Below are 120300 nucleotides of genomic sequence, written 5' to 3'. Positions count from 1 at the left end.
GAGTCTAATACCCACCTTCCCCAGCCACAAAAACCCTGCCAAAGTAAGACTAATGCTCCATACTTCTTCCTAATTTTGTTCATATAACATGATTTTCTCTGTAAGGCTTTTTTTTTTTTTTTTTTTTTTTTTTTTTTTTTTTTTTTTTTTTGGTTAAAACATGGCACTGAGCTCTGTGCAATTTCCCCTTATGCAATTACCAGTTTAAGCAACTACATTTACTAAACGTTCCTGAAGCTTCTTTCACCACTTATATATCAAATCTGTCTTCCAATTTGTAGGCTAGGAGCAGGGAGGATAGAAGTGAGATAAAAATGCCCCTAAACTCAGACTGTGCTCCTTGTTTCCTAGGACCAACCACACAGTAGCCCCATTTAAGCAGAGTTGCTGGCAGAAAGTGAAAATAAACAAAAACAGGTCACTTTACCCAGTGAGAGATGTCTAAATTGGAGTCCCAGTTAGGCCATCTCAGAACAGGTAGGTACAAACATACAAGAGAAGGACTGGGAATATTGGCTCAGACACTGCAGGCAGAAAACCTGTGCTGCCTGGGGAAACTCCTGCAGCCTCTAGGCATGTGAGTCAGGGTCCAGCCTTCTGAGCAAGGATTTGACATCAGTGTATTAGAAAATAAAAACTCTACAGGGATGATAACACAGCAAAGTTGGAAACAGAAAATCCAAGAATTACAATGGGTTTTTAAAAGAAAGTTTTATTGTTACATTGTACATATTATATACTGCTCTGCACATAAAGGCTCTGACATCCATTCAGAGATACTTCAGAAGCCATGATCAGTGGATTAGCATCTATCACTTTGTAGCACAGAGAAGCCATCTGTTTTACAGTAGGCAGGAATACGCATATTGGCAGGCATCAGTGTCAAGAGATGCGCATCAAAATCAAACGCAAAAGCACAAACACGAGTTAACAGAAAGGAAATTGTGGAACTTCTAAACCAGGATAGTCAGGTAATCCTGAACCAAATTTCTGAGCCAACTGCTTCCCTGTGGAATATAATGCTTTCTCCTCTGGCATTGCACTTGTACATATGCACTAAAGCTGGGAAAACAGCTTTTGATCCAACCTGCTGCTTGCAGATGCTATTGATCTGGCATGAAGAAGAAAATGTAGCCATAGAGTATTTTATGTTGGGGATGAGAGCTAATTCAATATTTAAATATGCAGATAATACAAAGGAAATAATATTCTCATAAGGCATAGGCTAATTAAAGTATTATAAACTCTCTCTCAGATTATCCACTTTATTCTACTGGTCCAGTGGTATCAGCATCCCTGACCATCATGGCATGTGGAAATCCCATAGAGACTAATTAAATTTTCCTGTCTTACAATAAGAATACAGGGGATTATTTATAAATCCTATTTTTTAATTTTTTTTTTTTTTTTGTCTATGATTTTACCCAGCTACATGGGTGTAACCAAAAGCAAAAATATGCATATATCAACTTCTCATAACTGAGAGTTTGGCATTTGTATAACAGAGCCTGGAAACCAGAGGGCCATAGCAGTTCCACCAGCATCATTTGTTGACTGCAGCAGGATTAGGGCATAGTGTATGGGTATAGGTGAGAAGGGAAACAAAACCTTCATTCATAGCTACAGCTCAAGAAGAGGAGCCTGAATACAGTTATGAGAGATTACCATCCATCAGTCTTTATGAGAAGATAAAAACCCAATTGTCAGCTCTAGTGTTTTACAGTAACACAGTAAAAAGAGCCAGGGGCAATTGCAATGATTTTGGCGATGGACTTGTATATATTAGAAACAGTAGCATTTGACATGATGGGTTAAGCAAGAAATCCCACAAACTAATTTAAGATACACATCTTAGGGCTGAGATGTATCCCTCTTTAATTTGCAGAATCAAGCCAAGATATAAATATCCAGGTACACCTTCTAAACCTGGTCAGTTCAGCAAAGAATCAGGCACATAACGTCAGAGGCTGTATTTCCTACTTGTTTTGTGATTATTATTCATGGAAAGAGCAGTAATGCTGAGTTGAATATGAAGCTCCTAGAGTACAAGCAGTTTGTACTGCATGTATTTTCTAAGCATCTCCTTCTGCTTCAGAACATTGGGAACATTTGCATGAAAATAGAAAATCTTTTTCTCTGAAGAGCTGGTATTCCTCTGCTGCTTGTTCAATGCATCAGGTTTACAGGCTTTTGTTCTTACTTGCATACCCCTGCACTAAAGGTGAGTCCATAATACCATATAGAACAGCATTTGTGAGTGCAGGGTCCTGCTGAAAGCAATCAGCCACCTTGTTCATATGCTGACTTTGCTGGACTAGGACAAGAGTTCTTTAAAAGTTAGGAATTAAAGCTCTGACTCCCTTGACTTCCATGAAGATGCTTCAGCTTAGAAAAGGTATAAGACTTGAGGTTTGAGTGATTGATTAATTATGGCTCATACTGACTGCTGGGAAAATAAGTAGTTATAAGCAAGCAAACTCCCTGGAAATTAAGAACTTTTTTTTTTTTTTTAATCTGGTTTTTATCTAACTCAGAAACAAATGACAGTTTTTGAATATGTAATTAGAAACTGTCTGCTGTTTTGCAAATAATAATGATGCTGGACTGATGAGCAGAATGGGAAATATTAGCACGTTCACTTTGGCAGCTCAGGACTGATTGAAGGAATGGGTGGGCATCAGGTTGGCTGTATCTGCTTGAATGATTCAGCCTCAGTCGCTGGCATTGACACTTCCGCAAAGAGTTAATGCTGTTCTGCTGACTCACTGAGGCAGATGAATCTCTTTACTGTTTGATGTAGAGCAAAAGTGTCTCACTGGAGAAGGGACAGCAGGTGAGGCATATAACAGGGGCACACATATAACTACTCTGCTGACCACCAAGTGGTACCTGTGTACTACTTCAGAATTCAAGTCTGTTTCTATATGTCAACACTTAAAGCAGCTCTGAGAGTCCCAGTCTAAGGTGTTGATGCACAGACTGAAAGCAGGAAGGAGTTTAGTTTTTACTGCTAATTTTACTGACGATGTTGATGTTGATGTTGCTGTACTTCAAATGTCACTGATTTGTTTCATGCAGCATCTCCAAAGTATCACAATTCATCCCAGCTTGCTCTGCTGAAAGTCCTAGCCAAAGCCTGTACATCTCCCCTTTTGTAATCTCCTCTCTGGCTATACCATCTGGAACTGTTCATTCATTTGGACACATTACTCTTTTTCCACAGTTCTCTTGTCATTTCTTTTGCTGCTCCAAATGCAAACTCCTTGTTCTCACTTTCAAAGCCTTTCACAATTTAATCATGCCTCATACCAATTCTGGTATTTGTTATCCTTCCACCCACCCTCACTTTGTTGATTCCAGCCTCCACTTTTCCTTCTTTATTCTGCACTTTCCTTTACGGCTGGGGACAAAAACCTTCAGCGAAACCAGTTAAATCCATGCTGTAGACTCCCTTACCATGTCTCTGTCCTCTGTATCATAGAGCACTGAAGAACCAGCTAGTAAAAGAAAGACAGAGGATGGTAAGGGCTGCATGTTGGCTAAGGAGGATCCTGCACATGGGATCCCTTGAACTCAAATTCTCTAATTCTCACTTATTTTTGGAAAAAGTTCCTTAGGGTATAGTGCCATTGACAATGTCATGCATTTGTGGGTCTTCTGAAAGACAAAACAGGTTTCAAATGACCTGTGAACTAGCTTGTCTTCTCTCCTCTGGAACAGGATTGCTTCACAGTCCAAGTGCCTTCTGAAGGAACCAAAGCTCTATACTTCACAGCACTTCAAAGCCACTGAGAGACTGAGGCCACACTGGATGTACGTGCCAAACCCACATGTGCTTAGTGCAGACTAATAACAGACTTTTCACCTGTCTCTTTTTCTCTACAGAGATAAATAACAGTAAAGACAAGCCCTAGAGCCATGTTCAGAACAGGCTGGGAAACAAAGTATTTGTAGAATTAAATGTTTCCAGGGAGCTATTTTTCAATGTATTATTGTAGTAAATGTTTAGATTTTCCAAAGGTAAACTCATAAAATAGTCATTAAGCAATGCTATTTTATGTACAAATATATTGCAGAGCAATTTAATATGCAATCACACCAAACGTTTTTCCATTCCTGCTACCTCCACAATATTGGCATTAAACAGCTACTGCTTTGCTGGATCTCTTTCCCTTCAAGAGTGGCTGTGACACCTCAGGGCTTGCTCAGAATCCCAGAGTTCATGTAGACATTCAGAATATCTGTGCTTCGAGAACACATGAAGTCTGACACCTGGTCAAACCCATTGTTCAACAGCCTTTAGCAACTGGTAGCAACTAAGCCTGAGCCCTGCAATGTGTATACTCTGGTGGGAACAAAGTTCTTACAGTGCCCTTTAGCCCCATATAAGGTTTCTTTAAAATGACCCAGATTGCTGCTCTCTTTACCTGCACCATTTAATTTGGATTCTTCTTTTCTTTTTTTCCCCCCAACATATCAGATCCTAAATTTGTCAGTCTCAGCCAAGCTCCAACACTGGACAGGTTGGCTGACGAGATAAATATGAGGCAAATAGCTTATAAATATAGTCAGGCTCCGGGCCAATAAAATATAAAATAAGCAAGTAGTTACAAGACAAAATAATATAGTCCAGGGCTCAATCTTGCCTAAGCTTTAGAAGTTCAGCTGAGAGGAAGTCTCATATGAGTGAGGGTTTTGATAAACCTGCAAGTGGGAAACTAGACAAGAACATGAATCCAATCTTCTGGAACACTGCTTCCTGTTAAATCCGAACTTCATTGTATAAATGGAATACATGAAAGTACTGCATTTAACGCTCATTGTAGGCCAACTAGACATGTCCAACATATATTATAGGGTTATTTTATATTTTGTGATTATCTCAAAATCACCTTCAGCTGTGGAGGTGCAAAGTTTCTTCCTTGGAATACTCTCATACCCATTCCCACAGAATCTTTTTTTTCCTTTTGGTATTTGTCTAAAAGACTCAACTTATATAAAGCATGCTACAGAAAAAGTTCTGAAAGTCTGTTAATACATTCTGGTTAGCACTCTCTGCATATATTTCACACTGATCTTTAGAACTGAAACAGTGTTTTGAGTCTGTGCTCCTACAACACACAGTTTAGTGGAATCCCAAAGATGAGTTCCTAAGTACTCCTCAAAGCTCCCAGAGCCCTCATTCAGCAAGTCCTCTGATACCACCTGATGCTCTGAAAAATGCTTTCCTGATTTCCAGCAATCATATTTACAGGTGGATTTCACTCAGTAGTAATTGCCATGGGTAACTCATCTTCAGTACTCCTTCTAGGAGCCCTGGCTGGTGGTTGCTTTCCCTTGGTCCACACTTCCACCATCTGTGTGTCTTGCAGACCACTGGGGCCCCACCAGAGCCCATTCAACATCCAGTAAAAAGCCCTGGCCATTGCTGCTCAAACCCCTTCCCTTGACTCACCTATCCAGGTACAGCTTTTTGAAGGAGTATGTGATGGTCTGGGTAAGGAGTTTAAAGATTGTGGTTAAGGTTGGGATGAAAATGTTGAGTTTTTAAATAAAATAGGGCATGATCATGAAAGTTATTTTTAAATTGCAGTCATCTGCCCCAGCTCTTGCACGTGGGTCATTTTATGGCTTCAGGGACATCTGTTTGTATAACTGAGAGGGTGGTGCAGAGGCAGAATCTGCTGCTGATAGAAATGCCTGTGAAATCATGAACTTAGTGTTTTTACTAAGAGAGATGTGTTGACTTCTCTGGAGAGATTATGCCCTTGTTGATGGCCTGCTTGACAATGGGTTGCTCCCTTTGTCTGGGCTTCTGATATTCAGGTAAAGAGTGGTACAAAACCCTGGTTTGCTGTGTGCAGCACATGATCTCTGTTCTCTGCAGATAAATCATTCTGACATGATGTAGCATTAGCAAGCCTCTTAGTCCAAACAGCTTCTGTTATCTATTTCAGAAGCTTCAGTGGCCTTTAAGTATTTAATCATAAATAACTTTTGACAAATCTACAAGAATACCAAGAAAAAAGGAGAGTGAAAGTCCTGATTACTGTACTTACAATCAAAGAAACACCTCGATGGGCGGTAGGAAACATCTCTTAACTCCTTCCTCAACCAGCAAACCACTGATTATTGATGACTCTTCAAAGGACACACTGCACAGACATTACATGATCAGTTCACTTCCTTGCATTACCCTGACTCTCCCTCCACATCAGTTGTGAAAACATTAGCCAAACAAGCCTTCTAAATTGCATCACAGAAACATTTTTCCTCAGCTACAAACAAGTGTATCTCTCAGAAAAATTTCCAGGATGATTTGATCCCACTCCTTTCACATGATTGAAACTGCTTTTTTTCGGAGAGGATTCAAGTACCAACTTCTTTCTCCTGGCCCAGCCTCCCTCCCCAAACTGTTGACTCAACTGTTGTGAAATTCTCCTTATTTACCTGGCACTTTTACAGGGATTGGTAATGCACCACTATACTTACTTGCTCCAAACATCTTTTTCCTGCAATTGACAGCAGGAGTCTTTCCACAGAAAAATATCTCTGTGATGTTACAGCTGCATATTCAACCCTGTACTCCACTACTTTCCTGTCTTCTCTCCCACATGCAATTCCTTTCAGAGATGACAATCTCAAAAGCATACCCTCTGTCAAGAGAAGTTAGTGCCTTTCCTCAGTGCAGAACACGAGTTGGCTCAGTTGAGAAACACTGCCTGAGCATCACAAGCTTTTTACTTGAATGCAACCACAGATTTCTTTCTGGAATCAGTATCTGCTTAGGATCAATTTTCACAAGCTGGAGCGAGATTTGAGGCTCTCAAAGAGCACCCTCATGAGAAGCAATTCTAATGGCACTTGGGCAGAAATACTTATTCTTGATTTCATCTTACTTGAAGTATTTCACAAGCAATACTTTGCTAAAAATGATCAGATAAAATGTCACTAAAACAATTCCAAAGATCCTTTACTAATAATCTTCACTCTCCCCACAGCTCTGCAGTCTGTCTCATGAAACTCCTACTGTCTTGTTAACTCATTATTCCCTTCTAAAATGTTTTCATTATAGCCCACTTCACACCTCCTCTACCATACTGTCAAATGCTACTGTGACCTATGGTACATATTATAGTTCTAGCTATAGCTATAGAATCAAACCTGCAAAACCTACACTCTGATCTGCCTGTGACATCTAGGTCACCTTTGGCTGGTCCCCAATATGTTTATGCTTCAGCCTCCCCAGCCATAAAACTACTTTGTTGTTTTTGATTTATGGCTGAAAACAACAAAATAGAGCTATATTGTAATTCTGCTTACAAAGTTTTCAAGTGTACTGTAACGTCTTTGGATGACTGAATCTATGTAAAGATTAATTACATATGTGAGACCTAGAAATAAAGTATCTGTAAAGGGCCCTGCTGAACAGTGCCTTTCAATCAATGATCTAACAGACTTTCTGCTTCTTCCATCCACTTGGTCAATTTTTCCTTGATGAAGAGAAATAGGTCAAAGGCACCCATGCATCTTCAACCTGAAATAAATTGCTGTCTTTTAGCTCTTTGCTATGGAGGTCTAAATGATACTGAATGCATTTAAATTTCCTGTGGCAGGTTATCCTTCCATGAAGACTAAAAAAAGTTAGCTCAAGTCTTTCCCCATCCAATTTCTTTGCAAATACCCCTGATTGCATTCAATTGGATGCTGGGAGTGGAAACCAAACAGAACTGAAGCTCTTCTTGAGAACATTCGCCACCCACATACTGCAACAGTGTTCAGAATCTAAATCTTATTTATGAGGCTTAGTTTCATTTCCAGTCCTTTGTGCCAAAATCCCAATGCCATGTAATTTGTGCACACACTGGTCACACATTTTTGGCATTATTTGCTACACACTAGCTCTCTCTCAATCTGGTCTGGGATCTATAGACATACTATAGCCCCACAAATGAGTGGGAGTGTGGATATGACAAATGACATCAAGAGAAGCATGTATAGACACATTCAACAGACAATAAAAAATATCAGAGAACTCTAAAAGAAGAGACACCAAGAAAGATATGAACTGTATAGCAACATTTGAGCATGAATCCAAAACTGGAAGCAGACAGCTTGCTTTGAACATTTCATCAGGCATCTTTCCCTGTAGTAAGCCAAACTATAGGTAGCCATTACCTTTTGGACAAATTTGGGACTAAACACAAACACATCTTACTACTCAGACATCTTTGTAATACAAGGCAGACAATTCTAGATACTGTCATGATATATTCAGGCACAGGTTTTAAAAGAAACCTGACTCACTACCTTCATTCATGTTGAATAATCAAAAATACACTTGCTACCCTCATTCACTACCCTCACTCACCTGAAGGACTTGAGGCTGATTCTACAGGAACTAATTTTCCAGCTGAGAATGTATTCATATGTCACTGACAGGGGAACATGTCTGACATGAGACCAATGCCAAACTCAAAGGAGAGCCATATGGACTTCGATTTTGTCCTTTGGAAAGACTAGCATACCACTTTTGCATGTCTATTTGTCTAAAAAGGGCCACAAAGACAAAGAAGTCTTAGTTCTGGATGCCTGCCAGGATAATGTAGCTCCATCCCACCCTCTGCTCCAAGTAAAGGCTAAGAAACGTTTATAATTTTTGTCATTAGCTCTGGCCCTCCCCGAGGCTCCGAGTGTCAAACTGCAACACAGCAAGCAATGAACCATGTCAAGAGTAATACTGTAACCAGCATAGGGTCACAAAACAAGCCTGACTATCTGCTCTAGTTATAAATATCATGCTTATAAAGCAGCCTTTCAAAAACGCTGCCAAATCTCACGACTACTCCTCTTAGGAGTTTTGCACGGCCTGCAAGCAGCTTACTCGTTTAATCTTTGCTACAAGCGCCCGTCGATGGGTGGGATGCCCATAGTCCACGGCCAGGTTTGAACACCCGGCTGAGGGAGCAGATGCTGGGGCCGAGTCCGGATTTGGAGGGCACCCCTGTGAAGAACGCAGCCACGAAGTTTAAACTCCCTTTCTCTGCGTCACCCCAGTCCCGTCCCGTTCCTTCCCGTTCCCTTCCTATAAAGTCGCAGTGAACGCGTGTGCAGTCGGTTCCTGGATTCTATTCCCGGATCCGCGCCCCCGCCCCGGCCCGAGGCGGCGGCGGGAGGGCGCTGCCCGCTGCCAGCCCCTTTTCCTCGCCCTTGCCCACCGAGGAGGGGGAGCCGCGGCCACCACGGCAGCCCCTGCGGGTGAGACGGCGGCGGTGGAGCTGGGAGGCGCCGGCTCCCCCTCTGACACGGGCGCGGTGGCGGCGCGGAGGAGCGGGTCCCTGCGGGGAGTGGGTCTCCGGCTGAGGGGACAGCGGCGGCCGCTGCCGCGCCGCGCCCCGGGAGAAGGAGCGCGGCTGCCCCGGGCCAGCTCCGTCGGGGCGCTGCCGGGCCGGACCGGGCTGGGGGCGGAGGAGGCGGGGAAGGGGGGAGCCGCTGCCGTCACCGAGGCTCCCGGCTCGCTCGGCTCGTCGCCGCGGCAGCCCCAGCCCCGCTCCCACCCCCTCGCCTGCCTCCACCCTCCTTCCCTTTCTCTCTCTCGCTCGGGGAGAGCACTGTGCCTCCTTTCCCAGATGGCAGCCGGCAGCGCCATGCAGCCTCCTGTTCCTCCTCCTCCTCTCCCTCCTCTTCGGCTCTAAGTTAATGCCATGCTACCGCTGCTCTTCCCGGCACTGCTGGCCGCCTGCCTGCCGCCCTGCCAGGGCTGGAGCCCCTCGGCGGCTGCCAGCGGGCAGGAGGAGCAGGAGCAGGAGCTCTTCTTGCCCCTTACCAACTCCTCCTCCCGCTCCTTGGCCAGCCTCGAGATGGACCTCGACGGGGCAGCGAGCAAGGAGGAAGGCAGCACCGACACCCCGAGCACGCCGGCTGCTCCTAGCCGAGAGCCTTTCCCTTCCGCTTCCACCATCTCCGGGCAGGAGCAGCCGGGGCAGGAGCAGCCGGGGCAGGAGCAGCAGCAGCATCCCCAGCCGCAGGGGCAGCCGCAGCCCGCCGAGGACCCGCACTGCAACATCAGCGTGCAGCGGCAGATGCTGAGCTCGCTGCTAGTACGCTGGAGCCGCCCGCTGGGCATCCAGTGCGACCTCCTGCTCTTCTCCACCAACAGCCACGGGCGAGCCTTCTTCTCCGCCGCCTTCCACCGCGTGGGGCCGCCGCTGCTCATCGAGCACCTGGGGCTGGCGGCCGGCGGCGCCCAGCAGGACTTGCGCCTCTGCGTGGGCTGCAGCTGGGTCCGGAGCAGGCGGGTCGGGCGGCTGCGGGGCGCCGCTTCCCAGCCCCAGCCCCAGCCCCAGCCCCAGCCCCAGCCACAGCCACAGCCCCCCGCCGCCGCTGCCGCCGCGGCCGCCTCCTCCTCCTCCTCCTCCTCCTCGCTTTCCTATCCGCCGGCGGCGGAGCCCGGCCAGTACTGGCTGCAAGGGGAACCGCTGAATTTCTGCTGCCTGGATTTCAGCCTGGAGGAGCTGAAGGGTGAGCCGGGCTGGCGGATGAACCGCAAGCCCATCGAGTCCACCTTGGTGGCGTGTTTCATGACTCTGGTCATCATCGTGTGGAGCGTGGCCGCCCTCATCTGGCCCGTGCCCATCATTGCCGGATTCCTGCCCAACGGCATGGAGCAGCGCCGCGGCACCACCGCCGGCACGGCCGCCGCCGGCACCGCCAAGTAGCCTCTCCCGGTGACCCTCCTTCTCTTCGTCTTGTGCTGTGGAGGGACGCGGGACGGACTCTGTCGTGTTTTTCTTGTTTGCAGCGTGCCACAGGTGCGCGGCGGGACGTGGGGCCGCCTCAGCGCCCGGCCCGGCCCCGAGGGGACCAAATCATACGTGCGCGTTTTATATCTTTAATACCCGTTTTAAACGAACCTTTTAGTAAAACAGAAAACGGAAAAAAAAAAAAAAAAAAACCCCAACCACCAAACAACCGCCCCAACCAAACAAGAAAAAAACCCCTCTAGAAATTCGATAGTGGAAATCAAAGACCCTCCTATTCGGCTGCATTTGTTGTCAGAGTAGCGTTTTTGTATAGGATGTGGTTTGAACGGGTTTTTCCTTTATGGACAGAAAGGGATGTCTCTCTTTGACAGAATGGAGAACCGATGCAGTATATATATATTGTTATTGCTGAAGCTGAACTTTAATGAACCTTTCACACTGTATTTCCTGGTTGAGATAGTGTGTATTTATTATTGTAGCTCTGCGTTATTTGGCTTTTAATACAGAGGTTTTCTTTCTGGAGCCACTGTAGCCTTTTGTTGGTCTGTTTCCTCCAGGGTGGAACAGAGGGTTTGGCTGGCCTTCCTGTCTGCGAACCTGCCACGAAGCTCCTTTCTCTGTGAAATGGTGTTACCAGGGCTGCTGGTGGCAAAAGGAGACTCTCAAATCCTTTCTTACTGGTGTTTACCCTATCTGTGCAGCAGATGTTTGTCTGTATGCCTACACCAGGATTGGGTGGAGAGGGGTGGGGAGCACAGCTGTGCCGGAGATCCTCCCAAGCTATTTCATCTGCACACCTCCACAGCTACGGCTTTCTCCTCAGTTTCAGGTTGGGTGGCTTCAGTCTTGGGAGGATGAGGCCCGATCCGAGTTGTGCTGAACAGCGTAGGGCAAGCCTCTTAACTTTCTCAAAGTTCATTCCTCAAAAACCAGCTCAGATGCAGTGTATTTGTTGGAGACACAGTAATACTGTACCTCTTTTTCATCTACCAGTCTGCAGGGGTGCTCACAGCAAGTCTGTGGGGTGAGAAGGCAGGAGCTACCAGTCCAGAACTAGATTCCAGCTGCTGCTGTGCCAGTGTGCAGCTCTTGTGTGAGTAGACAGTTGTGTAGCTTGAAATGCCATTTGTTATATACTTCCAACTGTTTAGCCTTATAAAAAATTGTTTCCTTTGCCTTAGACATGATTAGTCCAGCTGAAGTTTCTAAAACCAAAATATGAGCTAAGTGACAAATATTTGCAATAGGAATTTTCGGTTTTTTGTCAACATTGATGTATTTAATTTGCTAGGAACGCATGAATTTGCTTGGGGCTTATTTGATGTATTCGTAATGTATGGTGGAAATGACTGGATGAAAAGTCTGGAAGGATTAAATTCTTAGGATTCCCATATTTTTTAATTGACAACAAAATAAAATGCATGCTCTATGTCTATGCTGTCTGGACCAAAGGAGAGAAGAACATTGACAAGCAGCAGAAATAAATCAAGATTTAAAAATGCTCCATGTTACTAGGCTGCCTCTACACCCACTGTTCCTCCTGTTAATCCTATTTTTGGAATTGTCATTTGAGTAAACATTGCAGTTGCATTGTTTTCAGAAAGCAGAGGATCCTGTCACTGTGGGAATTGTTCTCTTGACCTGTTGATCCAAAGGCCCCCTGCCCCTTTATGCCTAGTTTAGAGAGCCGCTATTTTCTTCCCTTGATGTGTAAAACAGTGTCATTTCCACCTTGTGCAAATTCTTGTCAGACATTTGACATGCTAGAGAGCAATTCTTTGCCTATCATGTCCTGTGTGACAGAAACATATCTTCATACTGAAAGGCAGGACGAGCAGGAAAACATGAAGATACTGCTAACACCATCTCAAAGGAGAAGTGTTCTACATATGGAATAGACCTCAGAAAAGTTGCCATGCTAGGGAATAATTTCATCTTTTGAATGAGATGCATTTAGGCAGAAAGTTAATTTTTACTGGTAGTTTTTCTGGCCTTATTAATTCATGGTGTACAGTCCTCACTGTGGTGCAGGCAGCCTGTGCTTAAACTTAAGGGTGCAATCTCTTTTTTGCTTATCCTTGTTTTACCAGTGATGTGATATTGTTGGGTTTTTTTCTGAATTGCATCAACAGAAACAAAGGAATGGTGTTACTGTCTGAAACAGGCAGCTTCAGTCATTAAAGGCTTATTATTTTGCAGTTCTTGCAGACATGTAGCAGGTGGTACTCTGGTATAAAATGGCTTGTTTTTGCTTCTTCTATTAATATCAGCTTGAATACAAACTTTTTGAATAGACAGTCACACAGTCAGAATATTTTGCTGCTTCACTTGAAAAACATTATACAAGAGAGGGATTTTCTCATGGTTATTCTCTAAATACACTTGTAACTGGAGCTGTTATTAACAAATCTGCTAAGACACAAATGTTTAGAACACAGGGATGGCATTAAACAAACTCCAAAAGGCAAATCTTGTCCAGAATAATAAAAAAACCTGCAATGTTTTCATGGAGTACTGGTCTCAGACACAATGTGCAAATGTGTGTTAGGGAAGGAGTTTCCTTAGATCACAGTAACCCTGCGCATATTCCCTTTGCTGAGAGAGACCAGTCCGTGTTTCTGTGCCTTAAAGAGGAGTTTAAGGCACAGCAGGAGACACAGGGATTACCTGCTGTACAGGCTTTAGGCTGGATCTAACTCCCTGAACCCTCGGGTTTCAGTGAGGCGGCAGCAGGGCTTCTCCTGTAATGGACAGTGGAAATGCACATTGCAAACCATGAGCTTTCTTCAATCAGTGTTACACCTAACATCAATAACTCTGCTCCTGTAGCTGTGGCTGCTACTATGACTCTAAGAACTGAGTAACTTTTGCCTCCATCCATGGGAATTTAATGTGAATGCAACCTGGATGAGGCAAGCCCAGGACAAAGTGAAATCTGCATTCCAGTTAGTTTAAGATTACAAGTTTAGACACAGAAATGTCTATTTTTTCTTCATGGCTAGTGGAGCTTTATTGTCTCTTAGCTGGAGTTGATTCTAAGCCATTTTTATTGATTTGGATTTATTTTTAAGACTAACTGGTAGCAGGGTCAGCACGAGAGCAGATTAGTCACCCTGTATAATCCTTTATGTACTCAGGGAGGGCATATATTTGTATACATCTATCTACATATGAGGACTCTACTTACCTACATATGAGGACTCACTGTGTAGAACAGAAGGTTAAAGCAGAAGTGAGAAAAGGGATGATGAGAAACAATACTGAGGAAGTTGTACTGATTTTCCTTTGCTATTTGTTGGATCATGTTTCCTGGTAAGTTATCCTGACTGTATTTACATATGAGTGTTTGATGGAAAGCAAGGGATATCTAGGAACAGAGGGCATTCTTGATTTGCTTTTAAAAATGTAATTCAACTCTGTTACAGATTTTTGTTTTCATTCCAGCGACCAGGAACAATTTTGACATTCAGCATTAGAAGGTACAATGTTTGTGTGCTAATGCTAGACTGGTGCAATGTTTTTCTGTATATTCAGACCTCAGAATTTAATCTCTCACCCATTTTCTTAGTTACATTTCACAGGTGCATTAGAAGTGGAAGTATACAGAGGAATATGTAGTTTTAGTGTGGGCACAGTTTTGCTGTTACTTAGTGCCACATTGATTCCAATAATAAAAATACAAAAATGTAGTACAGTGTAATAGTTATATATTATGTAAGCACACTGTTGCTCAATAGGTTTTCAGTAAGCAAGTGTTCTGTATGTTGGGAGGCATTTGGAAATTTGGGGCAGAATTGCCATACTAGGTTAAATGTAAGGGTTCATCCAGAGCTTAGTTCACCAATGCTTTTGATGATTAATGGAACAGCAGGACTATTTGTGCAGTGAATGTTACTCAATATGAATAAAGGCTACTGAACCAGACCCTAAAAAAATCTTAAAAGCTGTAGTTAGCTGAATAACATCAGATGTCATCATCATGACATGTGCTTGCTGAATAAAGGTTTCTCCAGGGCTGACATTACATGATCCTAGGGGCAGAACAGAAGCCTAGTGAAATAAAATAGTTAATTGATGTTTTGTAGGTCTGGAGATAAAAGGTTTTATTTTGAAGATATATATATGCATATACATATATATATATATGCATATATATATATATATATAAGGGTAGGTATGACAATGTTTGCATACATGTAATTTATAAATCTCAAGCCAGAATTTGTCAGTCCAATGTGGGGCCTTGCCAGTTAGGAAGTTAGCTTCTTTCTGAAGCTTGTATGAAAATGTCAGGTGTTTTTCAAGAAATTTTACAGAAGAAATGTATTTTTTTCCAGTCTATTTCAGGGAGTGGTCTTGACTTTACAATAAAACATTTATAATGATTCTGGCTGAACATGTAAATATCAAATCCCAAATGGATTCAGATTTCAAAGCATAAAAAATCTTTTTAATTAGTCAATGATTGTTGAAAGCATATTTTTAAACAAAAAAACCAGTTTCTGTTTTTCCCCTCAGAAGCTGAACTTTTTAGTGAAGATCAGAAGTGCATTCAAATGTTTCATGTTGTGATTTTGTATGTGATTTTTTGTGGAAAGAAATTCTCTTTCGTGATTTAGAACTGATAACAGCTTTTGACAGATAAGTTACTGTATTTCTTGTCCCACCTTCATAGTAGTTCTGGTTAAAAAGTTGTCCAAATTGTAAATAATTATTATTGTTAATAATAATAATAATAATTTAAAAGTAGCTTAGCCCATTTGTTGCATTTCTGTTCTACTGTGCTGAGGAAGAAAGCAGTCTGGCATAAAATTTGGGATATTAAAAGTGTTTATTGGAAATATCTGGATGGTGTTTAATTAGATCTGTGAACAGGCTTCAGTCTCACGGTCACATCTCCAACTTTTTGCAAAGTTCATAACTGAGTGTAGCAGATGAGCATTTATATTTTAATCAGAGTCCCTGGATCTGCATGTTAAGAAAACCAGGATCTAAAACATGATCTCTTATTTTCACTTTCGTATTATCTCGGCAGGTTAACAATGCGAGAACAAAACAGAGCAAAACTGGAAGATGCAAATGTACTGTGAAACACTGTTTGTTTCTGCATGTTTGGCTTGTTCTTAGCTGTCATAGAAAACATTGGATTAATGAGACATAAATAAGAGATCAATGCCATTCTAAGGAAGTGAATTCACTGGGAGTGTGAAGTAAAATTATATTTGTGTTTGTTGTAAGGTGAGACTTGTTAGAAACAGTGGGATTGTACCTTGTTGGTATCCTTCTGGGTGTTGCTAAGCAACATGAAGTGGTTTAAATGGAGATACAGAAGAAGATCGTGGAGGAATAAAAAACCCAAGACATAGAAAGGAGAGTAAATGTGCCAGCATGTCCTGCAAGGAAGTTGCCATATAAAAAGACAGTGTTTAAGATCATAGAGAAGAAAGAAAACTGACACAAGGTGAATTAGTAACTTGATACACTTCATATTCAGTCTTTCCATATTCAAACTTTTCATTTATTTGCTTTAACAACTGATAGCAGTTTTGGCCCCAAATGGTACAACTAGCAGCAAAAGAGAATAACAGTCTGGAAAGAGGGCTTAAGAAAAAAAAAGAAAATGACAGCACTATGCCATTAATAAAAGGAAAGCTCACTCTCTGTGTTGCTGGCAGCTAAACAATGAAATAGACAGTTTCATGTGTATGTTTTCTATTCTACCCCAGGGAAGTGGTCATGGCACCAAACCTGCCCAAGAAGGGCTTGGGCAATTCTCTCAGAGACATGGTGTGCTTTTGGGTTTGTCCTGTGCAGGGCCAGGAGCTGGAATCAGTAGCCTTTCTGGGTCTCTTCTGCCTCAGGATGTTCTGTGATTCTATGGTTCTGACTCTACTCTTATTTTACTTCATATATTCTCTGAGGTTGTAAAGAAAACATGCTAAAATACCATTTTCCTGGAATGGATATGGTTCTTCCATCACATCTTGCACTGAGTCATGCCAAAAATATGCTTCTCGTTGCCCAAAGCAAGAATGTTCATCATAATTGTATTAAATCTTTCCACCTGAACTGAAGCAATTCTGGTGTGACTGCCTGTCCTAGGCTGGGTCAGGTCACTGCTGCAGACAAGACTACGTGCTGGAATGCTGTGGATGGCATTCTGATTTATATTGCCAATACTTTCTCACTCGAAAATTTTAATGACTACCTACAGAATCTTCCCTTTTTTTGTGCCTATCTTCATTGTTTCCAAAGTTTCACTCCATTTGTCTTTTGTGATTGAAAATTAATCATTCTTAAGATTTATTCTTTTTCACTTGGTCCCTCTTCCTTTCTCTCTTTCCATAGCATGTATTTATCTTGACATTTTCTGCCTTCAGATTTCCCACAAGTATGTCTTTTGTTATCAAGCCCTAAAACAGTACTTCAGGAAACTGTGCTGCCAATTTCTTCAGCTTTTCCACTCTTCTTCCCACCCATTCAGACTGTACCTCTCATGCTTTTGGGCCGTGACACTTCTAGGGCAAAGATGAACAGAAAATCTTGTGTTGAGGGCAAAACCCAAGTGCAAAGTTGTCTCTCCCACCAGTCCTGTCATCACAGGACTTCTTCCACACATCTGCCCCAGACACTGAGCGAGGGACCTAAGTGATTTTGTCTTCTGATAAATGAAAAGTAGACCCATTTGAAGAGTTCCTTCCTCCTTAATTTCTCAAAGTCCTGTCTCTGAATCACCCTCTACTCCTGCACCTGCCCAAAACCCTATCTCATATATCATGGAAGCCCTCACATGTTGGTGTTTCCATGCATCCTCAATTGAAAGATTAGGAAGCACAATAAAAATGCAAAGCATAAATATTATTTTCTTCCTTCTGTGTTTATTTTTGCACTGAAGGCATGAATAGAGCCTTGTGTTGTTAAACTAAGGTATTCTGCACAATTTTGACCACAATTTAGCCAGGCAATAGTTGTACTCTGGAAATATTTTTTTTCATTGATAGGTGTTGCTGTGAGCAGACATATTAAAACAAATCATTGCTAAGTGATGAATGTTACTGGACAAGATTCTAATTAATCCAAAAGAATATGAAAGAATCCCCCAAAGTGTAAGAAGTATTTTTTTAGGAGGTGAATATATGAATGATTTGGTGTGGAAGTAGCTGGTGGAGATTTAATCATGGGGCTATTTAATTTCTTTTCTTGCACTTCGTGTTTCATCGCATTTTCTCTGGAGAATGAGCTGTGCCTAATTATGCCAGAAATGTAGTTGCTCCAGAATGGAAACTGGAAAGTACTTTCTTCAGGCAATACTTTGTATGAATTCTTGAAATATTTTTCATTTCCTCCAGGACATGAAAAGCACTTAATGACGCAGGGTCGCATCATTTACTTAACACAGAGAAACCCACTTTTGGCCCATGATGTATATGCAACATCTCATCCAGTCCCTAGAGATGAGCATTTCCCATCGCACCTAAATTCCTGCTATCTTTTTGTAGGATTGCTTAGGGCCTGAGAATATGAAGACTGATGTCTTATCCTTCTGTACTCCACCCCAGCCACACATGACCTTTCCTTCTTTCCTGGAAACACAGTTATGGTGGATATTACTGTGAATAAATTTATAGCAAGCCCATGCAAGTAGCAGTTTATCCCAAAAACTAAAATAGCAGTAGCTCTTCTTGGAGAGGACAACCTCCAGCAGACCTCTCATTCCTGCTGCTCAGGTGGTTGCATTCCATGCCTGTGGAGTGCTCCACAGCTCTGTGACTGTGGAGCATCCTTGTAGACCCATGTGGGGTAGCTAAGGGAAACCGTATCCACCTCTTTGCAAATGAAATAAGGCTTGGCCTAAAAGTCATTTTGAGCAGAAAAGATCTTTAGTTGAGCTGTCCAGGAGTGTCTGTGCATTACATGAGCCATGTACAGAAGCCTTTATCTGATACTCAGAGTTTTGCAGGCTTTTTTGACTGCTTCTTATTGTTTTCAGATTTTGGCACTTTTTTTTTTTTAATTTTTTTTTTTTTTTCCAGAAATTACTGGTTTTTGGGGTTTTTTTTAGAATTTGTAGATACTACCTTGGAATATATCTTTGCCCTGCATATAAAATGTAATTTCCTAGGCTTTGCTCTAGCTACCCTAATCTTAGAGTGGACTGCTTATGACAAAACCATCCTCCAAAATGTCACTTATTATCTCCATTTCTGAAACAGAGACTCATCTCCACTCCCCGTGAGATCCCCATTGTAACACTTAAAGGCATCAGCCCATGCTGGGTTAAGACAGAAGGCAGCTCTTATTTTCTTCCTACAGCTGGAATTTTTCATGCCTATGACAATTCTGAGTTCCCTGAATGCAGCCAGTGAGATTGATAATGGTGATGCCCAATGCTAACTGAAGTGCCGTGGGTGAAATGGGTCAGAGAGATTTACTCTCCTCCCACACACAAAGTGTAGAAGGAAAACAACATTGGCTAATCTGTTTTCCTACATGTGCAAAGCACAGTGAAGCAGAAATCAGAGACTTTACCCGTGTAAGAAAAAAAAAAACCCTGAAGCACAGATGCTGAATGATCCAGTAATTCAAGAACAAAACAGAAGCCTTTTCCAGTGCATGCAATTCCTGTCGATTGCCATGAGAACAGCCCCCCTCAACTGCATAATGAGAAAGTCTTTTAGCATAGTGACAGGAATAGGATCACTTTTCAAACATTTCCCAATTAATTTCATCAAATTGACTGTGATTCATCTGATTGCTGCACTATCTTTAATATATTTATGTCAATCAACTGGTCTCTATTGCTATGTTTCTTTTGTTAAATATAAAATATAATGCAAAACCTATGGGTATGAAGTGTTAATGACATTTCTGACCAAAGAAATGCTTAAAACCAAAGTTAAATCCTTCTAACAATGATATTCAGAGAGCTCATAAGCTGGAAAACACCAAAGAGTTAATAAATTTCTGTAAAATGTTTAGAAGACCAGAATCCTCACTGTTGAGGGCTAGAGGTTAATAGCAGCAATGGAAAGCATTCCCAGCAAGTTCCCAAGCATGTGTTGTCTGCTATTGCTTGACAAATAATCATGGTGCTTACTTGCTTCCTAATGTCTTCCAATCCCACAGTTGCAGTAAAACCAGTTGCTTATTATAATGCTCATAAAATATTTTTAAACTACTATTCTGAGTTCCTCAATGATGCAAACATATTCAATCTACCTATATAAGACTGTCTTGAATAGTAGAGTTTAAAAGGTACAAAATGTTCTTTCACTTTGACCATCTTAATTTCCTTGCCTTTGTTTCCTACAGCTGCTGTACTATCTAGTTTTACTCAGCATGTTTATAGTTGTGGTTATTCAGGAAGCAGTGGAATATGTGTGCAATTCAGCAAAAACTTTCTTCAAGCAATAGTAGGCTTGGAGTGAGCACAGGAATAGAGTGTGCTGGATGTTTCCTTATGCTGCCTGTTGAAAAGAGTGGAGTGTGACTTCAGAGAAAAATGAAATCAATGTTTGCTGTGGTGATTTTAAGAAATTGATCTTTATTTGTCAGTTCAAAGCACTGAGCAGTCAGTCTGGATAAAGCATAAGGCAGGGAAGATATATCAGTTCTTCTGTTTTGAATTTGAGGGGCTTAACTTTTCATACTCCCATAGGTTTTTATGTTATTTCAGACAACTGAAATGTAGGGGTTTGAGAAAGTATAGAATACACATATATATGCTAAAAAAATAGATCCCATGAGAATGTTACTGGTGGAAAGTACTGCACACAGCAGCCTGTGCCTTGTATAGAGTCACCCTGTGTGCTGCAGCTAACCACACTGAACTGACACATCTGAGTCTTCTCCTGGGTGAGCAGGAGGATGCTCTGAGAGGGGGCAGGCCAAGGGCTGAGGGCAGCAGTCCCCATTGCTGCTGCAGGGTCATCTCTGTGCCACCTGTGAGGCACAATCCTGCACGTGTCCATGAGCAGTGGGCACGCAGAGCAGACAGCTGGCACAGCTCTGAGGAGCTGTTTCCTGGTGAGAGCTGCCACCACGTTGTGCTACCATGGCTGCCTTGAATTACCAAAATATGAGTGTTGGTCTAATACTGATACTCAACTGTGATGGACAAAAGACTCTAACAGTTTAAAGTTAGAAAGTGAATGTTTATTCAGCGCTGGGCGTGAGGTAATCCTCTAATATGCACTGCAAAATCACAGGTGATCACAAAGTCTGTTTATTAGCAAAGGATTCAAACAAATACATATTCATAATAGCAGCCCCTCCCAACCCCCACTTCCTATGGTAATTAGCTTGAATACTTATTAAGCATGCGTGATTGACTTCTTAAATTAAGTCTGGGGTCGTTTTTGTGGGGAGGGGTCTTAAAAGGAGGAAGTAAAGCGATTCTTTCTCACCCTAAACTCTTGACCTTTTCTATCACTGACAAAACAAATGATTTCTGGGGATAGTCCAATTTTCCAAAGAATGGGTTTCTAGTTGCCTTGTCCATGTTCCTTTGGTTCTACTCCCTAGTTTAATCTTTTTCCATTGTAAGTGCAGATGAGCAAACATGATATTACAGACAATCAATTATTAAAGTTTCAGATAACTACTCCCTTCTAACTTTTAATTATTTTCAGCAAGGTAACTAAAATCCTAATTTTCTAAGATTAGTGTTTCAGGCTGTTAGTGTGAGTGATGCTTCAGACAAAGCAGCACAATTGTCATGTGCTGAGGCCGGTCTAAAGAGGCACTTACAACTGCTCTGACTAATTCTTATTTCCATAGAGTCATTTAATTGTTTAGGTTGGAAAAGACCCTTAGATCCTCAAGCCCAGCCATTAACTTTGCACATCCCTGTGTTGATTGCTAAACCATATCTGTAAGTGCCACATCTACGCATCTTTTAAATACCTCCAGGAGCAGTGACTTCCTTAGGCAGCCTATTCCAATGCCTGACAACCCTTTCTGGGAAGAAATTTTAATTAACGTTCAATCTAAACCTTGCCTGGTTGAGGCTATTTCCTCTTGTCCTGTTGCTTGTTACTTGGGATGCAGACTCCTACCTGTCTACAACCTCCTTTCAGGGTGTTCTAGAGGGTAATAAGGATTCCCCTGAGCCTCCTTTTCTCCAGGCTAAACAACCTCAGTTCCTGCAACTGCCTCCTGTAAGAGTTGTGCTCCAGACCCTTCCCCAGCTTTGTTACTCTTCTTTGGACCCACACCAGCACCTCAATGTCTTATAGGGAGAGGCTCAAAACTAAACACGAGCTTCAAGGTGTGGCCTCACCACTGCTGAGTACAGAGGGGATAATCACTGTCTTAGTCCTGCCATGCTCAGTCGTGCTGTCTTGTTTTCACTTTGTTGTAGGTACTTGTGGGAGCCAGAATTTTTAAAAAGTGTTTCAATTGAGCAATTTTTCTGCAGTTGTTTGCACCTTAAGGTGCTATGCAAGTGGAATCCAAATGTCATGGCTGAAAGATATGTGTGTTTACATTGCCTGTTTCTGTTCTCCAGGTTTCTTGTATTTTCAAGGTTTCACACTTCCTTCCCTGAGTTATTTTTCCCCATTGGTGGTTTGGCTGCTAGACCCCACGAGACTTTGATGGTTTCCAGTTTTCCCTGACCCACATATCAGAATATTCCATGTACAATGGTTTTGAGTAAAAGTATATTCTTGTAATATGTTTCATCATATGTCCTGAATTTTCTTTTCTCTGAGTGCCTTTTTAAGGGTGATGGCAAAATAAACCAACTACCACAGCTGCTCTTGCAGAAGAATCCATTCCTGTCTCTAACTTTGTTACATGAGCATTGCTTGTGCCCAAAGGCCTGAGTGATTAGCAGTAACACAACTGGTATTTTAATTCAGGAGTACATCTGGTTATAATCTCTGTTCACAGATATTTATGCCTTATGTCATAAATAACCACTAATAGTGTCTAATAAGGTTAAATTTATGCGTACATTATGCTGAGAATGGCATTTAAAGAACAGGTTATGCCTTGTCTTAAAGGTCAAAGTTGTAATCAGATTATCCTCCTCATATTGAGAAATAGAAAAAAATAATGTAGAAGATGGAGAGCAAAAGCATGTGTTTGAATAATATTTGGAGGCGGTATTAATGAAGGCTGGGTTGCTGTGGGGAACTACCCAGTATATGAATGGTAACATGATTTACATGAAGTTGACCTGGGAGAAGATGTAGACTGTGTATGACTTTACTACAGGCTTTCCAATCCCAGCATGAGTACACCTTTGTGTGAACTTCAGCAAGCCCATTCTGATGTACTGCACACACAAGCCAATACCAAAGCCATGTTCCAGCAGCAAACCCAGCCCATGGCACCTTGATGTGTCCTTGCAGGAGCCCCACTGAGTTTTCAGCTGCACACTTCCAGCTTATCACAGTGCAGCTTAAGAGGTGCAGTCCCATTGCTGCACTGCTCTGAAGGAGGTCTCTGACTACCCTACTTCTCTCGCCCCAAAATGCCAGCTGCATTCTAAGCCAAAACTGTGGGTCCCAAACAGCTGAGCTGCAGTAGGTCACCAGCCCCTAGACTGTCCTGGGGGGCTGCTGGGATGCCCTCACTTCACTTAGCCCAGCTCTTTGCTGCTGTTATGCTCCAGTTCTTGCTGCTGGTCATTGTTTTTGTCTCATGCTTTTTGGCTCTGCATGCTGCTTCTATCTCTGAATACCTTAGCTCTGACCTGCTTCTCTTTCTCAACCACTTCACCTGATCTTGCTTAATCCCTGGCCGCATCCTTCACTATCTCATCTGGCCATCCCGTGCTCCTGCTCCTGACCTGACTCTTGGGCTATGAGTTTTTCAGATGAGAGACTTGGAAAATGGAAGGACTTTCTCATTTAGAGCAGATAGCTGTTCTCTACCACATAATCACTCATGATTGATTTTGAATGTAAATAATTCGCAAAGTTAAAAGTAGCAAACAAAAAATCCAGGTAGCCACTGCAACTGAGTGATTTCTTTAAAGTACATCAGGGAAAAATGGGACTGTATATATCTTTCTTTTTTCAAGGAAGACAGAGACTCACAAAAATACAGGCATTCACAGGTCACATCTTTGTTTGCTCTACAGGGATGGATATTTGCTTTAACACCAGTGTGATTTATGATGTAATCACAGTCTAATGATGCCATCAAAGACTGGCCTGTGCAGTGAGCAAAAGTGACTCATTGGCAAGTTAAATAGCAGAAAAGGAATGGAAATGTGCATTCACCACACTTATCAGTCATCCCATTAATGCACAGTGGCATTGTGTAGCACCATGAACACCTACCTCAGTGTATGCAGGCTCAACAGACATACCCAAATCAGTTTTAAAACCTCAGTATGTGTGTGCTTTGGCATGCACACCAAATCCATGTGCTGGCTTTTCTCCCCTGGGGAGCAGAACTATATTCTGTCATGCTCTGCTGGCTGCTTCTCCCTCTACACAGTCCAGCTGCCCATGGCAGCACCCACGTGGCTGAGTGCCATCCACCCCACAGCCCCTGTGTACCATGATTAACCTCTTTCCAAGACAGCAAGAACAGTTATGATAATAACTGTGTCCAGAAAGTATCACCTCTTTGTCTTTAAACACTTGCTTTTTAAATGTTTATAGTGAATTAGGAAAGGATAGATGTTGTGTATTACAGTGCTATTAGCCTAGTAGGAAAGATGTTAAACATTGCCATAAATCATTTGTTCTGTAGTCCCTTAGCTCTTGAACAACTGTCAATAAACATTTATTTCTTTAATGAAATGTCCTTTCTGCTCTGATTGACTCTTTGTAACATAGGAAGAATTGAATCCTCTGTGTGATCAATAAACAACAAGGAATTATTCCCTTGTAACCAATCTGCTTCTAACGCTGCAACTCCAGTGGTTTCTCCTGATTTGCACTACAGAAGTGGAGGTCAGGACCTTTTTGTTCTTTAGCAAGGAAGAGCAAGCTCTTCCAAATGTAAAAACAAAGTATTCCTGGCTGTCCCTAGCAATTTGTAAAATGTCAGGGGACAAACTGGCCTGGCATCCTGGGGCTGGCCATGAAATCTAGAGGGGAGGAGGTGGGTGGGACTCCTGCAGCCAGCTATCAATTATCCTCCCACCACAGCAGCTGGCTGACCAGGAGATCTCCATCTACAGGCTGGAGAAGAATTGGTGGCAGTATGGAATTACTCCCAGGTGCAGGCAAACCAAGTGACTCCCCATGGCTGAGCTATAAATTAGTCTCTGCAGCCTGCCAGCATAACCTGCCTGCTGATAGCTTATAAATAAGTCAGCTGCAGAGCAGGGTTAATATTTACCTACATGTCTCAGAAGGGTGGCATTCTGAAGATGTAAAGTGTTACTGAAATGCTAGAGTAAGTTATCGTTAAGCCTCTGCACTGGCATATTTACTCACTTCTAATAGCTTACAGAGGTGCAGAAATACAATTAAACCAGAAGAAATCTATAGCTTCTTGTCTCCTGATAACACCTCATCTTCCCATGTATTGATTTAACGCCTGTGCTGGTGGTGTAACATATGTTTAGTGTGTTTTACAAGTACCACTGTGCTGACCTGATTTCTATGTACTGCTTATGGCTGTTTCTTGGCTCCTTTGGGTGGTATTTATTTATTTATTGTTTCTGATAAAATAAATATATGGAAGATTACCAGAGAAAGGTAGGGTGGTTTACCCATAACATAGGTGCATATGTGGAATAGAACTCAATATATTGAAGGGAAGGTATTATTTTGAGAGTCATTTAATTTATTATCTTCTGACAGCTTAAGATGTAATTCTTCTTTGATTATATAGAACCTGGTCATCAGACACATCAGACACATCAGACACATCAGATACTCCACGTCTCAAAAACTACGATGCTGCACAGACATCTGTGCTGTGCCTTAAGTTTAGAGTGCAAGAGAAAACCTGCTCTTTACCAAGGTAACATTCCCTCTTCCTTTCTTGTCGTTGGTGCTTCTGAAAAGGTTAATGGAAAGAATGACCCAAGGCCAATTCCCAGCACATGACAAGACAAAACAGGGACATTTATATTCTTCATAAATACATGGTCTTTCTAACATAGTCATGGCACTCACAGGGCTGTACTACAACTGCTAAGTATGATCCTAGTCACAGCACTAACTGGATCCAGGAGTTCAGCCTGTGCCAGGGTTTGCTCTTTGTCTTAGCAAACGAGGATAACGGGGGTGAGCAGCCCCTGGCACCTCATCCCACGTATGTAGTTCATTTACATTGTTTATGGCTGTTTATGAGAGCAGGAGCCAGTTTGGAAGTGCTGTATGCAAGAAACAGGTTGCTTTGCTGTGGATGAAAAGCACGAGGTGTTGTGAAAGCATGATTTTAGATGTCTGTTTTAGGATGAGATCATCAGTGCTCTGTGAGTGACTCTTTCTTTCCATGGTTGTATGAAACCTAGATGGAGTATTCACATGGTACGTCTGTACTTGCTTAGATGAATCCCACCTTAAAGCCAAATCATAATGTCACCAGGTGTAATACAATTATTCTTTGTCCTCACCACACTCTTTCCCAACCAAATAATCCATTTCTCTGTTACTCTTCAGTGCTCTCTTTGGCTAAAAACCTACATCTTTCCATTTCTCCTTGTAGGTCCTATTTTCTAGACTTTCAAATTTGTGTCATCAGGGATCTCTTGTGCAGGCTGGCCTTCCCAAGCCAGTCCATCCTGGGGAGTAACATGCTCTGTAGGCATCCTATAGAGCTGTACTTACCCTGGTGTGATCCTGCCACTGTACCTACCCTATAGCCACTTCTGGTTTTGGAACACCTAAGCAGAATCCTGAACTTTGACTGCCCTCTCCTTTCCCCCACTATGGAATAAGTGTAGATTATAACAGGAATTATATCCTGTGAAGAATAAATCATCTCCTAAAGGCTCTGAAAGGAATTCAGAAGCGCATTCCATGGAGATATGTCTTTTGCGAATGAGAGGAGGTTCATCATCAGACACGTAAACATGCAGAATGTTCTGTTTTCTCAACATCTAACCTTTGTTAGATGAAGCCCGTCTTGAAAGTCCAGATCATATCTCTTCTGCTCTAAAACCGACTACAGGAAAACACTAGAAGAAAATAATTAATTTGGCAGGTTCATTTTCCCGCCATACCCAGGTCTAGCATTTCCTGAAGGGTCTTCAACAAATAGTATCTTAAATTTATACTGATTACTTAAAAGGGAAGGAGCTGGGAACAGTGGATTCCTATTTGTGTGAAGCCCCATGAACATCTAATTACTGGACTGGGGGTTTTCAGAGACCATGAAAGTTTGACCCACGAAGACACTGAGAAATTATTCCTTCCTCTAAAACTTCACTGGTAGAGGCAGGAGCCTTGCTTGAACCTTAGAAACAGCACATGCAATACCTTTGTTAAACTAGTTTCCATGGTAACAATTTCATGTCACTGAACATTATTGAAGACAATAAGAAATATGAACTATTCAGTTTGCTTGTTTAGAGTTTAGAGTTCTATTGACCTCCCTTTCTGAATAACTGTTCTCCTAGAAGAGAAGACTCAGGGCAAAACAACAGATGCTGGTGGTGTAGTTGCTTTGCTGTCACATTATTATCAAGAATTTCTTTTGATTTTTCAGCTTGAGATTTGAGAAAAAGCGCTGTAAATATGAGTAGGCATGGAAACGTGGCACAGATATTTCTGTCTCTAACACAAAAATAAAGCAACTACAGATGACTGCGGTTAAATGGCTTGTCCAGAGGGGAGTAAAGGCAAAGCATGACGACGCTGCAGAAGAAACTGCGTACTGTGATGACTTGACTCCCCCATTTAGCCTCCTTGCCAGAACATGATGGTTCCACTTCATGTTAAAGCTGGATAAACCATTGTCAGGCTCCTTTGCCACCTGCCCCTCTGGCAGAACTTTAAAAATGAAAACCCTGGCAAATCTTGACCTATGTGAGTAGCTTAAGTCTTCTTACAAAAAAGCTCTAGCAATAAAATGGAGTGAGATGCAATTGTAGGAAAATTCAGCAGTTGCCTGTCATTTTCTCTGTGCACTGAGTGGATTTTCTTTTAGCTTACATAATTAACATTTGTTTTCTTACCCAGTGATTTTTTGTGTAGTACACTCTTCTCTCACGGGCAGCATTTGTTACTCCTTCTGCTGGAGCAAGACTGCAGCCCCGACAACAGAAACAAATCTTGGCTCTGGCTCTAAAATCACACTGGCTTCTGCATAAGGCTTTTCCAGCAGCCTGAAGGTTTCCTGTGGCACATCACCTGCAGGGACTTGCACAGCACTTCTGAGAAAAAAAGTCAATCAGAAGGATTTGTGAATGCCTTCTCATCTACATGAGAGCCAGCCATAGCAAGCTGGGAAGGGTCTTTCAAAGTGGGAGGACAACAGGGAAAAAAAAAATCTGTTTTTTTTTTTTTTTTTTGTATCAGAACCAAGCCCACCGTTTCAAATACTTAGCATTTTTATATTTGCAGATTTGGTATTTGCAGATATGATGCTAGCAGCCCATATTACTCCAGTATGTTAGGCTGGGATGTGAATTATATCCAGAAAGTGCGAAGGGTAGATTTCAGAAGACAAATGGTTCACCAGCTGAGATATGCATTTGGGATGCTGCCATCCTATGGCAAATAGCTAATTGGCTGCTATCAGCAGCAGGATGACTGAACAGAAATCACAGGAAGAATACGTGTTTCATTTCTGCCTGGAAAGTTGTATGAGGGGGATGAAATAATGCACTGTGTTACTACAGGATTATAATTCAACAAGGAACTATGCCTTTTGGACTGACCCTAAAATCAAGCATTGTTTTCCCTACCTAAACAAAGGTCTGAGAAACTGTTTCAGGTTAGATGAAAAAATTGATAAAGCTTTCAGAGAAGCCTTCAGCAGCTTCTGCTGAAGCCTGAGCAGCAAGAGGTGGAACACAGCTGCAAACGAGCAGGAGGAAAGGTGACACTCCTGTTTCTTTAAAAACTTCCAAAATTATTCATTTATTCAATTATTTAGGTACAATATTACACTTTTTATTCTGGATACTGAAGACTGACAGCATAATGATAATTCTTCCCGCTTCCCAGAGAAGCCTGGCATTTTTGAGCATACACCGTTGAGGTGGGAGGACAAAGTTTAAGTTCCTGATCTCTGAGTTGAATGCTGTGTCTCCAAAATTCACTTCCTTAAATATACACGAAAATATTTTACATTACACTAAGAGAGCAACTCCCAAACCTGGTGGTGACAGTCTAGGTGGGTGAAGACCAGGTGGGTTCCAACTTATAGAGTAGTAAGATGTGGATTTTCTCACAGCACTGCTAAATGTAGTGAAAGATTTGACATTACCAAGTGATTTCCTCTGTTTCCTTTAGCTTTACAATGCTGCAGCAGAAGGAAACACCAAAATCTCAAAGTAAAATGATCTGACATTTTAAAAATATTTTTTTCTGCCTGAATTATTCAAAACATTGAACATGAAACTTCAATAAGCATAGAAGCTCCTAAACTGTCTCTCACAGACAAAAACAATTATTTGCTACAAAAATCAAATTAGGTACCCACTAGGATTGAATGAGGCATGAAAACTTCCTTACCTTAGTATTCTGATTTGTAATTTTTCAGGCAAAAAACCCTAAAAATAATTTGCAACTTAATTTTTTAAAATAACATACTGCCTACTGGAATGAAAGGAAATCGAGAGACTTTGAAATTAGGGAAACACTTCCAGCTTTTTAAGCTGAGCCCTGAGTATTTTCTCAATCCCAGGGCAAGCAGCTCCCCAGGTTATTGAACTGTGTGGTCCTAGCTGAGTCTTCCAGAGCAGAGCTGCTTCCAGCAGGGATCTGGGGATCCTGGCTTTGAGAGAGGCTCCTTTATAAGCTGCAATGCTGCTTGCCCAGAAAATGGTTGGCTGAACTGACAGAAACCTAGGATGAAATAACATGCACAAAACTTTGGATTTCAATTATCAAAACGTTTTTCATCTGACTTTTTTTCCAGTAACCTTTTAAAATGAATTCAGCCCTCTTGGCACATTTATTATCAGTGAGAAAAACAGCCTTTACTTTTGAGCCTACACATGATATTTTCCTTCCCTTCTTTTTGCTTTCTCTACTTCACTCTGTCTTTTAAATCTTAGCAACCCTCCTATCTTTTTTTCTCCTCTTGCAACAAATCCCAAATCTGAGCAAAAATATGCCTTATTCTGTTGGTACAACTTGGGACCTTACCATTTACATGGGCATGAACTATAGTGTCATCTGACACTGGCACTCATTTCAGATGAAAAAGTGATGCAAAGGAGGAGGGGGTGGGCATTGCTATTTCAAACTGTGTACATTACATCAGGTGACTTTTCCTTCTTTTTAAAAACTCAGTGGCCTTTCTTAGTCCTAAAAAAAAATTGTCCAAACCTCCTTTCTACTTTGAGAAAATTAAAATCTGCGACTAAGGCTTGTCTCTACCAACAGTTCAAATCATTCCTTAATGAAGAGAACCAGAATCTTGTCTCTTTGTTTTTACACAGACTTCAGTTCAAAGGAACTTGCTTGAGGCTGGCATTTAATTGACCTCAGTGATGGAGCACTTGCAGGATGCCTCTTGCCTAGCAACAACCACCAGGTAGGAAAGCTTTAATAACTGCTGGGATTTAGACACCAGGGAATGCTGTTGTACAGCTGTGATGGTTTCTAAGCAGTCCAAAAGTGAGCCAAGCTGGCTCCCAAAAAAACAGCCTTAGACCAGGGAGGCTGGCTCATGGGTTCTGAGCCGAGCATCAGGAGTTGCACCTGGATCCACAGGCATGCCAAACCCTGTTCTGTCCTGCAAGGGTTCACACATGCACACAGCATTTCTCCTTCCCCTGTGAGCCACTGCTGGGGCTCCCAGGCTCTCTGAGCCATGCTGGTCAGGTGTGTTGGCTTTCAGCTTTGCACATACAGCTTGGAGGTCAGGCTGGCTACTCCACACAAATGGCTTGCATTACATGGAAGCTTGAAATTTCAGGTGGTAACCAGAACTGCACCTTTTTGGTAAATAAACAACTGTTACCTGGCCAGGGTTGATTTTAAGCAATCAAGTGTTTTAAGTGACAGACTAACCAAAGGAAAAAAACACCGAAAAAAAGGAGATAGCACTCAAATTCAACCAAATTATTTTAACAAATGACTTTTTTCTGCAACTTCAGTTCCTAGAAAAAGAAAAAAATTCCAACGCCAGCTAACAGACAGGGTCTTCCTCCTGCTAAGCATGTTTGGGTTCAAGTTCTTTGTCTTTTAAATATAGGACACTTTGGGAAATGAAGCTGGCCAAGAGAATTTAAGAGAACAATCAATATTTCTATTATCCTCATTCCAGGCACAGATTTTTGGGGGGATATGTGAAGAATTGTGCTGAAAAATGTCTTTGTGTGTTAATAATGAAGCATTTCCTACATTTGTCTTACTGCTTTCCGAAGCGCCCTTCCGCTAATATTCAGCAGTCTTTTTTTACTCATTTTTGACTGCTTGAAAATATATGTGTGTGTGTGTATATGTGTGTGTATATATATATATATATATATATATATATATATATTAGTGTGCTTGTGTTTGTATGTTTGTATATATACAGCTCATACACCATTTTGATGGACTTTGCAGTCTCATCCCCTTTCCACACTTTCTTCCCCCAGATCCATTGCTTTCCTTGGCATAAATCCTCAAAACAGCCATGATACATAACACCAGAACTAGAGACAACAAAAGAACACTGATAGTTACTGTTGTACTCCTGGTCCTCCTCTATTTTCTTCCTTCTCCTGTGCATCAGCATCCACAACCACACATGAGGATGCCACAAGAGAGGTGAATACAGTCAAGCCTTGCCAGCTGCTGCTGTTGAGAGAGAAGGGAAGCAGAATTACAGCCACAAGGGTTGAAATTATCTTTTGGGATGGGCTAAATAGGGTAACAGTGAATTGTTTGGACAAAAAGAAATAAAACCAGTGAATTCCCCCCAAGTGCTGAATTATCACATTTGGACCACATCATATCTGGTGGTCTGCATTTGTTTGGTCAGTGTCCTCTGGTAGGGCTGTGCTTTGATGTTGGTAACAAAGGGAAAAGGCAGAGACAACTGTTCACATCTTACCCTCCAGAGTGCAGGAGATGTTTCCCACCTTATGCTTTTCTTTCCTGTGCTTTTGTCCAAGAATGTGTCTCTGTGGGCATTTGCATCCTGACATGACTGAACTCAGGGTACACTCTGAGAGTCAGCTCCAAGATGGAAGATGGAGAGTGAAATCAGCATGGAGCTGAGTCAGGCACAGAAGCCCCATCCTACAAGGGGTTGTAGCTTGTGCAGGTCCAACACAGTGAATTGTTTCAGCCTGGTTCAGATCACTACCAGGACAAGCTGAAAAAACCCCATGTCATCTCATCACTGTCTTTTTAGTCTAAGCCTCTTATATAGAAGCATGATTTTCAGACATGTCTGGGTAACATCTGGAGTATCTGGACATAATATTTCAGGGGAAATTATATTATCTTGAAACTGTGCTCCTTTTGGCTTTATTCTGATGCAAAGCTGAGGAGTGGACTTTGTTCTGTGCTGAATGAGTGTTTGCAGCAACATTACGGACAACAGTTGAGTTAGTCTCCATTTAAAACATCTGAGAGTTGAATCTGGCCTGCAGTTGAGCCAGTAAGTCTCATGGGATTTTGCGTACACTGTTTTGAAAATCTATTTTTTAAGGAAAACAAAGGCAGTTCCCTTAATTTGAAGCTCATAATGTTTGCAGTAATCCAGCTATACAAAACCAAATATTGCCAAGTACAAGTCCATTAGGCAGCAAACAAGAATGTTTTTCCTGGTGCCTTGCTGCTGTGCAAAAAGGACCAGCCTTATTTTCTTCAGGAGAGAGCACAGAGGCTCCAGTGCATGTAGACCTCACCAAGAAGGGATGGATGAAAGAAAAGCTGGACTTTAGATCGAGCAGATCCAAACCCTGCTCTCATGCAGGCTGCCTGGTTGAACTTGAGCATGGCTTTGCTTCTCTTCCTTTCTGTCAAATGGGATTATTGCTCCGTTCAGGCACTACAGGGATGGGGGCCCAGCAAGAACCTGTAGCAAGATGAAGACTTTCTAATCTTGCAGCTCCTGACATCTGTGCTGGTAACAAAAAAGGCCACTGGTGTAGGTGGCTTTATGATTAGGAAACTGCATTGAAACCTGAAACAAACTGAGACCACTGACTTCTTTGTCTTAGTGAAAGCAGCTGAACAGAGTTATTTCCAACAGTTTTGACCTGTGAATAGGAATCCTGGTTCTCTGGGGGCTTAGGGTTATCATTTCTCATTAGTGTTCATGCTGCTCCCCAGTAATACCTTCCCTTGTCTTTTGCTTGTCTCCTTTCTTCCCTTTCCCCTTCAATTCCCCATTTCTATTTGACTGTTCCTGCCTTTATTTTCTTCCATCCATCAGTTCTCAGAAATTTTTCAAAGCCAGACTGTTAAATCACAGCTTTCTTTCACAAACTGTACTTCCTGATCTGTGCTTATATTTTAACTCAAAAATGTACTTTTCCCATCCCACCTCTCTGAAAAAAAGCAGAATGCCTGAACACACTGAGGAGCACATTTCTATTGCGTAAGGAAGGGAGATTAAGAAAAATCCATAGGCCTGAGACTCCCAGGAGTACTGGGAGCTGGTACCACTCCTTTTGCCCAGTTTTGCAGGTACAAAACTGTTTTCTAATCCAGCAACTGGGTTTGGAACTGATGTGACAGTGTCTATATTCACACTGTAATCATCATCCACCTCCTGGCTGTATTTTAAATTGGATTAGGGTGTGAGTTTCCTTCTCATTTTACAACCAACATGAGCAAATGCTTTGTTTATCAAAGCAATCTGAGTGATGCATAATGGAAAGCATTAGATCTATCTGGAACAATTATAACCCAGGAGTAGGTGCGTTACAGTAACGGGAAATCTATTCTGCTAAAAGCTTCCTTCAGAATCATTATCTAGAGACCTGCTAACCCTGCAAATGTTCCTGCAGCCCCCGTACCTTCTTCAAAAACAAAATAAATACCATAGCTGCCTGCCTCCGAGTAGGAACAGCCCAGCTTGCTGGTGCTCAGATGCATGCAGCCCTCCCGGTAGATGCAATGCTTCCCTCCCCAGATGATGAGGAAATGTAGACTGAGTGCTTTGAGTGGAGGTTTCCCTATTAGTGCAAATCCTTCTTGTTTAAGGACCTTGAGGGAAAGAGTGCCTCTGTGTCTGATAGCCTCCTTGACTTATTTTTTACTAAACAAGACAGTTTTGTATATAAATCAAAATGTATGCTTCCATTTCCAAAGAGTAGGAGCTTGATGTACATGTATAAATGAACAGTATCCATCTGTACAAAGTAGGATATTTACAGTGATATAATGATGGGCCAAAATGCATTAAAAATGGACAAATAGCAGCAGGACACTCAGACTTGCAAAAGAGATGGTGCATTGCGAGGCCTACTGATCTCCAATGATTAATCCCAGAAGGGACCTCAGTTAAATTTGATATCCTTGGAAAGGCAGTGCATGGTGAGCAGCAGTTGGAGGAGGTGGAATCAGAGGGGAAATGCTTTATCAAGCGTATATTTGAGTGTGTTAGCAACTGAAAGGAAAACAAAGGCAGGGCAGGTGAGTAATACCTCTGGAAAAGCAAAAATCTGCAAAGAATGAAAGATAGGAAGGAAGCCAAGAGAGAGCTCTGTGCCAGTGGGGAAGGAGAAACTGGAGCCCATGAAAGAGCTCAGCACCCCGCTGCCCTTGCTTCAAATCTTGGCTTGAACATGAAGTGCCTGCATGCCCCTGAGCTGGGATGGATTTGAACAGTGGATTGCTGGAGCTGTAAGCATCACTCCTTACTTGTCTGCCTGCACCTCCTGGTGCACTGCTCCTTTGGTAGAACCTCTTCCAGCCTGTCCTCAAGTCTACTAATGCAAGTCAAAAAATTAAAACAATTTGGCCAATGGCCTGGCTCTCTGACAATAACAAATCATCCCACCATTTCGGTAATACCCATGATTCACTAAGAAGGGTATATGGCTTTTCTGTGGGATAAATTTTTCAGACATACTCCTCTGGAAAAGAGGTTTTCAGTGTGCAGAGGGAGGATTTTCCCCAACCACATTATTTGTAGATTTCACACCAAAATAGTTTTTCTGGTGGTGTAATTTTGGGGTTATATTACATGATATCATATTTGTAGTATTATTATTGAATTGTTGGTTTATAATATTTTTTCAGTAATATCTAACATCTCACTGATTTAAAATCACACTTCAAATTCTCACAAAAACCAAGGGCTGATGGCAATAATTATGATTCAGCTTTTAGGAAATCCTAATCCTTAGATTTCAAGTTACTGCAGTGATATTCATTCCCAGGAGCTTTGGGCCACGATGAGAAGGGGTTTTATTGAGGACTGATAGAACATGAAAAAGCAACTGTCTCTTGAAGACAGCAGAGATCCTGGGAAGGCAGGTATGATTCTCCCTCTGATAAAGGCTGCCTGCTGCTGCTAAAGAAATGATGATTTTTCTGAGCCAAGTAACCATCTACTGAAAGGAGCCAGGATCCATCTGCCACTGAAGTCAAAAGAAAAGATTGCACTAAAGCAGGTCATTGCGACGCAGTACCAGGAAAGTAATTTTTATTTCTCATTACTGCTGTGAGCTGGATAAAGAAGCTCTTAAATGCCTATCAAAAGTATAAAATAATGCTCTTTATCTGCTGGGAATGCATTAGAGAAATGAAGATGTCAGAAACTGGAGGGAATAATGTCTTTTATATAGCAGTCTAATGCAGAGGCTTGAGTGCCTAGCTGCATTTGAAGAACTGGAAAAAGATGTACAAATAATCAAGTCACAAGTTAATACCCACTTGTATTTTAAATACATTTTGTGTAGATGTGATACCACACCTTTTGTGCTCATGTGCTTGCAAATATGGGGGAAATCATAGTTTCCAAGTTCAAATAAACTCAGAAGAGAATTTTCAAAGTTCGTACGCCCAACTGTTCAAACAAACAAGCACTGCATTCATGTTTATGAACATTTGTACTGGAAGTGACTGCAGATATATTCAACCAGCAAATAAAAATGACATAATTTGATTTATTTGACCAGCCACAAGAAAACAATGTGCATATTAATGAATGTGAATAATTACTCAAAATTAACATTCAATTTACAGAGCAGTAGGATCATTAAGCTGTAGCAAATAAACTTAACTAAGGAATAAATGCAAAAGAAATTTGTGTTCCTCTGGCAGTTATTAAATAAATAGGAGCAAAAACTGCATTAATTGTATAAATTATTCATTTTTAATTATTTGTTCAACTGTGGTAAGTATTGATAATAACTTTATGTCTCAGGGAGGGAAGAATGATGACAAAGAAACTTTGCTTATTCTCCTTAACAATGGTAAAGTAAACAAAACTGGAGGATGAACTGAAAAATCTGGGACCATTTTTAAGTGTGTTGGGGCCATCTTGTTGCTCATTTGTTTTTTTCTGTCGACCCTTGTGACACAGCACTGGTGACCCTTTTTAACAGACATGCCTTTTGAAAACTTGACTGATTAAAATGTTGGTTGGAAGAAGAATCACAAAAAATAAAGCGAGCCTTGATCCATGTAAAGGTTAGATCACAAATGGAAAATACACTCCCTGGAGAAGGTGCATGTACATGTGGCTGAAAGTGAAGATTGCAGCAGCCTGGTGAGCTGGCTTGATTCTCAGCAATGTGGTAGCAGAAATATTGCGTGCTTTGGGGATCCACAAGAGTGTGGCAAAAATATATTAAAATTCTTCTACTTCTCAGCATGTCACCTGTAGCTTTTGATAGATGCCAATACACAGTGGTGATCCCTGAGCTCCTGGGACCTCTTTCCTGAAGCAGGTCTTGAATGCAGAGGGCAGCAGGGACAGTTATCCTGAAGTGCCAGCACATCAACCTCCAGGTATCTTCCCACCAGGACAGGCAAAGCTTCATGACTTCCTTGCCAGTAGGATTCTAAAGACGGAGTTGCACCTCTCCTCCTGGGGTTGTCTCTGGTATTTGCTTTGCAATCTGGTTAGATGAAATTTTCAGATAAGACAAACTTTTATCAAAAATCTTTAACTCTTTAAAAGAGAGTGTCACCTTGACTTACCCTAACTTAGAACAGTGCTGCTCTGTCTCCTACCTTGTTCCCTGTCTCATATCACCTCTGCCTTCTTGTTCCCTTTCTCACATCTCCTTGGGAACATGCTGCCTTAAGCTTCATGGCTCAGCAAACTGGGACACCTGCAAATTACAAGGCATCAGCAACAGAAGGCAAAGAGCTTTCAGACTGCCAGAAATTTTGGAAAATCCTAGCCAGACAAACTACCCCCATTTTATTTCTAGTTTTTGCTCCAAAACATATGAACAGCAGAGTTTTTTGAAAATAGAAAAGCTTTCCATATTTTTTTTCTGGCAATAAAATTATGAGTTTATTGAATCAGTTAAATCAATTTGGTTAGAATGTCCTCAAGGATTTCAGGACGAATTAAATAGCATTAAAATTTCAGCACCACTAGTATGATAGTCTGACAAAAAAATGAAAGCCATTTTAGAGAGAGAAGCATTAGACAATCTTAACCAGAAAGTGTCATTCCCAATCTACAATGGGTGAAAATTATATATTCCATTAAATGTCATGTATGATATGTACCTCTGACAGTACAGAGCTGTTTTCTTGAATGATGGTGATGGTGGTGGAGGTGGTTTTCTTTCTGTGCAGTTATATTTCCATATCTTCACTGGAGTCCTATATTAAAGAAACACAATTCCTCTGTGCAAGGAACTGTGTTGGACTTTGGCAGATCCAGCATTAGTTCATACTGCCTGTATAAGTTGTCTGCAAAGGAACATATGTCCCAGTGAACTGCTGGGCACTAATAAGTTTTTTCTATGTGTAGCTGTTGTCTATTGAGAAATGAGAAACTGTCTTTCCATTTCACATAGTTTCTCTCCGAAATGATCTAACCATCACTTCATCCAAGTTATTGCTCTGCTGAAATAACCCCAGGGCCATTCAGCCTCCGCACAGTGAATGTGGCATTCAGGAAAGCAATCAGCTGGAAGCTCCCCTGCAGTCTCTGTTCACTTCCAAGAAGCCTGCTGGCCTCGCCTGCATCCCGGGGTCGGCGCGTGAGGAATCGCGGCGGGATCGGGAGGTGCCGCTGGCGGGATGAAGGATGCTGCAAGCTGCGCCATCTTGTGTAGCTCCAAAAAAAGCTCAAGAGTATTTCAGGAGGCAATTAGCATCTGTGTACCAAGTGCTTCAGAGCAGCTAAGCTTTAGGAAGACTCCTTAGGATTTTCAGCTGAGTTTGTAACCTAGCACTAAATCCAGGAAGTTTTTTCACATTTGCTGCATAATGCTGGGAAGGAGGAGACAGCAAAGGTGAGTCAGTTCCCTATTTTTCCCTACAAATCTGTACCAAAGGCCTCTGTTTTGAGTGTGTTACAGAATCAAATGTGCAGAATTTGAAGTCAAGAAAGTTTAAGCAGGGGATAGGTACAAATACTGTGCCAGGATTTGTCCCTGCTGTCTTCCATGAATGTGAATCCCCCCGATGTAAAAAGCTGACAGAGGGCTTGATGTTCTAGCAGGGGATAGATTCGTGCAGATCTTTGCAGCTGTGACATTTGCATCCAGCTGACTCTACCTGTGTAAACAGCAGGAATATTTGACAGCACAAAGGAAGAGTCGAATGAAATCCAGCAAGGAAAACAATAGCATTTAAAACATACACGAAAGGCTTATGCTATGTCTTGTTATGGAATTAAATGGAGATGTTCTGCACCTACTTTTCTCAAAGTGTTTCTCTGAGATGGAAGATGTGAGTTTGTGTTTTGCTAAATGTGGAGTGAGAGCCAACTGACTTTCACAATTAATTTGTGATAAGATGCAGTGTCCTAGAGAATGTGCTCTCTCTTTCCTCCTGTTTTATACACAGCTTTGCTAGGAGGAAGAGATAGCAGGCTCAAATGAGTCTGTAGGGGCTCATTTGAGAAAGCTTGGTGCTGTCTGCTGAGCTTGAATGCACAGGCAGAGATCAGGAAAGAAAAAAAGATGCTGAGCCTTTTAAGGCAGAAGGATCTTACATTGCCTCCTGCAGCCAACATGTCCTCCTTGTCCAATAAATTGGACATTTGTCAAGTAATTTTTCACCAAGCCTGTTCTTCTCCTAAGGATGATTAGTCTTTTTAGTGTAAAGTAGGTATTTTTTGAAGTCCAGCTCTGAAATCCTAGAGAGAAGGTCTTTTTGTTGGAAACAGCACATCTGCCAGGTAAATACATTCTGTGGTATTTTTATAATGACTATAGGCAATGTGTGGCAATTATCTTCTGAGAAATGCTGATCTTCTAGTAAGTGCCTTTCACTTGAGCTTTGGTCTTTAGTAGATGAGCTTTGGGATCTATGAGTGTATCATCTCTGTGGCAGAAGTACAACATTTTGAAATAAGTACCCAAAAGAGCAGTGGATAAGCTGTAGACACAAAAATAGAGCTAGACCTCACCCCAGGCTTGTATGTTACCAGGTTCTACAGAAAATTTCTGCTGGCTTTGGTGACAACTGGATCTAACTGCAGACTTTGGTTAAAACAAAACTTTAACACTTCACGTTAGCCTGTTGGGCAGAATCTCACTTTTATATATATATGTATCTGTGCTGTATAACTTAAAATAGCTTCAGCATATGCTCACTTCTTTCTCATTAAACATTTCCAGGAAAGTCTTAGCAGTTTTACATGTGGAATAAGAATTTTAACTTCAGTTTCCTGGATAACATGCAGTAATTGAACCTGTAACAATACCACTAAATCTCATTTAATTGTCTTTAATCCCTGACCTAGTCTTTTTTTTCCCATGTCCACCTGAGATGGCAAATATTTTGCAAGAATAGGTTCGGGTATGAGAGACAACAGAAAATCTTGGGATGCAAGTCCCCTGCTTGGGAGATTTATAAATCCATGATGGAAAGATTGTCAATGCCAGGTGCAATCAGTGTCTTTGTGAATTGGATCATTTCAGTACATAACACAACCCCTTTAAAGGCAGCCTATCATGCAGTAGGCACCTGGTTCACCTTCAGAACAAAGCCACAGACCTTTATGAAGGCATGGGAATTCTAAACCCTGTGCACGGCCCAAGGAGGAAATTCCAATGTCACAAGCTCTTTCCAGTTTTATCATGGTTTTATCAATATAGCTGATAGTTCAGGCACATCACTAATAGTTCCCACATATAAAGGACCCATTTCATATGTGCCATAGGGAAGTGCTGGTTTCCCCTTGGAGTCCCTCATGTGACTCAGGCTCTCTCTCCTAAATACACATATAGGCACATGTTCCATTTGGTAGTGGTATTCTATTCTACAAGTTGTTTACAACACATGCTATTTATAACTTTTGTTATCAGAGCTTGAACATCTGGACCAGATATGTCTGTACAAAGTGACAGAGATCCATCCTGTCTGCAAAAAATAACCAGAGCTTACATGATGAGGAATGTTCCTGCTGTTAAGCTGGTTTGTTAGGGTTTCACTTAGTAACAGATAAAGATGATGGAATATGAATTCTCCCTGACAAAAGTTGGGTTTCTTCCCAGCAGCTCAGAAATGCCTGAGCCTCAAGACTCTCTCTGCTGTCTTCTTTGCCTGTCTGATATGTGATGAGCACTCCTTTCCTATGCAAGCAAGTTACTCCTTTCAGGCCACAGTGTCTCACTTTTTTTTTTTTTTTTTTTTTTTTTTTTTTTTTTTTTTTTACCTGAACCACCCCTGGCCACCATTTGGGAGCAGATGGATACAAACCAGACAAGCAGGCACTCTGGGTTGCTGGTATGTTTCTTCCTTCCCCTGCATTTGGCATAAACACAAAACAGAAGTGGGAAAGACAGCCCCTCATGAAGTCCTGCTTGTTTCCCTTCCCGAGTAAATTCCCTTTCAAGTGTGATCAAGACGAAAACAGTAACTTTATACCAAGGATAAATGAAAACCCAGTGAGGGGGAAGCAATTCCTCTGCCATTCTACTGTAACAGCACTGCATTCTCCACAGCCAGTTTCACAGGAAAATTACAAACTATCTGTTTATTGAAGCGTGCTCGGGGATAAATCCCGCTCATCCTCTTTAGGTGAATGAGTGAGCCGTTCTGCATGAGAGGTTTGGCCAGGGGCAGAGCTGGCTGGCAGCCCGCATCCCTCTCGCTGTGCTCCATCCAGCCCCGCTTGTGACGTCCCAAAGGGCAAAGGATGACAGGATAAGACCTTGCGCGTACAAGCTGCAATCTTTGCAGAACTCTGATTGTCTCATCATTTTCACATCAAGGCTACGACGGGGAAAAAGCCTCACGGAAAGTAATCGACGGGAGAGCAACCAGTCAGCTCCGGGGTTGTTTGTTTTGTGGCGTAAAATCATTGAATAAGCAGTAACAAATGTTTCTACACTCCCTGTGCAGACCTGCCAAGTCAATTCAGAGATATCAACACGAACACTTTAAATGTTTTGGCAAGAGAAAAATTTCTATAAGCTATTGAGGTGCTTTGTGCATGTATTTTCAGGTAACAAGCCTTGGCTCAAAGCCCTGCATTCAAGCATTGCTGAATATCACTCGTATTCAAAAACTAATCAGAATCAGCATTCAAGTGCTGTAAGCACTATGTTTCCTACAATTCATCTAACCACTATGAATAACTTGGAAATAATTAAGCTTTTGACCAAAATTATGTACTGCATAATTTCAGTCTATAGATTTGATTTGTTGAATCCAAAATATTCCATGGATCATTATTACATCTGGACACATTTTCAAAAATTAATGATTAATAATTTATATATTGTGACAGATCATGCAGAGTTGTATTGCTTATTTAGCATCATGTGTATCCTTGATAAACACTGTAATAGAGTAGCTCCCTAACACATTTCAACTCAGGAAATTTCTTCTGATCCTATATGGATAGCAATGCAAATAATTCTGTTTTATTGTGAAAGTTCCTTTTTATCCTGCAGAGATGGACTTAATCCTGTGACCAGAAGGTTGAGTGGACTAGACCCAGTGTCAGTACAACACTGACCATGCAGATAACATAATTTTCTAAGTACATACCTACATTTATCAGAAGGGTCCTGACTCTAATGCACCTTGGCCTTACTGTTTGTTGCTCTCCCTTGCTCCTCCCGAGTCACTTGCTTCCCCCAAGAAGTGACTCACCAGACCTGGTCAGGGGTCCAGGGGCAGATTTAGCCAGTGGAACCACTTCAGTAGAATTGATTTGGCAGGAGAATTGCTTTAAGAAGTTATCAAGGGAATGAGATGTGCTCATATAGCTCACATTTTCACAAATATGTAAAAGACCATGTGGAGCTGTAAGCCTGGCAGGCAATAAAAATCCCATCTCCTTCCTTCCATATTTGTTGAGACAGTCATGAGACTTCAACTCCTTCTCCACACAGCTGGCATGCATAGCAAAGACGAGTTGCATCCCAAGAGTGCTGAGACAGATGTGCTGTATTACTACAGCTGGATGTTCCTGCTAGGATTGAAGCAGAGGAAACAGTGTCTTTGGTTCTCTTGAGCAGAGACAAGAAAACATAAAAAACTCTCACATCTTTCCTTAATATTAGGTCTATCTTAATTAGTCTGCTGGGGTGATGCAACTACAGTACAAGTGGAATGGATCACTCTCATTAAGCGTGGTAAGATAAACTCAAAAAATAAATAGGCTATTACATATTTCCATGCCTACCTCAGGAGATGGCACATTCATTATATTCCAATAAGCTCCAGAAAAAGATAAAAATACACCAAAGATTTGCTAGGGCTGAAAAATGCTTTTTTTTTTTTCCTGTGCTCTTGCAGGAGATGCTGTACTTTTCCACCATTTCCCTGCCATACTGAGCTGATTTTCCAGCCTGGGAAAGCAGATGCTGTGCATCATTGCAGTTCTCAACTGCAGCAGAAGTGAGGAGCCAGTACACAGCAATTTCCACAGTACTTCAGCCCCTGGTGATGTGTAGCTGCACTCACCCCTGTTCAGTGTGTACAGGTACCAGCAGCCTGGGTTCCGCTCCCTCTAACACATCCTCTTCTTCATTATGGGCTTCTCTCATCTCTGGCTCATGCATTTCCAAGCTCTGTGGAGAAAGGCTCATTCTCAGAGCTGGCACAGTGAAAAGGCTCAAGATTTAAGTAAAGTCTTTAGCCATAACCATGGTATAAGGTCATAAATCATCTGCTTGATCTGATCTTAACAGAGGAGATTAAATACTTGGAAATTCAGCTGAAACATCCCATGAGTGCCCTAATTCTCACCAGCATGGGGTCCTCTCCTGGTGCTCTTTGGACAGCTGGCTGTTGCACAGCTGGCTGAAAGCTGCTTTGGTTTGCCCAGAGTAAGCAAATACTACCTCATACAACAGCTGTGCTTCAAGCACCATGAACTGCACCCTGATTGCTGTCATTAAGTCTGCATGGGCTCCTCTACCACCTGCCTCATGGACACCTGCACTGAATACACATCCCGTCAGTTCAGGATTCACCAAGCTTATTCTGGTTTGAGTCAAAGCACAGTAGAAAGCACCATCCTAAAAATTACTCAAGTGAACATTCTCTCACTAGGACAAAGAGCACCTTTTTCTCTCTCAGTGTGAGGTGATTGAATATTTTCTCAGCAGAATTTTCTCTGGGCTGGCTATATGGGTCTATGCTTGTGTGCCTTTATGATTATTACTTTAATTATTTCTTTCTAGGTGAAAAAAAGTAGAGTGGAATCTCTTACTGACGACAATATGGACAACACTGTCTCAGTCTTGGAGGTATTTATTTAGCTGTTACACAGTTTGATGGGAGGATAAGGAAGCTAAAGTGGGAGGTTTGCTCCTCAAAACCATAGTTCAGAATTCATGTGCTTCTCTTTATAGCTTCTCAGTGTTTGCTATGTGCAATTTATAGGGCATTTCCAGGCAAAGGATATGATTCTTATACTCAAAGGAAAGGTGTATTTCCCATAAACAAAGGATAGGAATGTTTGACTAACCAGCACATAAACATTTTTTCTTATTTTATCCCATTTTTTCCTCTTCCCTGGATTCTGTTATTAAATTCACATGTCCATGATGATTAATCCCAGCCTTTTCTCAGAAGTGTGTCGACATTACTGTGGTCAGCCAGTCAGCAAAGCTCACCAGTGAAATGCAGCATATGGCCCACATGAATGGCTGCTACAACACCCTTCAACACTTGCAGAAGAATACCATAAAAACAACAAATAATGTTAATGAGGATTAAACTGTATGATTTTTTTACACCATTTTCAGGTGGACCTGGGCACTTTGCATTAAGCTAATGAGAGGTGAAAGCCAGATTAGACGTTCTTGATGGAGTTTACATTGTGTGTGGGTGCACACTGACTGCAGACGCAATTATTTTTCAACTCGTGGGAGCTTCAATCCATAAACTTGCACACCACGTCAAACTGATCCAGTAAGTCTGGCCCCCAAATCTGACCCAGCTGATTCTTGTTTTGTTTCTGGGAAATGACTCTAGAGCAGAGAGGAAGAATGTAAAATGATACATGCTGCTCTTGCTCGCCTCCAGCCTGAGAGGGATAGGTTTGCTTACACTTTCACATTTATGCTACATTAGGACTAAAAATCAAGATCCTTCCCATTTCTCATAATCCTGTTTTGTCTTTCAGTCTATTATCTCTCCCCTGCCCAGCTGATGGAGTGGCTTTGGGCATCTAGCATTCAGCCACAAACATGGAACAACTCTGTAACCAGCTCTCCCACCCCCCCGAGACCCTGCTATAGCATCCTGGCATGTCTAGACAAAATGTATGATGGAGGTTGACTCCTTCACTGTTGCTGATCAGCAACAGCCACCAGGGCTGCTGCCACTGTACGGAAGCAGATTAACTGTGCAAGCCTTAATGAAGTAAACGGAAAACGCCTTCACTTTGTCTTGGTGATTTTTCCTCCATAAAATTATACCCATAGACAGTTAATGTTTTTCGACTTGAAGTTGTTGTTTATGCCTGCTGCCCCATGCCAAGTATTTCAAATATCTCAATCCAGCTATCTACACAGTTTATGCAATAGTAGATGTCCAAATCTACTGGGAAGTGACTTTCATATGTGTCCAGTCCATCATATGCAGCTCTCTGGACCCTATGAGGGAGGAGCATTTACTCTCTTATCACAGAAAGTCATACAGACTTGTCACTCAGTACATCAACTCCAAATCAGAGGGAACTGAACTTAGCTGTCTCACAGAGGTGATGTTAGCCTGGCCAGCAAATGTTCATGAAGCTTTCAAGGGGATTAGATGGTGATGTTCCTGTTTGGAAATTCTGGCAAACCACTGGGAAGACTGAGGACAACATAAGAGCAGCCAGACAGTGGGTGGTTTCTGGTTCTGTGTTCCTACATCAGAATTACAAATGATGGAGTAGTGTTAAGATTTGTAATGGACATAAACCCACATCCATTTTAGGAACACTAACTTTTTAGGAAGTCTGAACTTTTTCTATGTTTAGCTATCCAGGGGAAAAGAAAAAAGAAAAACAAGAAACAGGAACTGCAAGGAACTGGGAACTGCAATATACAGCTGAGATAAGAATTACTTTCAGTGGGAAAATACTGAACTTTATAAAGATGTGAAATCTAGTAAGACAATTAACATAAACTAAATACTTTCCTCTTGCTCCAGTAGAAGAAAATAAAATCTCTAGACCTCTCCAATTTCCTTAAATTAATGAAGTAGCATCAGATCTGATTCAAGACTCTCAAAAGCTCTCTATTCTTCCTCATGTGAATGTAAAACTATCCGTTCATTTCTCTGCAGACATATAACCAACTGGATTACTTTCTTATTTGCACTATCCTTCTCTAAAGGCTGACCTTTTTCTAGACATATTTTCTTTTAACTGCATATTCTTTGTTAATATGCATACTATGCAGAAGAACACTGAAAAATAGATTTATTTACAAAAGAGGTGTAAAGATCTCCCAGGAGAGCCAAGTATCCTTGCTGCCAGCTGAAATCAGCAAGAGCAGCGTCTTCTCCAAAGCTCAGTGTCAAATCTGTAACAGGCTGTGAATTTCTGATCCCATTTGGACTTTTCTCCTTCTTTGAACATGAATATTCCTGAGTACATTTCCATACATTCCTATTATAGCCAGGTGCTGCTGTGAGCCAGTACAAACGTAGTGGAGTTTTGTAACGATATTGCCAAAGAAACAAATGCTCCAAAGCAACTGCATGGGATTAGTAGGAGATGAGATGTCTAACGTTAGTAAGATATTTAGTCATTGGGTAAACATCTACTCCGGACCACGTCATGATGGTTTCTGTTCAGTTTTCCCTTGCAAAGTCTCTCAGTATTTAATAAGCAGGTTACAAACTGCTGTTCGCTGGGAGAAATCTACTTCTATCTGAAACGTGGCACTTCCAAACATAGAATGGTTTGGACTGGAAGCGACCTTTAAAGGTCATCAAGTCCAAACCCCTTGCAATGAGCAGTGACATCTTCATATAGATCAGCTTGCTCCGAGCGTTGTCCGACCTGTCTGTGAATGTTCCCAGAGATGCAGCATCCACCACTTCTCTAGGCAACCTCTGCTACTCTTTCACCACCGTCATCACAAAACATGTCGTCCTAATATTTAGTCTGAATCTGCTCTACCGGTTTAAAATCATTACCCCTTGTCTGAGCAAAAAGGTCTGGCCCCAGCTTTAAGTCCCCTTTAAGCACTGAAGCTCAGAGATTCTTTGGCAGGCAAAGGACCCGGTAACACCTCCGAGGGAGAGCGGGAAACTTGGTGACCGACAACTCAAACCCCTTCCGGAAAGTGTAAATGATGTCGGAATGGACAGTGAAAAGCGTTTAGGGCAGGAATAACACCTCTCTGCCAAGGACCCTCACCCCCGTCGCCCCGCCGAGCCGGCTCCACCCCGCCAAGCCAGGGCCGCGCCGGAGGCAGCGCCCGGGCGGGGACGAGCCGGGAGGAAGAGGAGGGATTTCACCTGCCCGGCCCGGCCCGGCCTCCAGGTGCGAGGTGGAGCAGGAAGCGGCGGCGGCGCCGGAGGGGACCCGCGCCCGCCTCGGCGCCGGGCCCCTGCGGGGAGATGGCGGCGGGCCGGGCGCTGGCCGCGCTGCTGGCCGCGCTCCTGGCCGCCTCGGCGCAGCTAATCCCGCGGGAAGGTAGGGATAGGGACAGGGACAGGGACAGGGGCAGGGGCGGGCCGGCTCCCCCACCCTCGGCAGGGCTACCCCTGTGGCGGATCGGTTCCCCATCACCCCCAGCCGGGGCTCAGCTGCCCATCCCTCCCGCCGCCTCTCAAGAGCCGCCCGGGGCGCGGCTGAGCCCGGGCTCGCTTTAGTTGGCGGCACCGTAGGCGAGAAACTCGTGGCTCTGCCTTTATCCTCGTGTGCTGCTGCTGATTTAATAACTATTAGTTATTTAAAAGTGGTGGGGTAGAATCGCATCCGTAATGTTTGTGCGATGGGACATTTCAATTTTGGCACTTCTAGTCAGAACGCTCCCTTTTCTTTCTCTTGGAAAATGCTAACAAGAGCTTTACATCCTCGCTTGCTGGAGTATTGATTATGAAAGTAACTTCACGAAGTCCTTTTTCCTGGGCGCCAGAGGGGCAGCTGAATTCTCTGTAAAGAGCAGAAGCTCCTTGGACTGCGTTCTGTGTTGGATCTTGCAGTTGTTCAAGTTTTTCAGCAGAGAACGATATTATTTCTATAGAGCAATGGGTGAACTGTAGATGCAGGGAAATGGGATAGCTTATATGCTCATCTGAGCTAGATGGTTTAATGCTCGCTACCAGCTCTGCATCTCTTGAAATTCCTGGATGCTTGTTGAAATCCCATCTAACTCTGTGTGCGACTCCAAAAGAATTCCATTTATGAACACAGGGACAGTGTGTGATGTTTTCCTCAATCTCTAAAGCTGATTGATTGCAAAAAATGCCCATCCTCAAGTCTAAACAGTTTAACTGCTATCAGTAGTCCTTTAAAAGGCTCTTGAAGTATGAGTCCTTGTGTATAAAATAATTGGTGAATTATTTGAAGTAACTGTAAGTTGCCTAAAGAGTCTGTGAAATTTGTGCCTTTTTAATATTTCTGTTACCTTTAGCTGCACTGGTTCTGCTGAAGTGGAGTTCAGACCATTATACATGCAGAATGTTTCCTTTGAGATTGGGCAGCCCTGAGGTTTAAGTTTCAAGCTGTGCAGTCTTTTAAATAAAATATTTGCATTTAATGTATTGCCTCTGAGCTGAGTGAATAACAGCAATTTGCCTCTCTAAGCTTCTTCAAAGGAAAAAGAGAGAATATAATGCTGTTTAATAATTGTGTTTTGTTGCCACTGATGGTGGCCCTTCCTACTTCCTTCAGTCCCTTCCTTTCCAGCTGCAGGCTTCTGCCTGCTCCTCAAGCACCTCTACTCCTGTGGGCCAGGTCCTCTGTCATCCTCTCAAAATGCGGTGCCTTCCTCCTCTTTGAAAACCCCCAGTCCCCCAAAAAGGTCAGTCCCAGCTGCCCTGGCAGAACGGGTTGGCAGACTGGAGGTTGTGATGCTGTGAGCAGGACATGAGGCAGAGGGGAATGGTGCCTTCCCAAGTTTGTTGGCACATGTGTCCTTCCTTCCAATGAGAGCTGCTGTTGTTATTGCACAACCAAAACTGTTGGAACATTTCCCTGGGCAAAGGATTGTCCCAAAAGCCCAAGACAGCTCAGATTAAGGCTTTCCTCTGCACGCCTATGTTGTTTGTAATTTTTAAGGAGTTCCTGTTGCACTGATGCTGACATTAGTACTGGCTCTGCTGTTGCTGTGTTTTGGCTTCTCCCCCTCTCCTCGGTTGCAGCTTCCTCTCTTCCAGTAAGGCTGGGTTTAGGCTGGGTGTGCACATGGGGTGTGTATGAGGCACACGTGGCTCTTTGTGGGGAGTGGTGATGATCTGGTGGGGTGGCTGCAGATTTTGGTTTGACTATCTCTAGAGCTGTCTCTTGTCGTCCTTGGTGAACTTCTTTCTTTCTCCTCTCACCCCCTTGCTCAATCCTTTCCCAGCAGGTACAGTTTTCTTGAGATGCAACTTTATGTGTAAAATAAATTATCAAATAAAAGATTGATTCTAATTTATTTCTGGAAAACTACAGAAAGAAGTATTTGGTGTGCTGGCTGTGCACAGACGTGGGAGTGTGAACAGAGTATTGCATATCTGACCTTTGAAAATGTGTTTTCCAACTGAAAATTAGTTTCTTGAGGCACTAATAATGAAGTTCATCAGATTTCTATGCTGTCTATGAAACATAAACGTTTCAGGTTTAAAGTATCCCTATGAATGTGATAAAAATCTGTATATGTATTCCAGATTTTGTCTTTAAAATGTCATTGTTATAATAAGTGAATTTAGGGATAATGCCATGTTGATTCCTTCTCTACCCTCCAGTTATCTTTTTCTTGGCAACTGACTGATTTGAGTCACACATCAGTCTTAACATGTAAAGCTGCTTCATTTAATAAAATAAAAAACCCCAAGCTGTTAGCAGGGTCATTCTGCTGCTCTGACAGGGTATAAATAACTGCCCTGTTTGTTCTCCTCTGAAAGTAAATGGAAACTGGATTATTTCCATTCTGAATCACCATTTATTCATTCGATTGAGACCTCTCCTTTTAAGACTACAACCGATGTACATGTGTTGAAAGTCTGTGGTTTTTTTTTGCTTGCGTTAATGTCATTATCAGTCTGGAGTGCTAACTTTTTACTCTCTAGAAACGAATGTGTTTATAGTAAATTATTTATAGTGTGTCTCAGTTTTGGTACTACTACCTTAAATTCTCCACCAGAAAATATCTTTATTTTGTTTTCTTTTCACAATTCCAGAACTTTGTGTGTTTGAGATGTTTGTTTTTAAGAGGTGGGTCTTGTCTGTGTGTTTTTCATTTGTCTGTAAGTCTACTTAAGTCTACAAGGGATGTAGAGGTGATGGGAAGGCTTGAGTGAGTGTGTGAAGTAATGGGAATGTGAAAATACTTGAGGATTGCTGTACTGAGCTGAATTTATTGTCCATAGCAGCACAAATAGTGCTTCCCTCTCCCCCTGCTCCCACTAGACATCCTCAGTAAGGTTGTTGCCTCTGGAGTTGTGTGAATTAAGTCCCTCCAAGAGCTGTACTCTTGGTCCTGGGCTTACTCATACCCAAAACTGGAAGCACCAACATATAGCAGCCACTTGGCTACAAAGTGGCCCAGGAGAGAAGAAACAAATGAGATGAGCCTGGCTCCTTAAACGGTTGGCATCTTTTTTGTGCCTGGAGTTGTCATTTGATGTGGTGGCCAAAAATTTGTCAGCCAAAAAATAATTAGGGGAAAGCATGCTGAAAAGAATTATTTCTTGGCACTGATTCAAGGCAAAGAACTAGTCAAGGGAGAAACAAGGTGAGAGAATTGGAGGCTGATGAATCTCATGTCCAGAGTACCACTATGGACCTGGGACATGGAGAAAGTTATTTGTTAGCTAGAAGGTTGTGCTCCTCTCATTTTTTATTGCAATTCTGTGTGTTATCCTGCTATGCTGTAATGAAAGGATCTAGATAGAAATCAGGGCTTGCTCTATGAAATAAGGGAAGAACCTTTCCCCTGCCTGATATCAGATATCATTTGGGTCAGCTTGTTAATTGCTTATATGAATTATCTGCAAACAATGTTGGAAGAGAAAAAAATGTAGGAGAAAAACTACTGAAAAATAATCTGATTTCTTGAAATATGTAATAGCAGCAACAATATTTTCACAAATAAATGTTGCTGGGGTTCAGTTTATTAATGTAACCCTTATCACCCAGCCTAATTGCTATTTGTACTGGCATATGTTAAATGAAATGCTTGTGATCCACAACTGCCAAACCCTCAGTCTTAGGCAGAGGCTAAGCAGCTTTGCACTTAGTGCATTCCAGAAATACTTCAAATTTGAAATAATCTGAGGAACCATCCTGTGCTAAGAGCAAAGTCAAGATATTTTGGCTTTACCTGTGTTGACTAAAGCTGTGGGTGACAGGAGCATGGCATGTTTGCAGATTAGTGTAGATGATGGCTGAATAGCTCCTTTCTCTGTATTGATCCCATTACGGTTTGCTTTTTGTAACTGCTGATGGCAAAACCTGACCTTCTTCTGGTCCTGGGCAGAAGAGAAGTGAATGTGCATGGAGTTGTACCCCTTTGTGTTGTGGCCAGGGTGGGATCAGTGGTGGTGCTGGATTATTCCTGGGGCTGTGGGGGAAGCTGGGTGCTTCTCACCACTGCCATGAGTGGAATGTGCCTCTGATCTGAACTGGATCTTACAGCAGCAGAGTCCTCCTGCTCTCTTCTGGGGGCTCCCTGGAGCTCTCCCTTTGGGTGTTTTCTGGCCTTGGTGTCCTTGCATGAGCTCCTAGAAAGACTCAGCTGCAGCAAAGCATGTATTAGCTAGAGAATATGGGGAAGATAGCCTTGGATGCCAGTTTTGATCTAAATGAGCTCTTTTTTTGACTACTCTTGTAAGCTTCTGTTAAAATATTTTTTTAAAATCTGCACCTTTAATAATTTCTGTAATTTATAAACCTTTTCCCAACTGAGGGAAAAACCAAAGATATCACTTTAACAAAGCACTTCCAGCAGTTTCTGGGGCAGCATCCAACTCACTGATGCTGCTCAGGTTTCTCTGTCAAACCTCAGCTCTGGAGAGGACAACACACCCACTGAAGCAGGGGTTGGCTTGTTGGAACCAAACCATTAACCAGTTCCTGAAGAGCAGCTGCTGACTTTTGGCGCTCTCCTAGTAGGATTCAGCCAAGAGAGCCAGGTCACCATCCCTTGATTCGTAAACTTCTCAAATCTCTTGCAGATGCTACCATACATTTTCTTCTTGCTTCACATCTGCTTGTGCCACCAGGGTGTGAAGAAAAGGATGAAAGGATGTGGGCTGGGCTGCACTTGTAAATTGTTGGCTGCTGGCTTTTACATCAGAGCAACATCTTGAGTTTGTGTATTGGCTGGTGACAGAGGTGAGGGTTTGCTGCCTGCAGCTGAGCCAGCCTGGTGTGGATAGTACTGATGGGACCTCCTGGAAGACTTTCAGGAAGACCTTCAGCTGAAGAATTGTGCCATAGTGTCTAGCAGATATGCATTTCAAGTATGTTAGTAAGATCTAGTCTGCCTGTGAGTGCCTGGACTACCATTACTGTGGAAAAAGGGATTTTTTATTTTGTTTTTTAATCTATCTCCTGTACAGGGGATAAGGTCTCTACTTTGCCTGTTGGACACTTTTTAACAACTATCCACAAGAGTGCCATAGGGCAGCCTGCTTTGAGCTGTGTCTTTTGATTTCTTGGGGAGCAGAGTGAGTGCGGTTACTTGATGTCGGATCAAACCCTTCTTTTGGGAGATAGGATAAAGCTGGCATTCTGGAGTTGGCCCTGGATTTTCTGGGTCCCTGGCTGTGAGAAAGAGGAGAGAACAAGATTTGAGGAGTGGAAAGAGATGATCAGGAGTTCCTCAGAAGTGAGAGACTTAAGAGCTGACTGCAGGATGTTTGGCATGGGAGGGATCCCTGATTGCGAAATGTGCTTTTACACCTTTGTTAACCAGAGCCAAGACTGAAGAGCTGCTCAGACATGCTCTGAGATGTTGTCCTCTTGCTGGCTTAAATCAAGGTAGGGATAAAAACTATGCAAGTGAACACCCCTTTGATCAAGGGAGGCTCCTGCAGGGATGTTCTCCAGCCAGTGTGACATTTTCTTCTCAAGCTGTGCAGACACACGTGTCAAACATTTTATACATTGTATGCTGGCGGTCAGCTCGTGGTCAGGGTTTGCTGAACTCTCCATCTCACCTCTGCAGAAGCAGCAACACTTCATATCTGTAAAATAATAATTAGAAAAAGGCAGCTCAGGGTCAACAGTGCCTCTTTCCCACTTGTGGTGAAAAAAGCTTCTTTTTAAAAAATCTATCACGCGAGTTTATATTAGTGTCTTAATTATCTTCCAAAAGGGTTCTAGAGAGAGCAGTTTAAGTACAGAAATATGGGGTGGGTTCCCCCCTTCCCCCCCCCCCCCCCCCCCCCGGTTATTTTGAATCTGAAGGTACTTTACTCCTGTTAGGCATTTCAAATTAATGAATTAACAACTTTTGAGCGAGCAACCTTCTTGGCCTGGGGTGCTGACAGATCTCTCTGAACTGTGCTGGAATGGCTTGTAATATCACTATGCCAGAAGTGTCTGCCCTTCCTCCCTGATGAGGAGGGAAATTTGTGACATCTCGCCTGCTTTGCATCCCCATCCTGGCTGTCAGTTCAAACAATCAGTAGAGATTAGAGCACTGTTTTGTGATGGCTGAGGAGTGGGTATTCTCCCCCAGGTACCCTTTCCTGAGGTGTGGTTACCATGGCATAATAGCGATTGGCAGCATCTATCTCTAAGAGTTTACAAGCTTTTACATTTTATCCCTGGGATTTTCTGGGTGATTTCCTGAAAGTAATCCTTTCACCAAATATGGACCTTATATCCCAGACAAGTGTGGTGGTGGAAGACAGGTCCAGACAGGAGGAGATGATCATGTAATGTAGAGAGTAGTTTATATTTAAATGAAGAAGGCTGTAGTTTGTGATGGTGCTTGTGATCTCTATTTTGCTGCTCACAGCACTGTTCAGGAGGTGAGAGGAGTCCAAACAGTGTGTGGGTCCCTGACTAACTTTGCTAAGGGCTTGAAGACTTTGAAGGCAGTCACCTGGATTACATTGCAGGTGAGACTGGAGGAGTGGATGATGCTTGGGCAATTGGCTGCTGCACTTGAACTGGAGAGTTGAACAGAAATTGTCAAAGATGTTAATAAGACAGGTAGACAGGAACTGAGTTGGCAAAGCAGGGAGATGTTTGCTCTTTCAAGTATTACTTGATGTGTTTTTGGCCAATTTGAGTGAACTGTGCAGTGGATTGTGTTTAAGGTGATGCATCACCACACTGAGTTACTGTGTTACACCCCTTGCTTCCCACCCTCTTGCCATGACTCTTGCAGCAGATCCTGTGTAGTGGAATAACCTCAGCAGGCTCTGAGTGTTCCTGCAGGTCAGCATCCCTGCAAGGGCTTGAAGAGGCAGTGAGCCTCCAGGAGAGCTTGACAAGCTGTAGAGGCAAGCAGCATCCCTGTGCTGTCCTGGTCCTGAGCTGGTAGCACAATACACTGCAGGGAGCAAGCCTGTTCTCTGGAGAGGCATGTTGGTTGTGTGGGTTCAGATCCCCCTGGGGCAGAACAGGGGTTTGGGTAGAGGTATTTCATAATCAGAGCAAGCTGCTGCTACTTGTCTTGTGCAGCAGCCCAGCTCCTCCAGCTCATGAATGGTGGCTGAGTCAGCCCCATCCAACTGGGTTTCTGTAAAAATGGCTGTCATAGAACAAGCCTGTGATTTAACCAGAATGAGCAAACCAAGAGTTTTTATACATAATTCTGGATTAAATTAGCAACTGCAGTTTTGTTGTGGATTTTATTTTCTTGGTCCGTCTGGGGCTTTTTTGATTGTTTTAATTCATCCACTCAAGTCGTGGAACAAGCCATAGATCCTTATGGTAAATTACTGCAATAAAATGCAGCTGTCAAGCCAAAACTAGTTGGACTCTGTTCTAGCTCCTGCTTTGTGTAGCAAGGCACTTTACATAACCATAAAAATTGCTGCTCTGCAAGTCCTTTGCTTGTGTATACATACACATGCTCTGTGTGAGTGCTACAGCCCTGACTATTCTCAAACTGTCTTCTACATTGCACCTCCTCTTGTACAGGAAAAATGTGCTTTTGACATTTGTATATACATGTTAAAATTACTATGAGGTTGTCATATGCAAACGCAGTAAATCAGTTTAGGCTCAACTCTCTGGAATGATTGAGCTTGTTTTACACTATACAGTTTTCTTCTAACCCCAGCAGAAGAGCTCTGAGCACTAACATCAAAGTTTGGCAATATCATACTTTAAAGAAAAAGCTGTGTTTGTGCAGAGAGGAATATTACTCTGGTAATAGAGGGATGCTGTGATGAGACAACTCTCATGAAGGCACATTCTGAAATGAAGATGAGCAGTAGAAAAATCCAGTTGTGGAAGGGAGGGTGTAGATTGAGATTAGGGCAGTTGATGAAATATCCAAGGGAGGCTGCAAAACTGTAATTGCTTAGAGAAAGAAAGAATAGGGTGAGATCAGCTGTCTGCATCAGCTATGAACCAGCTCAGACTGGAGGCTTTACCTCTAACATCTTCTAGCTGAACGATTTCATTGTTGTATAGACAGAGATGAGATCCAGCTTGGCAATGCTTCCTCATATTGGTTTGGATATCCTATGTGTCATCCCTGCTAGCAGCAATAAGGCATGGCAATTGCTTCTCTTCAAGAAATGTGTCCAGTAATCCTAATAAAAAGGCATGGAGTGGGAGTCACAGACAATGACAGATTACTGTGAGTCATGAGGAGACTCACTTGTGGTAATAAAAACTCTCCACTAAAGGTGCTCTTTAAGTAGTTTCTCTATCGTGCCACTCATGTGTGGCTCTAGTTTAGGGAATTTTAACCATTTGTTACTTTATTTTTAATTACTTTGAAATCACTGTTTATACTTTCTGCATGGTTCTTTTGTTCTACTTTTCCTATTCAATTTGATAGTCTAATGCAGCTTAGCACATCCCTAGCAGCTGGCATTACAGCACACTCTTATTTCTTGGCCAAAATTATTATCTGTGGGTTTTCATCTGTGCAAGCTATTTGTTTATGCAGTGAAAGTGTATATTCTCATGTGGGCTTCTAGCAGACAACTTTGCTGGCCTAATTTGATATAGATCTGCATCCTTCTTGCCTACTGCTGGGATGATATATTGATAATTGAAAACATTTTCTGTGATTTTGGTCCTATTGAGGAAAGCTGAGGAATTGAATAAATCTATGCTGGAAAATGATATTGAGCTGACAAATATTTGATATTCTTGCAGGTAGGTCAAATGAGGAATATGGTCATTAAGTCAGAAAGAGGAGGGGAAAGGAGGGAAAAAAGCCCAGGCAGCAGAATTTGGGTCTTTGGAGTGCTGGGGAAGACTATACTTTGTTTTGACCCTTGTAGGAATGCTTTGCTTATTTCAAAATGTTGAAAATTTCTGTTCCTTGGTTTCAGCTCAGGATATGTATTTGTTTTAATCTAAAACTGGTCACATGCTTAAGGCAATGCTTAAATTTAATTCTCATGACTAAAAACTAGTGCTGTATTTCAGCATGTGGTGGAGGAATGCTGGCTGTTGGTTTTCCTGGGCTCTGTCCTGCCAGGTTGGCCATATGGCTGTGTAGTCCCAGGGATGGAGAAAGGAACAGTACTAACTGTTTGAGTAAAGAGTTAGAAACAAACTTTTCAGTAATACTATAAACTTACTAGTATGACAATTACCATGTGCAAGAATTAAGTTTTTGTCATAGTTATTAATTATTTGGTTTATGCCATTAACACTTCATATCTGGATGACTTAAACATCAGAAAAATTATGACCAACATGGTCAAAGGTATTTTGTGCACTAAGTGTTGTAAATAAAAACAAGACAACCCAAAAAGAACCAGAGGTATGGGAAATAGAACTCTGGGCTAAGTGGGACATAGTTGTTTCACTTTCTCTTCTGGAGACTGCTTCCTTCTGAGAAATGAGGAAGAGCAGCACTGGCTGCTTGCTTGGCTTTATTCTCTTCCCCACCCCATGGACATTGCCCCTCCAATTGTCCCCTGTGTATTAGAAGGTCATTGTAAAGGCAGTTCCCAGACTACACCATCATCTTTTTTACTTCCTCAGGAAAATCCATATTGAAAACCTCTGCAGAAGCATTTCTAAGTAGGAACACAGATGTAAGGTTTGTGAGCCATTGGAAGAGGTAGGAGAATTCAGCATAGGCTCTCAGGTCACAGGGAACTGTCCCATCACTTAAAAGCTGTAGGAATGTTACTCAGTGACCAGGTACTCATTAATGGTATTCCATGGTTGGCAAACTTGTGGTTAAAAATATGTGCTGCAATTTGTCAAGCCTTGTGGTGTTTGAGATTTTAATTTAAAACTTTAGATCCTGGAGGTAAAATAGGTAAGGCAGTTTCAAGGACTTGATAAGTTTTTTTGACTCCAAGATTGTGTAGAAAAGCTGCAAAAAGGCTTAAGATCAACAGAAAGATAAACACATCATGGGGTATGTCTTTGAGTACTCTGTTCTATTCTGCCCTACTCCCCCAGCAGTGGGATTTTTGATGCCTGGCATTGCCAAACCTGGAGCTGCAATGTTTCCATTGGCAGGGATGGGCTGTGCTGACTGCTCAGTCCCCTGGGATTTTGCAAAGCATTGCAGTGAAAGTCAGGCCCTGCAAAACCATGAGATTCCTGTAAAAAATCAGGAGGTTTTTAAACCTCTCTTCAATAGAACAGATGGTTTTTGAGTGAAATTAAGTCACTAATGCAATAAGCTGATTTCAGCAATTGCAGTGACTGAAGTTTTGAGCTGGGTAGATATGTTTGTTGAGGGTCTCTGGTGTGTTTTGTGTGCCTTCAGAGGGCTCTGCTGATCAGGGGTTCGTATGGTGTGTTCAGCCCCCACAGCCCCACCAGGTGAGCCTCTTCATGTCTGATCACCCCTGCACCAGCAGCTGGTGTGGACCAGACTGGAGCTCCAGGGATGGTGAGCAGTTGGACAGAGCCTGGGGCATCCTGCAGATGTGTGTGAGCCAGCTATTCTCCTAAACCTTCCTGACATGCTGCCTGTTAATTGAATGGCTTCAGGGGCCCCCTCAAGGGAGCTGCTCTGCCAGTTTGCCAGTGCATAAATCTGTTTTTCATTGAGGTTAATGAGCATGAGGATTCCCAGCCTGATGTATGGGCAGAGCTTTGTCATGAGCCCTGTGTGATGTCCCACTCAAGAGAGAGATGTTTTTGAATCGAACTCCGGGTACCTTTATTTCCAGATCTCTTACTATTTTTTTATAGGCATGATTTTTTTTCTCATATACACAAAAAGCACAAGTGCTGTAGACACTGTATCTTCCATACACTGGAACAAGGAATGGATAACAATGAAAACAAGCAGCAGAATGTCCAGTCTGTACTCTCTAGTGTGTTATATTTTAGAAGACAGTCAGGTTTGAGTAATTTTTTTGATAAACTGCTACCCAGAAAATAGAAGATTATTCAATTCAATCAATTATTCAATGAATAATTGATGATTATTCAATTATTCAGTGGCTCCAATATTTCCTATGAGAGCTACTCCTGCATATGGCAGTACTTGAGGATAAGTTGAAATCTGAAGTATTTCCCAAAAGCTGTGAATCAGTGATGATTGTGTCAGGGATGGAGAGGAGATGTCCAAGCACACACAGTCTGTTTCAGGCCACAGATGCCTTCTGTGCTGGTGAGGGGCACTGCGCAGACATCCTGTACCTTCAGGGAATGAGCTGTGAAGGGTGGGGAGAGTGGGAAGGGGCCATGACTGCACCTAAAAATATCTATTGGTATGTGCTTTTGGTATTGCTGCAGTACCTCATCTGGCCTGCAGTAATTGTTGAGGTGTACACAGAAATTCATGTGTTACTCCATTGTCTGTGATTAAAGTGGAAGCCCTTTTTTTTGTTTGTCTGCTGAATAAACTTCCTGAATTGAGTTGTGACTTGTTGAGTGCCTTCAGAAATGAAACGGGCTGTGACAACAAAAAACAGGAGAACAAAAATCTGAAAGGAATAACTGAGCTGCTTTTTAAATGGGAAATAAATGACACTAGTAAGGGTAAATTGGAGCAGAACTGATTCTGCACAAATTTCCTGTATATGTCTCCTGGGCACATGCAGCAAGCATATTTTTATGTTGTCCATGCTGGAAGAGAGGAGGCATTTTCTATTGGTACCACAGCAGAGGGTCCTGAGACCGTGGATGCTGATATTCCTTCTGACACTGTGGGGCTGTGTGGAGAGCCTGGTGCTACTCATGTTCTAGTAACAAAACATCTCTGTTCTTAGTTTCTTTTACAGTCTCTCTTCATAAAGCGGACAACACCACAGTTACGATTAAACTGAAACCTGGTCTTTTACCAAGCTGTCGAATCCGCATGAAAAATGTCTTCAGGACTGAACTCAAGATAACACCTGGGGAGAATGTGACTTTTACCTTCACCTGTAGTACTCCAGAGAAGTATTTCATCATGGAAATCCAGAAAAATATTGGTAAGATAAAGATTTTTGATTTTTCCCCAGTGGTAGTTTTCCTCCAGTAAAACCACGTTTTTTTTCCCTGCTGCTGTATTAAGGTATATGCCATAATCTTAGGTAAGGAGAAATCTTTGAGCACTGATAAATAACCTTGAATGACTGCTTCTAGTATGCAAGCTGGAGAAGTCTGTATTGCAACTGGCAGAATTAATGTTGACTTGGCTGTGTTGGAAACAGCTAGAAGACAGTTTGCTGCATCAATTCCTTGCTGCCTTTCCTTTTCCCACAATTCATAAACTCATCAAAGAATCTTTTTGTTCCTGTCAAGAGCTTCTGAACACTCATAATAATATATTATGTGTTTGATGAACAGCTTGGTTGTGTCTGTAAGGACAACAGAAACATTGAAGACCTGCACGTGTTTCTTTATCTTTAATGAATGTTATTGAAGTCAAGAAACTGTAAATTCAGAAGGGTAACTAAAGCTCCTTCTGCTTTGAATGTTATTATCCCTGGTGTATGTACTCTTGAATGGTATGAACACATGCTACTTCTCAACTAGATCCCAAACTTCATTGGGTATTCAGTCTTTAATAACATCTTCATTATTTTTGGGGTGATGTTCAAGGATAATTTTCTTCATGTTTTGGAGTTTTATTCATATGATTCATGCAAATAGTAACACTCACTGTATCTCATATATTTGCAAGACACGCTTGTGTTATTTTTTCTTTTAAGCCAAAGCCTAGATATGGATTAAAATATACTTATTTTGAGTGTCAATCAATTGTTTGGATTTTTCAGATAAAAGTTTTCTGGTTTTCCCCCAGAATCCTGCAGGGGCAGTTGTTGTCATTCATCTGGGCACCAAGGGAACAAAAACACAGTTCATGGCAAGCAGTAAAAAATTTAAAGATGAATGATTTGCCAGGAACTCTCTGAGTGACCTGTGATAAAATGGGCTCTCTAGATTTTCAGCTCTCTTGACATTGCATTTCTCCCTTTTGCCCATTCAGACTCTGCCCTATTCACTAAATACCTTCCAAATTCTTCAGCAAACAAGGCGGAACACTAGGGACAATGAATCCCTCCTGTTAGTCAGTCTGACTAAAGCAGGTTTATCCTGTCTATTCTGTGGGCTGGGAGTCTTCTTTGGAGACAGCCTGTGACTGTGTTACAGGAGTGTCTTTTAGTGCACGCAGAGCAAAAGATGAGTGCAGTCTAAAAATTGTGATAATAGCAAGGAAGGGGAAGTATCACACTCCCCATTTAATGGAATGCTTTCCAGAGTGTATAACAGCTTTTCTCTCTCTGCATTTAGACTGTGTGTCAGGCCTGTGTCCCTTTGGAGATGTTCATCTTTACCCACTGGGACTACCTCGCCTTAACAGGACTTATAGCTGGGACGTGAAGGCAAGTACAAAAGCTGGACTTGAGCTAAAGTTTTCTACCTCATGGCTACGGCAGATTGAACCAGGAGAGACGTGCCCAGACTCTGTTAGCTACAATATCAGCAGCTGTATTGATAAGGCCATGGTCAACATTGGCACCTTCTGCAGGAATGGATCTGTGTCTCGCATCAAGCTGCTGGGAGGAGTTTTCATGTCCCTGCACCTCCCGTGGCACTTGCCTCTCACCACCTCAGGCTTCAACATAGCCAACAGGTCTTCCATAAAACGTGAGTATGGAGTAGTGCACCTGCCTCCTGCAGATTGCAGCAGAATCTATTTCAACCTTTCTTCACAGCTAACCTTCTGGTTTTGGTGCTCCTATCCCTAACTCCTTTCTACTTCATCTTTTCTGGAAACTATTGTTGTATGATTTTTAGTTTGGTTAGATGGTGCTCTTCTGAACTCAAAGTATCCTAGTTTCATCGATCATTAATTATGGAAACTGTTCTGTTGCTGGTTTTGGTGTACATTAATAATTTTAAATCTATTTAAACTTACTAAAACTTAAACATAATTGCTTTCTTGTTTTTGTGCATTCAGCTAGGTGAGACTAGGTAGTATAATGAGAATGAGACAGAGTTTTTTGCTGGTTGCAATGTGTAGTTGTTTATTTTTTAAAAAGTTTCTTTAACTTCTGGAGCCTCAAACCAATGCATGTCTTCAGAAGAGGAGTGTGGGAAAAAGTGAAGCAGTGCTGGAAGGCATCTGAGGCTGCACAAATACATTTATCTGTTTTAATCTGCACAGTAACTTAAACTGTTGTATAATAATCTTCCTAAAATACCTGGAATATTATGTGGCAATCAGTGGTTTACTTTGTGATGTCATGACAAATCTTGCTCTGTACTTGAATTCTAGTGTTGTTGCTATCAGGTTCAGGCTTCTAGAACATGAGTGTTTTGTAATTGCTGGCGCTCCACACAGTAGCACATCATCACTGGAGTCCTAGAGTGGGACCATAATCTCTATGTACCCCACTTCACAATGCCAAGTCATCCAAGGATAAAGTGCCTTACATAGTCTGCACTGTTTACATTAGTGTTTTATTATGCCTATATGAGGCTGTTTGCTGGTGTGCTTTTGTTATATTTAGGAGGTATTTGTAAGGAGAGCTACGTGCTGCTATAAAAGCTTACGTCTTTTGTTTCCCAAAACCCAGTGAAGCAGAAGCAGTTATCAGGTTGTGTGTTTGCTCTTGCAAAGCCAAATGTAGAAGTAGGAATTAGGATCTTGCCTTTGCCAATAATAAAGGCTTGTCTTTCAAGCATGTGCTTGAAAGGTTAACCTGCTAGACTGAAAATGCGGTATTAGTACATTCCTTATCTTTTCTGTAATTGAAGACATAAGAATCAACTCAAGTATATGTTTTAGTCTGAGCATTTTGTAATAACCTAACCTGTAGTTGCAGTGGGTGATCTCACTGTCAAAATAAAGTAAGTCTGCCTCGAGGGTGCTACATTATCAGTGTGTCTTCAGTAACTGGAACTTGTTTGATATTTTGTGATTTCCTCCCTGTTTCAGGGTTATGCATCATTGAATCCATTCTGAAGGGGGAGTCTTCAATCACCCTGATGTCCCCTAACTACCCGCTGGGCTTTCCAGAAGATGAGCTCATGACATGGCAGTTTGTGATTCCTTCCAACATGAGAGCAAGTGTGTTCTTCCACAACTACAGCCTCTCCAACTGCGAAAGGAAGGAGGAGAGGGTGGAGTACTACATCCCAGGCTCCCCCAGCAACCCAGAGGTGTTCAAGCTGAGTGACAGCCAGCCTGCCAATATTGCTGGCAGCTTCAATATGTCCCTGCAGGGCTGTGATCAGGATGCCCAGAACCCGGGCATTCTTCGCCTGCTCTTCCAAGTTGTTGTTCAGCACCCGCAGGTTGATGAGAGTAAGTACCTGCCTGCCCCTTCTGTTGCTTTTGCTTACAGATGTCTGGACTGAGCACCACAAAGGAGAGAAATACTCTTTCTTGTTATTTTCCTTGAACTTTGGTTCCTCTGTGATTTTAAGGAGGTTACCAAGCAATGCTGAAACCTGTTTTATTGCCCAGGGCACCACTGGCCACCAGTACAGCAAGGCGAGCAATGATGGTGAAATTTGCAATTTGCAATGGAATATTTAGTGCTGCTTTATTGTTTTATATCATAACTTATAAATGGAAGCTCCTTTCCCTTTCCAGCACCTGAATCATGTAATTGAAAAATGCCTTTAAGAGTTTTTCTTTCAGACATAAGACTCAATATTTTAAAGATCGTTTTTAAAGTGTGAACCCACTTTTTTGTTCCCTACATGAGCAGTTGCACTTAGCAAGGTGAAACCCGCTGTCACAGTAGGTAGCAAGATCTGTGGCATTAACTGGTGAATCGAGAGATGTAAAATTGTCTCTGTATTGCTAATGACATCAATATGCATCTTCCTTTTTTCCTTTGAGTTTTATTTTGCTTTCTATAGGAGGTTAAACATCAAGTTCAAGTGTGAAGAAGTCACATTAAACACGAAAGTTGTCAGTAAGATATTCCACATAATAATAATATCCTATACATATTTAGATCTTTACATTTCTTTCTCTATACTGAGAAAATTTTTTTTTTGCTTTCTAGCCCCAAATTCAGGTTGGTTTAGCACATTGACTTGTAATACCAGAGCATTTCTCTAAAAGCAGAAATAAAAGGCATTTGTAGGAGTCAGCCATGGAGTTAGTGATGTAGCCCTCTGACTTTATAGTTCTGACCTCAGTTTGAGGTGGAGGTTAATAATCAAGGTGCACTCATTACAGAAGAGCAGGTGGATGAAAGTCCACACTTGACTGCCACTGTCAGGAGCTACTTAGGGGCTTTCTAAGTAATTTAAGAGAGAATAATGTTTGAATGGCTTGTGCCCTGAAGCCACATATCCAAAAAGGATCTGTAGCATCTCACAATTACAATTCTTTGTTCTTTGTCTGTCTAGCCTGATTTGGTTTATGAACAGCAAATCCTCACAGAATTGTTTGCATTTATTGTGTGTTGCATCTTGGAAGCCAGGCAGAATGAAAACATTCTATTCAGTTAAACAGCTTTATCTCCCTTCTTTTTTGGAAATCAAAAAGAATTTTAATATATTTATGGCCAGTAGACAAGACGATAATCACATAAAAAATTAAACCAGGTTGTCATTCAGTGAATGAAATGCAAGTAATAAACCACTTGGATTTAAGAGACAACAGTGGTTTCTCTAGGGATTTTATAGGATTTCATGATTGATTTTTGTAGTTATATAAGTTCCATCAAAGATTCAAATTCAGCCCTCAGGTTGCCATCTGCAACATTGCTCTTATTAAAAATGTATTGGTATCTGCATATTCTCAAAGCTTCCCAAACATTTGGGTATTCCACAGCTGTCTGTGGTGCTTGTCATTAAATAAGAAGAAAATATAGCTCATTACAGTCACAGTAACTTCTTGATCTAACTCTCTTCCAGTGTTTAGCTGCTGCAGGAAAAAACATGCTGAAAAATGATAACCTTGCAGTAGGAGTCCTATGTTACCTGCTTGGTTGTGTCAATGACTTGGATAATTCCATTTGACCACTTGCCTTTTTGCTTGCCTAATTTCCAACATAGGAGAAAACTATTTTATTCACCTTTTGTGTATGAATTTGAGATCTGTAGCTAAACCTAAAACCAGAAAATTAAGAGTAGTAATAGAGTATGTGTATGTGTATACTATTTTTCCTCACTGTCCTTTGTAGAATCATTGAATGGTTTGGGTTGGAAAGAACCTTAAAGATCATCCAGTTCCAAAATGCCCTGCTATGGGCAGGGACACTTCCACTAGGTCAGTTTGGGTTTTTTTTGACATCAGAGAGAGGTGCCTTATTAACAGCACCAGGATGTTGCATGGATCCAAAATCTATCTTTCCTCACGACAGTGAAACTTTATGAACTACACTTGCATTTTTTTCTCTTTCCTTCTATTTCCTCCTTCCATATGTTCCAAGTGTTTGCTGTAACAGCTGCTTGTATAATGGGGCTAGGAGGTGAAGGAAGTTCTGCTTCACACTGTGCTTCTTGCCTGTAATTGCTCTGGGGTGATTTTTGTTGCAGATGTCACCCATTTGGTCGACCTGAGCAAGGAGAAGAACATGACTGTGACAATACACGTGGAAGGGTGGCCTAGCCACGTCCCCCTCATGTCTGAGCCCATATGCCTGATCTGCAAGGATCCTCGCACCTGCGACCGTGTCCTGACTTTAACTTCGGGATCTATCTACAGGATTTCCTTTCTGTGCAAGGACTTGTCCCGGCTGAGGATCACAGCTGAAAAAGGCATAGGTATGGCAAAAGTGGCTTGATGCTGTTTCTTAGGGAATGCTTTTGCATGCTTTTCCCCAGGGGTCAGCCAAAGCTTTGGCTTTAAGTGGATTGAGGTTGGAAACCAGGTGTTGGCCAGCTGGGAGATCGTTGCAGTGAATCTGGATGTGACCTTGTTCAGTACACCGTTCTAGCTTTAAAAATAGAAACTACACAGTTATTCTTAGAAGGGAAGAGATAGAAGTCACCTAAGTCACTGCAAATTATGGAAACAGAGCCAGAGAGCCATAAATCTGACCATGAAAATGCAGGACCAAGATTGCCATCTGGAGTGCCTCTTATTCTGCATGCGTGTCCCCTTGATGTGGGATTTTCCCAAATGCTTCCAACTACAAATAGAAAAGAGATTTAAAGTATCTGTGCCTTAACTAGTCTGCAGCAATGTCCCAGTCAGCATGTATATCTTGAGTGAGGGCCTTTGAATGTGTTTTTGTTTGTTTCTTTGGTGTCCTGCACCTTTTAAGGAAAGCTCTTTAAATACAAACAATACATGTTTGGATAAAAGTTACTAAAAGAGGATATTTTCTTAGGTAAATGCTTATCTGGGTCTGTAATGCAAATCTGGCAGTACTCTGCATGTGCCCAGGTATTTACTGTGCAAGAAATATCTAACCCTCGGGATTTTGTTTTTGTTTTTGCAGGCTGTATGGATATTCGTTTCTGTCAGAGGAAGATCTATTCCCTTTCAGTGCCCAAGGCTATTACCCGATTGCCAATTAGACTCTATAAGTTTATTTGGAAGCTCTTGGCTACCGATATGATCAATGTAGAAATTACATCTCTGTCCTTGAAACTTCAGCAAGATGTCCCAGAGCAGAGGTGCAACACAAACTACAGTTACAGCATTGTTAGTGCCACCCCAGAGACAAAGCTGAATCTTGGTGTATTCTGTCCCGGTGGATCTATTGAAAAGATTCAGATGAGGAATAATATCACCATATCCTTAAAAATGTTTGGTAAAGGATTAATCAATGAGTCTGTCCCTCAGGATCTGAAAATGTCTTTTGTGCCACATATTAAAGGTAAGGTAATCGGTTTTATACTGCTTTGCTGTACGGTGATAGATCTCTCAATAGGCTTATTAAAGTACATATGGATAAACAGAAATTAAGAGTTCAATCCTATAGCAATGACTCTAGGACTAGACTCTAGAATCAGTCTTTATCTGAACCTGTGATGTGGTTTATTTTGGGAAGAGAGAAGGATCTTTGCATTCCAGGCAGTGGATAGTTGATTGTAGCAAATTCCGCAGGTACCTCTGTGTTTATTGTGATAACGCTAATGTGGGAAAGGACAATAATTGTCAAAACTAAATTTTCTTTTCTTCTTTCCCTTTGCTACAGATGAGTGCATGTTCACTGTGAGTCCAAACCCAAAAGCTGAGGTTTACTTGCAGACTCCCTGGCCTTACGGTTTACCTCCGTACGTTTCCATATCGTGGTTCATCGTGGTGCCCAGCCAGCAAACTGCCCGCCTCGCCTTCTCCACAGACCGCATGGGCATTGCCTGTGAGACGGGCCGTGCCTTCGTCAACATCAAGGAAGAGACTCTGGGGGCAGAGGAGATCGTGCGCCGTGAGGATGAGCTCCTGCCCCAGCCCCGGAACATGCACCACAACTTCTGGGTGAACGTCTCCAACTGTAAACCTGTGGATAAGACCCCGCTGACCTTACAGTTCTGGGTGACTTTTGCTGACAAGCAGATAGGTGAGTTCTCTAAGGTCATGGTGGTTTGTTTGCTTCTTGTTTCAGTGTTTTCCCTTGAGGTGACAGTAATGGATTATGGACCATCAGGGAGTGCCCGTTTGTAGGCAGTCTTGAAATTCCTGCCTTTGGAAAAGGCTGTCCCTCGGAAACTTCTAAGAGTTTCAGCTGGGTATTTCTAGGAACTGGGGAAGAAAAAGAGTTTTAATGAGTACAGTGTTTTGAGGGGCAGTAGGTGTGTTTCTGGGCTTTCTTTCATTGACACAAGAAGTGGCAAGGATTGAGGTAGCAAGACTACGTTTAATTTTTTTTTTTTAATTAATTTGGCTTTTAAAATTGGAGATAACAGACGGAATGTATAATAAGATCAAGTAATGTTTTTCCCTTCCAGGGTCACAGACCTAATGAACAACTTGGGATTTGATTATGCAAACTTATTCATCCAAGTAGTCCTCACTTCATGTTAGCAGTTCAATTAGTCTCAGTGTTCACATGAGCAAGAAATCCTCCCTAGGACAGGTCTGACCATTTAATAGAGATTGGGCCCTGACTGCTAGCAGCAAATTCTGTGTTCATATTCTCTTTCATCTCCCTGAAACATAAACATTGAAAAAAAAAAAAAAAAAAAGATGAGGGGGCATTTTTAGGGTAGGCTTTCCTTATGTAAATTTGCTTCACATTTGCACTTTCTAATTTTTTAATATATTTTTTAAATCTGTACTTCTTTTGAAACTTTCAGCATTTTTCTTTTGTCATGCTTGGGCTTCCCTGATCAATTTTATCACTCCTAGAAAACCCCAGGTCAACACAACCTGTGTGTTTCAGAGGAAAGGATGGTTTTGAGCAGAAACTGTGGAAATGTCACTATTTCTTCTTTTGAATCCTTCTCTGTTTCTTTCTTCTTTCATTCCTTGCCTTTTCAGTCAGAGACATGTGAGGTGCTGCAGGTAAGTTTAACAGTGCATGAACTGTGTCAAAAACTCTTGGAGGTGGGTGGTTTGGTTGGGGTTTTTGATTGTGCTCCACTGCAAACAGCAGAAGTTTGTTGTTGCTTGGCCTCCAGTCTCTTGGAAATGGCTTGTGTTGCTCTGTGCCAAGCATAGATAAGGAACTCCTGCTCTGCCAGCAGCTGCTATGCTTAGAAGCTCTTAAAGGGGTTCAAACCCAGACAGATTTTAGGAGATAGGTGTTCCTTCTTTTGCTCAGTGTCTTTATTCCTTGTCTGTTTGCAGACCTTGGAGTCATACTTGGTGTGGTGGCTGGGGCTGGAGTTCTGACAGCGATTGGACTGACTGTGTACTGTGTTAAGAAGAAGTAAGTTCATAATTTAGCATGTGTAACTTAGCAAGAAGGCATTTTGGGAGAGCTGCTGGGCCCTCTGTTTCATGTGTTGATATCCTTTGAACCAGGATCTAAAGCATGAGGAAGGCAATGGTGCTGGAAGTAGTGTGACCCCGGGAAATGCTTCTTTACTCTAAACTGGCTAACTTCAAGACCAGAGCAACATTCCTGGAGTCACATTACTTCAACCTGCAGAGCACTGCTTACCTTGCCCTTGAGTGCAGGCTCTTGGGTGTACTGTAAGTCAGGTGTTGGTTGGACCTCCCTGCAACGTGGAATTCCCATGAATGTGGCTGTTGCATGCATGACTCGACTCAAGTTTTTGTTCAAAGAAGCTGTGAACTCACACAGATACACCAAGAGCTTTCTTTCATCTGCACAGCCTCCAGCAACTTCTAGAGTTTGCACATCAAGTGGGAGCAATTTTTTGTGAGATGAGCCCTTGGGGAGAGAAGTGGGTTGTGCAAAGCTTACATGCATGGCATTGCTCATATGAGAAGAGTTTGAAGTCACTGATAGCCTGGGCTTTCTGATACGTGTGTGCTCACTGCTGTCAAGGTGGTTGGGTCCTGAAGCTGTGGGGCTGGAATTTATGTAATTTGGTGATTAATGCAGTTAGGAGCACATTTTCCTGCCACACAGGATAGACTTTGCTAATACAGGCTTAAAAGTCTTCAGTTCAGCCTTTGTTCTTTCCAATTTAGGGATAGTCACTTGGGAAAGCATAATTAAGGAAAATTAATTTCATTTTGACCACTATCTTGTCTTCAGTGATACAGCCTTGTTTTTACAAGGATCTAATGGTCTCTGAGTCTTGTTAATGCCAGTGGATGTTGTGGGACTCAGTACAGTGCACAGCCAGGACCCCAGTGTTTGAGAGACCATTGGAGTTAATCTTGCAAACTTCAGGGTCAGTAGAGCAGCAGTGGGTAATCAGATTGTGTGATTCTGTTAAAAAAGAATGTCTAATCTCAAGAGTTATTTCTCCCAAAATTGTAAGGAAAGCCTTTAATCCAGGTAGGCTGCCTGACACTGTGCAGTTGGGATGAGTGAACAGAAGCTGTCATGATTGAGTTCCAACACACCAAACATGTTGTTCTTGACCTGTTAACAATTTCACCTCTGTAACAGGAAGAAGAAAATCCAGAATCCCATGGTAGGAGTGTACAATGCTAACGTAAATACCCAGATGCCTGGAAAAAAAGGCTTACTTGGAAAAGGGAGGCAGAACAATGAGTCTCATGTCTATGCTGTTATTGATGATGCTGTGGTCTATGGGCATTTGCTGAAAGAGTCCAATGGCTCAGTTGCTCCAGAAGTGGATGTGTACCGGCCTTTTGATGGACCCATTGGTAGCTTGCCACCTTCTCCACCTCCATTCTCCTTCAGAAAAGACATTAAACGCTCTTCTAACGCTGAAGAGGAACCTTCGTCCCTGTTGGACACAGACCAAGACACTTACACGTTTGCTCATCATAAATCAGGGCAGTCAGAGGACAATGGAGATGCAAATAAAAATGGTAAGGGAGATACAAATGTGCCCTTGCTGGAAAATAAGGAACAGGATGGTTTAGTGGAGTAATTTTATGCCATGTATAGCAGTTTTCTGTGGAAACACAGGTGTAAGGACAGTGGCCTAGGAGAAAAACATACTGAAGAGGAGCATTATTTTAAAATATGTTTTTATCTTGTTTTGTTTCATGTGTGTGTTTTCAGTTGTTTTTTTGCCTTTGTTTTTTTAACTTCAGCTGTTAATAGCTTTCAATTTTGAAGTGAACACCTAGTAAACTCAATGCCAGTCAGGACTCTCTGGTGTGAAACAGGTGCCAAAGGTGTGCTTCTGCTTTATGCTATAAGGGCATCAGGAGAGTTAATTCCTAACCACCAGATTAAAACTGGCCCCTGATAGTGGGGAGAGTGTTCTGTCCAATATTTCCTCCTCTCATAAGCCATTATTTGTCTGAGTGTTGGTTGGTGGCTCCTAGAAGATGCAGTCTGCATCACTGTCTCAAGGCAGCTCCAGGTCGCACGCGTCCAGGCAATCTGCTAATATCTGACCAAAGGTGGGGACACCATCCTTTCCATCACTTGCAGCTTGAAAATCCATCAGATTTAGCATGCCAGTGGCTATGTGAGTGTAGTGGAAGGACCATGTATGCTGCCTGGGAGAGCTCTGTGCCTGTAAATCAGTGTGATTCCTTGAGCTTGTGCTCTTCTCCTTCAGAAGATAAGTTTTGGGTTTTCTCTGATTTTTGACTGATGTTGGATTGTACCATAAGAGTTTACACCAAAGACTATGTTATTTGCTCTTTGACAAAAACAATTTCAAAAGTCTAAACCAGTTTGTGGTTCTGTTCAGGTGCCTGTGACATTTACATTTTACTAATACCTTGCACTTTTGCTTCAAGTGAGAGTAAGGATTCAATAAAGAAATAATGATGTGGTCATTCAGCTGTTTACCAGTGCTTCTCACTTCACCTGTTACTAAGGTTTAAAATGCAGGGTAAAGAAAATTGTTTACAGCAGCTAGTATCTCTGAAATGCAAAGAATGAATCCATAAGAAAAGCCTAGTTTTTTTTTTTTGTTTTTTTTTTTTCGGTGTATCAGTCTGAATTTAGCAACCATGTTGTGGGGACAGTTCTTGACTTCTGGCAGAACTTACACTTCAGTTGTCTACCTGCCCCTGAAAGGTATCTCTGGAAATCAAGTCTCATTTTAAGTGCTGCCGTTAGCATGCAGGGGCAGTTTCTGTGCCTTTGACAACACGAGGACAGATTCCTTTGGGAATTAAGTTGCCTTTTATATACATTTGCCTTATCCAGGTGTGCAGTTTACCAAGGCTGTTTGTAATTTTGTGTGCAGCACTAGACTCAACGACTGGAGAATTTCTCTCCAAATACCTTACCACGACTGTTTCTGGCCTAGTGATACGCAGGGATGACAGGAAGCTTTTAGGCAAGTGTTGCATGCAGTGATGCTAAACGCATAAAAATATTTAAAATTCAAATGCCTTTATTAGAAACCTTGCTGTTTACATTAAGTAAAAATGTGGATTTCTTCCTGTGTTAATTATGCTGGCATTGCTCATTGGCTATTTGATTGAGTGTATGTATTTAACAGTGTGTTAATACTGCTTGGACCACTACATAATTCAGTATAAAGTCATACCTGGCACAGCTTTCTGTAGCACAAACACATGCCAGCTAAAAGTGCCTTTAATTGTTTCAGGTATCTTCCTGCTCATTTTTATCACTTTCAATACAGAAATGTGTATTCCTAGATCTCAGGCTACTCACTGGGATTACATATTTCAAAGCGTATTGGATCATTTTGATGTCATTTGAGAACTTAAAAATATTTCTGCAATACTGGTATCAGTTTTTCTCAGGTAACTGAATTGCCAAAAACGTTTTTTATCAGAGTAGTCCAGTTGTGCATTTGTCTGGTCAATGTTCCTCACTTTTGTTTTATTGAATAGTCTGTAAAATAAATTCAAGGCGCTCTCATCCCTCTAGCTCAACTTCTCCCATTCCTTAGGTGAAATTTTTAGTTCATGTTCCTTGTAACCAACATGAAAAAAACATGATGGAGGTTGGGCTTTTATTCACAACCTCTTGATCCTTGAGAATATGATTCTTGTTGACTGATACATTTATGTGTTCTATTTTAACTCAGCTTTTCATGTGGCAATATAAACCTTGGTTTGCAGATGTCCCCAGTCTAAGGTTGACTTTCACTGTGCTTGTTTGGTGTGGTTAAAGAAATGTTTCAGGCACAGATTTCAGTTTGCTTTACATTAAGAAAAAGTTGTGACTTAATTTTTTTTATTAAATAAATAAATAATAATGCTGCTGTCAACTGGAGTAACTAATATATCTCATTTTTTTTTGTGTATGTGTGTGTGTGTGAACTCAGGCTGAAGTATTTTGGTATCTGCCTGTTGGTAGCTGTGCCATCACCCTGGACAATAGAAAGGGGTTTCTAGGGAACCTTGTTTCCTGGGATAATAAACTGCTCTCTATGCACGTCCTTAATCTTGCATAGCCAGTGATAATGCTTTTAATGATTAAACATTAAAGGCAGGTGTTCAGATCATTGAGGAGAAGGGCTGTAAAATATTTGTAGATTTAATATTAAAATAAACAATTCAGCAGTTTCTTAGTAAGGTCGAGATGTTTGTAATTTATTCATGCTCAACGGACACATACAATTGAATTAAAAATTAATTTATTTTCAGGGATAATAGCACATTTTATGAACAGTCCTTCAGGCTAGCAGTTGCCCTTATGGAAATGAGAGAAGTCCATTTTGTTCTAAATATAAACTCATGGAATCACTACATACGGATTGCTCTTTTGGGGTTTTTAAAATTATTTATTAATTTATTTATTTTGGGGCAAGTTTAACCCACATGGAAAATAATGTTTGAAATCCTTAATACTGAGGATCCAAGTAATTGCTGGGGATGGATCTTAGGGTTAATTAATGAGATCTCCTCTTGGAAGGCTTGGGAAACATGGCAAGAATTGTCCAGTCCCTAGGCCTTCTCCAAAACTGCCACTTAATACAAAGGAAGATGATGCAAGTGCTTATCACTTGTGATTTTAGTGCAATTGTGTCATCCTGGAGTAATTCCCTGGCAGTGGTCTTAATCTAAAATTGAAAATTTCTAAGTCTAATTAGCTGTTAATTGAAAGGTGGGTGTCCATAGGAGGACAGCAGTTGCAGAATTCCTGGACCAAATGTAATTTGTTTTTGAAGAGCAAAGAGAAGCTCAAGGTTTTGTTGCCCAAACCAGCAAAGTTAAAAAGATACCTCTTGCTTCTTGGGCTTGAGTTTGTCAGGTTTGGACAATCCTGAGCTATTAAAATATTCAGTAATTGCTTTATTTTTAAGCATGTTTCTGAATAGTTTAGTTATATTTCCAGATAGATTAAAAGCCAAGTTACTATTTTGTTGCATTACATCAAAATTTGTAGAGCATCAGTAGGAAATGAGAAAGTAGTTTTTATTGTTAACACTAGACTAACAGTGGGACTTCAACTCCTTGACCCTAGGCAGGGAAAAATCATATTACTCTGAAGAAACTGCACTGGGATACCTGTGAATGTGACAGAGAAAACATTTAAATCTGAATATTTGGGGGGGAGGAAGGAGAAAGCAAAACACTGAATATCACTCATCCATGTGCACATCTTCACTAGCCAGCATCAAACTGCAGACTGTGATATACACAAAGGTGGGAGCAAACCTGCCTCCCAAAAAGGAGGCAAAAAGCTCCTCCCAAAAAGCTGGAAACAAAAAAATTGAAAACAAAAACAAACAAACAAAACCCACCAAAACAAACAAAAACCCCCAAAACCAACCAACAAAAAAGCCCACCAAAAACCCCCACACAAACAAAAAAATGGAGGATATATTTCCTGAGTATATACAGCTTTCTACATCCAACTTAGTGATCTTCTTTAAAACTGAGGAATTGTGGTGTGGAGAACTGATCCAGCCTGGAGGAAGGAACAGTCCTTTTACAAGGACTTTGAAACAAAATGCCAGAAGTTTCTTCGACATAAGTGAAGCATGGCAAATTGTCTCAATCAGCACCACTTAACACATACAAGGCAGTTTTTGTGGTTTGGGCTGTATCCATTTCTTGTCTTAAAGAATTTCTACACTGCCACACACAAACCATGCTTTGCACTTCTGGGCAAGATGAATCTTCAAATACCGAGGAACTGCTATGTTCCTTGCTCCAGCTGTAAGTCTATTTTGTATACAAATATGTGCATTTATCCTGGTTCAACTGCCATGATGCATCCTGTCAAAGATATTTCAACAAAGCAGCACTCACTCAGCACACAGCACTTCTTTTGGATATGAGGCTAGGAAAAATGACCTTACTTTCTGAAAAGTACTTTCTGAGAAGAAAATGAGAGAAAACGTTTTGGCAGTTTATTTTTTTCTAATTGGAGATTATATAATTTGAGAAAGTATTATTTAGAACCAACTAAATGTTTCACGTAAAGCATGTGCTCCTCTTTTCATCCGTTTATTAATTTTAAAATAAAACTTTGAAATTAGGTTGTTTTTCATTTCAAATTGCATGTATTTAATACTTAGTTTCCTTTAATATTTAATTCATTAAATTGATTTTGTTAATTTATTTAAAATTTTATTTTTATTTCAGTTGGTTGCTCTTGTTTTGCCTTTTTTTTTTTTTTGGAGGATGCATCCTTTGGTAGGTTGGTTTGGGTAACTGTGGGAGGAGGTGAGGGACACTTCCCTTTCACCTCCTTAAATTGAATGGGGACACGCTTGGATGTTTCTCTTCCTCAGGAACCCTGGAAATGGTTTTGCCTGAAGGTGATAAAATCTTTGCCACTTGCCATGATGGGAAAGATATCCCATATCAGAAGTGTGGTTTTCTAAAATAAAGGAGAAGCAAACTAGTGGTGTGGTTTTTTTCCTCTCAGAATGCTACTTTTATTTAATGGCTTCTGGAAAAAGTAACCCAGGAACAAATGCACAGAAGTGTTGTTTTGTAATACAGGGTTAACTACAAAGGGGGGAAAAAAACCAACCCAAAATCTACTCCTTTACAGTTTAAGCTGCTGAGAAGAGTTTTTCTCATACTAAATTTTGCATGTGAGCTGTGGGCCATGACAGCCAGAATCTTTCAGCTTTGAAGACCTGGACATCCACTGGCAGCTTCTCCTGAGACAAAAATTATCAGGCTACTTAGAAAAATGTCCCTGCACCTGATATTCTCAGAAATCAGGTCTTTAAAGGAAAATGCAGTGATAAATGTTTTTGTAGAAGAATCATCATTTTAATAAGATGCCAGCTCAACAGCTTGAATCTTTTTAATTTCACATTTGCATAGTAAATTAAAGCTGTTCTACTTTCTGGCTAATCAAACCTGTTTAGATACTTGTTAATTCCTTTCACAGCTGAATGCTTTACCCATTCAAAAGCTTACAAACAGTTAATAGGTTTTCCCATAGTTTCCTTAAGTCAATGAAAGTTTATTTAACAAGAGGCAAACCCTAAAATGTAACCAAAGGCCTAATAAAATATTCTAGTATGATTGTTTGGTGAACATTTTATAGGTTAATCTTTCAGAGCAATTAAAAAAAAAAAAAAAAGGCAAGTGATTAGATCTTCCTCTCTAATTTCTCTTCTCTTGGTTATTGAAGAACAAATTTCTAAATATCTTAAACCAGCAAGGCATATGAGTTCATATTAGTGGCTATCTTCTTTTTTCCTCTGCCTCCAGAGTCAGAATTGAAACATGAGAGAAAAAGTTTTTCATGTTCTGACTCAGCTGTTTATTAATTCTTATCTAGAGTACAGTGAGTGTTGACAAGCTAAAAGCGAGAAAATGGAGCTTTATCTCGCTCGTTACAAGGTCTTTTAAAGCCTAATTGTCCAATTAAAAACTAACAGCTACATTATTTTACATTTGACCCAATGACCAAACACCCGTGACCCATAGTGCAGCACCTTCCAGCCAACCAAAAAGTACTGCCTAAAACCAAGAAGGAGGAACAAGAAGGAAGAAAAAAATCTCCATCCTAAAACCTCCATCTTGTCTCATACCCATTACTACATTCTAAAGCCCCAAACCCTTCCCCATGTGACATTAGACACTTCTATTCAAACTACACACCAGTGATTCCAACCCCATCACTCAAATTTGGAAGCCCTCTCCAAGGCCTCAGGTTGAAAGCAGGTTCCTCTGGGGATCGGTGCCAGAAAGCACAGAAAGTTCAAACCTCCCAGCCTTCAGGTTTCCAACAGGTTCAAGCATGTCTAATATCTCAGAAGACAATATTTTTCCTTACTAGTCAAAAATCTTAGGAAAAAGGGCAATTGACTGTTTACTTACATATTAGGACATTTTATACATTTGGCTGGTCAGTTCTGCAGGCCAATCTCTCTCATGTTCTCCTCTCATGTTTTCTCCTCAATACTCCTCAGATGGGTTTTTATGGTCACCCCTCTGGGTTAAAAGACAAGATACAGCTTCAGCTGAAAGGAGTTGAAGAATTTCTGCAAGATTGCTTTGCAATGTAGCTTGTGGGGAATTCGTGCCCAGGTTATGGCTGGGAAAGTAGCATTTCTGGATTTAAGACAGCCCAGGTTCCAGAGGATGAACCATGCATCAACAAATCTGCTCCAAACACCACAGAAGGATGGATTTTTGTCATCACCCTCCTTTCTTTTTCTACTGTTGTATTTTCATGTCTTGTCTGCCTTTCTCCTCATGCTCCCAATCAACAAAATTAAAAGACAGAGGTCTCCAGAAACCCTTTTTTTTTGGTGAATGTTCTCTCAGTGTTGGAGTGAAATACTTATAAACCTCTATCTACAATATATTTCTTACTCTAGCCTCACCTGAACCTGCCTGGAATACAGTAAAGCTGCTCTGTGAAGTTTGCTGCAGCAAGGTCCTCAGGTTTTGCCACAGAGCAGCCACACAGCTGCTTCAGTGCTGAGTGAAGTGTCAGTACTTGAAGTAGTTGACATCTGAAGTAGCTGGAGAGGTACTTGGGAAAGTGTTAATATATGTAGGAAAAACTCAAATTAGTCTGGAAAGCACAGCTTCTCTTGACATGAATGACCTCTTGTATAAGTAGCACCTAATTATGCACCAAATTAGATGGAAGGGTGCACAACAATAACCCAGGTCCATGAATGGTGCAATGAATCATATCTCTACCAGTGACCTTTTTCCAAGATGCTTTACAAAGTCTGTACATGCTTCACTAACACTGTCTGTAGTGAAAACATCTCCACCAATTCAGACTGTCCTTTAGGTGATGCAATAGTCATGACTTGATGCCTTTCTGTCACTGCGGAGCAAAACAGAGACTTTCCCCTTCCTGTCACCTTGAAGGAGAAAAAGATGATTAGAACAATGTACCCCTTTGATCTTGAAGGCTCAGATATCAATTTTAATTTTAATCATTAAACTGAAACTCAGTGCTTGTTCTGAGGTTAGAGATTTTTCCTTTATGTTTCCTTTTGGGGTAGTTCCAACTCATTCTGGCATATCTTATTTTCCTGCTTTTAAGGTCCAGAGCTTTACAGCCATAATTGCCTTTTTTAATACACAAATTTAATGTAACTTAAAGTTCCTGTCTCTGCAACAATCAACTTTAATTCCCAAGGAGTGTGAGTTCAGGGCGTTGGGAAAGGGCAAGGAGAGCAGGAAAGGAATGGTGGTGTTGGCTCTGCAGGGAAGATGAGATGATGGTGACCACAAGGCAATATCTCACTACTGAGCTCTGCCTCACCTGGTGCAGCCAGTTCCTGAGACTCAAAACCAAGATTTTCTAGGCACCTCCAGGGTCATCCCAGCTCCCTCATTAGCACACAAATCAAAGACTGGATATTTGCTTTGATTGCTGCAGTGTGGGCTTCAGGGCTGTCTGCTCTCCTTTTTCAATGGACATTTATCACCTGATCAAAGTCATGAGGTGGTTTTATATCTGGCTGCGAACACTATCCATGTCTGTAGTTTCAGCAGGCTTAAAAATAGGCTACACATATAGGCTGGCAAGCAATTCCTGTGAATGTTTAAAAGAAGGCAAAGTTAATGATGATTTCTGGCTGTTTTCAAGCTCTTCATATTTTATCTGTAAGGTGTGTTTTTCCACAGTACTATGCTTTCAGGAGTGTTTACCTTTCTCCAGTGATACACTACAACTACTTGCTGTGTTTGCATTATTTCTTGGTGCATACATTTTAATTTAGGAACAAATCCCACTAATTGTTGTTCTTATTTTTTGAAAGCAAGTTCAGTTCTCAGGATGGATACAAAACTTGTCAGTCACTCTCTGTAGGTACACAGCACCCCACCCACACAGCTCCTTCCCAATCCTCAGTCTTCAATGGAACCATTTGTTTAACCTTGTTTATAATCAGTGCAATTCCTGGAGCGTTTCCTAAAATTTGACTATTTTAATGTCACTTGGGGTTTAGTTTTCTGCTCTGATGTGTCATAGAACAAAGTGTGAGAGCCTACCTCCAAAAATGTGTGTTGCAGCACCTCTGTGCTGGTGCTCAGGCAGGTGGGACCTGTGCCATTGCCATCTCCTGGGGTTTGGATCCCCCATGTCAGCATAGCTTGACACTCAGGGGCATTGGATCAAAGCCTTGCCAGTGACAGAGCAATGTCCACATTGCACATGAATCCAGAAGAAATTCAAGCTGCCCTTGGACTGTCCTGCTCTAACAGTAAAGCAAATCTTGCACTGTTGTTAATCTAATTCACATCTTCATCTATGCACTCCCAATTGTGTATTTGTAGTGAACATTTGATGTTAAAAAAAAATAATTAATTTGCTTTTTTGGTGATTTGGTGGAGTTTGTTTCCATTTTCCTTCTGGTTGAATAACAAATGAAGTTTCAGCTCTTGTCTGCTGATCACACTTGGCAGAGCAGCAAGACCTACTTAGTGTCTAGAGCTCTGGCAGCACTACAGTGTAGAAATCACATCCCACAAGGGATTATTTTATTGGCTTTCTTGCTAACCTTTTTCTGTAGGAAGGCTTTTACATGACAGCTCATCCATCAGGTGTCTGAGGTCAGCTGTCTCCTCCTGAAATGCCTGTTTTTCTCCTGTGACTGTAGAAGAGGAATAAGTTATGTGGGTAGGATCCTTTGCTCAGTGGCTGTATTTGCACAGAAGTTCACAGGGACCTCTGGAGACCACCAGGTTACACCTCCTGCTCAGAGCAAGGTCCCATTGGCCAGGGCCACGTGTCCAGTCAGACTTTGAGTATCTCCAAGGGTTTCCCAGATCTCTCTCAGCAACCTGTGCTGGGGTCTGACTACCCTCACAGAGAAAAAATTATTTTCTTCTCTTTAAGCAGAATTTATTGTATTTCAGTTTGTGCCCACGGTTCTGTCTTCACTACCCTTCCCCATCAGGTATTTAAGATGAGATCCCCTGAGATTTCTGTTCTCCAGGCTGGGCAGTCTCAGCTCTTGCTCTCTCCTCACACAATAGCTCCCCAAATCAGTGGCTCAGGTATTGTGCTCTCTGCCTCTGCAGCTTTCCAAAAGGGCTGAAGTGAGAGCAGCCATGTCCTGCAATCAGCAGCTGCTCTCACCTCCTGGCAGCACAGCATCCTGGGTTTCTCCTTCCTTCCCAGAGGGATGCTGCAGGCACGGGGGTGCCTTGTGGGTGCTGCCAGCTTGGGTGGCTCCAGGCTCCAGCACAGCAGGACAGGGGAGTCACAGGGAAGTGATGCAGACATTGACCTGCCTGCATAGCACAGGACAGAGTGGAGAGGCTGCTGGGTGTGAGGCTAAAATGGTTGTGATTTGTTTTCAGCTGTATTTGGAACAGCCCCCAATTGTTACCTTTGGACTCTCTTTGTGTGCTACATATAAAAGCAAAAAACCATCTTTTTTTTTGTTTGTTGTTTTGTTTTGTACACCATAGTCTGATATCCCCTCTATCATTTATCCCCAAGGAGTTTATTTTTATGCTCTCCATTAGTTTAGTGATCCGCTCCCCCAGCAGATTTATATTTATGCTCCCAGGGGTGTTTTGGCTGAGCCTCATTTGCTGAGTCTCACAGATCTTTGCTTCTTCCCTGTCTATAGTGGCTTCTAAGATGGAGAAATGTAACTTTAATTTAGCTTTTTATTTTATTTGTAAAAGGAGAGACTGACAGTGGGGTTCAGTGCTTACACAGGAGCAGGAGCAAACAGTAAAGCCAATAGGAATCAAAAGATTCAGTGTTTCAGGGGCAGAGGAGGTCCTTCCCTTTTGAGGTTCATTGTATCAGTGGTCTCATTCCACAGCCACAGAGGTGGGAAGTGTGTTCCCTCTGTCAGGCAGGAGCAGAGGTGCTGAGGGACTGTTCCTTGCAAAGGATGACGGGGGCTGGGTGCACCTGATGTGGTCTGAGTAACACCCAGGCTGGTGGACATGCACAAGGAGCAGAGGCATGGGCTGGGTTTCTTGTCAGGACTACCAACTACCATGTCCCACAGAAGTGTTCAAGGCCCAAAACAAGCTTTTGGCTCACAAATCCCAAATTCTTACCCACCTTTGCCTACCCAGCCCTTTCACTGACTGAAGTCAGAAGTAACTTGGCTGCTGAGGTGTGTGAGTACTGCACTGTTCTGGCCCTTATGCTGAGAGAGACTCAGAAAGGTATTACCTGTTTTATAGTTAACCATTTCTCTCTGAACCATTTGGTCTTTTCCTAGACCTTCAGGCAAAGGTCTGAATCAGGTCCTGAACTTCCAGACCAGGATGAACTGGGGTGGGGGCATTAGTGGGGTAGGTTAGTGCAGTTTTGTTGAATTCAGTTTTGGATGGTGTAGTGCTGAGAGAACTCCTTCTGTAGGATCACCCAGTAACTTTTATTCTTTTGTTTATATAAATACATGTACTTTTCATGCTTCATCTTTGCTGTGTCACAGAGGCACAAGCAGCTGAGCAATGCCACCAGTGGCACAAGGTCTTACACAACATCCTCTATATTCAATAGCATGAGGTTCATTATGGATTGCAGGCATCACAAGACATTGGTTCAGACATGATCACTTCCACATTTGGTTTTCCTTGGGGAAAGAGCTGAGGTTTTTTTCCATTAATCTGCATGCCTTTGGTTGAGACCACACTTCATGGACAGCAGATGTTCCACTCTAGCTTGAGTGCCAAAAGATTTAATGGAAGATCAAAAAGTGCTGCTTGTTCTGGCCCACAGCAGATGGGCTGATGTCCTCAGGACAGTTTCCCTATGGAGGCAGCCAGTGGCTGTCCCCATTCAATCCCTGCATCCTGGCATTCCCTGTGACCACAAACCACAGGACTGGACACAAAAAACAACATTGCTGTGGTAAGCAAGGTTGAGGAATCTTCTCTTTGGTTTTTCAAAGAAAATTTGTAGTTCATAATGAAGTAAAAAGATTATAAGAATAGTTAATTTATAAATGTAGTACTGAACCTGCAAGGTCAGTTTCATCATCATGGATCCAGCAAGTAGAGCAGGGGCAAAGCCACCCTTCTCTGTGCTCCTCCCAGCTTCAGAAGAGCAAAACATCTATAAGGAATGGTGCTGGCAAGAATTTTGCTCTGTGAAAATGAGAGCAAGAGATACAAGTAAGAAATCTGCTGAGAGTGACTTGTTATTTTTCAAATTTGACAGATTAGCTCCTTCATGTCCTCTCTGGGAATATCCTTTGGCATCCATCTCCTGTTTTTTAGATTCACCCTCCATACAAAGATGGTCCAGCTCCAGCAGCCACAACTTCCCCAAAACTCAGCATTGCCAGGGTCCATGGCTTTCACACTGTTCCTCTTTCCATAAAAGCCCTCTGTGTATTTCTCTGACCACACATTTGTGTTTAAAGACCTTGTGGTTTATGACCAGTCAGGATTAAAGCCAGCAATGCTTCCAGCATTGGTGCTTTGCCTTCATGTATCTCAAAACATGGAGGAAACATCTGCCAAGAGAACTAGAGGATTTATATTGAGATAAACTGGTTTGTAGGGTGTAACCACAAACTACAGCAAAGAGTCTTGGAAAACTCCATGAACAGGGTCCAAAATAAAGCTCATTGAAGGACTGCAGAAGAGACCTAATTTCACATGCAGTCCTGCACCAGTTGAAACTTCACAGACTGGTGTAAGGCACTGTCTTCTACATGGATGGTCTCTCCTACATGGGATGATTGAGAGGAGGTGGAAGGAGAAGTCATCACATCCTCAGTGGGTGAAGGAGAGAGACTCTTGGTGCTGCTGAGCTCTGCTCATTGCAGAGGAAGTGGGAGGCAGCCTGGGAAGAACTGGCTCCATGGTGGGACCTGAGGTGTCACCTCCTCCAGTACCACTACTGCTGCCAAACAGGGCTGAGGGAGAAAACTTCCTTCTGGGTTAGCTTGTATTTCAGCATGAAATTTCCCAGCAGCAAGGGAGGAAAGGAAGGAAATCTTATTTTCCTATAAAAGGATTCCCTGCCTGTATCCTGTGTATGGCATGTGACTGAGATGATAATGGGGCAGGAGGGGGAGAATCCTATAAAGTGTATTACAGGGTGGGAGGCTCTTATCTCCAGTCTTCAGACATATCACTGGAGCTGTTCTGAAGAGAAAGACAAGGAGAAGAAAGCACTCAAATCACATTGACACAACTCCATTCCTTCAGCAAGCTACAGAGATACTTTTATTTTATAGTCATTTGAACAGCAGAGAGTTTGGCAATAGTGACAACCTCAGAAGCATGCACTCTGCATCTGTGTGCCTGCATGTGTGTTTCCAGCTTGGCTCAGACTTGATGTCTTGGAAGACCTTGTGCCATGCTGCTTTTAAACTAAGCAGCAAATGGGAATACCTGTCCCACAGGCAGGATCCTGTCCTGACACCTACAACCTGTAAGCGCAGGGTGTGTGACCCAAACTGGAGGGGTTATTACCAAGCATTGGACAGCAAAGAACCACTGATAGCTTTTAGTCAACAGCCAGCAAAGCACTGTTGAGCTGCCAGGGTGACCTGGACTTCTTTCTCACCATTGCTGTTCATTCTTCTTTTTTTTTTTTTTTTTTTTTTTTTAAACTTTAAACGTTTTCTCAGTAAAAAATCACTGAGGTCAGACCTTGAGCTGGCCATGACTATATTGGCACAAGCAGTGCTCAGCAGATTTATATTCGCTGAGAACCAGCAAAGATTGGAATAATTCATCTGGATTTCAGTCATATTAACAGGTCAGGCCATTCCTAAAGCTGCTGGAGTGAGTTGTCCTGGGGCTTGTTTGCAATATATAGTTATTTTTATAGCAACATACCCCCTAAGAGTATTAAATTTCTGTTATTTATGTAATACACATGTCTTTATTTCTAGTAATACTGTTGACTAACTATGCTCCAAGTCTTTGCTGCTTTCCTCTTAATACTGCAGCATAAATAAAGCTTCTGATGGGATTTTTTTTCAAAGGATCTGGCAGTGGGTCTTGCTTTCCCACTGAAGACAGCGAAACCAGCTTCTGGCTGGTGAGAAAAGGATCAAACATGCCTGTAACTTGCTAATTCAGTCATACAAGTAATTTGACTAGTTGGACAACTCCTTGAACAGCAGGCACCCTGCCAAATAAGCCAAATTGCATCTCCCAATGCAAAGCAGAGGTAGCTTCCTCTGATCATTGAGACAGGACCTTGATCCTCACAAGGCTGACTTGAGACACTGTGAGGAACACGGAATTCTCACAAATTGCTGCCAGGGCTTATGGGGAAGCAAAACAAGAGAAGAAAGCAGAAACTGACTATGTTAGTGTCCCAAGAAAACTCAGTAAAATGGGAAAGGACACTGCAGAGTGACAGCCCTGGGCAGTTGAGGCAGCTGTATGCTAGGCTGGACTGCTGCACTGTTGCTGGAACAACTGAGCTGTCCTAATAAATTCCCTGTGTAAAAAATATATATATCTACAAATCATGCCTTAGGAAGAGCAGTGCAGCAGCAAACAGGGCTGGATGTGGCCAAAGGAAAAGCTCTAGAGCTCTATAACCCGCGGCGACTCTCTTTGCAAAGGGTGACTCTACTGAATGCATGGGTGTGGGTGTGTGGATGCATGTGGAGGTGTGCACACAACTACAGCTTCATCATCCTGTGCCCAGGGTGGAGATCCGGGCGGGCTGGGCAGGGGGAAGCCCTGCTGCTACACGATCATGAACTGGCAGATGTACGGCAGCTGCTCGCGGCACCTCTTGTCAAACCACTTGCCAATGGCCGTCCCCGACAAAGCTGCACAGTTTTCCAGCTTGCCGCCGTCGGGCTGGGTGGTGATTTCAGTCTCCCAGTTCTTGTAGCGGATGGGGCTGCCCGTCATGTCCACCCACTTTCCCTCTGCAGCCATGTCGTTGAGGCCCAGCCAGACCTCGGCCTCCGCGCCGATGCTCTTGCGCATGTAGTCATGGAGGGCGTCGTTCTCCTCCCCGTTCTGGGGCGTGCTGAGCGTGCCACCCTGAGAGATGCAGTTTTCGCTGGCCTCGTGGTACGTCTTGGTCTCCGAAAATGCCAGAAAGCATTTTAGGTGAATTTTGGTGCCTTTCAGGCAAACTGACAGTTACCACATGAACAGAATTAAAAGAAGAAAGAGAATTTGGTTTAATAATGGTGCCTGGGAAGAGGCAGCAGCAGCAAACCCAGCAGCCAAACTACAAACTTAATTTCTTGGGTTGCACAGTGACCCTTGGCAGCATGGAATTCCAAGGACCCCTCTCTTTCCTGTGCAGGGTGGGACACAGTCATGGGGAGATGCTCTCCTTCTCTGCAAATCATTGGGTGAAATGGATTTTCAGGGTGCCCCTGCCACCCTTCTGGGCTCTGCTGCTCCTGGAGCAGAGGCACACCATGCTCCTCCTGCCCCTTCCCCTGGCCTTGTTCTTACCCAGCCAATGCTAATCATTCTCTGATGAATTTGTTGGAAATATGGTTTGTCATGGGCACTGCTGAGTGTTGGAGTGTTTTGGGAAAAAGCCTGCATGCCAATTAAAACATCTTAATTATGCAAGATGAAAAAAAAATAGTCTTTTTTTAATAAGTTTTGATCAGAAGCATTGCGCTTGCATAGCTTGAGGTCTTCAGAGGAAATTTCTACTTGCCTCTGATTTTGGTGTTAGGGATATCAATTTGTTTTGTTTTTCTTTAAGCTCTAAACCTTAAGAATGCAGGGTACTGTATCCAAACAATACCTAATCAGAGCCACACATTAATATCCAAACCAATTACTTCTCAATGAATGTGAGCTTGGAACTAAAGCCTTGTTTTTGCTTGTGTTCCTTTTCTTTTAGGGAGAAAATTCTCCTTAATTTGCATTTTCATCACATCTCTGCTTTATGTTTTGCAAATCCTACTCCTGATGTCAGTGGAGTTTGCACAAGATAAGTGTGGATCATGTCTGGAAGATGGACATTTTGGCACTGTCCTCTGTGTATGTTTAATGAAGCAGGACTGACCCACAGTGCAGCTCCCTGGGCAATACCACAGCGTGTATAAGAGACCAGGTCACCATTTCCACTGAGGTTCAGACAAAAGAGTAAGCTGCATTTGATTAAAGCACAAGCTAAGCCAAATCTCATTCTTCCACCTCACTAAGGAAAATTAACATCTGGCTTAGCATTGAAGGAATATCCAAATGGGAAACACATAAAGAGGGGGTCCCCACACTGCACAACCCCCATCATTAGCTGCCCAAGGTGGTTCACAGCCCAGAGGTATTGCAGAGACCCACATTCTGCTTTGATCCCCCAACCTCTCTCCCCATTGTGGGCTTGTTGCTGTGGGGTGCTTGGGCATCTTTCATCAAGGCATCTGGAGCAATTGCAGCCACTTTATAAGCAGCTCCTCTCTCAAAGTAAAAGTTATGTGTTCTTCAACAAGTCCTTTACCTGTCTGGAGTGCTTGCTTTTCCTTCAGTAGAGCAACCTCCTGAGAGATGTTGTCAATCATGGCCTTCAGGTCTTCAATCATTTTGAGGCTCACACCATCTGTTGGAGAAATCAAAGAAAGAGCACAAATATTGGTGGCATCTCAGGGGAGGCAACCAAATCTGTTCCTATCATCAAAACTCTGTGTTTCTTTGCCCTCAGAGAAGGACAAACAAAAAGAATCCATAAAGTCAACACCTGTGTCCCCTTGCACTTCCATCAGAGTGAGTGCTTGCCAGCCTGGTTCCACTATCAGTAACAACCTTGTTTTCCTGGTTCAGGTTTTGGGGTTGTGCACCCCATGCATCTTCCAGCTGCAGGGGTCACCCTTTGGGGTGGTAGTGCTAGTGCTGGGGAGGAGGTCACACACATGAGCATTGCAAGGTGCAGGTTTGTCTCTGGCACCCCTGTGTAGAGCAGTCATCTGGTGTGGTGCTGCATTGGGGTAGAGCTCCCAAAATGCAGGAGGACACCCTCTGATGCTGCCCAACCTGAACAGAAGTCCTGACACACAAAAATGCTTTGTGGGAAACTTGAAGCTAATGATGAACAGGATTTATTTTTTCTGATTCCTCAAAAACATGCCCTCTTTCTCTCTATTCACAGCACACCCTCCTTCCCTTAAACTCCCTAACACACAATGTCCTCTGCATGCACTCCTGGCTGCAGCCACCTGTCTGCTGTTACTGGTGGGTTGGTAGGAAAGCATTTTGTGACAGGCTGATGCTCAGCAGGAAGGCGCTGGAAGGGCTGCAGATGCTACCTCCACTAGATCTGCCTCTGCACCACTAGCCACCAGCCTCTGTCCACCAGCCACACCATCCTCTGGACCATCACAGCTGCCTCTGCCTCATATCTGCCTTCACCACCCCCAGTGCAGGAACCCAAACACTGTCCAGAGCTGCTCTCCCACTGTGAGAAGGCTCCTCTTTGGATGGAGACCTGGCTCTTAAAGCCTACATCTTGCTAGGTGTGTTGCTGCAACAGCTCCAACCAGTTATTTATCAGTACTTGCATTTCTCCTAGAACAGGAGCAAAGGGACCATTTACACCTTGAAGGTGGTGGGAGATTGGACATTGAGGCACTTGTATGCATCTAGTAGTTCTCATGTTGAAAGCATCTAGTAATTCTCCGGGGGTGAAAGGAAAGGGGATAGTTTGCCCATGAATACAGCAGGAGGGCCTCAGCAGGGAGCTGAGGCACTAATGCAGGCAAGAAGAGAAGCAGCTTGGATGTGGACCAAAACCACCAGCCCAAGATTACATGGTGCCATGAATATGAAAAGCCAGACACATCAGGAGGAGGGCATTTGGCTGCTTTACTCATTGCTCAACTAACTTTAATGGATTCACTTAACACTGAGGCACTAGATATTATTTTGCTGCCTTTGATAAAAACACTTTGTGGGAAATGGCTAATTAGTCACAGGTTTTTTTTCCCTGCAAGTCTGTGCAAATGTTCTAAGGTTTAAGTAACATCCAAAGGCCATGACAGGACACTGCCAATGAGTCATGTAACACCTTATGGTGTTACAGCTGGGTTTGACGGTGGGTTCTCACCTTGAGGGTCCCTGCCATGTCTCCTTGACAACTACCTAAGAGCCCTGTCCCTTTTCAGTACCTCATTTTCAAATTCTGGACCACAAGATGCTCCGACAGCAGTGCATTTGCTGGGATGTCTCATGGAGAATCAGGACTGGTTGACTCACCCTTCAGCTGCAAAGTGAGGACCATGGCTACATCAACAGATGTTGTGTTGTCTATTTTATTGCCATGGGATTTTGTCTCAGTGCTGTCATTTTCTCAAGACTCACCTCCTGAAGCCTGGGATCAAACCTGTTTCCAGTCTGGGTTTTCTGTGATGGAAACCATCATGTGGGATGCTGATGATCCTGTGGGAGCTGGAGTGGGTCCTTGTGCAGGACCGTGAGCAGCAGGAGTAAGTGTGGACAGAGGCAAGATCTAAAGGAGACTCACAGAATTGTGGGTCACAATTTGAAAGCTGGTTTGAAATCCTGACCAGGAATGTATTTAAAGCTGCAAATGGGAACTCTCACCCGTTCTAATTATATGCTGAACAACAAACAAATCCCTCTGTAAATGTTCACAGGCATTTTTCAGGGAAGAGCACCCAAACAAGAATACACCAAAATTTTGGGCAGTAGGTGGCATCAGGCAAGAAGCCCAAATGAGTCCCTATCCACTGAATTAAGCATCCAGACTCCAACTTCTGTGTCCAGTTACCTTAGAAACAGATGTGAGAGCTATGCAAAGATACTCCCTTCCCTGATCCCAGCACTCCATCACAGCTGTGACCAAGGGGAGCCCCTCCCAGGCCAGACACCTGCACCCCCAAGCCATGGGGTGTAAACACTGCCCAGGCAGGGATGCCAGTGTCTGCCTCCCCTGGGTATTCTTTTGGATGAGATCTCCAGAGCTGCCAGACAAGGGCACCCCAAGACACTGGGGCTTGGGAGAGTTTGCTGAACTACTGCATTTGGAACAATAACTGGGGAGTAATCTGAGGGGGAAAACACAACAGCAGACAAAGTGAATGTGCCGTCTCAGCATTTTCTAAATACTGTGGTTTGGCTTTTTCATGTTGAAATAGCATCATTTTTCATTCTGAAGCAGATCCAAACATAAGCAATAATTTCCAAAAAAAGATAAATTAAAAAAAAAAAACCCAACCCAAAACATAAAAAGCTTGGCTTAAATCAGTGCTTTCTTTCATAACATTTGTGGATTGGTTGCATAGATTAAAAAACCAAAAAAAGTCCAGCCAAACACCCCAACCCTCCAGTGGCTTTGCCCTGCCTGACCCTCCCAGGCAAAGTGCAGGGGTGGAACCAGGATGGGGATGGATGCCTGGATGAGGATGAGATGGGCCATCCCACTATTGTTCAGAGCAGAAGGGGCTGAGCCCTGTCTCCTGTGCTGGCTGGGCAGGCAGGCTTGGATGTAGAGAGGGGCTGGAGGCAAAGAGGAGCTTCATAGGGGATTTTTAGCACTTTTCTCCCTCTTTTCCTATGCTCTGGCATTGAAAATCTGAAAAATATTACCCAAGAAATAAAGAAATTTTCCAGTGAAGGTAGGACAGTTGATCACCTATGGAGCTGGATGGGACTGATCAAAAAATGCCAGGTTTCTGAGTTTTCCTCTTTTCTCCACAGAAAATATAAGTTCTCCTTTGAAAAGAAATTCTGACTAAAATCTGCCACCAGCTGGTCCAGAGGATTGATTTTCAGGACACCCCCTGAAAACTCAAAAGTTTTAAAATCAGAGCCAAATTTTCCTGCCAAAAAGGTGATTTTTCTCCCACTTCCTTGTCACAAATGATTAGAAATAACAGTTGCAATGACACTTAGTGAAAAATAGTATTTCTCTAAGAAATGTCTCTCTCCTTGCACCTCCAGTGAGTCCAATGCACATATGTGCCCTATACGAGCCCAAGGGGGTATTTTTTGCTCTATTCCATGTCCTGCAGAATAAGATGTGGAATACGCAGCTAAGTTTGTGAATTCACAGAAAGATCTAATGGGAGAAAAGGCAAAAATTTCTCAAGGATGGGAATCTGACAAAAACAGCCAGTGGGTGAGCACAGACAGCAGCCTGGCCAAGTGAATTCCAGGGATGCTTCTCCCTTGCTCCCCACTTCGTTCCAAGCAGGAAAGCGCCTGCCAGAAGCTGTCGGAGCCCACGCGGCGGCGGTCGGACCCATCAGGCAGGGAGGGAGGCACGCCCGCATGCTGCTCCCTCACCTCACCTGCCTTCTACATCTACTGTGCACTGAGGGATAAAGCACAGGACAGGAGGAAAACAGGAGAAGAAAAGGAGAAACAAACCTACTAGGGAATAGAAAACCCTGGCACCTTTATGTGTGCACTGCTGCCTGGCAAGCCTGAGTAATCAGGTGGTTTTAAATGAAGAAACCTGTTGATGTTTAATGGCTTCGATATTTTCTGCCTGCTCTTATCTCTAAAATCGCCTGTCATCTACCACTTACTTGCTTCTGAAAATGAATGAGAAGGGGTGAGGAGGTTATAGAAATGGAGAGTTTCTTAGAGGAAAAGCTTGGGATGAACCTTAGAGGGAACATGGAAAATGTGTTCCCTTTGAAATTCAGCCCAAGCTGTCCCAAGAAATTTATTCAAGGTAGGAAATCCACCAAAACCATTTCAATACGCTCACTATTTTACAGAAGATCTGCACAATCGTTCCCACGGAGGAGGGGGGGAGAGGGAAGAAGATGCTTTATCAGGTTTTTAGATGCTTTTAATGAAGTTTCAGTATAGCACTGTTAAACGCCCAAACGAGTGGGCTGATTGCAACACCCGCAAGCCCTGCAAGTCTCCCTTGGAAGGAAGCTGCCGCTGCCCCTTACCTTTCTTGGAAGCCGCCGGTTTTTGCCGGGCTTTGCCGTTCTGCTGGCCGGAGACGTGAGCGAGGGAGAGGAGGCAGAGGAGCAGGCAGGCTCCCCGGAGCGCCATGCCGCTGCCGTCTGGTCCGAGCAGGGGCTCTGCCCTCACACAGCCGCCTGGACACCGGCTGGAGCCAGGAATGGCTGTCCCAGAAAGGCTCCCGCTGAGCCCGGGCCAGCGGCAGCCTCCCGGCCCCGGGGGCGCTCCGGCCAAGGCTGAAAACCTCCCAGAGGGGCTGCCGCAGCTCTCAGCACGCTGCTTGTTTTTGTTAAAAAGAGAGAGAGAGAGAAAGAAAGGGAATGAATGTACCGACAGTCTGCTAAGCTAAACATAAGGAAAGGCTGGGACTATAGCTGGAACGATTTCCTGTGGTTTTTAGCACAATGCCACGAGTTTGATCTCCTGTATCAGCGATGGAAACAGCAACGTGAGGTGTGAAACAGCGCTGAGGGAGCAGAGAGGGCACCTGTCCCCCGTCCCCCAGCAGGGATGCCCGTAAGGGATGCGCCGGCACCAACAGAGAGAGAGGGAGCAGGCAGGGGGCTGAGCACCCCGGTTCCTTACTCAGGGTGTAGGGCGGCTCTTACCTCTCTAAAACGCAGCTCCACTGTGGCTTTGGCAGGGTTGTGCACTTATCATTACTTCTCCACGGGATCTCCAGTGGGACTTGGAATCAGGGGCACATGTTCCACAAAAAGCCTTTCTCCCCGAGACCCCTTTGCAGGTGCCCAGCCTGACTTCTCAGACCAGCTGAGCTGTGCTGAGCAGCTCTGCAGCCTAAACCAAGACCACTGCCTGTTTCTCTGGGTGGTGTGGCTGTCCAGCAGCTGCAGCACAAGCAGGTAAGTCCTTCCCGCAGGAGGAGCAGTAGCAGTTTGAACAAGTGGAGGGAATTCATATAGAGAGAGGAGAGGAGGGATGGGCATTTGGGAGAACAAAGTGCTTCAGACATCAACCTTTAACCTTAAAACTTTTCTGATAGTTTTAAGGCAAGATGCCACCCAGCACAATGTGAACCTCAAGCTGTAGGAGCATAAAAGGTCCAATAAACAGGGATGTGACTGGAAAAAGAACTGCCATTGAGTGAGTTTGGCAAGCACAGTTACCCTGCCTCACACTTCTGATGAATAAGGAAAATCCTGCCCTGATGTCTTGCCTGAACAGAGACCTCTCTTGCAGTCCAAGCTTTTGAAGCACAGGAGGAACAGTTTGATTTTTGCTGCCCTTTATCATGTGTACCAAGCCTCACTCAAATTTAAACTGGAAAATATGTATTTTAGGCATTTACTGTTCTCCTGCCTGGACTATCAGAAAATGGGATGGATGGAGCCAAGAGATGCCAGATACCTACATACACATACATGTTTATCTTTCCTTGACACTTGAAAGTACTTTTGTTAGGTAACTCAGTACCTCCCAGTTTTCCTTGGCTCCAGATATGATTGCCTGCCTTTGCTTTGATTAACATGCTGCCAAGCTGGAGAAAAAAAACCCAGAATGCTCCCTTTACTGCTGCCCATGAAACAGATTGCTGTGGTGTGGAGTCTGACAGCAATCCCTACCCTCAGATTTCCAATCTGGGAGAAACCACAGTGTTGCCCAGCTGAAACAAGAAGGGCAGGTTGGCTTTCCATGAGACCCTGAAGAACAGGTCTGCACCAAAGGACCCTCCCTGCACCATCCAGCAGGTCCTCTCCTCGATGTCACCATAATTTTTCTTGAAAAATGAGAAAAATGAAAACAAGCAGACTCAAAACACTTGTGTCCAGCTGTGACACTTATCCACAGGGGGGCTTTGCCCCAATTCTGTCCAATGTAGACTGAAAATAAAAATCCTTGACATTACAAAAGCTCATAAACCCTTATCCATCCAGCTGATGGGATGAAGCTGAGGGGTTGCTGCATTGGATTCAGCATGAGGATGCTTCAGGGAACAGCCACCCCCTGCCCAAGCTCCTGCTGAAGACAAAGGCTCTAGTTAAATAATGGGGCTCTCAATGGTCCTTTGCTTTTGAGATCCTGATGATTCACACTTCTTATGTAACAGAGGTGTGGGAAGTGAGTAGAATGAATCGTTTATATCAGATGAACTAATAGAACTGGAGGTCACCTGGAAAATACTAAAATTATGCCAAGAAAACGAGGTTTTGTCGATGATTTTTAACATCTGTGCAATTATGGATTTTACTTCCCAATAAAGGCCCTTCACTCCCTGGTTTCAAGCCTGGTCTCCTGGTTAGAGAGAGAGCAGCTCCTGTTAATTGCAAGGTAACTGGTTGGAGATGAAAAAAAGAGGGCAGAAGAACCTATGCTTATGGAAACAATTCCAGGAGCACAGGGAAGCAGACAGAAAAGTTTACGTGGCTTTGGGAAACCCAGTAAGTAGGCTGGGATGCTGAATTTGGAAGGCTTTCACTTAGCAAAACAGTAGTTGGAATAAGCCCATGAAAGGAAGCTGGATGCTCCTGGCAGCAATGCAGACCTGTGATTTCATGCCCAGCTAGGCAAGGAAACGGGCAGCGAGATCAGAAGCTATTTTGTTTTGGCTCCTAGGAAAAGAGCAGGTATGGCCAAGCCAAGAAATGAGGCAGTGCCACTGCACAATGGCTGGAAAGTGCAAGGGTGGACCGGGGAACAGCATTCACACGGTTATTATCAAGACCAGCAATTACAGACCTGCCCTTCAGTTCAAAGGCAGGCCACCCCAACGCTGAATGATGCCAGCTCTTTGCCTGAAGCTCCTCCTCCTCTGGGAAAGTGCCTGCCTCCAGGAGAGCAGAGGGGAGACCCAAAGCATCTTTTATGTGCAGGGCCCTGCAGCTCAGAGGCCTGATCACAGGGGCTAGGGCAGCACACTGGGATCCACATCTCTGCTCCCTTGAGATTAGCTCAGCCTGGTGCTAGAAATGCCAGGGTTGTGAGTTCAATTCCTATCCAGGCCATGCACTTTAGAGCTCGACTTGATGATTCCTGTGGGTCCCTCGGCACCACAGTGACCTCAAAGAGGAACAGGAGAGAAACTGCAGTGGACAGTAACAAACACTCTGTGAGGAAGTGGGGCTAGCACAAGAAAACTCTGATAATCATTAGCTGCTGCCTAAACTCATGCTAGCATAGTTCCTGATTTCCACCAGCATAAACATCAGAACAGGTTAAAATGGAGAGAGCCAAATCTCTGGGTCATTGTTCTGGAGACCAATCGAGAAGAAATGCCATAACAGTTCAGGAAAGGGTGGTTTTCATAAGGACAATTATGGGGAAAGCCAAGGATTTTGACAAATGTTATCCCCAGCATCAACTTTAGGAAACTGGCTCTGAGCCTAAGGAGGAAACCTTATCATCATATCCCATGTCAAGCATGGCTCACATCCCTGTTCCATGTACACCAAGGGCTACAGGACAGAAGGATCCATTCTACAGTAGATCCTTGGGCTTTAAACCAGATGCAAACGTGGAGCACTTGAGTTCAAGTAGTACTAGCTGTTTAAAATCCTTCTATTTGCAAAGGAGCTGCACCAAAGGACTCACACTCCCTTTTGTTTGGAGACTGCAGCTCCTGTAGGTTAGAGGTAATGTCTGCCTTCACTGCTTTGTTTGCCCATCACCCAGATCCCAAAGTCCAAACAGCCAAAGGAAAACTGTAGTGAAGTGTCTAAATTCAACACAAAACTCTGGAAGAATTCCTAACTGTCTAGATCCACTGTCTGTCACAGCATCAGTTCAAGTGAGGTCACCACTGAACTTGATGGTCAGTATTTTTGGACTGGCAAGTAGACAGTTCTGTCAGCTTAGGCTCTTATTTCATGTCATTCTCACCTTTGAGCATTGGTTTGCTTTCATATTGCTGTGGATGTTGAATTATGGATTATAAAAGAATTTCAACTTCAGCTTTGTGAATTCCTTAATTTTTTTAATTTAGGGAAAAATTTGCATGATCAGAGAGCAGAAAGAAAGCAATCCAAGGCCTTGAAAAGCCTCATTAGGTTACAGTTGGTCTTTTGCTGGAGGGAAGAAAAAAAAAGTAGGACTTAAATCGTGACTTTTCAACCCATAGGTTTCCAGCTATGGAAACAGCCAAACTTACCATTTGCCAAAACACAGAGAGAAGGGGCAGTGAGAGAGTTCCTCTGGAAGGAAGGGTCTATAGGCTGGTGGTTCCTAGTACCTCTACTGCCTGAGCACACTGGCTTGGCTGTGGTCCCTGCCACAGACAGTTGGGTGGTAGAAATCAGAAAGGGCCTGAGAATTCTTCTTAGCCCTCTGAAGGTACAAGCTAAGGGGCTGCAGCAACTATGATCTCTGTCTAAATTATGGAAAATAAATCTCATCAACAAATGTGTGACATGAAAACTCAGCCATGCCTGTGCTGCTCGTCTTACCCAAATCTTGAGACCGGGATAGCAACAGAGATGTTCAGAGATCAAGAGATAACCACAGCTTTATTAAAAAGTGTTCCAGACAATAAAATGGAAGTTTAAACCATCACCAAGGAGTCATTAGCAGCATGCTTGAGATTCTAATGATGTTTTGCAGCAACAGCAAAAACATCTTTGTTCCTGGATAGTTAGAAATGCAGCTCCATGAAAATAGCTAGAAATGCAGACCCAAGGAAAACCCAAGGCACTGCAGTTTCTCTGTGGGGAGACATGTACCAAAGTGCCCTGCTGTGACTGAGCACTATAACTGTGACTCTGGGACTTGGACAAAGGAAAAGAAGCCTCTCTGAGGCACAGCTAACAGGAGCAGCTGCAGTTTGCCATAGAAGGAAAAGCTGCCCTGCATGGGCAGGGAGTGCAATCAGGCAGAAGTGCACTAGGAGACAAGAGGTTGGGGAGCAGTGAGAAATCACACAGAGGCTGATGGCTGAAGAGATTCAGTACCAGCTGCAGACCTGCTCTTGCATTTTTCTCCAGAATGTTAAAGGAATGGAGAGAACAAGGCATTGGGGTAAGGACTGGAGTGCTCAGGTCTCACCAGTCATGGCTTTGCTTCTTCCACCCTCTGGGTGCCATTGGCCACTTTCCACAGGCAAAATAAACCAGTGCCACAGCAGGGCTGGAGAACATGCCGCTGCTGAGAAGGGCAGTGGCGTCTGCTGCAGTTCAAAAGGAAAGCTGGAGGCAATCCTAGCAGAAGTGTGTAAACCTCAGCTAATTGCTGTTCACAAAGCAAATGCAGAAACACCCCGTTGTGTAGGTGCGAAATCCCTTGGAGACAGACTTGCACACTCCATTCTCACAGGAGTGTGAGCAAGCTCTGGCTCACACCTATTTGTCTTTACAGCAGGTGTGCTGAAGAAAGGCTTCATTTAAAGCCTGACTACAGGTGGTACAGCCATGCTCCTCCCCACTGCCTCCACAGGGCAGAATGAGCTTCCCTTTTCTCTCCAAACTACACAATTACAGTGTTGAACTGTAGTTGCAAAACGTATGTTGATGGGATTCCTGGGCTTGGTAGATCAGTCAGGTCCACTGACCTACAGCCTCTTCTGCTTTGAGGGGAATGCTGTCCCTGTGAAACAGGTAAATTGCAGGTGTGTGCTTTTCAGGCAACATGAGTAGAAGCTTAGCAGGAGTTACGAGACTCCTCATCTCTAGTACACAGCTTTCAGCCTCTCAACACTCCCAGCAGAAGCAATTAATTTCTGGGACAAACAGAGAGCTATCCCACTCCACAGATGTTTCCTCTTAGTTCTACTGGACTCGAGTCAATGAAAACGTGGCAGTATCTGCACAGCAACACATGGAACTTTCCATCAGCCCAGATGGGAACAGGGGCATTCTCAGCTGAAGTCTCTATTAAAATTCTGCTATTTTTATTTGCAATAGAAGGGAGGGGTTGAAGGGAGCTAAGAAAATAGAAATTAGCCCTCAGCATGCCTGAGAACCACAGTCTCTCAGATTTCTTGGCAGATACCGTATCAACTGGGAGAGCTGTAGGACCTTTTACCCCTGTCAGAGCTTTGTTTATCCATTTGGGACATGAGCTGGTAGCAGGAAACCTCCAGGGGCAGCTGAGACCAACTAGCAGCTCTGTAATACTCTTGGCTGAGCTCATTATTTATATCTCAGGAGTTGAAGCAGACCCCATCTGAACTGGGGTCACTCTCCACACCACTGCTTTTCCATGCCAACAGATGGGAAGCAGTGACACAGAAGGAACAGGACCCCTTGAGACTCCCAATTCACTCTGTGCCTGCATACCCTGGTACAGAGGACCGGGGGAGGACACATGTAGGGGAGGCACTGCAGACACTGGCACCATGTTAATTTGCAGTGCTGCTCTGAGGAAGTGCTTGGCACCAAGTCTCTCTCTTTAGCACACAGCCTGGATCTCAGAGGGCTAAATATTTGCTATCCTTATTAAGAAATGGGGAGGAAGTGCACATGTACTCCCCTCTACAGAGGCGTCAGTTCACACACTTGAAACACAGTGATGTTTCTTTTCCCACCACCACCTCCAGCTCTCTTAAAAATATATTTAAAATTAAAAGGATCTGGAGAGTGGACAAGAAGCATCTTAAGGGATGTAACTTGCAAAATGCTTGGACATCTTTCAGCTGGAAAGCTGTGTAGAATTACACTATTTATGTTACAGAATTCACCCCGAGTGTATCTTGGAGCAGCTTTTTGGTCTCCAACCACAAATCTGCAATAAAACATTCAGAGAATGGCTGAGATTCAAGACCTGCAGTCTCATTTACATTAACCATTTTCTGAAACATTGAACAATACATGATCAAAAAAACTGCCTGTGATAAGTCTAAGGTACTTTAAAGGCTTTTTTGTCCTTCAGTTTTCTTTCTTTCTTTCTACATTTTTACAAGCACCTCTGCATGGCAAGGAGTGATCACAGCCACTGTAGAGCTGATGTCAGATTAGTATTTACCTCACACAGAGTAACTCTTGCTGAAGTGATAAAAGACAATGTGTACACTCATTGTCACTTCTTGTCTCTACTACTGTGTAGCACTATTACAACCTATCTAAACCATTACTTGAGGCACTGAAAAAAATTTCAACCCTTCAAAATACAAACCTTGGGCAAATTTTGGGGGACAACATTTTTTTTAACAACCTGTCTGCTTGTTATAGCAATGGTTACACACATCTGAAATACACAGTACTGTTTCAGTCACCTTGAATAACTAAGTGTATGAGCTCTAGGAAAAGGACTGAAGAGATTTGGGAACCATAAGCACTCCATATATTTTGATGTGATGATGATTATTAGTTTGAGCTATAATATGTTCTGTCCTGTATCTACGGCTTTCCTTCAGCAAAACCCTTCCTTCCCTTCTCGCCACCAAACATGTTACAGTCAAGTGAATATTCTTAATCTGGTATTATAAAACTGAAACAGAAAATTCAGAAAATGTTGCTTGAGTAAGAGCTAAATAACTCTGGATTAATGTAGTAATTTCTGACATAAAGTTTATTCAAAACATTGCTTGCAGATAAAATATCAGCTTCTTAAGAATCAGTTTCTTCATTTGATTCTTCCCATCTGTTGTCTCTTCCTATCATGCCAAATAAACACCTCTTACTCTTTGCTAGGCCATCCAATTGAGGTATGGAGAGAATCCACTGCTTTCAACATCTGGTGATGCAACTTGTATCCCTGTCTTATTTGTAAGCCATTGCTTTTCCCTATGAAGGATCATTATTGACAGCCACTATGCTTTTCCAGCTGAAATATCAAACTTTTAAAGATCAAATTAGTTTCCCATTTACCTTGGTCATGTCCCTACTCCTTAGCCACAGTAAGATGTTTTGGGTGGCTTACTATTGCACCTGTTGGCAAAAGGGTAGAGCTCTAGGAAGCAAGGAAGTCATAGCATATCCTGAGTTGGAAGAAACTCACTAGGATCATGAAAGTCCATCTCCTGGTACAGGACACACCAAGAGTCACACCATATGCCTGAGAGCATTGTCCAAACACTTCTTGAACTCTGTCATGCTTGGTGCTGTGAGCACTTCCTGGGAGAGTATGTTCCAGTGCCCAACCATCCTCTGAGTGAGGAACCTCTTCCTGATATCCAACCTAAACCTTCCCTAAAACAGCTTCAGGCTGCTCCCTTGAGTCCTGTCACTCGTCACCAAAGAGTGCCTGCCCCCCTGCTTCCCAGCCGTAGACAAGTCATGGTTCAAAATACGAATTGGAAACTTGGGACCACATTGTATTTATAGAAAAATCTAACCACATTTTATTCAAATAGTAAGGTAATTTGAAGGAAGATTTCCACCAACTGCTGCTCTCATTTGTGCTGCACTGCGAAGACAATCCCATATGCATTCTAGAATGCAGCAGCTGGTTTACAGAAGTGAAACACATGCAATCAGAATGAAATGGAAAGTACACCAGTCACTCTGGAAAACAGACTCAAGCATTTCCCAGGAAACAGCACCAATTGCTGCTGGTGCACTCCCTAGGTGCCAGCAGCTACCCATACGGAAAGCACTTTAAATTTGCTTATTTGCCTTTAACTGTAGCTTTCTTTATGCTTATTAACATTTTGAAAGTCTCTTAGCCATGAGGATGACTCTACTGGAACAAAAAAAATAACCTTTTCTTTATATACAAACTGACAAGATTGCACAATCAATTAAAAACACTTTTGAACATTTAATAAAAACTCATCCTAGAAATCCAACTTTTGGTCGTGAAGTCCCCAAATTCTCTTCTTCATCCAAAATCTTCTGAAGGGCTATGTGAAGTGACTTGCCTACTCTCTGTCCTGTCTGCAAAGCAAAAAAAAGCAAAACAAACCTGAGATGTATGGTTATTTACAGGAAGACATCACTTACAGAACACTTCCTTTTGACAAATATTTTCCCTTTGATGATTCATATACACCAGCTGGTATCATAAAATATGCTTTTAATTTAGAAAAATAATGGTGATGAAAGTTTCATTTTAACTTGATTAAGTTTTGGAAAAATGTACACACAAAGGAAGTGCTCTTATTCATCAGAGAAGCATTCTACAATCATTAACATCAGATCTGTGCACTGCTGGATCACCCAGGAATACAAATTAAGTTCACATCAGGCACAAGCACGAGTTCAAATTAGCCAGAACACAGAGCATTAAGCAAAAGTCTAGCAGCCAGAGGACAAGAGACACCTGACCAGCAAAGCAGCCTACTAAAAGAAAGTTCAGTAGACTCTCCTGAATATGCTTAGAATCAGCAGAGTGAATTCAGACCAGCTGAACACCCTGTACTGTGGCCAGAGAAGCCCAAAATGATCACTGGCTGCACCACCAAACCACTCTGTGGGCAGATCCTTCATATAATTTGTGTTATTCTGTCCTGTCCAAGGACCTTAAAGGAGTTAACATAATGTTTTCTTTACAGAAATAAACTCCAGCAGTGAAAACCCAACAGGATTAGCTCCAGTGCTGACCTCTACTCATCCACTCACCCAAGTATACTGTGCAAGTTACAGGGCAGGGAAACATTGGGAAGTGGTGAAATAAAGATTTTAAGGCAGTGGTGCCCACTGGAGCTTTCTCAGGGTCTCTCTAAATGACCTGAAATACTGACTGCAAAAATAAATGAAGAGCCCACCCATCCCTAAAGAGCCAAAGGCAGATTATATTAAAAGGAGTTTATTGGCTCCTGATCTATGCAACGAAGCCCAGCCTTGCCATATAGCTGACACGAAACTCTGTTTCACCTCCTGGTGACAATTACAGAAAGCATGCACAAACCTGAAAATAAGCTACATTTTTAATTGAAGAGCCAGGTGCCAGAATATGGCCAATGGTACCAAAGGAAATTTGGAAGAGCTTTGATGCAGCAGGGTAGCTGTCAATCCTAGATACCATGAGTCATGCTACACAAATGAGGGTGGCAAAGACCAAGAACTGTTACAGCTCTGCACAAAGACAAAGATCACTGGAGCAGACCAGAGTCAAGAGGGCAGAAACACTTTCTCCTCCTCAAATGTAGGACAACATCACTCACCCCAGGTCAAAGTGAGTGGGAACTGTGCAGTTGGTATTGACCCAACAGTGTTGCCATCTTATTCCTGCTTGCCTCTCTAGTGGATTGGATTATAAACTCAATAAAAAAGAACCTGTAATGCTGGCAGCTTCCCAAAATTTTCCCATGAAAATCCCTTCCTAAGAGATATGTTCTAGAATGTCTGTTGTCTACCAGTGAGGAAAAACTGAACATCCTCTGACCTGCAGCCAAATCACTCAGGAACAGAGGTGTCAGACACAGGTTACTCAGATCCTCCACTGGGAATTCTCAGGCTTTTTGGTTTTTCTTGATATCCCAATCAGGATGTTGAGTTTAAGGCAGGACCTAACAGATAATATCTGACCTTACAGAAAACATATTGGGTTTTTTGTGATCAGCTTTATCTCTCACTCCTGCAGAGGAATTAGAGATAAAACCTCTTTACCCAGGTAAGGGGAATAAAAGACATGTTTGAACACAAATAAAAAGCCCACTGCAACCACTGAGATAAACACTCTGGATTGATATCATGATGCAGTCAAGTGCCATATACTCAGCAATTCCCACTTGAGACCAACTGTTGTCAAACTCGGCTCCAACTTCTGCATTCCTCAGGTAGAGCAATGCAGAAATTAGCCCTGTGTCTCTAGGTAATAGAGTCAGCTTGAAGTATCTAATTTTCTTTCTGACTTTCAAGTTCAAAACCCATTTCAACCTCATGCTCAAGGCCAAACTCAGGCATGAGAATTTACACTGGAGAAGAGATCCAAGAAGGGCCTGAAGAAGGGCCTAAAATGATCTTATTTGAATGCAGACAATATCCAGATAGTACTATTTTTATGAAGTAGGGACAGATGTAAACTCCATAAAGAAGCAAAGTAAAACAACAGTAAAATGAGAACAGTAAGTTTATCACAAAACAAATGAGTTGTGCTAGAACTACATGCACCACCATCCCTATTTTAAACCATCATCCTCATTTCAAACACCATCCCTACTCTTATAGGGACTTTACCATGTTGGAAATTTTGCTCTTCAAGTCTTTAAAAGAAACAATAAAAGAAGGAACACGTTCTTTAAAAATACTCTTGAAGTTTCTCAGATTAAGCTTTACTGCCTTACAGCTGTGAAGTACTTGCCTGAAAAAAAATGTGAGTACCATACATTTCAGGCACCTAGAAGTTTTAGACAATGTCCACTCACATTAGAATCTATTTCAAAGAAACATCCTGTGACCTTCACAAAGTTCCTCATGCATCAAATCAAAGCACCAAGGTCTCTGCTCTAAAAGCCCTTACTGAAGCCTTCTGTACACCCAAGCTCCAGTTCATCCAGTATCATCCAAGACAGTCAACTGCTCAACACTCCTTACCTCCATCATTTCAAAAATACTCTCAGGATCCAGGCTACCTTTCCCCACCTTCTTCATAGAAGTGATGGCACCTTTACTGGTCACTGAAATAAGCAGGCTTGCCAAAGAACAGGCTTCTTCCTGAAGGGTGGCATCCACCACATGCCTGTATCCAATCTGCAAGTAAGTGATAAAACATGCATTAGTCTGCCATTTTCAAAGCTCCCCCACTGAGAAATCAAACTGTGAGTGGTGGCTTTGTTATTTACCTACAGCCTTCCACCCTAAAATCATATGGCCTTTGGAAATAGTCAGAGATTGACTTGACAGCACAGCCTCTGACCCCAAATTATGGGTACATAAACAGAGGTGAGGTGTGTCACTATTTCATACTGTTTTTCTTTCTACCATCTTTTTTATCTGTATGAAAATCCATATTCACCTTTCCCTGCAACTCTAAGTACAGACTTTGCTCTCCTCTACCTGAAAATTAAAATCCCAAGACTCAGATGAGCCCTCATTTCAGCAATGGCCCCTCTACTATTTATGCATTTTCCTTAAAAGAAATGCCAAGCAAACTTACAGGTACCTAAGCCAATCACTAACACTTGAAATGGAAAATGCAGCACCCATAAAATTAACTGTGTTAGCTGTGTGCTATGCATGGAAGACAAAAACCTGTTTGAAAGGAAAGGGATGCACCTATGAAAACTGAGTTCTGTCCTCAGCAACAAATACTCAGCATGTAACTCCAGGCAGATCACACAACCTCCACTCCTGAACACAGTGACCTCTTGTTTTAACATACTGACATATCTGCTGCTCTGGATGTTAAGCAATGAGCAGGTGAAAAACAGTAACTCCTCTGCATGCAAGATGCATTTTAAGAATACATCAAAGAGAAACCTACAAGCCAGAGGTGCAAAAAAAACCCTTATTCAGTAAAACTTCTTAATTTGGAGGCCAAAGACAAACAAATACATACATAGTGGACACTGACCATTTCTGCAACTCCAATTTTATCTCTAGGGAAAAAATAAATGGCAGGTGAAATTAACAGAAACTGGAGTCTCCAGGCAGGAAGGCAGAAATTTCTCAGGCTTACTTTGCTTAGTGTGACAATACAGGGCACCTCGTCTACATTAAGTCGGATACAGTCATAAGGATCATCAGACAGCTCAATCTCTTTGGTGCCTTCTTCATCCTCAAGAACACGCACTTTGGGTACTCTGTGGAAACAAAAGGTGCAGAGTCATTGCCAGAACACATAACAAATACAACTGCTCTACAGTCACAACTCCAGGAAGTCCCTGTTCTTCTAAATGAGGTGAAATGTTTAGAAGAACAGTACAGAATGTGATCAAAGTATTAACAACTCACTACCTGAGACTTAAAAACCCCCACTATAAGTGGAAAGATATTTAGGGTAAGATCATCATATTTGGATCATTCAAAGTTAAAACTTGAGCTGGTTTTTACAGTATTACATGGGGAGAAATTAATTTGATACTTGCACAAATCAGCTCTGAACAATTCTTTGTATGTACAGGAATGCCATGGATGTACAGGAGACAAATTACCAAGACTGAATCTTGTTCTGTGCTTTTGTTCTGTGGTTCCCAACCTTGCAGACAACAGTAAAGCTGTGAGCATTACATCAGTTGCATTGCTTGGCAAAGGTGTGACATCAGTAGCAAATACAAGCAGTAAAGTTATTCAGGAAAGAATAAACACCTATTAAGGAGAGCTGGGGTAAAGAGAAAAGATGGCATTAGTAAAATCCTTTAGCAAGATGAGAAAATTGGCAAGATACTCTACTGTTCTAAGGACAGATATAAAAGGGATATGTAACATATCAGGACCAAGCAGTGTTGAAAACCCAGGCAGAAATCCAAGAAATGCTTTCTTCTCAGTTGTGAATGATGAGCTCTCTCACAAATGAGCTAGACAGGCTCCTTATCAGTTGTACATACATTGTATATGTGATAGCCATCTAATGGAAGTTTTATGGGATGGTTTAAGGCAGTTTCCTTAGCATAATGAATAAAGTAATTTAAAACAATTTAGTAGAAGATGGTATCTCAAGCTGCCAAGAAAGTCAGCATTTTACACACCCTCATGTATCCAGGTGCCTGCTAGGATGGAGCACTGACTGATACTTGGCATTACTGGCCAGTAAAATACCACAATCTGGTTTTATATTAGTGTTTTTACAGTAGCATTTTGTTTTATAACTAGACTCTGGAGGTTACATTCTTCTATGTCCTCTGTAACAAATCTCTTATTTTAAAAGAGGAGGAGATAGGGACTGATTTAATGAACATTTTCCTGCACCAACACAAAGTGATTTTGATTGATCCTTGGAACAGTATTTCAGTTATTTGTGGCTAAAAGTCATAGTGGCAAGTACCTCAAAACAGCTCACCCTGCTCCAGTAACAACAAACTCCTTACAAGCACACTGGCCTGAGCCAACCCAAAACTAAGATTTTGAGTAAGCAGAACAATTGTGATGTGCACTTTTCCTGAAAATGAAACTCCAAATGTTTTCCAACTCATTGGAAATGCATCAAAGCCTATTTTTTTCAAGTTTAAAATATTCCATTAGAAGTTGATGGAATACAGTCACAAAAAGGACTAACCCTCAAGCTACACAAGACAATGGATAACACTGGACAACTGCCTAGTCAAGCAAGAGGCATACATGCCAGAGGAGTGTTTAAAAAACAAGGCAAGATTTTAAGAAAATCTGTGTGATTAAGCCATTTTTAAGTCCAGCCTAAAATAGCTTTGAAACCAGAGCAGTGTTTGGTCTGCATGAGAAAGTTGCCAGAATTAATATCTGAAAAATGCCTGCAAGGAGCTTTTTTGGCCAAGAACAGATGAGAGAGGTGTAAATTAGAAATACTGCTAAGGCAAAAAGATCAGACACAAGCACTGCAATTGCATAAAAAGGGGGAATGTGGCCACAAAACCTATGCAAAGTTAATGCAGCACAAAGCTTTTCCAGAACAATGTAGATTTCCCCTCCCAGCTTGCGAAGATTTATCTGAAGAAATAGCTGTACATGCTTAATTTGCAACTTTTATTTTTCTATTTTGATTCCTGCAACTAATCAGGGCAGAGATCTGTACAGCAAGACTCAGAAATGTAACAAACAGTGCTCTTTACTGTGTGTGCAGATCCAGATTTCACAAATGCAAAACCAGTTCCACCCTTCCAAGCAGGCATCAGTTGTGCCTCTATCATTCTGTGCAGCAAAAACCTCAGTGTCTGCGAGGCTGTTGTGTTAAAAACCTTTTCGGTTTTGTAACTTGCCTATTTTCTGTAGCCTTGGTTGCAAGTAGGCACATTCCACAGACCAAGTTTAATATCTAGACACAGTAGTTAACTGCACATTTTGCAAAATCTACTTCCATGATTAAATAAATTCATCCTCAAACATCTGGGAGACATGGGTAAGAAGAAAGTCTGGTATCTGCTCTCTTGTGCACATGATCTTGATTGTAATTTTTAGAACTAGATGAACAATACAAAACTGTGAGGAGTAAGCATTTCCCTTAAACCATTTCTATTGTCATTGATCCATGCCTGAAGGGGAGAGAACAAGTCAGGTCAGGCATTCAAAGGATTTAAAACCCGTAAATCTTGTGCAAAATTCCTTAAGCCATGATGTTGGATTTACTTAGCTCTAAAGCATGATGCGTCCACAGATATTACAAAAATGCTTAGAGCAAGATTTTAAATTGAAGCTGAAGTTTTCAAATGCCTATCTGAATATCTAAAATTTTGTAGCTTCAAAGAAATAACAGCAGCTTGAGCTCCCTGCTCTTTGTTCCAATGCTCTAGTCAAGGCTGGCAAAGACCAGAAAACACTTAGAACAAAAACCTGGTTGTAAACAAAGTAGGCAAAGAAAGTGAGAGTCAAAGAGGGGACACAGTTGAACACAGTTGAACACAGTTCAGAACACGTAATCTGAAGCAATCTTCAAACTGATGTCTTGTTTGGAGAATAATATTTTATGGAGAACAGGCAGCTACTCTTAAACCACCTTTTGTCAATCCAAAGAAAACCCAACAGCTACAAAGGGAAAGGGAGAGGAATAGTGAATGAGGACAACAGGTTTTCACTTTGAATTTCACCTCTTGACTTCCTGAGCTTGTATGAGATGAGCTGTACTAGCATTCCCTGCTCAAATCTATAAGATAGGGTTTTCAAAGTTAAAGAATCAATAGCCTGTGTCATACTGTACCATATTTTGAAATGATATTCAGCTTCAACAAGACTTGCTATGTTTGCCTGCAGTTTAAATATTATATATAAAGGACACAGTTGTAAGAGGAATAAAACATTAAAATAATTACACCCTCCATCATGTTGTCCATGTTGCCAGAGCAACAGATTTTCTTCTATTCACTTATTTAATTCATTACTTTTTATATGATCATCTCTCTTTATTCTGGTTAAAGTAAGAAAAAAGACCTTGTTATCTTTATAAATAAAGTATGAGCTGCAGATCTGCAAAACAATTCACATGGTAGTAACTACTTTAACTATATGACTTCTGCATCCTGGCAACTCACACACAGAAATACAGGCATTTCTTCTTTTTACTGTAGAGCCAACTTGTTTGTGAGTCATTGCCTTTCTAAAAGTATTTCTTGATGTTATAAAAACAATCCACTGTTAAAAGGTACTGTTGAGAACTTGATTAACATGAGAAATTTCTCAGCAACACATACAACTTCTAGTCTCAGATGGATAAGTCTCCCCTTATATCTTTTAAAGTGTTTATAACCTGATATACTGCCTGTTTGCAAAAGCATATTTTCCTCTTCTTTTTTGCCTGTACTTTTCCAGATCTAGTACTGTGCCTTGATTCCCTGGTAAATAAGCCAGGACACAGATTTAATGCTGAAGAACAATTTGAGATCCACTTTAAAAACATTTATGCTTGTAGGAGTCTAGGTTTTGCACCTCTACCAGCTATTTTTACCATGTAAGTTTTTTAGTAAAGCTATTCACTAGGCTGTTTTTCTCAAGGATGCTACAAAACTCTATTCCCTTTCACCTACAGATAAAGAAGATAAAAACAATAGAAAAAATAGTAGGAAGTCTTATTAAAACAGAGAAGACTTGTATCATTCATTCCACTAGATCTTATTTTCCTATTCTTTGGATTAAGATGCATGGGGCAAACTTCTTTTAAAGACATAATTTTCCCCTCCCCAAAATCTCTCACTACCACTTTTTCCCTCTTGGTTTTTAAAAGAACTCTAGGCTGACAGTAATGAGAACAAAATCAACAGTGGAATAAAAGTGGAAAACCAGGGCCGATTACAAATCAATAGTCACACTGACAGAGAGTTTCTTATTTAGAGGCATCTCATATCAGTAAATACTTCTTATTTCAAGCCCACAAGGCATCAGCACAAAGGCCTCCAACTACTTGCAACAAAACTACAGTCAACACCACTTTTCTGGATCTGGCTACAATAAAAGTTACTTTGTGAACATGATTGTGCATAAGGTGCAATAAGACACCTGATGAGTAGAAACTGAATTAAAATAACATTTGTTCATGGTACTTGCATGCAAATAACTGCCTTGTATCTTAATGAAAGCTGTCTTGGCTACTTCTTATTTAAATAATTAAGCATTAAAAATGCTTTGCTCACAGAGAGTACTTCTCTTCCACTTCCCATGCCACTTCCACCCACATGAATAAGATCTGTGCTTTACCTTGTGTTAAAGAGAGCTGCCTTCACTGCGATAGAGATTGCATCAAAGATGTTCCCACCACATTCCAGTAACTAGAGAGGAAAAGAAGAATCTCTTTAATTCAGGCTAGTGCCTTTAAATGAAGCCTTTATTTTATTTAAACCTACATGAAAAAGAAGAAAATTAATTACCAGAACAGGTTTTTAAAAAACAATGTTGTCTTTAAAGCCTATCTATGAAAAGAAACAGATAGGAAATTAAGATTTCAGCTAACTGTATTATACATGCAAAATAGGAGAGTTAATGCACTTCATAATAAAATTAATGATGAAATTTAATAATAGAAGCTGGAATGAAACCATCACTGTTCTTAATCTTCTTGTGCTAAGGTTCTGAACTAGACTATGGCCAGAGTACCCTTTATAAACTCATCACATTAATTCTTTAGTGTTAACTTCAACCAATCAATTTTCTGTATTTCACTTCAAAGAGGAGCCTTTTTTTAAATATCAGATGGACAAAACCAATTGGGAGAACTGCTTTCACAGAAGAAACACACTGTCTCTGAGAGCATGGTATGGAAAGCTAGTTTTATAAGGTGTAATTATGAAGGCATATCATGATTTATTCTCTTTATGAGAAAGAGTTATCATCATGCTTGTCTCATAGCCAAAAGTGATCTAATGAGAGCCTGATGTCGAAGTCTATTTCAAATGAGTCTTATCAACAGCTGAAGTGTGTGGTGGGAGTCCAGCTCAGCTTCTTCCCATGAAGATCAGGAGAACAACAGTCAAAGGGAAAAGCAGCACTGCGATGCAAAGTAAAAAGCAAGGGCTCCCAAAGCCACTAATACCTTCTGCAGGCTGCCAGACAAGTCAGAGATGTGTCTGTCCATAGCCTACTGCCACATCTCCAAAAAGCTCAGCGCTCAGCTGCCAGTACTATTTCCTGAGAACATACACACAGAGCAGGCAATTGGAACTACTTCAGCAAGAACATATGGATGCTTCTCCGTGACATGAATCTATGCTGTATGATGAGAGCAAAACACATTTTGCAATCCTGATTGCATTGATTGTTCTTCAAAATGTATTTAAAAATGAGATAAACTCCTGCACAGGGCGCAAATCATAAATGAGATATTCTGTAAAGGCAATTACTTGTTATGAAGACAGACTGAAGAGTGTAAAAAGAATAACAACAAGTTGGGATAGAAAGCTAAATACAAAGGTGATCAGATTATTTCTTTGCAAGCAGCTGCTGAATACAGAGAGGTTAACTTGCCCCTTTCAGTCATTATTGGATTTTACTTGATAACACAATAAGCCCCACAATACCTTTGTTATTAAAACACAATAATGGGATGTGTCTGCACTGTTGCTAGGCTTGCTGTTCTAAAGCCTTATCTATACTACAGTGGCTCCTAGAGGATAGGAACACTATCTGCACACAGCATGGTGCAACAATTCCTCCACAAAGAAATGAACACTTTTCTCAGCTGAAGCACCTTGTACTGACATCTCCCTATTTATTTAGTTATTTTTAGGACTACGAAAGTCTGCACAACTGTGAGTTATGGTAAGCAGAGGGGTCTTCTCTGCTTTTAATTTACTGATGTACAAGTGAAAGAGTTATGGGAAATAAAAAGATAACACATTGTAGACCTCACCTTATTCACAGAAGCTTTTCCTCCAGAAGTAGAGATTCCTAACTTCTTTTTAATCAGACTGGGGGTGAAGGGGAAAATAGAAAACACGAGGAAATCCTGGAAAATGCTTAGTAGTGAACTGCAAAAATTTCAAGAGAACCTAATGCACTCTGTCCTCCTGACAGAGTGACTGGGTAGGGAATGATAAGAGATTGCACACTTTTGATTCTCCTTGCCCAGCCCAGCAGGCTGCTGGGGCAAATTATGGGGAGAAGACTCTACATACATATCAAAACCCACTCAAAAATGCCTAAAAGCTTATTTCTGACATCAATGGCTTGCTTAGAAAAGGAAAGAAATTGAAAGAAACACAGAGAGAGTGAGAACAGGCCTTTATCTCCCTCAAATGACAAATAATATGAGTTGTTCCTTATATTAGCCCAAGTGTCATCCTTACACCACACCCTGTAAAAATTAGAATTCTATAGAAGTGATTCAGCAAGAGCAGCTTCAGGAAAATCTGTAGGTGTCAAGCCCCTACATTAGGTACACACTATCACATGTAATATACATGTCTACTGTTTAGAAAAGGAAATACTACAAATATGTAAAAAAAGTGAAAATACATAGGCCTAAGGTGAAAAAATAAGGTGGGGGTGGAACAGAGTAAGAAAGAAATGTTAACAGTATCTTGTTCTAACTGTACCAACAGCTGTTCAATGGCTCACACACAAAATCCCTGCAGAATATAACATTAAAAAGACTCATGAAGTTTAGAGTCATAATTATGAACCTGTAAGAGATTCTTTATTGGCACTGTAAGAAGAGCTAAATGTAAAATTCCTCACATAACATAGGCCCTGATGTTCATAATTCTGATACAACTAGTAGCACGAAAACACAAGCTATTTTTCTCTGTAACCATGGACAATCAACAAATCTATTCAGGAACAATCACATATTGACCAGCAATATCTCAAACAAAAGCTATACAGAACTATATATATATAAAAATACAGAAATATATAAATATATAAATACAGAAAAAGACAGCTTTATGAAAGTCTTTGTTTATGCAGTGCCTATGAAATGTTAAGCAGCATGTTGCTTAAATAAGCACAGCATTTAATATTCTGTACCTCTGCTTGTAATTACCTAGTAACTAAAGGCCTCAGTGTGATTTCTCAGAACTAACACTTCATTCTCCGTTAAACCATGCCAAGCTGCAATAAGCCAGTGACTCGGGCTGTTAAAGCACTCAGCAGAGGTACATATTCCATCATTTTGTAGCTGGACTGTTGTACCATATCTACTCTAATTAGGCTAATGCTGCTGCTTTTAAAATACCTAGTGAACTAATTTTCACATTTATTTAGGTCTTACTCTAAATGTTCCTGTTTTGTTCAACAAAACCCTGAATTTAATTTTCTGGCCATAAAGCTTAACATTTTGCACATTATTTCACAGATCCTAACACCTAGCACCTAGACTAAATAATGTGCACCTAATAAATAAATAAAAAGCACTAAATAAAAAGCACCTAGACTAAACCTAGCTTTTGCCAAAAAGTTTCTATTTTATTTTAGTGAATTACTAGTGATAAGAGCAAAACATGGACTGTCCTCTTAGGGATAACATACATACATGATAACTTACATTCACTTAACAATGTATTTGCTGTTACATCTAGCTTGGAAGAGAAGTTTACCATTTTTTAGTGGCAATTTCCTAATCAGTATAAGATCACAGATTTTTATCTGAGACAGATTTGGAGTATTCAATGTTTTATTAGTTCTGCAGTGGAACAGCAGCATCAAGAATAGTAGAAAAAGATCAAACTGAAATTAGTGATTAACTACTATAAGTAGATTCACAAAAAAACTGCCATCCATGCTGTTTTTTATCACACTTTGAGTGCTTTTTTTTAAATAGGAAAAGGTTATGCTAAGTCAGTCTCTACCTTAGAAACATTTTGCTGAATCTTAGTTTTCATTTCTGTACTTACCAATACATCCACATAGAGAACCCAGCAGTGCTCTTTGGGATTAATACAAAGGGATTTTAAGTCTACACTGTTCTCACAGCTGAATACTCTGTAGAGTGTATTTGCTATATCTGTGCCAAGTTCTTCTCCTCCTCGGCCTTCCAACTCAGGAGAATTTGAAGAACTAGATAAAGAAAGAAAATAATACTTTCAGTTCTGAAACAGCAACTACCCAACCAATATTTCTTAAATATAAAGCAATAAAAGCATCTAAGGATTTATTTGTACAAGAATATTTGTCCTGTCTGAAAAGGAATTATTTCCATTTTGCATAAGAGAAGGTTTTGATGCAGGTAATATACTGGCATTTTGTTACAAATATTAGTACTCACTAAATCCCACTACTACCTTCTGTTCCCCAGTTATAATCAAGGTAAAATTTGGTGAATTCTCTCAGAGATTATTTCTTAAGCACTGTCACCCTCTACCACCTCAGCTCTTTAAAGAAGAAAAGTGCGACATCTGTACTAAGTTAACAACAGCCACCAAGACAGCCTAGTAACAGCTGAATGTTAAATTATTAAGAGAGTGGCTAAGAGAAAGATATGATGATATGACAAGTAGAATTTAACAGTAATTTCTTATAAGTAACATGACTGCCTGACCTTAATTGGTGATTTCTTTACTGAGTGTATTGTTTGCTATGAAACTCCTTAAAGAAAGCATGTCATTACTCTCTGCAGTTTATGGAGAACAGCAACTAAACACCAACTTTTCCTGAAGGGATCTGACATAGTGTGTGGTCTTTACTTTCCTGATTCCAACAGAACAAAGTATTTACGAGCAGCCATGCAAGAAAGTTCTTCAGTGCTGGGGCCTGGTACACTGATAAGAAACTTTCAACAATAAAAGAAAACAGGCCTAAAAAAGCCACCAAAACCCAAAAAAATAAAAGCCAAACCAAACTAGCCAAACAAAAACCACCCCAAACCTAACAAAAATGCCTTGCCTCCAAAGAACAATAAAATAGAACAGAAATGTCCAGAGATGCATATACAGCAAAATAATGAGCAAAGATTCCAAGCCTCTGGTTTATAGGGCAAGAATATTCTCAAGCAGTGTACCTATAGCAGCATTGCAAATCTTGCCTTAAAATAAACCAGTCAGACTTTCACCAAATTATTTTCTCATCAGAGAACATATCAAAGGAAGTGATTATACTGAAGTAGTTTTGGTCTGTTCAAAATCTGTAATGGCCATGTCCTGTATTCTCCTGGTGGGGCACCTCACAGGGCAAATTTCTCATTTATATTCTGTGCCTATATGATGATACAAAACCTTAGTACAACAGGAATAGAAATATACAGCAGAAAACTAAGTCTTGGAATATAATCCCCTCACCTTAAAAAAAACCAAACAAACCCAAACAAGTAAAGATTCACATTATCAAGGCCTGACTTAAACCATCAAATGAGCTGTGCCAACAACTGCAGAATCTATAAGCTTACATATAATAATCTACTATTATCCTTATCTCACAGTAATTCTCCCAACTTGCTGTTTTGCAGAGTTGATGAAAACTCAGAATGCCAGGAAGAACTACTGGATTTTATAGAAGTTATTTGCTGCTACCAGAAACAAACAGCACTATACATGCTTAAAAATACAAAGAAACATTATTGCCAATTAAAGCACTGATCTATACTTCCAAACTATATTTGCCACACGAATAAGCATTGCAAGTGTGACACAAACTATTAGTCAGGGTTATTAGACACCAATTTTATGAGATAGGATCTTATCTAAGTATAACTCAGTGCTGAGTCAGGTCTTCAGGATGTATTAAACAAGTACTTATCCGTGGAAGCAGCTTTTATGCAAGTTAACAAGATCATCTTGTTTAAGCTATTCTGTTTAAGCCATAGTTATACAAGCATTATGATCCCTAAGGCAAGTTGCAAGAATTATGCAAACTTCAATCTATGCCTCATTACTATTTCTAAACACAAAGTTTTATCAAATGTTGTATTTTTTTATTACAAGTGGATGCTTTCTTTGACTGAGTAGGAAGAATCTAAGACTCAACTGGAATACCACTGTACATTTCACTGCATCTTAATTCCATTATTATTTATTTATTTATACATTTCCTTGCAACCAAAGTGAAATAAGGAAGTAACATTAACAGGATATTATTACAACTTTTTGGTAAATACTGCCACCTAATGTCTACAGACTATGGCAGTACTTACACTGGGCAAAATTTGGAAAGGAGGCATCTTAACACACTAGAAATGACCAAAAACTTGGCTTATGGAGCACAGAAAGACCTTACTAGTAGTACAGAATTTGTATACTCAAGCAGCATATAACTTTCAAGACTATCAAAATCATTTCAGCATCACATTGCCTAACAATCTAAGATTCCTCCTGAACCATAATGATGCTTTTACCACAGATCTCTACTGAATTTCAAAACTCATCCTGTTGCCAGTCAAAATCTTTCTGTTGCAACAGTTAAACATTTCCCACCTATTGCTCATGCCATCAATACACAGTAATCTACAGATGGTCAGATCTGGACAAATATATTCCTTCCTTCCCTAATTCTACAAACGAAATCTGATGCATTCAAGGACTTCAGATGTCTGCTTTTCTTGTTGTTTCTTTTTCTTACAGTTTAGAAGTGATAAATCAGATCAGCCACAAAACTCAAATGTGAGAAAAGCAGGCATAGCACTCTTTCAAGGGCCAGGATAAATGTCTTCTCCAGTGATGACAGGCATTACAAATATCACACAGGACACAGAGTTGTTTTGCAAGGATTACAAATCAGTGCCCCAAAAATCATTCCTTCCAGAGACTCACATTAAAGTCTGTCTCAAAATGGGACAAAGTGTGCTCCTCAGATTTCAGTTAAAGGGCTCAGAGCAGAATAAAGAGAAATAGAAGTTGGGAACAGAGAACAATACACAATCCAGCAAATTATTACTTTCATCAGTAAAAGAAACCATGAAATTTTTGGGAAATAAGCATTTTAAGATAGTAATCACTGTAGTTTGAGTTTTTATGATTAGCTTCAACAATATAAAAGCCAAATAGAACACACAGGAACTTCACCAGAAGATTCAGGGTATTGAATTATGCTCAGTTACTACCACCCAGTGGCAGTGCAGAAAAGCATCAGAGTACTGACAGCAGCTCATTCCTCTTGATAGAGAACAAGCTGCCTCCACTTCACTTTTTCTTTTGAATCTTTCTGGAAGCTAAAGGATGCCTTTGCCTGTGCCACAAGCATGTGACAAGCGACCACACTCCTCTAAAGTTCAGGCCCTGAATCCTGTTGTCACAGAAATTAAAGATTACCTATTGCCTGAACTGACTAGATCCAACTCCCACAATATTGAGGTACATCTCCCTCCTATCTCATGAAGCAGAGATTAACAGAAAATGCAACCTAACATTAATCTAATGAGTTGAAGTTTTTCTAGTATCTATTTACACACACAGAGTTGCCATATGTCCACAGATGACTTTCTTTAGGAGAGAAATGTCTCTGCTGTCCGTGGACTTTCTTCATATAGAGATATAGAGGAAATAAAAACCCAAAACAATAAATATATACCATTTAAGATACTTAATACATGAATCCTAACAGCAGGACCACATTCAAGTTGATCTTCCCATCTGATAATTTCAGAACAGCAATTGTAAACAAACTATCAATTCACAGGTGAGTGCTTTCCTTTAAATCAGAAGGTTCCACAGTTAACTGGAACATACTGATGCACAGAGGCAGTCTTAGATAAGGCTGCATAATGTGACATACCAATGTTAAGGCAGATACTTACAATTAGGTCAGAAAGATTATCAGGTATACACTTAGTAGCGCTCATACCTTAGCTTTCACAATGGCATATAGGTTTAATGTCAGAATAGCAACATTTTTTTGTTTTAAATAAAAATGAAAAGAGATGTTGCATGCATAGCAGCCAACTTGCCAATGTCAAGGCTTTTATGAGAGGTCCCCAAAGCACTTTAAATAATAAAAAACAGTTTTGTGTAAGTCTGCAAGACATGGATACTGTAGTCTCAGGCTGCAGACAGTCCAGACTAAAAGCAAGATGTGTCACTGTGCTCAGAGCAACCTGAAAAGTTCTCAGTTTTCTTCTACCTTCTTCCATAATTCAAACACTATGAAAACTGTAAGGATAAACAACAGTCCATTTGTAAAAAAATGCAAGAAATATTAAAATTAAAAACAAACACCCTTTTAGTTAATGAAAGATGGATTCACTGATAAATACATTACCAAAATTTCTAATTAGTTTTGCATCTGAAGTTTACACTAAGGATTTTTCCTTTCTTAAACAAAAAAAAAAAGTTTTGTACAAAACACACTTTGAACTTTTTCCACTGTTTTCACAGACAAAGCAAGCAAACCTTCAACTACAGTTGAAGTACAGTCTGTATTGGTCAATTCTTTTCTTCCAACTTCCTTTTTTTGAAAGATATTTTCTCAACTTTATCATGGTAAAAACAACAGCTGATATTTTAGTCCTAAAGTCTGGTCACAACCATGTATACTTGAACCATTACTCTTTTCCAGCTGCAGTGATTCTATGTAATTTGGGATTGTTTTATTTAACCTGTTTTCATTGTTCAACTTCTGCTGATTCGCTTCTTTTGGGTTTGCAGGACCAGCAAAATATTTCTTAACATTCACTGCTCCTGAAATGGTAAAATAACTTGTTTCTATTACTCAAACCACTAGAGGAGGTTAGTGGAATGAAGGCATAAACTTCTGAAGAATAGCAAGATCTGATTAGTCATTTATTCCAAATATTAGATCTATTTCATTCTTTTCTAGTATACTAACCAGTCAACAAAAAATTCCAGGTAACCTTCGTCTGGTTTCTCCAACTTCGGTGTCCCCATTTCAGCTTTTATGCCTACCAAGATATCAGTTTCTCCCTATTAAAACAAAAACACATCACACAATTGGAATTATAATTACAGAACTATTTGTTTTATTTAAATGTTTATGGTAAGATGACATTTCTACCTTTCAGTTATCAGATCATTCTATCAGGATGAACCTAAAATAACTTTTTTTTTTAAGAACAAAAGGCTTTAGAAGGACAATATTACATGCAAGAAGATTCATTAAATAATTACCATACATATAACCTTTCTCTAGGTTAAAAAGACATTCATAATATCCTAATATCCTGTCATTTAGGTTATATAAACAGATCTTTCTGCAGAACCTTCATAATGGTGCACCGTACATTTATCTTCTTCATAGTCAATATGTCAGAAGTAGTATGTCAAATAGTTTTGCTTCATTTTAAAGGAATAGAAATTTTTGGACCCCCCCCCCAGGAACTAGGAACAACAGCAAATTCAGTTTTCCAGATTAAATATTAGAGTATTAGAATATTATTCAGACTGAAGGCTGTCCAGGCACTTTACAGTAAATCCAACTCAAGTCAGCCGGAACTAATGATATATCCTGTCACAATCTCCATATCCCATAGTTTCAGTTACTGCTATACACATACATGTTATTACACACACAAACCTATCTACAAAGAGCATCAGATTAACTAGTCACATGAACAAGAAACTTCATCAGCAAGGTACCCAATCCCTAAGAAATTTACCTACCAGCTTTACTCTTGCAGATCCACTTGTGTTTGATACAACATCTGTTTCTACTTCTGCACATCTGTAGTCTTCACAACCTCGACCATCTACACGAAGGTCTTCCTAGTATGACAATCAGTATATTGTACTTAAGAGAATCATTAACAAAATGCAAAAACAAAACAAACAAAAAACCCTTGCCACAACCCAAAAACTCTGTGATTCTAAACTTTCCTTCTCTTATACCAAATGCAGCAGTGAAGAGGCTATAAAAGCAATAGCTAGTGGTTTCATCATGGAACACAAAAGAACCAACTATACTTTTTCATTTATATCTCATTTATGGACAGCTTGTAATGAGTTATCTGCAGGCAGACATGAATGGCACCAAGTCCCTCTAATTCCCAACAGGAAGCTTCAGATTTCAGAACTGTAAAGGTCATGGCTTTCAATGGTACTTTACCTAACACAACTCAGCTCTTTCCTAGGATAGGCACGTTCTGTACTTTTACATCAAAAATTATGACCTCAGCAGACAGAAGTAATACACCAGCCTTACAAATATTTTCATTCATTTTGTATTCCACAAAAAAAGGTATTAGACATCCTCTGATACTATACAGCTCACTCCCATAAAAACAAGTTGTTTTTCAGGATACAATTCTTTTATCTTTGGGGCTTCTCCTCAGACACCTTTCACTCTTCCTCTTTTGTCCACTCATGTTCCTTCGCTAAGTTACAGGCTAAAACTCCATCCAATGGCAATAACTTGAGGAAGAGCCAGGGAAGAGAAAGGAAAGATGGGGACAGAAGAAGGATATTAAGCTCTCAGAGAGGATCTAAAGAAAGGCAATGAAGATGGAGAAGGGCCTTGAAGGGAAGTGGTTAGGGGAGACGCTGAGGTCACTCGGTTTGTTCAGCCTGGAAGAAACTGAGGGGAGACCTCACTGCAGCTACAATTTCCTCATGAGAGGAAGAGGACGGGCAGGGGAGGCTTAGGATGGGCATCGGGAAAAAGTTGTTGACCCAGAGGGTGGCTGGGCACTGGAAAAGGCCTCCTAGGGAAGTAAGTGGTGGCAACACTAAGCCTGAACAGTTCAAGATGTATTTGGGCAATGCTCTCAAGCACATGGTGTGATTGTTGGGGTGCCCTGTGCAGGGCTAGGAGTTGGACTTTGATGACCCTTGCGGGTTCCTTCCAACTCAGCATATGGTGTGATTCCGTGAAAACAAATCCACGTGCCGCTCTCAGCCTGCTTCCCGTTCTGATGCTCGGTGTGCTCTGATAATTACTGCTCCAGAGATTCGCGCCGAGACACAACGGTGGAGCGCTTCCTCCTGCCCTCCTCCCTCACCTCCCCGCTCCCCAGCCTAGCTCGCTCTCCGCCGCCCGGCGCCCGCTCCCGGTACCTGGACGCCGTGCACGATGTAAAGCTTCTCTGCCTCGCTCAGCACCACGGCCGCCATTGCCGCGGCCCCCCGCCCGCGCCTGCGCAGTACCCCGCTTCCTGCCCGCCTTCCCGCTACCGGGAAGCTGCCGGCTGTCCAGAGGTGGTCTCCCGCCCGCCCAGCTGGCACCGGCACCTCACAGCGGGGGCTCCCCTTGCCTGATGCCAAGGCGGGGACTGTAGCCGGAAAGCCACAGAACCCTTTCTCGTGGAGTAGGCGCGGCGCTCTGCACGCGATACCCGCTGGGCACCCCGCATCCCGGAAAACGTCCCGTCCAAGAAGCTGACCCTCGCGGTTTAACCAAAGCTCCTGCAGGAGGCTGTGGAAATATCCCGGGAATAGAATAGCTCAGAAATAGATCGCCTAGTCATAGTCCTCTGCGTTTCCTCATTTTCCTTCTGGAGTTTTTAACCGCAGAAAGGTCCAAGTGAGGTGCGGTGCGCGGGGAAGACTGGGTGCGGGAGCAGGGAAGAAACCAGATACTTTCCTTAGGAGATTCTCTTGGTCTTGTGCCAGATATCGCTGGGAAAGTGGAGTGGGAAATGTGATTAAAAACTCGCACTATGTATTAAAGCAATAATTAAGGGTTGGGGGTTTTTTGACAGCCTTAATTGAAAGTTGCATAACAGTCATTAATGTAAGTTTGCACGCCTTTTTGCACAGCTCCTGCGTGTAATTTTCAGAGTATTTTAAAAGATGCTATCTTCACGCTGATGCTTGCTTAGCTAAAAATGATTCATGGCTCCCAAGGATTGCACTGCACACTACCAGAGTTTATCCAGCTTTCCACAACTCCTTGTTCAGTCAAATGTGCAAAGTATTCCTGGCTGTGCCTACTTGAGCAGGTGGCATGATGCAGTGGGAGCAAACTTCAAGAGTGATGGATGCTTTTGGAAGTTTTAGATTGGTCTGGCCCTATTGGCAGGCTGCTTATCAATTAGAAGAGCTGATGCATTTCTGGGACTTTTCCCATGGCTTACCTGCATCTAAAAGGAGCCACTTTTCTGCGCACTAGGGTTGTTGTATGGGTATTGCTTCCTGCTTCTTGGTGGGGAGAGCCAGCAGTGGAGCCTGGCAGAGCAGGGAGCTTGGGTAGCTTGTCCTGCTTGCTCAGCCTAGGGAGATGAGCAGGGCCAGGTATTCTTGCTGACCCAGGGGAGTGCCACACAAAGGCAGTGGCCCTGCATGAAAGAGCTCTGGTTTCTATGTTCAGTCTAAAATAGCATCTGCCAGTGCTGCTGTCTAGCACCGACTGACCCTTCATTCGACTTGCAGTGCAATACTTGTATCCTTGCATTCCACAGTGTGCACCAAACAAGAAGAAACCGGGAACTCCCTGGAAATACACGTGAATTCTTGATCTGAAACAGTATTAATACAGATGCACCCTGTGATTTCCACTGAGAGCACAGTGAGATGACAGTCTGACTCTCATGGCTTAGCCCACAGCAGCTAACAATTAAAATTGCCAGGAAAGAGTGGTTTGTTAATTTTTTTCCCACTTCTGCCATCCCAGCTTGGAGTCTACCTAATGTTAGTCAAAGTCTTGCATAGTCCAGAGGCTCAGCTAGCAAATCTTGTTCACATGCAAACAGCAGTTTTTCAAAAGTGGGAGGAGCCCAGGTTTGGCTCGTTTTTCCCCAGGGAGGGCAGAAGCCAACCTTTTGCCCTAAATAGCCTTCTGAGGACATTCAAATTCCAGCAGCAGGCAATAGTGACGCTTATCATACAAAAAAGGATGCCACTTGTTTCTTGGGCTTGTTGAGGTTTTTGTGTTGGTTTTTTTTTTTTTTTTAACAAAGGCAAAGCAATATATTGAACTTCACTGTGGTAAATAAATGATGTGTGTTGGCCCATGTCATGGTTTGACACTGGCTAAACACCAGGCACCCATGAAAGCTGTTTGACCTTCTCTTGCTCTCAGCTGGGCAGAGGAGAGGAAAAAAAATTAACGAAGGGCTTAAGAGTTGAGGATGAGGACTGGAAGAAAACACTCTAAGGGCAAAACAGGTTCAAATTCAAAGGTATAAAGTAAATTTATTATTAACAAAGAAGGATAATGAGAAGTAAAATACGCCTTTAAAACATCCCCCCCAGCCCCTCCCTCTTTCCCACCAACAGCACAGGGAGACAGGGCATGGGCATTTTGGTTAGATTGTCACTTGAGAATTTTTTTCTGTTTGTTCAGGGAGAGGAGTATTTCCTCTGCTATGACGAGGGGTCCCTCCCATGGGAAAACAGTATTTTCAAAACTGTTGCGGTGTGAGTTACTCGTCCACAGGGTGCAGTCCTCTAAAGATGGGCTGCTCTAGTTTGGAAGCAAGGCCCTCTATCTCTGGAAGCAAGGGCCCTCTCTCCATTTGGGTCTCCCACTGGATCACAGCTTTCTCCAGGATCCACCTGCTCCAGTGTGAGTATTCTCTCACGGGGCTGAGTGGATCTCTGCATGCCCTGTGGACCTCATGGGCTGCTTCACCATAATCCTCACCACAGCCTGCAGTGGTATCTCGGCTCTGGCACCTGGAGCACCTCCTCCCCTTCTTTTTCCACTGACCTGGGTGCTGCCATGATTTTCTCCCTCACTTCCTCCTCTTTTCTGACTGAAAAAAACCTGCTGCTTGTAGGTACTAGTGCAAACAAGTTCCACCAATTCAAAGATTCTTGCAGGATCCTACAGCACTGAGAGGTTGATCTTGTCTAGGTTCCACATCGGGGAGTCTCTGGCCAGTTTTTGTCAC

At 41.9% G+C, this 120300-nt stretch overlaps 4 protein-coding genes across 4 annotated transcripts; 2 read left to right on the top strand and 2 right to left on the bottom strand.

The window, feature by feature from the left end:
• The first annotated feature begins 9339 nt into the window (after positions 1 to 9339).
• Positions 9340 to 10951, top strand: TMEM158 (transmembrane protein 158). Its single transcript, XM_079302843.1, has one exon. The coding sequence runs from the start codon at positions 9705 to 9707 to the stop codon at positions 10716 to 10718; it is 1014 nt and encodes a 337-aa protein (XP_079158969.1). The 5' UTR covers positions 9340 to 9704; the 3' UTR covers positions 10719 to 10951.
• A 35858-nt stretch (positions 10952 to 46809) lies between these two features.
• Positions 46810 to 71439, top strand: CDCP1 (CUB domain containing protein 1). Its single transcript, XM_079302620.1, has 9 exons — positions 46810 to 47042; positions 58889 to 59092; positions 60399 to 60755; positions 62050 to 62418; positions 64614 to 64841; positions 65522 to 65902; positions 66224 to 66586; positions 67816 to 67897; positions 69056 to 71439. Exons 1-9 carry the CDS (start codon positions 46967 to 46969, stop codon positions 69504 to 69506), a joined length of 2511 nt encoding a protein of 836 aa, XP_079158746.1. The 5' UTR covers positions 46810 to 46966; the 3' UTR covers positions 69507 to 71439.
• A 10651-nt stretch (positions 71440 to 82090) lies between these two features.
• On the bottom strand, positions 82091 to 90046 carry CLEC3B (C-type lectin domain family 3 member B). The gene is made up of 3 exons (XM_079301098.1): positions 89754 to 90046; positions 85331 to 85429; positions 82091 to 83999 (listed from the first exon to the last, which is right to left on the bottom strand). The coding sequence occupies exons 1-3, from the start codon at positions 89857 to 89859 to the stop codon at positions 83599 to 83601; spliced, it is 606 nt and encodes a 201-aa protein (XP_079157224.1). The 5' UTR covers positions 89860 to 90046; the 3' UTR covers positions 82091 to 83598.
• Positions 90047 to 98395: 8349 nt separating this feature from the next.
• EXOSC7 (exosome component 7) lies at positions 98396 to 117656 on the bottom strand. The gene is made up of 8 exons (XM_079302680.1): positions 117524 to 117656; positions 116135 to 116236; positions 115344 to 115438; positions 110486 to 110648; positions 106854 to 106924; positions 102217 to 102340; positions 101133 to 101288; positions 98396 to 98531 (listed from the first exon to the last, which is right to left on the bottom strand). The coding sequence occupies exons 1-8, from the start codon at positions 117578 to 117580 to the stop codon at positions 98427 to 98429; spliced, it is 873 nt and encodes a 290-aa protein (XP_079158806.1). The 5' UTR covers positions 117581 to 117656; the 3' UTR covers positions 98396 to 98426.
• Between the last annotated feature and the right edge of the window lie 2644 nt (positions 117657 to 120300).

Source organism: Erithacus rubecula (assembly GCF_903797595.1).
Source record: "Erithacus rubecula genome assembly, chromosome: 3".
Taxonomy (NCBI): domain Eukaryota; kingdom Metazoa; phylum Chordata; class Aves; order Passeriformes; family Muscicapidae; genus Erithacus; species Erithacus rubecula.
The sequence above is the reverse complement of the archived record's forward strand: the minus strand, read 5'-3'. Positions and strand labels throughout refer to the sequence as shown.

What these genes read in the sequence shown, in the direction of transcription:
- TMEM158 (XM_079302843.1), top strand. Translation starts at nt 9,705, where the DNA reads ATGCTACCGCTGCTCTTCCCGGCACTGCTGGCCGCCTGCCTGCCGCCC.
- CDCP1 (XM_079302620.1), top strand. Translation starts at nt 46,967, where the DNA reads ATGGCGGCGGGCCGGGCGCTGGCCGCGCTGCTGGCCGCGCTCCTGGCC. An exon ending in TTTTGTGCCACATATTAAAG is followed by an intron (nt 65,903 to 66,223) that starts GTAAGGTAATCG and finishes CCTTTGCTACAG; the next exon opens with ATGAGTGCATGTTCACTGTG. An exon ending in GTGTACTGTGTTAAGAAGAA is followed by an intron (nt 67,898 to 69,055) that starts GTAAGTTCATAA and finishes CCTCTGTAACAG; the next exon opens with GAAGAAGAAAATCCAGAATC.
- CLEC3B (XM_079301098.1), bottom strand. Translation starts at nt 89,859, where the DNA reads ATGGCGCTCCGGGGAGCCTGCCTGCTCCTCTGCCTCCTCTCCCTCGCT. An exon ending in ACCGGCGGCTTCCAAGAAAG is followed by an intron (nt 85,430 to 89,753) that starts GTAAGGGGCAGC and finishes TTTCTCCAACAG; the next exon opens with ATGGTGTGAGCCTCAAAATG. An exon ending in AAAGCAAGCACTCCAGACAG is followed by an intron (nt 84,000 to 85,330) that starts GTAAAGGACTTG and finishes GGTAACTGTCAG; the next exon opens with TTTGCCTGAAAGGCACCAAA.
- EXOSC7 (XM_079302680.1), bottom strand. Translation starts at nt 117,580, where the DNA reads ATGGCGGCCGTGGTGCTGAGCGAGGCAGAGAAGCTTTACATCGTGCAC. An exon ending in ACATCGTGCACGGCGTCCAG is followed by an intron (nt 116,237 to 117,523) that starts GTACCGGGAGCG and finishes TTGTCATACTAG; the next exon opens with GAAGACCTTCGTGTAGATGG. An exon ending in GTATTGTCACACTAAGCAAA is followed by an intron (nt 101,289 to 102,216) that starts GTAAGCCTGAGA and finishes ACTTACTTGCAG; the next exon opens with ATTGGATACAGGCATGTGGT.